The 144,179-nt window shown below is 38.5% G+C and overlaps 1 protein-coding gene and 1 long non-coding RNA gene across 2 annotated transcripts; one reads left to right on the top strand and one right to left on the bottom strand.

Moving 5' to 3' along the window:
* The first annotated feature begins 27,302 nt into the window (after nt 1–27,302).
* On the top strand, nt 27,303–116,925 carry EYA1 (EYA transcriptional coactivator and phosphatase 1). Its single transcript, XM_030445856.1, has 19 exons — nt 27,303–27,434; nt 34,957–35,006; nt 36,419–36,546; nt 38,321–38,383; nt 48,838–48,918; nt 50,811–50,880; nt 51,262–51,407; nt 55,562–55,699; nt 62,194–62,276; nt 62,644–62,830; nt 74,274–74,416; nt 75,534–75,617; nt 81,515–81,604; nt 105,331–105,389; nt 105,590–105,750; nt 105,960–106,074; nt 106,362–106,483; nt 108,419–108,519; nt 116,569–116,925. Exons 3-19 carry the CDS (start codon nt 36,423–36,425, stop codon nt 116,647–116,649), a joined length of 1,848 nt encoding a protein of 615 aa, XP_030301716.1. The 5' UTR covers nt 27,303–27,434; nt 34,957–35,006; nt 36,419–36,422; the 3' UTR covers nt 116,650–116,925.
* A 10,059-nt stretch (nt 116,926–126,984) lies between these two features.
* Nucleotides 126,985–129,490, bottom strand: LOC115597911. The gene is made up of 3 exons (XR_003987248.1): nt 129,237–129,490; nt 128,642–128,789; nt 126,985–128,288 (listed from the first exon to the last, which is right to left on the bottom strand). It is a non-coding gene; the product is annotated as an uncharacterized LOC115597911 (long non-coding RNA).
* Nucleotides 129,491–144,179: the final 14,689 nt, after the last annotated feature.

Below are 144,179 nucleotides of genomic sequence, written 5' to 3'. Positions count from 1 at the left end.
GCTGATGTTTCTTTCCTGGTGGGTCCTCCTGGTTGCTTTTCTTTCTGATGGTTGGTTCTTGTCTCATTCCTGGGGTGTCCCCACTCCTATTCCTGCCTTCCTCCAGCCCCAGGTCCCACACTACCCTTTATGTCCCTGCATCCCCAGCTCTGGTCTCATCAGCCTTAGCTTTCTTCTTCTTCCCTCTGCTCACCTCTCTGGCCTCTTCTTCTTGCTTTTCTGAGTCCCAGAGCTCATTTTCTCTCTCACCTGCTCTTTTGCTGCATTTAAATCAACTTCTTTCAATGTCCTTCTTGGTCACAGTGCACAGAATGAAGGGCAGAAAGACATCATTAAAAAAAAAAATATATAAAACCCTGTTTCTGACATAATTTTATGAGACAGGCCACTCAGAATTCCCCAGAGCATGCCAGATAGAGACCTGCTGGTCCATAGAATTGACCTGCAAAAATGTTATGTATTGTCAAGTCTCTATCATGACCTGCAGTTTTTCAGGTTTCATAGAATCATAGAATGGTTTGGGCTGGAAAGGACCTTAAATACCATCTAGTTTCAATTCCTCTGCCATGAGGAACTTCAGTTCTTATTTTTTTACCACATTCATAGGGAAGTTAATAATCACCACCCTTAAATAAATTTAATGCTCCTGGTTTGTTCCTAAAAGAAACAAACAGAAATTAAGTATGAGTGGAAATGGTTTCTTTTTTGTCAAAAAAACCTGAAAAATTGTGATGGAAATGTTGCCAGACAGGATATCAATCATGCTTGACATTGTGGAAGATGTAAACACCTAAAGTGGCATATCTAAATGGGCAAGTTAAACAGAAACATTGTCATATCCACCCAGAAGTTATTTTTATTTGCTTACTAATTTAAAATTGAGAAAAAAACCCCAAAACCCATATTAAAAACTTGTGTGGAACATAACACACAGTAACACACATCTCTTCAGTAGTGGGTAATAACGTTTCATTATAGCTCTGTTTTTTCAGATCTTTGTTTGGGTTTTACTGTGGAACTTGTTCCCTTAGTACCTAAAGCACGTGTACATTCATGTTTTCTAGGCCTCTGTCAGCCCAGATGGAAAGTAATCTAAAAGCCATTTTTTCTGCAATTGTCTTGCTACCCTTTTATTGTCAGGCTGCAAGCTTTTTAAAGTGTTTTTTACAGTCTAGGTCCCTCATGGAATGCTTAGATTACACCTACTGACTATCAGAACTGCCTCTGTATAACCTATGCAACTATTAAAATACTTGTAGAGTTTGAGAGAAAGCAGCAGGAATGTGCATCCAGTGTGTGTTTAAAGGCCACATTTACATCCTCCTAATTTTTGCTGCACGTTTCACGGTGGTTTCAGGCTAAATCCACATGTAGGAGTGCCTGTCAAGTGTCATGAATGCTTATGCTTTTGTTATCCATACCAATGTTAATTTACTTAGGATGCAGTTACAACACACTGCTGAATTTTCTTGACCTCAAGCACTGAGACACAAACGTAACTTAAAATGCTTACATTTACTTAAACTGTGACTATAGAAAATGCAGACGCTTTTGTGTAATTAAATAATTAATATTTTTCCAATAATTTAGTTATAAACTACTAAACCAGGAAATTTATAGTTTTATTTTTAAACATAAGGTTTCTATAAAATGCACTGAATAGCTTCATAGCACATCACAACACAGGAAATATTTACAGATTATAATGGATGCTTAAACTGTCCCAAGTAAGGGTGATCAGGTATTCAGAGAAAACCTATAAAGATTTTGGGGTTTTTTTCAGATGTCATTTACCTGATCTCACTTGCTGTGGCAATGTCCTGGTTTGAGCAAGTGACAAAGGTGCTAACACTAACAACTCACAGCCTAACATGGAGTTTTCCAGGGCCTCCCTGTATACACTATGAGGGCTTCTTGTTTCACTTCTTAAAATTTATTAGTATTCAAGTTCAGTGGAGCCTAGATGAATAATTGCAGAAAATAAACACCCCTAGGAAGTATGAACAAAGTGAACTATAGAAGCTGCTCTTACACCAAAATCAGATGAGATCCACATTTGGTCCTCTTTCATGTTTCTCTTGCTGTTTTTCAAAGGAAATGGTACAATGACAGTGACCCTTTTTAGTAACATGCTGTAATTGCCACAGTGTTAGGAGATAAACCATTGTGAAGCAGGGGAAAAAAAAAAAAAAAAAAAAAAAAAAAGGCTGCAAATGACCAGCAAGGACACTTTAATGAACATTTGAATGCACCTCAAATGAAAACCAGATGTTCTTTGTTAACTGCAGCCGTAAGCCTTCTGCTCCCATTGAGGAAACTCTACCTTCATCAAGGACAGAGAACTTTCCAACAACAACAAGGCATATTTTTTGTATGTTTAATAGATAATACTGCAGAAGTATGTTTCTGTACCTTTCTGAGCCTTTATGGCATATTTAACATCACTGATATAAATTGCAACCCGCGGCACCATAATTTTAGTTTGAACAGTGCAGTTCTTTAAGAAGGCCCTGTAACAATTTGCTTGGCAAATGGAAAATATTTCTGCAAAATAACTACTGAAAAACTACAAAAAAGTACTATTTCCTTACCATTTCACTGCACCAGAAGGAATACTGCAAATAAAGCGATGCTGTAAATAGAGTTTGATTTTCAGCATATTTTTTATTTAATAGATCATAAATACCTTTTTTAGCCATCCATTCTTCAAGTTCTAGTGGGACTGCCTAGGCCTGGCAAGCCAGCCTCTGGCAGGAAGCTCAAAATTCCTGGGAGAGTTAGTTGCAGTGTTTATGTGCACATGTGTATCTATATCAGTACATACCTACACATTCAGAGATATATAGCATTGCATGTAAACTCCAGACCTTAAGAGCATCTTGGCTTGTAAAACACCTCTAGCAGCAAAGTCAGGTATTAGATGCTCCAGTTACCTCTGTAGATCTGAAGTCTTGCTGCAAGTACAGCTACATGGACACTGCTGGAGCCTAACATCGGTAACTTTTCTCTTCAGACTTTAAGGAAAGGGTTTACTCAGGGATGTTCAGAAGTGATGCTAGAAACCTGTAAGATTTTGCTTTAGCACTGCTTTCTTCAGATCATCAGGCTGTTCTGCAGCACATGGTGTGTGCTCAGCTGAATCTTTGGGAGGTAGTGAGAATCCCAGCTCACCCCAGAAAAGGCACTGATGTTTTTCCATTATCATCTGTCCTTTTTCTTGTTAGAAGTGGAACTGGGGCCAGAGGTAGGTCATGGGAAACACACTGCTCTGGAGTTCATCATTGGCCAGTGTTACTAGAAGTACAGGTGGGCTCTTGGTTGTTTTAGTTGGAGGTGAGGAATGGGGAAGACCAACTGTCTTTTTGCAGCTGCCCATCTCCCCTGTGTCTCAACACAGTTCTAGGATTTTATATATATTGCACTTTTTAATGAATTATTAATGTACTGTCACTCATTACACTTTGCCTCGTTAAAACCTTCTGAATGGAAATGTAATGTATCAGGCCAAGATCTACTTGGAGACAATTTGATTTATGGCTTATTGACTAAAATTTGTGATAATTTTCTTCTAGCTTTGAGTATATTCTGCATAAGGATTATCAAGGCATTTGTTCTATAATAAGTGTTGTAGGAGATCTGAAAGGCAGCATGCAATTGATAGTGCTGACCAAGATACTTCAGGTACAAAGTCTTCTTTCTATGTGTGTTCTTCTTTAATTCATCTTTAATTATTTAACCTTTTATCTGTTGAGATATTTAATAACATGAGATGTTAGGATTATAGGAAAATTCAATTTGGAAGCTAGGGGTTCCCTAGTCCAACCTCTTGCTCAAAGCAGCATCCCCAGTAAGGTCAGACACAGTTGCTCAGAGCTTTTACTTGTCTGGTTTTGGGAAACCTCCAAGTTTTTCACCTCAGGGTGAAAAAAGGTTTTCCTGTTATCCATTCTGAAACTTATGGCTGTTATCCCTCATCCCCCTCCGTGCATCATTGTAAAGAGCCTAGTTCTTATCTTCTTGATGACTTTCTTGCAGGTGCTGAAAGGCTGCTATTAGATTCTCTTTAAACTTGCTAAACTTGGTAGAGTTTGCCTGATCTAATCCATTGGCCAATCCTCACATTATTTTGAGTAACAGAGGGGCAGTTTTTAAATTTTAAGCAACTCCCAACATCTCTTAGCACATGTTTAGGTCCTTCAGACTTTCTGCTCTCTTTGTTTGTTAGCACTGTGCCTCTATGCACAGTCTGAGCGTTGGTCTGGCATCAATGTGAGGTTCTGAGTGTTTTGCCCTGAGGTTCATTGTGGAGAGAACTAAAATGATGGGGGGGATGTTTAGGTTGTGAATACTCAGTGTTCTCTGCTGACTGCAGAAGGGGGTTGCTTTTGAGTGCCTCTTCACATAACAGGAGTTATCTGCTATTTACATCAGTCATGCAGGATTCCTCCAAAGGTCAGTAGATCACTTTTGTGTTGTTTCCATTTAATCTATTCAGGAGATACCCTCTTTGAATCCTTCTTTCTTTTTGCCCTTTTGCAAGGATTGTAAACTCTAAAGTCAGATCCACAAAGCTACTGGGAACACCAGCTTCAGACAACTTCTGTTTAGCTCATCTTCACCAGATTATACCATTTATCCCACTAAGTAGTTTTCATAAAAATGTTGAAGCATCTTCTGCTTTTGTTTGATTGTTATGTAGTTTGTTGCTTTGCTTTTCTTTAGCACATATAATTTTCAACATGAGATGTCTGAAAATGTTCATACTATGAAAAGTGATTCTGCTTTTGTGAACAGTTTCTTTTTTACAGTTGAACGAATCTCAGCCTCCTGAGAGTGTATTTCAGAGTTGCCATTATCTGTCTCCATGACTTTGTATTCAAAACTGTTTTGTTCCTGTGGCTGGATTGAGACTGGAGTGGAAGGAGTAGGTGGAGGATATTCCCATACATCCTCAAAGGGAACTGAAGGGTGTGTCTTACATTTGTTTCAAAGTAAAATGCCAAAATTGACAAAAAAAAAAAGCATTGTCTGTATCAATCCTGTTTTTTACATTTTCCAGACGAAAGAAGAAACCCTGTGAGTGCCTAGAGATAAAAGTGAAAATCTGTCAATTACCAGTCAGTGGTTAAAAAGTACAGAACTGACTTGCAGAGCTGTATTACTAAGCCTGCACACAGCAGTTACAGCACACAGAAATTACTGCATGTGAGATGTTGGAAAGGCCAGTTTCGTAGATATTTTTGGAGCCTTGCTCATCTGTCACAACTTTATGCTTGGCTCCCAGTGTGCCTGTCCTTGTAGGGGAGCTGCAGATTGTGTGAAGCTGAGGCTTTCATAAAGCCTTAGTGAAGTATATCATTTGGATCAGAAACTGTTGGCAGGAAACATGAGGAATTCCTTGAGATTCTCTGATAGTTTTATAGCTGGTATTTGAAGGTTTTTTTCCCCACAATTTGTAGTATTTCTGCTGCAAAAGCCTGATTTACTTTGGCTAGAGGTAGAAGTGGAAAGCTTTTCTTTTTGATTTCTGCATTTAGGGAAATGAGTGGCAGTTTATCATTTTGTTCTCATCTTCAGAAGGCTTGCAGAAGATTTAGTGCCAGATGAGATTGTGGAGAGGTGTTCTAGATGGATGGATAGTAAATCATGGTAAGGGAGGAAAGCAGATCACCAGGTCCTTCAGAGTATCAGAAATTGTGATTATTTGGTTTTGGTGATAGACACTGATGAACAGCATCTATATGTGGATAGATGGACAGCTTGCTCTCCAGACAGATTAACTTTTGATTGCTAGCATCCCTGCAGTGCCTTGGGAAGGTTTTAGTTAGCAAGATACACCCAGTCCAAGTTCTACAGATCTGACTTGTTTTATCAGAGCATCCCCCTGTGCTGCAGGCAGGAAAAATACTAGTGTTTTGGTTTCTTTCTATTTTAAGTAAACTTTTCCTCCAGTGTAGCTGAAATTTTGTTGTTCATTTTGCCAACTAGTGTCTCTCATGGAGAACTGAGGTCATGGAAATCGGCTGGGGAAGGACTTCACAGCAGCAGGAAGGAGTCCAGAAATGGCAGTAAAACTGTGGTTTTTTCATTTGGTTATTGAGGCCTATTAAATTTATGTTGAAGTGAGCAAACCTACAAGCTATGTATTGGTACACTGAGAAGAAAAAAAAAAATGGGAGTAATTCCTGTATTTCAAGCTTTAGCAGTTAAAAGTGTAAATTCATGTGCCATGGTTTGTTGTTTTATGTAAAAGCCAGGTTGGGATACTGGTGAATGTGATTTGTGGAAATAGTAAAATGCATACTAATTTGGGAAGCCATTCACAAGTTTAATTCATGCATTTTGAATAGGTCTTGCACAGTTTAGCCCAATATCATCATAAAATAGATTTATACGTGCTTTAAGTGATAGTGGTACAACCAAGTTATGTTTACAGAAGTAGATTTCTAAAGACACATTGGACAAACAAAATAAGCCCCAAATGCACAATAACTTCAGTAGAAATGCAGTTTCAAACAATGAGTTTTGGGATACACTCAACGGGGCAAACATTGCATGTATTTCTTCTGTTTCCTTCTAGTTCCTGTGCAGTGTGATTCAGTATCACATGGATGCAAAAAGCAGAGCTTTTTGAAAGCATTAACTGGTGTACTCATCAGTGCTAGATATAGACTCTTTTCTAGAAGACATTAATATGTAGGATGGCTAGTTACAACAAAGTGGATTTGCAAGCTGAAATTACTCTATTTCCATAGTGTACTGTGGTTATTTCACTGTTTTAGAATATATGGAGCCACTATTCAGCCCCATGCTTGTGATAAATTTTGCATATACTAAAGTATTTCATGAATCTTCTGACTGCCCAATTTTGGAGTCGAAGGTGGCTGACAGCAATTTTCATAAGGCAAAGGAGTCATGAAAAAGGGAATTATGTTGGATAGATATACTTTTGATTTTCCACCCAAGTATCTCCATGTTATTTTCTCATTTGAATCTTTTTTCCCCTTTTTATGACTTACTGGAATTTTTGTCTTGCAGTCTGGGAAAGCATTGTAACAGGGAGTAGGAATCACAGATTATAATTTAAATCAGTGGTATGATCGTTATTGCAACGTTGGATATAGATGTCTGCTGAGGTTTTGGTATAAGAATACTAGTTCCTGGGAGGGGAAATGGGGTTTGTAACTTAATAGGAAAAAAAAATAGAAGATCCCACTCTTAAGCAAACAAAATCCTTCTGCCCCTAACCCCTTAAGTAATTCAGAATTAAAGTTATACTCTGACAAGCCATTGTGGAAATGCAACCTAAAAGAGGAAGAAATATATTTGTCTACTGTCTTTTATATTTTTCCTGTATTTTATCTGAAGCAGGAAGAGTCTTCATTTTATAATGTCTTGTGTATATTTCAGCTTGGTTTACTGAAGGTCTCCTTAGATAAGCAGAAAAGTTGATGGAAAACTTCCTTAGTTCTTGGAGGACAAAACATATCATTGAATAATGAGCAGAGATCTTACTTCCCTGCTGTTTGAATTAAATAAGCCATAATAAAATGTACACAAATTCTCCCAGAGATTTAAGTAGATGACTGTGCCTGAGGAAGTTGATTTATAAAAAAGAACAGCTTCATTTCAGTCTAATATCTCTGAAACTCGTAGGAACTGAAAATACTGAAATCTTAGGAATCAAGCTACTGAATTCTTGTCATCAAAGTCAAAAAATACAGCTGCTTATGTTTTCCCAATACATGCAGAATTTTGGGGCTATGTTTGTAGAGAAATAGATGGAAGGCATTATTTTATAAATAATGAAAAATAATTTGTGATAATTTTTCTTAGGTTTCTTTTCCTAATTTTCATTAGAATAAAAAGCATCTAATTATTAATTTTGAAGAATTCAAAGTATTAATCAGTCAGGCTATTAAACTGTAAGAAACAAAATTTACTAGTTGAGAAAGGAAGAGGCTCTGTATCTCTGTAATGACTCATGAAGGATTAATTTATGTTAGTGTAAAATTAAGCACCTATTTTGTATACAAAGCTGAGGAACTGCTTGTGTTTTCAATGCTGAAGGAGGTGCTAAAGCAAGTAAGGGAACAGAGGGGAGAAAGCCAAATGGCATTGTATTTGTTCAGCTTAAGGGGCTGGTTATATAAATGAGTAACAATACTGGAAAGAGCCAAGACATATTTTTGTATGAGGTAACCAGGGAGTGCGGAGGTGTAAATCCCTTAGAGAACATATGTGAGACACAACAAGGCTGCTGCCTCCTTCATGTGAGTCACTGAGAAGGTGAACAAAACCCAGACAGAAACAGCTATTTTGATTTTCAAAAAAACCCTTTAGAGTCTCAGAAGAATTAATTGAATAGACACATTACTGCCAAACTCTGGGTTAAAAAGTGTCAGGAAGAAAAAGAAAAAATAGAACTAGGATGATGCAGAACATTCAGCATCTGTACTACAAGTACTTTATTAAATACACTTACTAATCAAATTAAAATAGGAGGAGTGGAGAGATGGCAAATTTTGGGCAAGGTAATTTAGTGAAGAAGATTAAAAATGCTGAAGAACTCCTCTGGGACCTTCTATAACTGGCAATACGTGCAAACTATTGGGAAGAATTGTGTGAGCTGCTGCAGCCAGATCTAGAAAGCTTTAAGCATCCTTTTCGATAGTTCATTGCCACTTCTGCTCAGATCATGGCACCAATAAGAAATTAAAATAGTTACACTGATACTAGAAAATGTTTGTATTGTACAGGTAATAAGCTTGTGTTACCCATAAAAGACAAATGCCTTTCGAAGTTCAGAAAGGTTGAAAAGATTATTCACAAGGATAATACAAAGAACAAGAACAATCACAAACAGATACCTTTTTTTTTTTTTTTTTTTTTTTTTTTTTAAATGTTACATAACCCTTTTGCTTCAGAAGACAAAACCACAGGCAATTGTATCCCTGTGTTGTTGTTTTAGAGGAGTGATCAACATCTCTCTGACAAAAGTGTCTGGTACCATCAGGTGGCTGAGACCCTCTGGAAGGGACGAACCAGATGGCTGCAGCAGCGCAGCAGACATTGTGTTCAGCATTCCCCTATAAAGCTAGAAGTTTCTAAATGAGAAAATGCTTTTTTTTTTTTTTTTTTTTTGCATGTACAGGTCATTAGAAAAAGGAAGTTCAGATTGCGAAACCGCTCCATTTAGCTTTTGGGTCCTGCACATTTAGTGTGTGCAAGATGACACTTTTGTCTTATCTGAAAAGATATAACCTTCACCATTCATATTAATTCATAACTGATCACCTGCAAATGAGCTAACTACTTAGACTTGTATGGTTTTAGTATCCTAGCCTAGCTAAGTGCTTCTGGAGACTTAAAGCTCAAAACTCAGCCCACTCAAAAAGCTTGTTAATGGGTCCCACATGACACAGCTATCAATTTTTTAGTATCAGATATACATGCTGTATCCATTATAACTTTCACTTAGGGGCAGGCTTGCCCTAACTGTACAGGAGCTTATATAGCTTTGCTCTTAGTTTTAGTCTGAAAGAAGGAAAAAAATTAAGAATGTTAGATGAGAGTGAAACCGTATTGCAAAAGGCAGTGCTTGCTGTGTGTCTGGCAGAGGAGGGCCTGATGCACTGTGAAGGGTAGTAAGATTCTTCCTGTTTTTAACATTTTCTAGGTTGTTTAAATGTGCATTGTAAGCAATGATAAAATGACAAGTTATCATTGATCTGTCCTTTCCTCCATCTCAGAGGGATTCATTAAATAATGCATGCACCCATGTGAATTACCCTTCTTCACTATACTATCCCCAGACCATTAGCCAAATATAGCAACAGCAGCATCTTTCAACCCCTAGAAACCCTTTGGCTTTCATTTAATTAAATTATCCCATTATGAAAACTCTTATAATGAGATTAAATTTAATTATTTATTAGACACTTATTTGCACTAGGGAACCTATCAATTATGCATGGTTGTGCTAAACATTTTTCAATCCATCACCTTTTCTTTTCATGGAAGGTGCAATTTATTAAGTGCATCTGAAGTACTGTAACAGAAGAGCTTTAGCAGAAATGGGGATGCAATCCTAGTTCAGTTAATTGCAAAAGCAGGAGAAAAACAGAAAGAAGAAAATTTATTAGCTCTCCTTTTGAAATGCAGCATGCTGACAGAACTGCACATTTCGTAATTATTAGGCGCATCTCCTTTTTCTATCCTATTTAGCAAGGTTCGTGGGCAGTCAATTTATGGGGTTTGATTGTATTTTGCATGCTAATGGTTCCTAATTCCACAAAAATTCAGAAGTAATGCCTGATTAGAGTAGTTCAAAGAAATATCTGTAGCACACCGTGGCTTGTAGCTATGTTCATAGAATATTTTCTTACCAATTCATAGAAGACAAGGATTTATCTTTTAATATAACAATTTATAAAAAATAATTATTTGGCAAATTGCTAATGTGCACAACCATACAACATCATCAGTCACATATCTGCTTTTTAAGAATTTGGATATGAAGGCAAAAACTTATAAGCTATCAAATATTGTTTCAAGCAGAATGACATTTTCTGATTAATGTTAAGAAGAAGAGATAAATGTCAGTACAACTCTGAGCTTTTCTTTTATGAGACCTTGTCAATATGTAATTAATTATTCAGCTGGAGCTCTGTGTGGCTGAGGGCAGCATTTCAAAGAGCTTTCTTTTATAAATTGCAAAGTCATCGTAAGATTGCTTTTACTTTTTTCCTTTTTTTTTTTTTTTTTTTCCCCATTTAGAACTAGCATGTGTATAAAAGCCAATAGACACCTGCAAGGTGACACATGGAGTGGTGGGATAAAGTAAAAAGCAGTAGGCTTTTTAATAGTAGTAGGCTTTAACAGATGCTTTTAATACATTACAAAATTCTGCCTTGCTTTAAAAGTGCTCGTGTTTCATGTTCAGATGTGAATGGGGGTCAAACAGAAAGATTTATGTCCGTTTTTTTCCTCACTTATGCATGTAAGAGGATGTTTGCTTCATTAACTTTGAAATTCACAGGCCAAATAGACTGCATATTTTAGAGGATTTAAGCAAATGTGCCCCAAAGTTCACACAAATTACTGTAGAGTATTTCAATCCTCATCATGAAGGAATGAGACATGGTGCATCTGTTAATAAAAACAAAAGAGTATTGCTTGTATTTGACAAAACAATCATATCTTGTACTTATGACTTTATCAACATTACCAGTTGTTATTATTTGGTACTTTCTTCCTGAAAGTCAGGACTGTTAATTAAATCTCAGTGTACCCTAGTGGGCTTGATAGCACAGTTTTATTCCTATGAGGGAGATTACATTTATTAGGAAAGGTCTCCAGATGATACTCAGAACCAAAGTGTACTTTTTGTATGCTGTTTTTTCCAGCCAAGGATCTAGTTCTCATTTTCCAGAGCAGCCTCCCATCTTCTGTTTGGATAGATAGGCTCATATGTGAGTGAGCCCTGTACACATACAAGTATGTTCCTTCTGCTGAAGTACCAAGATCATATATGAAGTGAGGGGTGCTACCACAATTAGTAATTTTGGTCTCTGACACCTCCTCTGCAGAATCAAACCTCTGAGTGAAGCTAAACAATAATATCTAGACCAAAACCTTTACAACATTATACTGCAATGACATTACCATCTACGAACTCCTGAATGGTGAAAGGGTGAGTTACATTTCATATCTTCTCAGCCCCAAAGCAGCATTTTAATACATTTTTCAGTAAGTTACACTAGAAGCTTCAATTTAGCTTTGGCAAAGGTGTGAGGATTGCTCTATTTTGCTTTCTGGAACCTCAGTGCTTCATTTAGCTATGGTACAGCCCAACTTTGTCTTGGGGGCTGGTAAATTGGCAATGGTTATTCTCATTTTCCATAGTGAATAATCAGTTGGCAGCTTTGAACTCTACTTTGAAATCTTCTTTAAAGATTATGTAGGCTACACACTACAGTATGTTAGCAAATAATTTTAAATGCATACTTGAGACATGAAAATGAGATTAAAATGAAAATGAACATGAAAAAGCATGCTTGAGATGTGACATCTGTCAGCCACCTGCTTAAATTATGGCTATCCAGTCAAGCCAAATGTATTGGTAGGTATACTCAGTTTCACACCCATATTGCATGAAGGTTTCAGTGTTTGCAAATTGGTTATAAGTCTCCATGTACTCCTCTTTTCCTTTTACATGTCATTTTTTTTAAGTGTTCCAAGAAAGGTGAGCCTCCTAAGAGCTTCAGATGTTGGAATAATAAATAAACTGTACATCCAATTTATATTGTGGAGCAGTTTTTTTGCATACAGCTTTTTGCATATGGGTTTTGACAGCTTCACCTGCCAAGCAAAGTCTTGATCTGTGAGGAAAAATGGAATGGCTGTCATGATTTCATCACTGGTATAAAAATCTTGTAGGCAGGCTTTTCCTTTACAGCTTGCGAACAGCTTGCTACCTTTCTTTAGCATCTTTTTGCTTTGGTGTTTAATAATTACAATGATTAATAGGGTACTGGATAAGTATCAATATGTTAAAAAGGCTACTTAATTTCAGCTATGTACCTTTTTGAGTTTTGTTGCTAACATTGCTGGTGAAAACACACAGTGTGGCACAACATTGCTTGTCATAATCTTTGGTCTCATGTTTTTAATAATGAAGAACAGCATGAACTTGGCACATTTCTGAATTAATAGAATTTAAAAATGTTCTTAAAGAAAGGTATCAAGTTTAATAATAATAGTACTTAGGTGCACAGAGTTTCCACTTTTGTTGCTTGTTTATTGCTTTCTCCTTCCATAACTGTTCAACTAGAAACAGGTTTCTGCAGAGCTAAGATGGGAGTAAAAATAATATTGTATCAGGGAAATGATGTTAGAAAGGAAAAACTTGTTAAAAACTGAGGGAAATGTGGGTTTTCAGAAAATTGCAGGATACAGTAAAATTCATAGGACTCCTTTAATGCAAAGACCTTTCAGCTTTTTTATTGTTAAAGCTTTTAAAATACTTTTAGACAAGTGAGACCTTGTTTATTTTGGTTAAAAAGACTTCTGATTGGAGATTTGCTGATTTCAGGGAAAGATTCTTTTTCAATAGAACACAGATAATTTTCCCCATACAGTTAAGGATAGCTGGAGACCGTCATGGTCATTAAACCAGGGAGAAGGACTTTTACCTCCCCTATCCCTGATGATTGCTTTTTTGCAATCATTTCAATCCCTCTGGTTGACAACACTCTTCCCCCTTTCCTTGAAACAAAACTGACAGCCTGCAGCTTTCCAGCAGGCTGCATAACAAAGCCCTTTCAAGACTTACTTGGTGTAATATCAGGTTCATCATGAGCTCATACATGGTGTCTGTTCTTGCGGCTTTTAATTCTTTTCTAGTAGTCTCATCCCTCACTGCATTCCTATGCTGCCTTTGATTTTATTTTCTGGTCTTCATCCAAGTAGACTGAGTGAATGGGTGATCTCTTTGCTGGTGTCACTCTTACTCCTGACCTAGTGCTACGTGGTGAAGAAGACAAAGTTAATGTGGCCCTGGAATGAGACAGGACAATCCAGCTGTGTACAGCATCAGGTCTGAGAGGAAAAAAAATTTCAAGTGATCAGTAATATACAAGAATTGACTTCTTGATTGCACAGCCACATCTGGGCCCTGATAGCAGGCAATGCACAACCAAATTGGAGGAGGATTTTGTCTGCAATATTGTTTTCCTTCCTTCAGCAGCACTGTAGGATGATCCTGGTTTCTTGAGGTACAGCTTTGCTTGGATTGCTAGGGACTGAAAGGATTTCCTGTGACAACTGACAGATCTCACCCTCTGGGGAACTGTCTTTCTACGTTAAATGAACTTGCCCTGTCAGCAAAATGAAAAAGTTCATTAAATAACTGAAGAGAACTGTTAATGAAGATGAGGCAGTTTCTTGTTATAACCTGGTTTCCTAAAGAAAAAAGGCTTTTGCAACCACATTCTTTGTACATGTCTGTCTAGATCTCTGTCTCCTCATAATAACTTCTGTTAGGAAATCTCAGCCTGGTCTGACAGAAAGCTAGCAGCCTCAAAAATACCACACTCCTTCAAATTTGGGGAAAAAGTTAGATGGGTTGTGGAGAATGTCTGTAGATGTCCTTGGTCGATGAAAGACTAAAGACAAATATATCTTTCAGTAGACACCTGGAAATGTATAGGATAGGGCTGCTTTGTGCTGATGATAGAAAGGTCAGAGCTGTGCAGGTCTTTGGTACTGCCTTTTGGCCCTTGGGTTGCTGCTGGTGGGCACAGCTCATTGTGTGTCCCCCTCCCCAGATTGGGCTTTTGGTAAGAGCTGCTTGGTTGCTCTGTGTCAACCCTAAACCATACACCCTCAGCCCACTCAAGCCCAGAGCTTTCATCTTTAAGAAACTTGAATCCCAGAAGCCCAACCTTTTCCTCTTAAGGGCTACAACAATCTCATCAGCAAATCTTTTCTTCTTCCCTTCCTCTTTATTTCCTTCATTTAAGCTGCCCCACGATCTTACCTTCAAGTTTTTCAATATGGAGCCTTCAAACCCACTGGAACTGCTTTGCCTCTTGATTTCAGCCTCTTGTAAGGAGCTGCTTTATGCTGGCTGTGCTCCCACTGCCTGCCCATGCTCTCTCCTCCTGCCTCCATGGCCACTGAACCTCTTGGGATTGTCTGTGAGGGAAAAAGGTCCTCCCTTCCCCCACTCCTGGTTTCCAGGAGATGTAAAAAAGCTGGTTAGAAGAAGCAACTGTGAAAAGTAAAGCTTATGAGCTATAAAACAGAGGGAATCTCTGGCAAGACACTGTAAGTAACTCTAAGCCTGTAATTCTCTCTCCTCACAGCCTTGCTCTAAAATACCCTGGCTGACCTTCCTGGCACGTTGTGGGGAAAGCTCAGCCATAGTCAAATGACAAAAATCTTTCATTTATAACTTGCTGTCATTAGCTTCTGGGGGAGGAATGTCAAAGCACAGTTTCTGGGACTGTTTGATGGGTTACCAGGTTGATTATGTCTTATTCTGGTTTTAGTGGTTCTTTTGATCTTACTTTTTTGATAATTGTAATTTTAATTATGTCAGAAGTTCCCAGGATATTAATTTTCTATGTATCTAAATAGGCATTTCAGCAAAGGAATCAGTGGAAACATCTTTAGGGATGAGGATTAGGAGCAGCATGAGGAATTTAGTAGCTCTGATTAGGCTGGGGACTTTTTCCTTTGGGTATAAAATGCCACTGGAGCATCCTGAAGTATCTATATGAAAAGATTGCATGTCCCTTGTGTATGTATTGATTGTGGAGTGGGAGATGCAGACAGAGCATACTTGGAACTAGGCAGTTATTTTAGATGGTGGAAAGCAAGAGGGACATTTTTAAATTAGAGTGTGAGAAGGTAACCATGTGACTCATTAAAATTAATAGGAGCTGCCCAGTGTGTCTCTATGCATCGCTTTGAAAATTTCCCTGGGTGTTTTTCTATGAATATTTATGCAATCAGAAATCAAATGCAGACAATGGAGCAATAGCCAGTGTAAATACAAAGTGATCACATAATTTACATGTTTTTAATTATTGGCATAAATGGCTCTTTTGTCCGTATAAAAAGCGCATATGAAATAAGGAGATAAACACAAAAGAAAACAGTTTCTATAGTTATTTTTAAAGGAAATACTCTTCTGATTTAGTTTCTAAAGAAGTCACTAAACCTCCTTGTGCTTTTAAGAAAGGCATTTAAAATTTATTGTCCAGTTTGTTTGGTTTGGTTTGGGTTTTCTTTGTTGTGTTTGTGCCTGGGGTTTTTGTTTGTTTGGGTTTTTTTGTTTGTTTGTTTTTAAAAAATAGGACAGCATTACTCAAGAAGAAAGGTTTATGTCAATTGGATCAGCAGATACCAGAAAATCTTCTGGTAGTGTACCAAGAGTCTTAATTTGGTCTCAACATTGTGTTAAATTAATTCTTTGGATTCTGAAGACTCTATCAGCACTGAAGGATGGTATGAGAAAGTTGAAGGATGTAAATGCAAAAGGGTATGCCTTAATTTTGTTAAGAACCCACCTATCAACCGTGTCCTCTGACCGGTTGCTACTGGTTTACTAAAATACACAGTGTGATTATTATCCTTAATTAAGTCATGAATGGTGTTAATTTTATTATCCACTGATCTTTTATTCAACAGCATAAATCCAAAGCAAGATAGCTAGCAAGGTTTATGGCTCCCAATCGTCATTTTGTTCAGGGAAAGAATGAAAGATGAAGCAGTTGTGTTTGAAAAATAATTATCATTCAGTGCCTACATTCCATCCAAAACTCAAGATCCTCAGAACTAATTTCAGCTGTTAGTATCGTCTCACCTCTGCTTTCCCAAAGCAGATGCAGCAGGTCAAAAGAATGGCAATGCCTGCAAAATGAGAAGAATTCTGAATTGATATAACCTTTAAAAAAACCTGTCAGGAAAGGTAGATATTCTGCAGCTTTCTGTGTGCCTTCCTGTCTGCCAAGTGGTTTCTGCATTTTGAAGTCTTGTCAAACTGAGCAGCAATCTTCCGCCAGATAATTCCATCACCAATTAGTCTGTCATAGGCACTGTCAGTTTATCCCAACTTCTCTGCCCTATGGACTCAATACTAGATACCAAGCAAAGATCAAGAGAAAAGAAATATGCTTTCTCTCTGTATAGCACTACCTTAACTAAAACATCCTCCTCTCCTGAAGTTGTGAAGCAGCAAAATTCCTCCTCAGGACCCCAGATGGAAAAAGGAAACATTCACTGCTCCAGTAGGACCCAACACCTCACACCCTTCCAATCAAGACCCTTTATAGGAATGGTTAAAGAAATAGAGAACAAATTGATTGGTAGCAGAGAGAGTGATCCCTTAGGTGTCACAAGCAAAATATAGGCACTGACTCTATCCTACGGAAAAAACTAATAGAATAAGAGCATAAGAGACTATAAGAGAATAAGAAACCAAGAGAATAAGATTCTAAGAGAATAGATTCCCCTGGGAAATACATAGAATCATTGGATCATCATGATTGGAAAGGACCTTCAAGAGAAGAAGAGAAGAGAAGAGAAGAGAAGAGAAGAGAAGAGAAGAGAAGAGAAGAGAAGAGAAGAGAAGAGAAGAGAAGAGAAGAGAAGAGAAGAGAAGAGAAGAGAAGAGAAGAGAAGAGAAGAGAAGAGAAGAGAAAAGGACCTTCCCAAGGGAAGCAGAGTTTAAGTAGCCTGTGTAAAGAAAGACAACTTGTGTAAATCAGTTAACCAGGTGGTGAATTGTGCTGGGTGAATATGGGCATCTCAAGCTGCTGATGGCAGCTGGTGAACAGCTGGATGGCAGAACCTGCTATGAAAAAACCACCAACCAGCTCCTATCCCCGCTGCCAATATAATTCAGAATATCTGTGATTCCTACTTCAGTGGTTCAGATCAGGAGAGCTGATAAAGGGAACAAAAAAGAGATCTAATAAATACATCCACTCCTTTCTCTCATCTTCAAAGTCAGGAGAAGGGAAATAAGCTTCAGCACACAATAAGGCAGTCACCTCTGTGTGGGAGAGCAGGCTCCTCAAAAGTATTTATAAGGTGGTTAAGGGCAAGACACTGGTGTGTTGGACAACGTGTTGACTCCTCTGATAAATGTTTTCTGAAAAGTAATTTCCGGAGCTAACAAGGAATTATGCAAATGGAGAAATAATCAGATAACTTGATCAAGACTGAAGAAATGAAAGAGACTTTCAGGATGCAGTTATGAAAAGATGATTGGAAGGCATTTAGCAGGTGTCAGCTAATGAAGTCAGAGTTGGGATTGCAGGCAGGTGAGAAAACTGAAAATCCACTGAAATGGAAAATCAATGTTTATGTTTGTTTTCTAGACTTTCAGGGAGTTAGAGTTTCATTTGTTTCAGCCCAAATGTTTTGGGAAAAATTATAAGTAAATCAGAAAACACCTTTCTTAGGACTAACCATTTTAGGGGAGTAGAGAGTTCCCTAAAAAAAAAAATACATATTTTCAGCATCAAGCTAAGCTATTCTTGCTGCACGAGATGCATTGTCGGGCTCTAACAAATTGCATTTGGTTGAGGATGCAGGTGCTGTGATGTTTTCTGAATCCTGGCAGGCCTTAGGCAGAAGAGAATGGTAGCCTAAGAGCAGTGCTCAGCTCTGCAAGGGGAGAAATGGCACTCAGTATGGCCAGTAGCACAATTTAAGCACCAGTTCCTATCTGACATTAACTACTTCACCTTTCTTCACTGATGTCCAGTGCAGCTTTTTGGGTTGCAGTGTTAAGTTGAAAGCTGAAACCAGTTCTTGGAGGTGGGAGCAGTCTGGAGTATTTGTTGGGGTTTTTTTTTCTAGTTAACAAGAAGCATTTCAATCAGTTTGTTGTTCCAATTCATAATTATACAGTGTAATTTCTTATAATATTAATACCTTGTCAAAAGTTTTATTTTCTGCTGTACATGTTAACCGTAAGTCATTAATAAGATGTAACCTTTCCTTGGTATTCCATATGTGACTCGAAAACCTAAATACTTGTGTTATAAATCAGTTTTAAAGGCCAAACATCAGTTAAACATTTCAAAGCACACTTGTTTCTGTCAAGCTTTCGTAAAACAATATTTTAAAAATAATGATTTTTAAAATTCCATTTTGTGAACTGATTTGCACATTACAGAAAGCAAGCTGAGCACGGAGAAAATTCTTTGGGAAAAAATTTGTTTGATTTAGTTATTTCAGCAGAATCCACCCTACAGGGATGCTAATTTGGGCATCATCGCATCTGATATCAGGCAGGGAAGGATGCTATGGCTTATTTGTTCTTCTAGGATGGGAGGAAAGAAACAACAAAAGAAGATATTAATTAGTCATTCCCTTGAGCAAATGACACCTGTATGCTTATGGCATGTTGATATGTGGAAATTTTATAAAGTTTGGATATCACTATTTTTATTATTTGTTAGGGGTCCATTGATGTCTGCACATGTGCTTCAGTGTTTGCTAACTGGTAAATGACATCAGTGCTTTCTGATTGCTATTAGTTTGCATTACTATTACTTCTTGGCTATTTGAAGGAAGATTTATTGTGTTATGCATAGATCTAGCAAAAGAAAATCCATGCATGCACTCAAACAGATTTAAAGTTGGAAATTTGGCATGTATCTTTAGGCTGTACAGTATAGCTCTGGTAAAACAAATCAAAATACATCTTGTGAAGTTACAAGCAAGTTTAAATGAGTGTAAAGATTTAGCAAATCAGTCTCTCAATCCAATCTCTTCAATCACTGTGATTTATTCTTTTTTTAGTCATAGTCATAAACCAGATATAAACAGAAGTCTTCAGACCTCATATTCAGGGTCTCTGAAGTCCATTTCTCTTACTAAATTAATAGGAAACATTTTTACTGTGTATTAACTTTCATCTATTTTTTTCATTGCTGTTCACTTCAAGTCATTCAAATTTTGTGAAATTGGGGTCTTGGCTGACTTTAGTGCATCAGGACAGGAAGAGATTACTAAACTTGGAACCTGCAGGCTTCGCTGTGAGAGTGGACTACAGCACAAGTACAGAGCCCTTTTGAGGTCAGCAGGACTGCTTATGGGTACCAGAGGCTGCCTGGATCAGATTGCTGGATGGTGGCCTGGGCTGGAGCAGAAGCAGCTGAAGCAGCCCCCAACACTGGCTGACAGGAGACTGGTAACAAAAGACCTGCTGAAATGTGTTTCATTCTGCACATTCATCACATGAGGAAAACAATTTTAGGCATCCCTAGATTAGATTACCATAAAAAATAGTTGACCTACCCATTGTTACTTTATGATGCACACTGCGTAACTATCTAGTATTATTTACTTACTGACAAGAAAAACAAGAGCCAAATCCTGGAATTCATCAGCTCCTGGAGAAAGTTTTGCCTGAAGCTCCTATTGTGCTCACTGTACCACATATATCTCGGGCCATAAAAAGAAAATTAACATAAAAGTTGATCCTATTTTAATTCAGGATTTAAGATGCATACACAATATTTTGTAGCATTTTGGAGGTGAAAATATTAGTAATGTTTTCTTACTCTGAAAAAACCCCACAAAAACTAGAACTAAAAATGATAATTTTATGAGAGGGGAGACAGAAGGGAAAGAGAAATATGTTCTAGAGTTTTCATTGATGGTCTGTGGCAACTTTTTGGGTCTCAAGGAGGACTGAGAACCCTGCAGTGCCCAAGCTGTAACCAGATGAGGAGCAGCTGCTCTCCTTCCCTTGGATTTTCGTGTGGTTCCTCAGACTCAATTCAAAACCCTTTCTAGGTATGTATTGGAGTTGAGGAGGGAGAGCCTTCATTATGGGTGCTTGTTTCCCTTTGCAATGAGGGCTGGGAAAACAATTCATCAGTGGCTGCAAGGAGCCAAGGATGCTTTCCCATATGGGCACAGCCTGTAGGGACTTGGTGAAGCAGGTGGCACTAATGGTGGCCTCAGCCAGGGCAGTGGAGCCCTCCTTTGTGTCCCAGGGATGATTGGGCATCACTTGAGTCCTTCATTGCCCAGCAGTACAAGTTTGACTTGCATCAATAAGCAGTCATCTGTTTTGGTAGAGTGTGGTGGTGGTGGAGTATGTTTCACGCTAGTGCATTTTTAGACTACTAAATCCACAAAATTTTCCTTGGTGCCTCTGATTTAAGATTTGCTGCTTTCCAGAAGAGCTATTAGGAGTCAGTCCAGACACAAAAAGGTACCCTGCCTATGGATATAAGGAAAGTGGCACCAGGTGCACTGAAGATAAATAAGGATTTTTGAGTTGCAGTCAATATATTCCTTATACTGATAGCTGCCAAACTTCATTTTTCTTTTTTTAATTAAAATTGTAAGTGTTAAAAACTGTTAGTTTCTGCTCATCCACCTTTGTTTCAAGATCTTCATGCAGTTTTGTTCCACTGTGTGTAACTTTGTGTCCTCATCTCCTTATGTTATTCCATTTTTCTGGAATTGCTGCATGAAAAGCACTTGACTCTGCTCAGTGTGCAGTATCCATGTGGTGTCTTTCAGCATATAAGTGGCATTCAGTGCAAGCTGTGTTTTCATATGTCTTTGTCTGGTTTGGCAGCATTTAATGGAGGTCACTGTGTCTAGAGATTCCTCTATTATAGGAGGCAAAGCATCCTTCAAGACACATTTTTTGGAAGTTCATCAGGTGAATCACTTGGCTACAAGTGCTTCAGTCCTTTGAGTATGCAAATGTGATACATGACAGAGGGGCAAGGTATACAATTTGGGTTTTTAGGTATTGAAATCAATTGCATGTCCATAATTCTTGAGAGACCCTCCTGAAATCCTTATTTTAACCTATTTCCCTCTAAATTAATGACAGGTTTGCAGGGACAAAATACTGCCGTCCTTCTGTGATTTTTTTTTCCCCTTGAGCCTAGGTTTGAAAGGGATCTGTCATCTTATGCTCGTGGGCTGGAAGTATAGCTGTAATTATGAATAATTGGCTTAGGAATTAAATATTTCTTTGGAAAGGTAGATTGTCAAGCAGGAAATACATGCAGAATGTCTGTATAAAGCACTTAATTTGAAAAAAAGAAAAGCATATTAGCAGCCTGGAAGTATCCAAGCAGTAAAAAGAGTTTAAGCTTTGTTTACATTTTGGCTGCAAGAGGTGCCTCTCTTTAAGTATTTAGATAAACAAACCAAAGCTGCTGTTTTCATTAGCATGTAACACCGAGCCCATTTCCTTACCTCAGAGAACATTAAACTAAAATTCGGTGGCCGAAAGCAATCCAATCTCTTGCAAATATGAGTCTTGATAAACCTGACAGTATGGAAAAAACCCAACCAACCTTCAAATTTTGTACCTATTGACATTGCTTAATAAAAACATCTCGAGTGCTGGTGCTTCTGGGTGTGTTTCCAATAGCAATGTGATTGCAAGGCTCTGTGGATAAAGTTACCAGTCCTTTGAATTCTGACCTTCAGTCTAACACAGCTTTAGAGGTTACTCTTTTTCCGATTTGTGAGATTGCAGAGAAAAAGTTAATGCTGCTGGAAGGAAGCGGGGGAGGGAGCCAGGCTTGGAGATGAGTCCTGGGGCTTTGAAGCCATCTGAGAAGTTTTCCTCTGGCCTTGATTTGTAACAACAAATATTGGCAGTCTGACTCTGAGTAATTACACAAAGTTTCAAAATGGAGCATGTGGCAATTGAAATTTCTGTGAATACAATTACTATTGAAACTTAATGGATTTTAAAGGGAAGTATACTGATGGGTTCAACAAAGTCTGGATTCTTGGGGGAGCTGGAGCCATCAAAGCCTGAGAGCTATCTTAAACCCATCATCTGTGCCCATGGGGAGGGGAAACCTCAAAACTAATCCCACATAGGCATATGGACTGAAGTGTCTGTATCTCTCCACTTAAGATGAAGGTTGGGATGAGCATCTTAAAGGAACTGCTTCATTCTAGGTGGTTATGGTTAGGTGAGGATCCAACCCCTGCTTAATAAATGAGGGTCATGGTATAATTACTGTAAGGTTCAAAAGAGATTATTGTGGTAAATTTCTTAAAAACAGCTTGCAGGAAAAATCAGTTGATGCAAGTGTAAAATGAATGGCCCTTGTAATTATCATTTTCTCTTAGACTTCCACTTTTTCCTTTTCATTACAAGACCCAAAATGTGGAGTATTTATGATCTTCAGTTTTAGAAGTTACTTCACCCTTCCTGATTGTTGTAAGAAAAAGATTTGTGACTGAATGTTTCAAGGTTAAGGACATACATATTTACTGTATTCAGCTAACAAAAGGTTTGTGATTCAAATGTGTGGTGGTGGCTCACTTACATTCAGGCTTGGCTTAATATTTTCTCAAAGTGAGCTTGGATTGCTCTTCTTTTGATTTCCTTTGTAATTCTAAATGCTTTAATTAACAATTGTTTTCTTTCTCTATATTTTTTGATTTGCTTGTCCAGTCTTATATGTCAACAGCTGAGAAATTTTGCAATAATGGACACAAATAACTAAAATACTGTGATGATCCACTGCTCCATCTACTGTTGAACAGTGACATGAATGATGCTTCAGGGAAGAAATAAGGAATGCATTTAGAAAACAATTTAAAAAAATAGAATTTGCAACAAATAAACCTATTGTTTCTGTGGTTAGTGAATAAGTGTATTTTTCTTGCAGAATTAAGAATTCTGAGTAGGACTTTAATTCAGAGCTGAAAAACAAAGAGGAACTTTCCATCTCCCTTTTCACCTTATAGGAGGTGCTGACAAAATGGGTTTTGTTCATGTTAATGGAAAATAGTTGGAGAAAAGACAGTCTAGCATTACTGAGCTGACTCATGTTATACAGCACGCTGTATTTATGTCACTGGCAAAAATGTAAGTTATTGCTGTGAAAAAAAATTTTTTTGCAATGGTTTGAGAATTCTGACTTTTCTCTAGTAGCACTAAATGAAAGATGAGGAAGGCTTAAATAGTTGTGGGAGGACAAACTATGGAAAAATGGCATTTGTATGAAATGATGTGTTTTACAGTCTTTACAGAACAACGGGACTTGATTATTTTGTCAGTTCACTGGCAATCTCTCATTTGTACTGCGTTCTTCAGGCAACTCAGTCTTTTGAGGAATGACTGAGTGTAGCTTTTATGGCCTGTTAGAGTGCTAGCAAGCTGCTCCTCGTCATCATTACTTGTGCATTTGACTTGACTTGCTCAGTTTTGTAAGCAAATTATTATTTGCACATCACAGTGAAGGATGATTATGTTCAATTTTTTAGGCAGTTGTGTTTTTAGACTGAGCTGGAGTAGAAAGCCTGAATGTGAATTAGAGAAATTAGTTCTTCCTCAAGGACACTCTCAGGTTGTGATTTATTCCTTTGATTTGACTCCCTGTCTTGCAAACATCTAATTCTCCAAGTAACTTTATTAAAAGACAATTATGTTGCCTTCATCAGGACTACTTTTACAACCAGTAACTAACATGTTTATCTATCTTCTGAGCTGAGGTTTTTGTGGAAAAAATAAAAGAGTGACATTGTCACTGATTCTCAGGTACCACAGGCAGTATTAAAAATCCTCCTGTAAAACAGTTGAACTTTATTGGAAAGTAATTTTCAGAAGTTTAGCTTATTAGATAAGATGTTGCTTAAATGAAAGCTGTTGTAGTTAGAAAAGCTACAAGATTACTCTTAAATCAGGGTAGATCTCAGCGTTCAGTGTCCTGGACCTGGAGTCTCAGTCTTTAGGGAAAAGGATGCCATCCTTTTAGCATTTCCTTCAGAGGTTCTGGAGACCAAAACTTGTCAGGTTTGTTTGTGTTTTTTTGTTTTTGTTCTTGCACAATGATCATAAGTATAATTACATTAATGAGATTTCTAAAACATAAAAGTGATGTGGGGAGTTTTCAGTTGAGGGTTACAAAGTACCAAAACCAGATGACAGTATTAGATACATTTGAAACTTAAATTCAGGTGGAAAGTCCTCCTTTCACACTGGCAACTTACTTACTTATTTTGCCCTTAAGACTACTGAGCATATATATAGTTTATACCGATTTTGTCTATAAATATGTATGTGCTATATTTTTTCCTTTGTTACCTAATGCTTTTAATATGCAGCAAGCCTACTGAAAAAAAAAAAAACCCAAACATACATATATTGATTTTGGGAAAATGAAAAATTGAGATACAACAAAATATTTGCCATCAAACTAGACTTTGACCACTTCTGTGAAAATCTCTGCATCCATATATACCATAGCTGTCAAGAACTATTTCAGAATAATATGAAGTCATGCATTCATTAAAAAACCCAAAGCAGTATCTACTTAAGATTAATAAAGACCACCACTTCCTATTTTAAATTATACAAAATGATCCTGTACTTCATACTGAAGTTGCTGATTAAAACCAAGTTCAATGGCATGCAAACTAGCAGCAATGTCATTGAGGCCATCAGTTCATACACTTTTTGGCTAAGGATGGTGGCTAAGCATGTCACCCCTTTTTTTACAACACATTGCACATAGACCTTAATTAATTATTAACTTTATTCAGTGTATCATGAAAGAAGTAGTGAAACTGTCCTTCTCAATCCCACTTTTGATACTTAAAGCAACTTAAAATGGTTGCTTTCTGTCACTTCTTTTGTTTGTATTTACCAAGGTCTTTCTACTTTTGCTCACGTGGGCAGCATGAGACAATAAGGGCTCCTGTCAAATGCTGCAAACTTCTGCTCCAGCCAGGGGCGTCTCTAGGCAACAGCTGCGATGTGTAAGATAAAACTTGGATGGAGACATAGGAGGGATATTGCCTGCTTCAGGCAGTTGTCACGGGAAGAGCCAGGCAGTGGCTCTGGGGAGCAATGGGTTGCATCTCTTGCTTTAGTGAAGCGTGGTCTTCCTGGGCCTATTTCTCATGTTAATTATTTCTGAAGTCTTTCCTGCTTAGAGGTAAACATGCAAACATCCCATTATTCCATATCCGTATTGTTTTTCTAAACTCTCAACACATCTGTAGTTGTGGCAATGAAGCAGTCGTTAAATATCGTGTTCCCAAAGGACCTGCTTTACCTCTGCTAAAACAAGTGTGTGATGCTGCATACAGAGTTAAAACCATATTGCATGAGTAATCTCTGTAACAACATCCCAAATAGCTTGTTGTGCATTTGATATTATGTAATAAGCCTGGTCCTTTCTTTCTTATGACGCTTGAGATTGCAGCTGCATCAGCAGGAATGCAGAATCAGGGCAAATTCAGGCATGATGTAAACATATACAAATCCCACTGAAATCTCTCTTCCAAACCCAGTGTTAGTGCAACTGTGGTTTTTAAAATTGATGTTGGGTGCCAGTGATCAACAAGCCAGCCTACACTGATTTGGTATGCAGTTAGTTGGAAGAACAAAACCAAAAAGCCAAGTAAACAAACCTCTTTTGAAAAGAATTCAAATAGGTGCAGTGCTCAGCTGGCATAATTGGATTAGCTATTGAAATAAAAAAACTGCACTCACTTAAGCCAAATGAGGATCTGGTCCATGGTATCAGCTATAGGGTAAGTTCATAGGTTAGACCATACCATAGGGTAATGATATACACTGATCTGAAGTCCAGTCTTCAGACATCAGATAAAGAACTTTAAGGCACTGTTTAATGGCTGTATAAACACAGAGGACCCTACTTTATCTTATATCCCCCATCTAAGATCATTTATACGGCTTCAGTTCCCATAGTGCCTGCACGCCATGCTACAGAAGAAATTAAAAATTCAAAGGTGATTCTTTTCTTGCAATGCATCTTCAGCTCCCTTCTTCTGATCATTTTAGCCTCTCTATAGCTTATCCCATGTTTATCATCACATCATCAAGCTCTGTATGTGTGTGAGGGGATCTGTCTTAGTTTAATTAAATACAGAGACTGGGCACACTCCTGAAGTTATTACTTAGATAAAACTCTCATTAGGGACTACAAATTCTAGCTAAGAGTAAACCTGTTCAGTAAGCTTTATATTTAAAAGAGTAAAAAAAAAAATTTTTTTTTCAAATGTGGAAAGAAATAGACTTATGCAAAAATATACATGCTTCACTGGAAGTCGCATTTTTTTAAATAATTTTTTATTTTCATAGCAACATTAAAGTATCACTATTTTTGAGAAAAGGTTTCGAGTTACACTTTCCAGTGTCAGATGGTACCTCACAACCTGATATTTTTTGAGTTGTTGTTTTTTTTTTTTAAAGAAAAAGAAAAATGAGCTTCTGCTTCCTGCAAGTATGTGCCTGATCTTTTTCATGTAATAGATGGAGCTCCTGGAGACAGTGAAACAAGACATGTGTCTTTAACACTATATAGGATTGGGTAGGTTGTTTTTTTTTTAAAAAAAATGATCTTATTAATACTGTTAAAGACTTCACTGGTAAACATTTTTTCAGAGGATCATGGCTGTTCCAAGAAGCACAGAGCTTGGAACGATTTCATAGCCTGGTATTTCAGGATTTCAGTGAACTCTACCTGACAAAACTGCATGTCTCTGTAATAAGCAATTTGTATTTCTTTCACAGTTTAATATAGAGCATCATAAATAGTTCTCTTGGCGTGAGCTCTGGTTTGTGACTATAAAGAAGTGAAGGGATTGTGTTTGTGCTGGCTACACAGACGGGCCCAATGGAAAGCTGCTTATTTTGACCTGGGTTCCCATATATGGTGTGTGACTGTCCCGAGATCCCTTTTCTCCGCTAAACAAAATGAAACCCTAGGTGCCTTTTCAGCTCGGGTTTGACTTGTAGCTTTGCAAACCGATCTGCTTTCCTGAAGTATTCCCAATGTACTTGCTACAAAATAATGTCTCGCTTCCTGGGATGTAGTAGCCAGAAGACGTTTCTCCTCTAGAAGTATCGTTTTCATTCACAGATTAGTTAATTGAAGGTAAGGATATATTAGCAGTGAATAACCACAGATTTTTACAAAGAAAAAAAAAGTTCTCTTTCCGTCTATCTATACAGTGCAAAGTTGTTGTTTGGTTTTTGTTTGTTTTGGTTTTGGTTTGTTTGTTTTGGCTTTATTTTGTTTTTAACTCTTTTTTTTTTCCTGTTACTGAAGACCTAGCGTAGTATTAAGACTTTTTTTTTTTTTTTGATACTGCAAATCCTTACACTGTTTTCCTCATCATATTTAGATTATGTGCACTGAAAAAGTATAGGAAAAAAACTGTTACATGAATTGAAAGTTACTGTCTGCAAAGTGGAAATGCTCTAGAGAACCTTGGTCATATTTAGTTATTGTATATGTTGTAATGCTTTTTAACATAATGTATATATTTTTTAAAGTTTGTTTTAAAGTTGTTGGGTTTGAGGTTTTTTGTTTGTTGTTTTTTTTTTTAATTATGGGCAACTAAAAGTGCTGTAATAGAAATGTATCATAAACTCATTTCAGTTTAATGGCTTACTAATTAAATTACTTAATTACTTATTGATTGGTAAAACCTAAGCTTTAAAGAGTCACTGTTACTTAATGCACAAATTTAACTCCATGCTACTGTGCTCTCTTCTTTGGAAATATTTATAAGATCTAGGGAAAGGTCCTTTACATAGTTTTAAATTTTAAAACTTTAGTAGGTAATAGTTTAAAATGTAAATATTACTATATTCACAGTTGTTTTTAGAGGAACAGACATTTCTCATATCTGCATGGCTTAAACTATTTTAAAAGTTCCAGATACTTTATTTAATAAATACCTTTAAATTGGAGAAGTCTGGCTTAAATAGTTTTAGCAGACCCTTTCTTTACAAGGTTGCAAGAATCTCAGATATTTGAGAACAAATCTGTTACATATCCAATCAAAACGGCATGTCCGGACGTGCATGCTGGTTGTATGCTAAAGAGCCTCTGTGAGTATCCTTATTCAGCTTCTCTCATTGATATAATGTTGGTTTAATTCCGGTTATTCTATTAGTACGGCTTTTGTTTAAGCCCAGCTTACTAGAGGGGACGCATCTACGCACAATTAAACTTTTTAAACGAGGAAGGACCCGAGGGATTCATTACTTCTTCGGGGGTGAGGCTGAAGAAGGTGCAAAAAAAAAAAGAAAAAAGAAAAAAAAAACCAAAAGAGAAAAAGCTAAGGGGGGGGCTCTGGCTGTGCGCGGAGGGGCGGCCGCTGGATAGGGGCGCGTAACCCCTGCGCTGATCCCGCGCCGGTTCCGCGCAGCCGTAGGCCGGCGGAGCGCTGCAGCCCCGTCTGCCTTTCTCCCAAAGCGGGAAGGTTGACTTCAGACCGCGCAAGCCTCATTGCAGTTGTTGCTTTTAAACCAATAAGGTTGGGACAAGAGCATAGCTGCGGTTTGCATTACAAAAACAAAAACAAAAAACCCGAAGAGGGGAAAGAAAAAAAAAAAAAAAAAAGGAAAAAAAAAAAAAAAAGGAGGAAAAAAACCCCAAGGGGAAAAAAAAAAAAAAAAAAAAGAGGACGAAGAAGGGGAGTGAGGAGGAGAGAGGGCGCGGGAGCTGCAGCGTGCCCCCAGGCACTGCCTGGGCAGACCCACACGGCTGAGCACAGAGGCGGCGGGGCTGGTGGCAGCCTCCGCCGCTGCTTTGTCTGCCCGACCCAGCCCCGGCCCTGGCCCCGGCCCGCGCCCCTGCGCCCCGGGGCGCGCTGTCCCGCCGATACATGGGAGCCGCCTCCGCCGCTGCCGCGCTTTGAGCCCCCGAGCGCGGAGGCTGCGCGCCCGCGGAGACGGCGCGCCCCGGCACCGTGAGTACCCAGGCGCGGGCGCTGACAGCGGCTGTCGGCGGCGGGGGCAGGCGGAGGGGGAGGAAAAGAGCAGGGAAAGAGGGAGACGGCAAGAAACCTCCGGCGGAGCAGCGCGGGGTGCGGCGGGGATTGCCCGTGCGCGGAGTTTCGCGGGTGGGGGGAGTACGGGGGGGGGGGTAGAATTTTTCGTGGCTTCCCGGAGAAGAGCAGTGCTGAGTTCTATAGATCGCTAGGTGCAAGCGGTGAGTTTTGGCCGTGTTTCAGGCTGGGGGTTTGCAGGCTGCCCGCAAAGCTGATGTGAGGCGGTTCTGTTTGCCGGGATCAAGGCAGGTTTGGGGATTCTCCTGTTGGGTTTCCTAGAGAGCTGATGGTTCGGCGGGTAGGAGTAACGTGGTGGGGAGATGTTCAATGAGGGGTGAAAAGAGGGACGTAATATAGGAAACCTGCAGCCCGTTCGGAGGGAGACACCAGAGCGTGAGAAAAATAATAAAAGAATTGGAAGGAAGAATGCCTGACAGAGATTTTGACAGCGCTTTCTGAAGCAGGAAATCCTTTTGCTTCGTATGTTTAAATTTTCCAAACACCAAGGAAAACACAGAGCCCCACAGGAGAACTTTTCAAGATGACAGAATAAACATCTTCACGACTGAAATATTTGACGTTTATTGACATTTAAGGTAGCTTATTTAGAACGATGAACTTAGAAAGAGGAAGTTAAAGACCTTTTGAAGTCTCATTAAATTTACATCTTGCATTTGAGCAACAGAGACCCCCAACACATTCCCAAGTATGTATTTCTCTCCGTGTTTCTGACAATCGCCAAGAAGGGGAAGGACTGCCCTTTGCATTGAAGGGCTTGTTCTGGAAAAGTAAAGGTGTTAGTGCGTTTAAAAGTGTTTCTTAGAAGATGACTGGGGTTTGGTAGGGTTTTTTGGTAAGCAAAAAAATTTTTTAAAGGGCAAGCAGAAGAGATAAAAGCTTTTTGGGGGAGGGGGGGGAAAGGAGGTGGGTAGCGTGTTGCATGTAGTTTGCTTAAATTTAAAAATTATCACAGAGAGAAAATTGGCATAAGAAGTGGAAATGTTGTGTGTGTATCACTGGATGTTTTTAACGTTATATATTACGTATTAAGAATCTTTTAATTTCCATCCCGTGCTGAGATGGTTCAGAAAGCATCTTCTAGAACACAGACTGCTGATGTGTAAAATAAATAAACAAGCTGTATATGGATCTCTAAATACATATATATGCCTATGTGTATACATGTTGTATGCTTTTATTATATAAACGTGCGTGCACGCAGAGATTTTGCATGTTTCTCACAAACTCCTGACAAGGAGCATGTATCCAAGCACCTCACTGAGTTTTCCCAAGGCCTGGTAGGGTCTGGAAATGAGCAGCCATCCCTTCTCAGCAGTTCTGCACAGTGACAGACGGCTTGAGTCACTCTTTGCCTTTGGAGAATGGAGGGGGGGAAAAGAAAAAAAAAAAAAAAAAAAAAAAAAAAAAAAAAAAAAAAAGAAAAGAAAGAATGAGTAATCATTTTGTTTGAATTGCAATAAGTATGAAATATTTCTCAGGAGCCAAAAAAATCTTGGAAAAGCAGAAAGACATTCTTAAATGGCTGGTCATAATAGGAGCATTGTCACATTGTAGTATTTCTGTCTTAAAGGGAAGAAAGTGTTGGGGTTTCAAAACATTTCATTCATAAGCGTATGAAATGAGCACATAGGGCAACACTTTTAAAAGAATTTAAACTACTCGTTAAAAATGAAATAACTATAATTACCTGCTCCTGGTTTAATAAGTGCAATTTGTCTTTGATATAAGTATCTAGTGAAAAAGCACTACCTCTTCACTTAGAGCCCAGCAATATGATTATTGGAAGAGTGAAAGTATTACCCAGTCTCAAGTGCTGCCAGCAAGGTGCCTTTTTGGAGCCAATTTGCACTTTAGTTTTGCAACCTTTTTGCTGTTGAAGCCATTATGTCTGTAGATACCTCTTGCACTGTGCTTTTAAGGAGGCAAAGAGTGCTGCTGGGGGGAAAGTCCTCTTCTGCCCTCACCCCTCACCTCCTTTAAAACTGACAGATTCCCCCTCCCAAGGAGGAACACTGTGATTTGAAAACTGCCATTGTTTTTGAAACTTGCTTCTTTAAAGTAGAACTGTGTTTTAAGAAAAAGCGTGTGGGGTGGCTCTAGGGCTCTAGTTTTCTGCGTTAACTTCTTATTTTCACTTAGAAAATTTCTTTTCAGCTGGAAAAATGTTTTAAATTATAGCCAGTTAAAAAAAAAAAAAAAAAAAAAAAAAAAGAAAAAAGAAAAAAGAAAAAAAAATGCTCCTAGCAAGCAAAAATACTGTGGAAAACCTGTAATTTAGACAAGTACCTACATTTTATTTTCTCTGTGCTGCTGAAATTTGGAATCCCTTCCCATTTACAGTTTACTTTTCACAGAACATTATTAACTTTTTGGCTTCATACATGATCTTCTGTCAGATGCTTTTGATTTGTAATTTAGCAAAGTATAATAAACAGTGCAAAAGTCATGAATTTTCCTCCGCATCCTGAGCTCTGTGGTAGGGAAAATGTGATAAAATGTGTACCTTAAGTCTTGTTTGATGATCTCTCAAAGCAAGTTTGCCTTCTGGAAATAATTTCTGGGGTTGAAGAGCATGGTATTAACAGATTTAATGTGGCTATTCAATGGATTGGTGGAGTACTATGTGAGGTTTAACAAAATGAGAGAGACAAATTGAACATCAACAAAACCTACATCTGTGAAGAATTATAAATTTAATTAGAAAAAAGGCAAACTTAAAAGACCTCATTAACTAATCAGAATTTGATGTTACTGATTTAAGATTCTTAAATGGATGAATTCTAAGTAGCTTCACTATCACTGTCCCCTTTTTCTTGCCATGTACTATACAGTGCCCAGATCTGCAACCTCATAGTAAAGAGAGAGATGTGAAAGTTACTTAAAACAATCAAATGATACACGGTAATATTTTGGAGCTACTGAGGAGAATGTGTATATCAATTTAAAGACAATTTAGCATATAAGGCATTTTTAGTTTTATCAGAGCACTGAGTCTGACATGTGAGTGACAGCTCTTCTCTTTTTGATATTTTAAAATTCTATTTTATTTTACTTTATTTTATTTTTAATGGACCCCTTTGGCTGGGTGGGTGAAGCTGTTGCATCATATGCATATATTTTTTCCCCACCATTTTTTTTTTTTTTTAAATGTGAGTTGTGTCTCAGAACTTCAATTATCCAGAAATCTGTTGGCAAAATGGAAGACTATATGAGTGTAAGCACACGCCACCCAGAAATGTTTTTATTCTAGGAACTGGTCCTCATAAGTGTGGTTTGTTACTATGTTGTAATTTTGTACTACACATAAAAAACTGAAAGCATGTGAAGTGTAGCATTTTGTAAACTGTAACTAATTTCACTCACATCTGTGTCTAATTGTTGTCTGCATTCGCATTCTTGAGAGTAGATTTATTTTTCCTGGACCACTCTGTGGATTCAGCTGACCAGCCTAAGTGAGGATTAGTTGTTTTAAAGTTATTTTGATTAAAGAGTCATTTTTAAATATGGTAACGTGCAACACATGGTTTAAATAATCCTTGAGACACAAAGGAATATATCTAAAGTATGTCTAATGAAAATGAAGATTGTGGATATGAACTTTCACAAATCATAGAGTGTTAGAGGACATATAAGGTATATATTTAACTCACTATGAATGAGCTGAATTTTTTTTTCCCCCTCTCTCTCCCATGCATTCTTAAATGCAATCTCTCTCACTACACACACACATGCACATATATGTAGATATAATTTGGGTAAATAAAATAGTGGGTAAATAAAATAGTGAGGTTTAGTTGTATTTTACAGTTTAATGAAGTATGAATAATACTATAGGGCACTTTGGGAAAGGTCAGCTAGTTAAAGCATCTATTTGAAGAAGGAAGTTTTTTCTATTATGAAGGATATGTTTTAAAAGATCCTGTGCAAGAGGGAGAGAAGATAGCTCTGCAAGCAAACTTAGTTCTCACCTATAATTTTTTCCAGGTGTTTAAAAGTAACAGCAGAAACATATCCTAAGGCACTCTGCTGCAGTTTCTGGGGTAAAGAACTGGAAAAAAAACTTAAAACAAAATGCACAGATTTGAATGTATCTGCTTGTCTATTTGATTTGGCGTGCAATGATGTATTGAAAAGCACATTATGCAGTACTTTAAGTACCCAGTTATAAAAAGATTAATGTTTTTCAGCATGCATCATTGCATGCTTCTTGACATCATTTGTAATGTTTTACATCGCCTGTCTGCCCCTAGCAGTTGTTTACTTTTGCTAGTAGCAATTCTGCCCATGATTAAAAATAACAAAAAAATTTATAAATATAAATAAATGATAATAAAAAAAATCCTACGGCTGCATAAGTAGGTTTTGCTTGGATGATTTTTATGGCACTTAAAACGACTCATCTCTCTTGTCTTTATTCTGTAATCATTTAAGAGATGTCAGTTCAGGTTGAATGGAAATGCACATGAAGGATTCTCCATGCAGACATTAAGAGGTTATATACCTTTGCCTGGAGAAGCTTTTTTTTGCTTTTACACTGACAGTGTCTAGCAACGTATCTTCACCTGAATTTTATCATCTGCTGACAACTACAGGGAAGAGTCTGTTAGCAAAGCAAGAGTGTTTTTCTAATAGGATATGAAAATCTATTGCTCACCTGAGTTAGAAGTCATTTTATTAAACTAGAAAATTATTGCCGGGCTTCCCAATGGAACCCAATTTCTTTTCTCGATGAGTGACCTCAGAAGTAAATGCTACAACTTCCTCCTATTTTATTTAGCCAGAGGTGTTCTTTTAAGTAATTTTATCTGAATTCTCATTAGTGACTGGAATTTTTACAAGTAAGACCTTGTGCAATAATGCGTGGAGTTTTTATTTCAATAGCCCTAGTTGGAAATGGGTTTTGGAGAAGTTGTGTAATACTGTTGGTCATATATTGGAGATCCTTACACTAGGTAGACCTGCCCCTTCCTATCCTCCCCCCTCCAAAAAAAAAAAAATTAGTGTCAGCCTTTTCAGCTTGCTTTGCTCCTGGCCTTTGGGGTGAGTTGACTTGCAGGTTCCCCACTGCCCAGGCACGAAGGAAGGGTGGTGAAGAGCAGAGGAAGAGGAAAGCCAACATGATGAGGGCAAGAAGCTGTCAAGAGTTAAGGGGAAGGGAGAGAGGGAGGGAGGCAGAGGTGCCCCAGCCGGTGATATCAAGAGGCGAGAGGGGTGGAGGATGCTGGGGGGCTCGGGGCGGGAGAGGCTGCGGAGGCTCCGGCTGCCCTTGGCGGCGGGGTTACCTTGGCGGGGTGCGTGGCCGTGCCGTGGGAGGAGTGAGCCCCTCTGCAGCTGTCATGGGCCCCTGATGAATCACTATCCTGTCACTTGGCCGCCGTCCCCCCGTGCAGGGAGGAGGGAGAGAGACCTGCCGAGGAAACAACAGTTGAGCCTTCAATTTAAAGACAATATGCCTTTCACGGCCACCGCGCCCTCCTCCTCTCCTTTCGGGTTTAAAGGACAGAATTATCATCTGCAGTGATAGCCTGTCTTTAAATTAAGGCCTCATACTAAAGCAGGGTAATAGAGGCTTCTGTTTGCTTCCCTGGTTTACAGGTGCAAAAGTCCCAAACCGGTTCAGATGTTGCTGCTTCCTCAAGCTGCAGGTAAGGATTTGATTGAAAATTTCTATTTTTCTGCAAGTCTTTTATTTATTTTTTTAACTTCAGGTGATAGGTAATTATTTACTCTTGTCTTCCATATGAAGCAGATGAGTATGTGCTGGAGCATCGCTTTTCCGTGCATGCAGCCAAATCTGTGAATTATAAGCATGTACACTTTTTCTGTAAATTGTTTGACTTTATGATAGATACTGGCTTTTCAAACTCATTCTGCTATCACCCTTTTTTATGTGTAGATTGGTTTAGGTAATGAAATACAAAAATTAAAGGTTTGAGCTTGAACTTGTGGTAAGATAGCTAAAATGTGAAAACTTCACAGCTACAGTGGCACTTATGCTTAAGGATATTTATATCGTTACTGCAGGAGGACTTTTTAATATAATTTTAATAGTCTTTAAAAGAGTCTAAGCATTTATTTTAAGCAGAAAAAATATTGGTTTAAATGCTTTTGAGGCACAGTAATCTATGAAATTTCTACTGGGAGCTATTACTTCGACTGAGCACATTAAAGAGCATTATCAAAAGTTTTAGGTATAAGGAAGCAGAAGGATGGGGCACTTTGATCATAAGCTTCCCCAACATCAACCAAGGGATATGTGATGTTAGTGATGGCTGTTGGCTTTTTTATATAAGGCTGTTAGCAACACAGATTGGAAATATTCATCTGCTTTTGTGCTGCATAAACGTTTAAATTTTGCTTTGAATCTGAATTGCTCTCTTCTTTATTTTGACTAAGTGACAGCTGCTGAGATACGGCAGAGTGCTAAGGCAGAATAACGCCTGTATGGATTCACTGTATGTTGGTCATATCCCTTTTCAATTGGGCACGCTTTATGTAATCCACAAAGCAAACAAGTGAGCAGACATAATAATGTTTTAATGCTGCATTTGCTTCAACGGAAACAGAGGAACAATTAAGTAGTTTGCCAGAGTAAACACATACATCAGGAATATCTCATTCCCTGTCAGTAGATGATAGGTTTCCACAATTGCTCAAAGTGTTTTATTTGGTTTGGAGGCCCATTATATTGCCACTGAGTGGTAAATCTTGAAAAAGGAGTGTTAATTTGGTGTAAAGAGAATATCTGTCTTCATGTAGTGGTGATTCTGCCTTTGTGTGTATCTTGAAAATACAATGTGGTGTAATGTTAAAAGTACAGTACTTTGTATCTTAATTTTATTCTCCTAGAACCTGCAAAAATTATTTCAGTAGCTGGTCAGTCATGCACGGGGTTACAAAGGGAGTTTATCGCAGGAAAAGATCGAGTTGGGAGAAGCTGTTCATTTTTTACTGTGTTTTCAGGATGCTGGTTAATAGCAGGCTGCATCTCATATAGGTAATTCCTCCATAATCCATGCTGAATGTGTCACTAAAACTAGTTACATCTTGTTTTCAGGTCTATGGAAATGCAGGATCTAGCCAGCCCACATAGCCGACTAAGTGGTAGTAGTGAATCTCCCAGTGGTCCAAAACTTGATAACTCCCATATAAATAACAACTCCATGACACCCAATGGCACAGAAGGTGAGCCACCATTTTTTTTTTAGTGCTTCATAGTTTGTTTTTCTTCTCCTTGTTGCACTGGATTTTGTTTGGTCAGTAAATTCTATAGAGAAGCTGTTTTACTGTTTTAGGTGTTCTGTGTTGGTGTAATATGGTGTGAAGAGCCGATGTTCAGTGTTTATCTGTAGTTAATATTATCAAGTTTCAGAAATAGCTTTCATTCCAGCTTTATATTTTTTGTGCAAAGGTTATAAAAAAAAATTTAGGAACCTGAAGGGGTAGTTTATTGAAGAGGGAAAAAAAAGGTTGTGTTTACAGTTGTTGTGCTATAAAATTCAGTCTTTCAATCTTTCTCACTATTTTGATATTTCTTTCCGTTCTCACTTTTTGCAAGCTCCTGAGGCTATGAAGGTTGTGTCAAGTAGGCTAATAAAGCTGAGTGTTGAAATTTCCTCGGGCTAGCTTGCTGCTCTGATGGAGTGGCCAAAATTCAAACAGGTGTAGTAATTCAATGGGGTAAACTGATATGTATTTTTCAAGAAGCAGTCAGGCAGTTGATAAGTTGTGTTTGTTCTCAGCAGAATGCTAACAGCAGAACAACCTAGCAGCTTTGCCAATAATAAAGTACATACATAATGCATATATAATAATACGTAAAATGAAACACAGAAGGGTTTATATAATAAGCAGCAAAAAATACTCTTTCATTTCTATGGTAATAGTAGGAAAGATTGTACATGACATTTAGCTAGCTATGTGAACACAGATTTTAATGCACTACTGAAAGAGAGTCACACAGCTTCAATATTACTGTTCTGTATCAATGTATAGTTAAACAACTGTTACAGCAAAGACCTGTCTTTTTTTCCTAGGAACTGGGTCATATTAGTGCTGTCAGACTGTTTAGGATTATGAACATGCGTTGCATTCTTCCAGGAAAGGCACATGCCAATCAGACAGATGTCGTCCCCCCTCAATTCCCCAAACATCTCTGTTATTCATTCTAATTGGAGTCCTCTGTCGTTAGGAGGGTTTATGGGTTATCAGATTTGTGCCAGAGTTGGGTATAATTTACTTTTTTCTGTTGCTGTAAAAGTATTGCTGCGATTAAACATTACGGAAAAAAAAAAGTAGCTTTTTAAAGAATAAATGAAGTGCTTATACTGTTAGTGTAATTTAAGCAGAAAAATATCTAATGACCACAGATTAATCTTCTTCCTTTTAAATATCCAAGTATATTATTATATTTTTACATCATATTTTTCATTTATATGCCAGTTTTAGCAAAGGATAAAATGGCTCAACCCTTTCAAATTAAAATTCCTCTAGCTCACGACAGCCTTTGCTATAAACTTCACAAGCTTCTGTACCTGCCCTGTAACTTGAAGGTTCCTTAGTAGCACAACAGTAGGGAGTGCTCCTTGAAAGACTGAAAGACACTCACCATCTGGCTAGACTTGTTGTTCCAAGTAGTTGTCGTGTGCAGGCGTACACTCAGAAACGTGGGGTGCTTAATATTACTGTGTTAGGAAATGAGTTGGATATTGTACCTATTCACGTACTGACCTCAGGTGGCAAGTAATTTTGGAATCATGTCCCAACTTCTAGGTAGGTATCAGAATTTATTGAAGAAAATGCATTAAACCACAGTAACTTATTTATCTGACGCTAGAATTTTGAAGCTCGGGCTAATTAATTTTGGGTGAATTCTACCCGAAAAGCGCTAACTTGCAATGCATGTTTACCTTCTGAGATGAAGCCAAATGGTTTTCTTTTGTTTGCAATTTTCCCTCAGGTGACATGACCCTCCTCAGCACTGCAGACTGGTTGCTAAGCCCTAGCACACAGAGCCCCGCAGGTTTGGGTGGCTGCGGTGGGCGCAGCAGGCGTGGGCGCTCCGCATGCGTTTGCAGATCTTGTTCCAAAAAGTGTCCCCAGAAACAGCTTGTGCTTGGCGATTCTGGTCTAAACTTTCCCGACTGAAAATACCTGTCTCTGATTGCTCTTAAGTGACAAAGAAGGAAAAAGTTCTTGAAAGAAACGTAATTGAGTAATTCGTTTCTGAATTAGATGTGTGCCAAGAGACAAAATTTCTAAGTGAAGCAGATGCCTAAGAATCTGAAGGTGGAATTTTTTACTGTTAATCTGTTTTATCTTGAGGAAGTGTTTGGTTTGGGTTCCTTGAGCTGCTAAACAGGCTTAAGAAAAAAATTGACTGAATAAAGCAAGGCTTTGTTATTTTATTTTAATGAAGGGTGAAGTAGAATTATTTTTTCTGAGATTCTTGAAGCAGAATCCTGCTGAGACACAAGTGGCAGATTGTAAGGATGCAGTTGTAAGAGCTTGCCAAACTCCTTTCTTAAAATGCTGCAGTGTGGTTTTGCTTGCTTGTTGCACGCGGAGTGGAGATGTGGATTGTTGAACCTTCACATGTTAAATTTAATATGTGAAACCAGCTTCTAATCTGCTACACACTCATTCTCACTAATATGGAAAAGACCTCCTTTTCTGGCATAAGGGACCTTCATGTGAATTAGAAACAGGGCCTCTAGGTATTTGCATGTTATAAATATCTTGTAAAGATATGTTAAATTTGATTTGACTATGGGTGTGATTTCGGCAGCTTTCCATACCCTGAAGTGCAGGATATGTTCACTAGAAGAGGGTGAGGAAAATAAAAAACCCCCACAACCTGTCCCAGAATGAAATGGCCTCATTTCAAACAAGTTTTCATTAATTCCTCTAAGGCACATTTTCAGACTTGTCTCTTATTGATGTTGTTCTACAAGAGGATGTGGTTGGAAGATAGCTCACTGTTATTAGCTAATATAGCTTAACACGCAGTGGTAAATTTTCAAAGCACTGAATTAATTGTGTGATTGTGTCTGAGTTTAATCTCTGCAAGCAGCTTTTATGTAATCACTCTTTGTGTGCTTAATTTCACCTTGGTAGGGCAAAATTACTCTAGTGCATGACTGACCAGGTAGTGCTGGCCAAGGACTGCAGAAATCCAGGGAGTTTTGGGTGACTGCTAGTTCCTTCTATCTAAATATTTTTAAACAGATTTACTACTTTTTGTCTCACATGGCAAATTCTCTATAGGATTCTTTTAGAGTATAGTGATTTCTGTAGAACAAACTATCCTTTAAGTTTATAGCAGATCATGAGTCAGTCTTCGTAGCTCAGGATGTATGTGTGGCAGGGGGAAAAGTACCATTTCCTTAATATCTTGATTTAAAAGTAAAATCACAGCTGATAAAAAGTAGTTACTCTGATGATGTTAGGTTTTTTCCTTCCTCTTCTATGGGCAAGACAGCATGTTCTTCAGACCAGTGATGGGGAAGTAACAAGGAAATTATAGACCTTGACCAGTCAGAAATTTCCCAGGATCAAATGCAGAGGAGTAACACTAAAATGCCTGTCTAAAAGCACTCAGAAAAATCAGTCCTGGCATGCCAAGGTGGTGCTGATGATATAAATACAGTGGTATTTCAGTTTTCTGTGATCTCTAAGTGTTTTTCCACAAAATGCCCTCTGTTGTAGGGAGAAACAGACACTGGACACCATTAAAATTTTGGCCCTGTATGACTTCCCTAAGAAAATCTGTTAAAAAAAAAAAAAGGATTGAAGTAGGGATCACAATGTTCATAGTTGTGCCTTATCTCTAATCTTCCTTTCTCAGCAAATTGCTGAGGTGAGTTGATACTGAAGGAGTTAAAGAAACAATAACAACAGAAGCTAATAAAATTGCCATTTGTTAAGCTTTATCAGACAGCTAGTGGCTATTGCAACAACAGTGCTCACTTTGGTAGATAGGTTTTAGAGAGGAAAGGTTGCAAGTAACCAATTTGAGAAGAACAGCAAAGCTGTTTTCCAAAGCAGAGAAGTGCATCCAGTTTCTGCCTACAGTGATCTTTACTTTTATCTTAAGAATGGAAATCAGTTCTGATGGATTCTAAGAAACAGAAGCCTGTGGCCCATCGTGATGATGTTTTATGCAGCTAGAATGAAAAATAATAGATGAAGACTAGGAAAAGGAGCAGTGTTTTCCAAGCATCTACACTTCATTTACATTAGAATTATGGAGCTGGTTCTGCCCTCATTTTTGAGCATTCAGGAGGAAGAAGAGAAGGCATTTTCATATCAAGCAGGAAGGAAAAATGGCTAACAATCTGAAGATCAGATTTTCAAAGATATATAGGAAGGGGGGCTTCAAAGGAAGTTGGACATCAAAATTCCTTTGGAAAAAAAAAAAGATTCTCACTCTTTAAGTACCTGCTGCAACATGAGAATGAGATCCCACACAAAGGCATTCAAAGCTCCCTACTATGTGACTATCTGATGGGTGGCCATTAGAAAGGTTGTTTTAAGTCTGGTGAACATAAATCCATCTTCAGGGGTTCAAAAGGCAGTGCTGTGTAGAATGTTCATTGTTGACTTGCAATAATATAGAACGGAGAAAAAATTGGTTTGGGTATTTCCTGAAATAATGGTGGAATCCGTAGCCAGAGTATGAGCATTTTTACAGTGCATAGTGTAGATTTCTTTAAGTAAATGATATTTTCACAATCTGTTGTAATTCTAACAATACTTTGTAGTGCTTCAAATAGTCTTTCAGTATTGCAATCAAGCCTGAACATGGCAGTCAAAACTTTTTTTTTTTTTTGCATGTTATTAATATTTTTAATAGTTATTCATAATTTTTTTGTACTTTGGGCTGCAAAGTTTCAGTACGTTGTGACAATCAGACAAAATTATTCTTCTTTGGGAGATGTTTGAGTTCTGGTATCTTTTAATTGCTCATTTTTGGAGTTTCTGCCAATTATGTATGCTGAAGTTTCTAGACTTGTGTTTGTGATTATAAGCTTGATGGTAGGAAACTTGTAGTGGATGAAGGGATACCTCTATATTTAGGCATTCTGAAATAATAGCCTGGTAAAGGTGAACCTAATTTTTGCCTTTCAGCAGAGCTTTAGAATCAAGAGCTATGGATGGTAAATGCAGGACAGCTGTGTGGCCAGAGGCAAAGTTTGTCATGGTCCCAGGCCCCAGACTGGCAAAACCAGCCTGGGGGTCTGTAGGGACTAGTAATCTGGTCTTCTACCTGCCACCACTTCTGAAGGATAAAATGCAGATATACATCACTCTGCCATTTATGTGGACGCAAGGGGCTGACTTGAACCTTTTCCTTTTCTTTTCTTCCGTGCTCTTCACCTTTTTCTTCTCTCTGTATTACATTGGCTTCCTTCCAGACTCTTCGTCTTATCTGAGCTTTTATTCTCCTGCTTCCCTAAGAATCCTTCGGTCTGTTCTGAGCACATGTAGCATAATGCTCTATTATTCCTCTTTCATAGGTTTTTGGCCAGTGAAATAACTTCTGTGCTTCTCTGTTGTTGAGTCCCACTCCTGTTGCAAGACCTTGAGGAGAGGACTGGCTAATGGATATTTATATATTTATTGTCTTTTCTGTTTGTATGTGCATTTATTTGTGAAAGCTTCACCTTTTTTTTCCTCCGTAACATTTTCGCTTCATTTAAGTGAAAAGTCAACAGCAATACTCATTCCCACAGACACCCAAGGGAAATAAAATACTCTAAATGACAAAGGACTTTTAAAAAAATGAAAAAGAATGGAATATTTTGGAAGGATCGTTCTTTGAATATAATTTATTTTTGTAAGCTTCTCATAAATGGTTTTGCAGCCCATGCTATGCCAGTCCATGGATGGGGCATGGTGGTGTGAGAGCACCTTCTGAATGTGTCCCAGGGTCCCAGAGCCCCACTGGCAGAGTGACATTGCAGGATGCAGGATGTCAGGAACCTGTGAAGGTACTCATTGCTTCACCAAAAACTGGAACTGCAACAGATCTTGCTAAGTGTAGCATCTTTCCAGCCTGTTAAGCACGATCTGCATGTATGTGTTTGCCTGACTGCACATCATAAGATAGAAATATCATGTGCTTGGTCAGTAATGCAGACAAGAAGGAAATTCAGCCCCTGCTGTCAGCATGCACCAAAAGAAACTCCAGGGAACAGGAGTAGGACATCTAAATCTAGTCTTAAGGTCAGTAGGGTGATATTTGAAAATCATTAGCAACTTCACCGACTTTTGACCTTTTAGATGATTTAGCACTTCCATTTGCATCTTGTGGTCCTCTGAGGGGGTTTACTTATCATAGGTAGATAAAAAAGCATGAAACTTGGTTACTGTTCAGGTCTAGCTGGATCATCTGATTCCTGGTCAGTGAGTGAAGTACTTGTGCCACCTGGTTTGATGAGACAAGCTGGGGAGATTTCTGCTACTGCTAGGTAGGGGAATGCAAGCTGGAGTTATCCTTCTTAGTCCTGGTAAATTTGCCTTAGATTCTGGCAGACCTGGAGTTCAAATCCTGGACCAAAATTAGAGGATATTATTTCCCACTTGAGAAAGGTCCCACCTGCTTCATCATTCTGTTCCTGACTTCAGGGCTCAGTCTTGTGCCCTCTAGACCTAAATGGCAGAGTGGGCTTGATTCCTCCATGGTGCTCTCTGCTTACTTGAAGTCCTTCATGTTCCCAGAAGGTAGCTGAAGTCAGCCTTAAAAAACAATCAGCCTTTGCTGGGGGCTGGGGCTGTGATGCTCTGTAGTCATTTTGTGTGGCTTTGGTTAAAGAGTACAGATATTTTATACAGACATAGTCCAAACTGTTACACATGTGCAGGGGAGTTGCCATGGTCAGATCCCCAATCCAGGATTTGGGAAGTCAAAAAAAAGAAAGAAAAAATAAGAAAAAAAAATAAAAAAGGAAATAGGCCATAATGCCTCTAAAAGGATTGTTTCTGGATCTATGCTGACTCTCTAATGACAAGAGAGATACAATCATTTGATAGAAATTGACAAGTGAGTGTGAAGGGGTAAGAACATTAGTTAGACTCTTAGACTCAGATATTCTCATCTGCAACTTGCAGTAAATGAGGTTGTTTTAATCCATGACTGTAGATTATACCTTGATTAGTTATTATACCTTGATAAATGCTATCGATCTTGTCTCCACCCAGATGGTTTTGAATTTTCTGATTTTGCACTGCAGTCGTGATGCCATTTTTTGGGTAAATTTAAAATTTTTACTGCTGAATGAGAAGGTGCAATGATGTTAAAGGTACTTCAGGTGGATGAGGGTGGTGGGGGTACATGCAGTGAGTTAGCTGTTAGCCACAGCCCAAATACTGTAGTTTTAAAATCTTCTAACATCAGAAGTGGGGAGAGCAGGAAACAGTCTGGGCTTGAACTAGAATTTGCTGCTTTGAGCAGGGACTTTCTTTGAAAACTAAACATAAATTTAGGCTGGAAATTACCTTGTAGTAATTATCTCCTGGTAATTTCCAGACGATGGGTTTCAGCAAGAGTCCTCTGTTTTGAGAAACAGGAGCAAGAAAATTTATTTGGCTTCATGGTCAGGAGTTGATGAGTTGATAGTCTGTGATAAAAAAAGAAAATAATGTCCTGGATAGGAATTAGTATAATTGACTAGCCTGTTTATTAGTAATTTATAACCTTTAGTAACCTGTTTATATTGGCAAGATTCTCCAGAACAAACAGAGGAGAGTTTGCATAAAAAGATGCAAAATACCATCAGCTCAGAGAGTCAAAATAGAATTTTTTGTCCTGTTGTGAGTGACAATTGTTTTTGAGCTTTCAGGTGAGTTTTGGGATTCTAGTGGGTACAGAAAGAAGGTGGTATCAAAGAAAATAGTGTATGAATAGTATTGGATGCATAAAATAATCATGAAAACTCCTTGGTATTTAGCTGCTAATGTTATTTGAAGATATCACCTTGAGACCAATGAAAATAGGGCTGGAGGTTGTATTTTTATGTATATCTGTAAATGAAGTAACAGCCTCACTTACATTGTTGAGAATCTTTGTGCCCCATGAACACTGAGAGCTGTAAGCCAGGAATGATTTAATTTTGCCCACTTATTCATCTTATTCATATAATACAAAGAATGTAATGTTTTAGGATTAATTCAGTCTTAAAACTGAGAAATTAAAACCAATTTAATAAGTCAGCCATGTTTACATTATTTCCATCACTGTTTAATGTATATAACAGAGCTTTTAAAAATACTAGTTCAGTTGAGCAAACCTTAGATGTATTTTAGATGGTCAAAGTTTTTTTTATTAAACCCCCTACTTTTTGCATGCTTGAAGGTTCAATCTTTAGAATGTGTTCTTATGACTTTTGTGTTAGGAACTGGGGAAATGTTAGGTCTCTAAATCCAGATTTAAGAAGGCCAGCATCACGTTCCTCATACCACCCATCACTGTTACATAAGTTGTGACAAGCTGTGAACTCAAAGTTTTTACTTGGCCAATGAACCACATGAACTTGTGGGTTCTGATCTGAAGGTCTGCCTCTTGGTGGAGTTCAGGAACTGCCATGTAATTAATTTTTAAGCATCTTATGTAAAACAGCTGACAATGCAGGGCAGATTGCACTTTTTAGTCTGTCTTAATAAATATCTTGAAAGTGACTATAACATCAAATCAACAGTTATGCTATCTCAGAATTTTTTTACTTATTTTCTTAGACCTATTATGTGGTTTATTGTCTGCTACTCCTATTTTTCTATTCATCTGTTGCTTTCTTATCCACTTTTTAAATCTTGTCTTTAGAATCTCATAAATGACTAGAAAAAGAAAGGAAGAATAATGTTTCTCCTTTGGCATAGCTTAAGCTCCTTAGTATATAAATCAAATCTTGTTCCAAATAATAATTTAATTTTTGCAGAAGAGTAGGAATACATTAGGTTTCTTCCTTCTTGTTGGTAATCTGTTTTATTACATGAGTGGTTTTAATGGCAATAAAATTTAGTAGCATATTGCTTAATCAGAGTCTCTATATATGCAGATCTGATAATTCTCCACCTCTCTGCTTGCAGCAATGTTCTTTGTTAAGGTGTCAATATTTCCACTGGTTGCCCAGCATCATCCTATGAAAGCCTAGGATAGGTTGCAGGATGTTAATTGTAATGGAAAATGTGGAGAGCAGAAATCCAGAGCATGCTTAAGGAGCAGGCAGGAGGGCCAGATCCATGTCCTTCCAAAGCTTTGCTTCTTTGGACAGCTCCACACGTTTCTCATGATGGACATGGACTACTGATGTGCTACTGTGATATATTGGCAGAGTTGTAACCTTAGGAAAACCTTTCACAGATCTCTTTTCCCGTGATTCTGGGGGAAATGTGCTCTACTGCAGGTCAGTTTGTGACTTGTGCAAATGAGAGACCTTCCTCTGCAGTGAGAATCCACATGCTAAATATTTCCCATTGGTAAAACAGTTCACTCTTTCTTCTTTCATACTTTCATCCTCTTGAAATATTTTTAGGCTCAGATAGAAGGAAATACACAGTCCTTTTCTGGCATTGTGATTAAAACACTGGGGAATGGAGGGCTTTTCAGTTCCTATCCATCTTTATTAAATTCCCAACTAGCTGCAGTTCAAAGGTCTGTTAAGGTCATGGTTGGTCTTAAAGATGGCATGATAGGATTTATTTGTTATCACTTTACTAATAGGTACACACATCAAGGAACAGACTTCCTTATCCCACTTTTTTATATATTCAGGAAATACAACATCAGAGAGAGCAGACATAAGTAAAAGTTTCTATGAAAAACTTGTAAGCATCTCACTCAGCAACTAGAATTAATTTACATTAAAAGTCACTGCAGTGTATATGTTTTCTTGTGTCTTTAAAAGTAGCATGCTCAGTAAACAGAATTCAGTTATAAACATCGCTGCACTGAAATATTGCTCAATAGTCATACAGAACAGAAATTCTATTTTGATGAGGTTTTCCCCCAAATGGTATCTTTAACAAGGATCTGAAATACTGATAAAAGGCAAATAGTGTGTGTGAAGCAGGTTTTTTAAACAACCAGCAATAGAGGGGATTACATCTATTTCAAAAGAAATTACCCTAAAAATCTTTATCTAAAACAAATGATGCTCTGTGTCTCTATGCTGTGTGGGGTAGCTCAGCATAGTCATTGGGCTACTAGTTTATGGTGATTCAAACAAAGTTATTTCATAAGGAATAGAGAAAAATTGTTGTTTCATTAGAGAAGAGTGGAAGAGTTTGCAGACAGCATACACTGAAATCTCCACTCTTTACCCAGGTTAGGGTCATCTGTCTTATCTTTCTCTCCTTTCTTGCCCCACAGCTGTCAGCTCTAGAGAAAAGTATCTTTCATTGCTATTTCCAAAAGTATAACTGCATAATGGAAATTAGGTATGGGTAGACATGCTGGAGTAGTTTGTGAAGGAAACTCTAGTCTGACTAGAGTTGTGATAAACTTATAAGAAAAAGCAGAAGATAATTAAGATGCCATGATTCTTGATGTCTATATTAACAAACAGTAGAAGTTGCTGTAAAAATCTGTAGGTTTCTGGAAAATCACTTAGGATAGATGCTTTGCAACAGGTATTTTGTTGTATCCGCGTGTCAGACTTTCAGTATTTAGTTATTCAATGGATACTGGATCTGTTATATGTTGTTTTTTAAGAAATACTTTTGTAGTATAGTTGTAGTTCATATTATGAGTGCACCCCTGAAGTGGCCACCCTTTCTTACCACATGTTAATTCACCTCATGGAGTCTCTTGGACTTCACTTCTTTCAAAAAAGGTGCTCTGCAGGATTACAGATGATGTTCTCCAGCTGCTGATGGACACTTCCATCCTGGCACAAGACTAAACCTAGCATGAATAACCCTCCAAAAATGTCTAAACTATGGAAACTGGACCGTCTGCACCAAATATTTCACTTCACGAAGCTTTTCTTGCTGGGCTGCACTGCTTGCTAATGCAGATATAGCAGAGATTTGTGTGGAATTAATATTGATCTGAGCTGGCATGCGCAGACAAAACATCTTGCATGAGAATAAAAGACAGTGGTGGCAGACTAGTAAAATCTTCAGAGACTGCATGTAAATCCCATTGATGAAGTCAGGTGAAGGACATACTGAGGCATGTGGAAATAAGATTTTGGATTGGCAAAGGGAGGAAAGATCCTTTCTCAAAAGTAGAAAGTGCCTCTACTACCCCACCCTTTGCAAACCTGGCGCCAAAAGGGTTTCTGTTAGTGATCATCCCAATTCCTGATCACCTATGTATAGACAAATATATGTGCATGCGTGCACACCAAAGTCCAGATGACATGTAGGCTTTACACATCAAATAGGGTGCACTTTACCTTGCTGTTCTTGGATTCGTTTACTGCAGTGTTACTGAACTGCCTCGCTAAAAGGTCGGGAATGCACCAGCCCTGGTGTGTGGGAAGCAGTGACCGTGTGTGTCAACAAGAGTGAGAGCAGTGGCATGTTGATAATAAGAGCAGCTCCGTTGTTTTCTGAAATATCATCCTCGGTTGCTTTTGGTGTGCTGTAACTCCAAAAGTTAAAAATGGATTTGAGAGATTGCAGTGCTGGTAACTTGCAGAGAGTAGGTATTCTGCCTGTTTGCATCCATGCCAGGTTAGCCTCATCCTTGCTTCGTGGACTGGAATTCTGTTTGTAATGAGATTGCACAAGAGTAACAGAAAGAAAAAATTGTTTATTTAATTGAGGCTTTATTTCAAGTTATTAATAATTAATTATGAAGCATCATGAGCCAGGAGAGAATCTCTCTTAATATTCTTTTTTACCTCCTGACAGCCAAGCTGGGTCATGGGTACAGAGGGAATAAAATGTAAAAGCATTCCTTGAAGTATCTGGTGATTACCTCCCCTTTGTTTATTCAGCATTGCTGAGAAATCCACCATGAGGAAAGTGTTTTACATTATCACAAATTCTGATTTTTTTCATCTAAAATGTTACTTGAATGGAAAAAAAAAATTGAGCAGACCTCAGAAAAAAACAATTTAATAATTATTTCCTTTTTTGTCTTGTGCAAATTGCTGTCTTTCAAGCTTGTAAATGTCTGTATGACCTGATCTAAAAGTGAACCCTTATTGTTGGGTCTGCAGGATTAAGAGGAATCAGGACAGGTGCAGAGAGTTGCATGGGGACTTCTGGTTTGTCACAGTGGCTCTTATTCATTGGGGACAGAAATAACCCTCTTGATCATTGTATATGTATGTGTAAATCATAGCTGCCAGTACTTTGCATTGTTTGTATACACAAATACATAAAATGCAAAATATCGATAGCCATGACTTAAAACACTTCTGGCAGATTTTTTTTTATTGAATTTGTGGCTGCAGTGAGTGTGTGTGCATGCGTGTGCAAGAATATTAGGTGCATATAGAATATATTTTATTTATATTTCTATAGTTAAAACAGAACCAATGAGCAGCAGTGAGATTGCTACTACCACTACCACAGACGGGTCTTTAGACAATTTCTCAGGATCAGGTAAGGAATAAACAAAGGTTTTAAGCTCAGTATTTTTTTCATTTACTATTTTCTAATCCCATGCGGTCTAAACCTGTGCACTGCTGTTAAAAAGCCTTGTGCACTTCACAGCTAATGCCTATTTCTGTTCGTCTTACTCAGACAGTGTAAGTCAATAGGAGTTTTCCCTGAGTAAGGAGCATTACAGCATCAGGCTTATTAATGTCCATTGGTGTCTTCGGTGGGAGTCTGACTAGGGAGTATTCTGGCCCAGAGTAATTACTCTTCTCTTTTCTGTGAGTAAACATACCTGCCTCTGTGATTAGTGTTGTAATTGAGGGGTAGGTCTCCCTCATGTATTATAATTTATTATTATGAAGGTATTCATTCTTTTGTTAGGCTTTTTTGCTTCCTGGAAGCCAAACACATCTTTACTTCTAGCATAGAGGGGATAAACACTGTGAGAAAATCCTAAGATGTTTGCACGGTTTTGCATACCTGTGGATTAACTGTGGTATTTCTAGCACTTAGTTTTTATGGTGCAAATCAAATAAAAAAGTATCTAATACTATGTTGTGGGATTATATTTACAGAGTAGCAAATTTTCTGAACTTGCCAGGGCCCCCATTTTCTGTGCATGCTGTTGAGTACGGCAGTATCAAATCTGATAGCCAAAAAAAAAAAAAAAAAAAAAGGTTTCTAGTGCATTTAAAATCCCTGAAAGAAGAAAAGGTAGTTTGTTTAATAGCAGCGATGATCTGACTAAAGGTCGGACCGTGACATTTGGCGTATCTGCAGCCTTACAGGCCAGAGAGAGAAAAACTATCAGGTGTGGAAGGCACGGGAAAGAGATTCTCTGCTTCCCTCCACGCTTCACCAGATCTCCTGGAGTGTAAAGATGATGGATTTTCCCTGTAGTTGGCCAGGAAAGGGGTAGCTGGCGAAGGGTAATTATCCGTGCCTTGTTTATTTCCAAGTACTTAGCAATAGGGCCTGTTGTTTCTCCGGCTGTCTGATTTTACAGTAGTCTCATAACCTGCCGCTGACCCCTTCCTGGCAAAGGCTTCAAAACCAGCCTGGGGGCCTGAAGGAGAAATGGCACCCAAACAGTAACCAGAGAGGGATGGGTTCCCAAAAGTCCTGACCAGAGCAGAGCATGCTGACACATCTGATGTGTTCTAGGCAGCACCCAAAAATACCAAAAAGAGCCTGGGGTGGGTTGGCTTTATTGCACGTGTGTGTCAGCAGTGGTGGGGTGGCCGGGGATGCTGTCACTATGCAGCCCCCAAGCCTGAGGTGTTTCACTAAGAACATTTGCACATCAGCTGTGACATCCTGAAGCCATGCTGACTGTTTTGAAGGTCTGAAAGCATTTTGGAAAGCAGAAAAGATGGGGGGTTTAAAAGAGAAGGAAATGGAAGATAGTAACACGTTATCTGTATTATGAAATAATTTTTTGCAAAAAAGAGGCGCGTGCTCTGAAGCCGGCCATGTGTTTTCAATCGAGACATGCATAAAGCTCCTTCATAAAATGTAGGTCTTAAAAATTCTGAAAGTTAATAAAATGTTGCACTCAAGATATCAATAATCCTTTGAAAATATGAAGGGAAATGTTTCCATTAGGAAATAGGCTGTTTGCATTAAGAATGTTGTCTGTGTGTGAGTAAAGAATAAACTATTGCTCAGGAGTTGTACAAAGGGGCAATTTAGTCTTTGAAATCTGTAATCAAGATTTTAATGTTAAGCACTCTTGTATAGTTCCTGATGAAATATTATTTTGTATCCAAGGCATCAATGATATTTGAATTTAATTAAAACCTTGTTAATACTCTGAAATTCTATTAGGAAAAATAATATTTTTCTTTGGTGTGTGTATTTACACTTCTGTGTGCTTTCTTTTCTCCTTGGTGCAGCAATTGGAAGCAGTGGTTTCAGCCCAAGACAAACACACCAGTTCTCCCCACCACAGATTTACCCTTCCAAGTATGATATCTTTTAAAAATAATAATAATAGTAGTTGTTATGATAATAACTGAAATAGGCAGATTTTAACCTCATTTAAAATAATAATTGGGTCCATCTGTTAAGTCATAGTTTAAACCGCAGCAGCTTCCAGGGAAAAAAAATATTTTTTTTTTAATGCTAAGAATGTATTTGCAAAATATTTGGAAAGTTCTTATTTTACTTTTTCTTTTATTATTGATGTCATATTGTTGTTTTGTCTTTGTTTTACAGTTTCTGTTCTCTAGCACAGCCTATGATTGTGTGTTAATGAAGTAGCAGGATTATAATAAGGCTAAAAATAAGTACCAACGTGTGTCTAATGCTGCCTCTGTCCTATTTTCTGTCATTTGTAATCAATAGCAGACCATACCCACATATTCTTCCTACCCCCTCTTCACAAACGATGGCTGCATATGGGCAGACACAGTTTACGACGGGGATGCAACAAGCTACAGCTTATGCCACCTACCCCCAGCCTGGTCAACCTTATGGAATCCCTTCATATGGTAAGAAATCCTGTCTGTGTTGTTTTGCTCTAGAGGTAAATATTTTTTAGAGCAAGATTACTTGAGCCTTGCATCAGTGCTTAGTGGGACAGCTATGCTTTTGAGCATTTCTTGTAAAATTTCTTGAAGACTGGTAACTCCCCCATTGGGGTGAGTGATGCTTAATTTCTGTATTAAAGAGCTAAGAAGCTACTCAAGGGAATGAATCTGTTTTGGGATTGAGGAGAGAAATTAATTAAGTTTTTATTGGTGATAAATAAAAAAGAGCAGTAAAATGGGAAAAGAGATCTAGGGACCTCCATTACCCAAGCACAGCTTCTGGTGACTTGCTGAGGAGCTCAGCTCTCCAGCAAGGCAATAGGGTAAGTCTGCTGAATAATAAAGGTCTGAATTTCAGCTATTCCAGACTACTGGAATCCAAGTGAATCAGTGAAGCTCCACTGGTTTTCAGCAGGTGAAAAACTGATTCAAAAAGACCCCCACCAAAAAAAATCTCATTTTCAATGTGTTAAAATCCCCTGCGGATGACAACTGAGGTAAATTGCCACTGAAGCTTTGTCTTTCTGATGAAGGAGATAGTACTAAGAAGCACATATTTTTTTAAAAAAAATTAATTTAAAAACAAGCTGCTATGGGTGAGACCATTTTGCTGCCAGACTGTCTGCTGGCAAACCACACAGCAGTTCGGCAGTGTGGATGTGTTATTAGAAAATAGGTCTTATACTCCTCTGGGGGAGTACATTAAAAATATACAATTCACATTCTTTTAGCAGTATATTTTGTAAAGATACATTCAGGTAATAGAGGTTTTATACCAAAAGGACAGAACTCACCATACAAGCCCTGTCGCTTAACATCATTAGAAATTTTAAGTGCAAAATTGGTGAAAACTTCACCCTGAAATCTGCAAGCTGGAATCTACTGCATCTCAAGTGTATCCCACAGCAGAATATTTGGAACATTAGGTGCTAGAAATATGCAAAAATTTTTATTTGTATAAATATGTTTCAATAATATCTCATCAGTAATTATGATCCAGGGAAGCATTCTTCCTGTGGCTCCAGCCTTGATGACTTACTACCAAACATATGGTTATGAACATGAATTGGATGTTTCAGCTTCATTCCACCTATTTTAAACTTGCTCAAACAAAAAATTTAAAGGACATTTAAACTACCTGTTCAAGACCACAGAGGTGGGCATGATTTTTTCCCCCAGTGACCACAAGCTCATATTGCTGATTACAGTTTGCTGTTTCCATCTGATTCAGATGGTGTGATAACAGATGACCCTCTTTCCCACAGTTCTTTTCTTGATTTGCTTCTCCTGTGGACACCTTGTGTTCATACTTGTCTGGTTGTGGTGGCTGAAGCATCCCAAACAGTGACTTTTTTGGGTTTTGCTTGGTTCCTCTGGATAAAATCCTGACCTCACTGAAGTTAACCCTAAAGCTCCCACTGACTTCAGCAAGGCCTTGATTTCCCTGATTGACTTTAGCTGCCTGACTGTCGTCAGAGCTGTAATTGAAAGTTGCTTTACTTGGCAACTGCTCACCAGGGGTTAACGTGCCTGCCTGGTCTTTTGTTTTGTTTGGGTTTTTTGCCCAGACCATCCCCAGTGCCTGCAACTTCAGATGATTTTGCCTAATGTTTTACATTACAGAGCTGCTTTTGACCACTGAACCCCCTGGCTCCTGGGCCAAGTGGATTTTAACGGGTTTTGTTCTTTTCAGACAGTGCCTCATGACTGGGGCTAATGTTCTCTGCACTGATGTACTTTATAACAGTAGCATATAAAAGTGAATAATCATTAAAAGTTTCTGGGACCTAACACCACATATATTTTTGCATATTTGAGGCACATCATATAGTCTGTGTTCCCAAAATATAAATTAAATGGGGAACACTGACATGCACATTTGCAACAAGGAAGAACTTAAGCCTTGTTTAGAGCCAAAATTCTCCTCTTGGGTCTGCAGCTTAGACCCCACGTGTCAATCTGCCTTGCCTTTGTCTCATCCAAGCAGAGAGCTTCCAGCATGTGGTGACTTACAACATAGGTGAAAGAAAAACTCTCGAGCTGGAGTGGCAGGCATCTTTCTTTTCGTTTCTTTATTCTGGGTCTTACTGCAAGCAAAAGTGTTTGCAGATTTACTTATCGATATCCCTCAAGTTTTCTGGGAAGGTGCTGCCTTGAATGCAGCCTTAGCCTCTTGATTTTTATACTCCCCCACCTCCAACATGCTGCAGCTATGCAGGCAGGAAGGGGGGTGGAAGGGAATGCCACTGACAGCTGCCTCCCAGGGGCTCCTGGCTCTGGTTCATCTGCAAAGCCCCTGAGGAGGCTGGAGAATTTCCTGAAGCTCCCTCCTTCTGCTTGCTCCAGTACCAGCATCCAGCACAGGCTTTGCTTACCAACTTCTTTTCTTACCAGATACTGGCAGTCCCCTTATGTTTTCTTGCCATCCCTTCCTGCTTCCTTGTGTACATTAGGCTTGGGAGAAGGAGAAGGGAGCACCAGGGTTTGATGAGTGAAGGCTTTCTGGATGAGAGCAGGTGGGAAGTGTAGGTCCCAGGAGATGAAAGGATCTTTACAGTGTGGAGGTTTGTAAAAGGGCATGTCAATGCCAAGTTGTCTTCACTCAAGTGGCATCCTCCTGCTGCTTCCTTTAATTGTCAAAAATCTGCTAGAAATGTAATGCTAGATTTAGTTAAACTTTCTCCAAGCAATATTTAATTAGCGTGTTAGAAGTCCTTAAACAGGCAACAAATAGAGGTCATTGGTACAAAACCATCCATGGCAGGAGTTTCCCCTTGGAAATGAGGTGTCAGATTCATCATTGGGATTGTTTAATTGTAACATGAAACAGAAGCAGTAAGGAAGCACCAGGGAAAAGCAAGCAAACAGGGTTAGTCTGCTAGTTAGCAGGTTTGGCAGAAGGACTTGAGAGTAATTAATGACAGCAGTAGAAAAATAATGATTTAAATGACAGAAGAAAATGTGCTACCATTTGTATATAGGGAGATACCAATGTTTTGCAAACACAGAAACTTCTCAGACCTCTCATACCTTTAAACATTGAATACTGTTTAAAAAAGAAAAAAAAGTGTATCCAGGAAAGGGACTTAGATTAACAGTAATTTTCAAAGGAATGTTACTAATTCACACTTAGTCAATTCAGTTCAAAAACGAACATTGTTTCTGAACAATGAGGTATCACTGAATGCCACAGTGAAACCTAAGAGTATTGTATTACTTTTCCATAGCTTTGGCTATAATTATTTTTAAATGGTAGTTCATGTTGGGACCTTATAATTAAAACTCAGAGACAGAGGCTGGATTGTGCACACCTCTCATGATGATATGTATTTGCTTGTTGCCTTACAAATTGGAGGAAGAATCACTGAAATATGGACACGAGTCATTCATTTAATTGGACTTAGGATTCTTTTATTGCTAAATTTGGAAATGAGGGGGTAATGTGATGTGTAATGGATTTCCCTGTCAGTGGAGATTAATGACTCTCTACTATGTTTTTCCCAGTTTGAGAGATTCGTTCAGGAATAGCTCCTGTCAATGAGGTGTTTATTTGTCAAAAGATTGGATGCCTCCTATAGTGTTTAATTAGCTTTGAAAATCATCATTATACTTAATGTTCTTAATGCTTTTTATCCACTTCTAATTCCTTAGAAAGCCAGCACACTCAGAGCTAGGTAATTTTCATGTAGAAATATTATACAATGCAAATCTCAGTTATGTCATTAATGGGTGGATAGCAGGAGAGCTTGGCTACGCTATGCTTCATTAAAATCATATAAAGTTGCTAATCTACCTCTGTGAAATGTCATGAATATATGGAAAAGTTAGCCTCTGGCAGGAAAGCAGAAAAGGAATAATGCAACTTCCTGTTCATGTATAAATTTCTTTTGCAGTTATTGGAAGCCCAGTTTTGAATTTAACCTCTCCCTGGTGAACTTCAGTTTTATGTGTGCTTTTAGACTGCCCTTATCCCACTCATTTATGCATGCTCTCAATATTTGTTCTCTCATGCATGGGTAGTAGGTATATGTTAAAAGTGCTGTTAATGAAATTATTTTATTTTCCATCCCTGTTTGAATATGAACAAATAGATTTGCTGTCACTAACTGATTTAGGTGCATTGTGGGCAGGCATCAAGACAGAAGGTGGATTGGCTCAGTCACAATCACCTGGACAGACAGGATTTCTAAGCTACGGTGCCAGCTTTAGCACTCCTCAGCCTGGACAGGCTCCTTATAGCTACCAGATGCAAGGTCTGTATGAACAGATATTACCATTAATTAGATATAGTTAATGCTATAGAGGTTTTTTCTCCCTTGTTTCTTTGCATTCCTGGGGAAAAAATGAATGTTTGCTCGAGCACTTGCCTCTGATGTTATTGGAGTTGAAGTGATGGCTGCCTTTGCCGAGAGCAGCAACGGGCCAGCTCTCCGCGGTTTGAAAGAACCCTCACTTAGAGACTTCATTAATTGTTAAATAGTGAAGTGTTGTAGTGTTACTAGAGTAAAAATGTATCTCCAAATAGCACTAGTTTAACAAACAGTGAATGTGACAAAGCCAGTCCTGGAAAACGTGTCAGGATTATGAATTTAGGAAGTGCCAAATATAATTTGACACCTGCGTGTGTTTGGGGAGGGAGCAGTTAAAAATACCTACTGCAGCTGTGGAGGTAGCTAAGTAATGATTGAAGTCTGTTTCTTTGAAGTCTATTTAAAAGCTGTAAGTCTTTGTATGTGTGGGCTATTATTATAAATTATATTTTGTAGCCTTGCTTGCCTGTTCAGCTTACTCAATATGTTTCCACCTTGTTCTTCCAATTCCTTTCTGTATTGGGAAGTTGTTGGGTTCACCTGAGTCTGGTTTTTCACCCCTTTAAAGGAAATATTAACAAAAAAAAACCCAATTTTGCTTACTACAAATAGCTAATTTTGGGTGTCTAGTGAAGGACTTTTCACCCCTGAATTTGACAGTTGAAATAAGGTGTTGTAGATTTTGGAACTGTTGAAATAAGTGATCAGTCACAGAACTGGACCACATTTTTTTTAAGTTTAGCACCTTCTTTACTATTATGCTTCATTTAAACTCTATGCCATCATGTAAATGCTTCATGGACTATCTTGAGATACGAGTGCTTTCAGAGACCAGGTGACTGAAGTTTTGCTTTTTCTCCATGGCTTTCAGGGTATATGGATCCAGTCCTTCACCCAGACACAAGAGATATTTTGGGGTTGTTTGGGGTTTCTTTAAATCCTCTTTTGAGCTGTGTGTTGAGTAGCTTCATAGGGCAGAAGCAACCATTAACAGCTGAAGTATTGCTTACTTGTAGTGTGCTCTGAAAAGTAAGGGGAAGATAGTATAAGAGGAGTAAGCAAACTTCAATCTACATGCTGTATAGTAGTGATTTTCTGCTCATCAGAGTACCTACAACCATAAATAGGTTACTGGTTTTGTTTTCTGCAGATAATCACACTAAAAGCCACATACACACATACTCTTCTCTCAAAGAAACTGTTCTTCTCTTTAAGAGAGAGCTCAAAATGCTTGGCAACAGCAGTTTCAAGGACCTCCTGGATCAACATGCTGGATTTTAAGGAACTGATAATTCATTGTCACTAGGAAGTAGAGTTATTGAAAAATCATTTCTGTGTCATCTATAATTTCTATTGCAGTAGTGCCTTCATGCCACAGTCATGTATCTGCATCCTTTTCTGCTAACTTATAGGGCCAAATGAAAACATGGCCCCCACAGAAGTTGGAGAGTAAAATAAGATGCACAGGCTTATTAGGGGCTAATATAACAATAAAGCTGAAACAGCTTAGGCATTATGAACTGCTGTCACTCCATGTTGGTTATCTAACAGCTCTAAAGGTGGCTGTTTTTGTAAGGTGCAGCAAAGGGATGTCAGTGAAAAGGGATTTTAGGGAGGACAATGAAGTAGTTTTGCAGATGTCTGTGGGAAAGTCACTTGACAGAGGGATGAAAGGAGCAGCAGCATGGGATCATGGGAGAGAGTGGTGGCTGGAAAATTTTAATGACTTTTAAAGTAAGTTGTGATTTCTGCCCTTAGTAGAGCAAAGATAGGACTCAGTCAATGGATTACATAGAGGTAGGACTCAGTTAATGGATTACATAGAGGTGTGTCATAAAGGGTCTTGCTTTGTTTTCTGTGATATTCAAAATCAGAATTGTCAAGGTCATGAAAGGGTGGTGGTTCTCAAGAGATAACAGAGTAACATCTTGAAAAATGTTTCAGCTGTACACACTGAAAGGCAAGGATCTAAATATATTCTGCAAAAGATTTGTTGAAGATGACTCAGTTGTAAAGCTCTAATGAGGGTTGGGGGGTCAGAGGCATTGATTCCATGAAAGTATTGTCTGCAGGGCTGAGGGAGGAGGAGGTCTGAGCTTGGGTTCTGCTCCAGCTGTGCCTTGCTTGGACTGAGAGGTGCCTGGAAGGCAGCTGATCAGTGACAGTCTGGCTTGGAGGGAAGAGCCTCAGATCAGAGTGGGAGAGTGTGGATGGATGTGATTTCATCTGTATTCATGAACTGCACGGTGTGTGGATGAGGGAAGCACTCGTCTCCTACAGAAACCTTACAGACCATAGGAATGGAAATAAGAAAAATATTTCCAATGAAAATACTGGTGGAGTTTGGACGCTAACTAGAAAAGAATGACATTGCTGAATGGTCTTTCCTGAAGTTAAATTTTGACAGTATCTATCTATACTATGCATGAGAATATGTGTCTTTTTAATGTTTTCATTAGGCTAACCTTTGAATTTGAAACTATTTTAAATTGGCTTAATTCTTCCTTTTGATTGAACAGATGTTAAAAGTAAACAGGAACATTTGCTTCCTTTTCCTCACTTAATTTTGGAAGGAGAACCTATTCATAGTTTCAACTATTATTTAAGCACAAAATTGATTCTCTTGATAGAAGATGTGGGTAGAGCTGCACAGTTGTTTGTGCAGAAACCTCCAGAGAGGGAAATGAGTTTATTCTTCTGTTCTCCAGCAGTCCAGCAGACTTCAGCCTCAGCCTCGTCATAGCCTGCAGTAGCCATTCTTCATCTTCTGTGTGTGGCTGCTGAGCTGCTAAATGGAGATAATGGACCCCCACAACCTACTTCACAACCGAGCACTACAGGACAGCCTGCTCAGGGCCCTGCTGGCTTTCTTACTTGCAGTAAAGGGGATTTCCCAGCAGCCTTGCCCTTGCCGTGCTCATAGTCCCTGCCTGGGGTTACCTCCTGCTTGAAAGCTTTGGAATTATTTTGGTTCCTCTCCCTGGGGCGAATGTCTTCCTGGGATGTAAAGGTGCTGCCTCGTGGTGCGTGCGCAGCCAATTAAACCCAGTGCTTTTCCTGACCCTTCTAAAATTACAGTGTCATTTAGTCACTGAACAACAGTGGAGGGAGAGACTGCCAACTTCTGAAAATTATGAGGAAAATCGCTGCCTGCAACTCCTTATTAAAGTTATTCTGCTAACTGGATTTTTGTTTGTTACAAATTTACTATTCCTGTGAGAAAGGCTGCAGATGGGAGAGGGTGACAAGAGCACCTAGGCAGTTCTGCCACCCCGTCTACCTAACCCCACAACCTTTACTTTAATAGTATGCTTCTTAAGCTGTTTTTCATGGAAGTTGCTTCATGGATGTCAGAAAGACCACTTAAATGAGAAATGGCTGTGGGAATGGACCATTCTTCCTATATTGGCACTATTATAAGGATTGCTCAGTGAGGATAAATGGAGTGGAGAACGGCTGGGGGAACTGCCAAGGAAAGAGCTCCATTTCCAGCTGTCTTCTTGAGTATCCTTTTGGTTGTGATAAAAGCATGGCTTTTACCCTGCACCCAAGTATCCTACAGCTGGAAGGCTACTAGACCTGTGATGAGCACCAGCATTGTTTTAGTTACCAAGACTGTGATGTCTGAGAATATATTAACCAATTGGTTTGGGATTGCATCCATAGAAAAGTAAACGTTAAGGTATTCGATTATTATTATACGGTATAAAAATATTGTGCTGGATGGCTGAGCAGTTACTAGGACAACAAGGGGGAGTTTGCCAAGGATTTTTAAATGCTGTAAGCAAACGGAAGAAACCTTGAGTTTAAATAGCCCATCTGGCCGTCTCAGGCTTTCCCAGGAGAGCTGCACTAAACTTCTGCCACATACATTGTACCCTGATGATAGACAGAGCCCATGGCAAGGAGGCTGAGCCAGGAAAGCAAATGGACTTGTGGGGCAAATGCACAGGGGAGGGCCACATCCTGCGCCTTGTGGCAGCCCAGGGGTGAGCTTGTGTCGTGGTCCCAGCAGGGTCCAGCCACCTTCCAACGCAGCCTGGGATTCCCAGCTTTAATGTGGGTCCACAGTCTTGGCAAAATAGACCTTTGACCTGCAATTTACAGCTTTTATCACGTTTAAAAGTTACATAGCTGGCTTAGGACACTAATTCTCGTGCCTTTCATAGGGGTTCTTATTTTTGTGTTTGTTCAGCTAAGGCAGGAACAGCAGCTCAATACTGTGCTGCAGCCGATTATTTAAAAAACAAATGGCTAAATTGGAGTATTTCTAAAACAACTTTAGACCAGTAGTTCTGGGTGGCCCACAGAGCTCTTTCTGAGAAACCTGCTTCATATTTGTTACGGTCTAGGAGACCCCTACCCCTCCTCCATAGGAGCCAGTGCTGACCATGAGATGAAAGAGAGAGCTGCATGTTAGTATGTGTGTGTCTTTGTCTGAGAGGGAGAGATGCTGACTGGCATGTAATTACTTTTCTCATTTGCTCTTGCAAATTATTTGCCAAACTTTCTGTGGAAAGATATGTATTCCTCAAAAGAAAAAAAAAAAAAAAAGAAAAGAAAAAAAAGTTTGGATTTTTTTTCTTTTTATAACTGTTAAAGAACTTCTATATCTTTTCAGAATGGTTCAAAGCATGTACCTATAAAACTTGTGTTAGCAATAGTGTTAGAAATAATTTCAGAATAAAAAGACACAGTGACTTACATTCTTCCAGCCAAAACACTCTTAGAAATAAAATAGCATTTCAAAGTTTTGCAATTTGAAATATTTTTCATCTGTATTTTGGCTCTGGGGTTTGTTATAATAAAAAATAACATCTGTTTTCCAATTTTAAATTAAATTTAAAAGAACATGTTTTTCTCATTAGTACTGTTTATCTGCACTATCTGCTAAACTTGGATGTCAACTCTTCTGCTGGAATAATCTGATTTCAGTTCACAGGATTAGTAGCATCTATCAACAACTGCAGAGCTTTTGCTCTAACAGCAAATACAAGAGAAGTGTTTACAGTCATTATCACACCTTAAGTCTGAGCTTCATCTTTTACTCCCACTGGTGTTGGACATACTTCACATCTACTTTGAGGCTTAATTTATGTGTCCTTTTAGTAACTTCTGCAGTCAAAGCATTTAAATATTTTTCTTTCTTACTTTATAGCTAGGATACCTTGGGTTTTGGTTTTTTTTGTTTAAAAAAAGAAAATAGCTCCCAAATGCCTGCTAGGGGTTGTACTAAACATGCAGCTCTGTCTGCATTCCTTGCTGTTTGGAGATGCAAGAAATGTCACTTTTCCCAGCGAGTAACCACTGCATAGGATTTGGCTGTTAAATGAGTTGTGTCGGGTAGATGAGAGGATCAGTGCATCTGCACTCCTGGTTCCCTGTCAATTTCCATCCGTCCTTGCCTCCTTTGCTCACCTGGAAGCTTTTGCTACCAAAGAACTGGTATATCTTTGCACTAAATCTGGGTTTCAGTGGTGAGGGAGGCTGTAAACGACCCCTGAATGCGAGCTCTTCGTGGGCCGGTGCTCTCCTGCTGGACGAGTTCAATAGGTTGCCTCATTACAGACTTTCTGGTGGCTTGTGTAGCTTCACCCTGTGCATCCATATGTCTCAGCTGGTGGCTGTGTCACTCCCAGGTTATAACCAGCGAGGGCAAAACAGCTGAAAGGGGGTTGCTGCCCTTTTAGAGGAGCAGCTTCTCAGGTTAGGTATCAAACAAGAGCCCCATCTGTCAATTTTTGGTGGCTTGTGGGGGGAGGAGGGAGGAGAAAGCAGTAACTCAGTCTCTAGGCTGAATTCAATCCTGGGTCTGCCTTCTTAGAGAGGTACTTTTTTGCCCTTTTGTCATGCCTGGTAGACTCTGTGAAAAAAAAAAAAAGAAAAAGGTTTGTGGCCCAAGGCAGTGTATGATCGATTAGCAAAGCCTAATGGGCTGAGCTGGTCAGAGCAGGGAATTAAGGGTTTTGCTGTTTCTTTGGGCACTGAGGCTCAGGGAGGGGAGAGGACCCAGACCTCAAAGGTGGTAGGAGAAACAGGGCCTGTGGGCTTCAGTGAGGGGAGATGGAATCCCCTGGGACAGGGATTGCAGTAACTGTTCAACGAAACCTGAAAGTGAAGGAACCCTCATTACTTCCACAGCGCTGGGGATTCGGAGGGGTGGGACAGCCTAATGCCCTGTCAGAGTTGAGGTTGGCTCCAAATTCTTGTCTAAACTTCAAGTTTTTATTGCAATAATGAAACGCGGGGGGTGAGAGCCATGAATTATCACTTTCCTTATATTAACATGTTACAGAGCTGATGACAACCAAATCAGTCAACATATGGGAAATATTACTAATATGCCATATCCTTATGTTATAATCGCACGATGGAAGTTATTTTCTGATACTGTGTTTTTGTAATTCACATAACTTTTTTTTTTTTTTTTATTTCAGGCAGCAGTTTTACAACATCATCAGGAATATATGCAGGAAATAATTCACTCACAAACTCTACTGGATTTAATAGTTCACAGCAGGTAAATACGAGTCAAGGAAACTTTGGCAAACTTAAAATGAGCATCCTCTGAAAAAATGTAACCCTTAAGTAGATTAGCTTCATTTCAACTTAAACTCATGTTAGTAAGTGTTTTCTCTACAATTCATCATCTTCCAATGATAGAACTAATTGAATGGGTTTGATGTTTGTATTCATCCATCTTCAGTAGTGTGCCTAATAAACTGTTTGTATGAGAAGACACAGTAAATTAAGTGTGATTTAGATTTCTTAGGTCCAGGAAGCATACATGCTGAAAGTCTGGCATGTGTTTGTAGTTATATTTTGGAATTTATACTAAAAAGTAGCAAAACTTTGATGGACTATTCAGTAGTCTTTTTGTCTTGCAGGAATATCCCTCTTATCCCAGTTTTGGCCAGGGCCAGTATGCACAGTATTATAATAGCTCACCATATCCTTCACATTACATGACAAACAGCAACACCAGCCCAACAACACCGTCTACAAATGCAACATACCAGCTTCAAGAACCACCATCTGGCATCACCAGTCAAGCAGTTACAGATCCTGCAGCAGGTAATTACAAGGATTTTATGGTCCCCATGAAGCACATTTTTGTAAGTTGAAAGGTTGAATTGGAATTTTTTGTGTGCAGTAGTTGATTTTTTTATTATTATTATTTCTTAATCCTGAACCTGTGGCATGTCTTGCATAAAGTACACTAAAGAAAACCTAAGATCAGTAAAAGTTTAAAGCTTGTACAAAATACAGATTGTTTGTATTTATTTGTAAAATGCTTATATTAAAACTGCAAAATATGGGAAGGTCTTTACACCAAACCAGAACCTGGGGATTTTAAGCTCTGTATTCATTAAGATAAACTCCTTTGATTTTTCCTGAGACTAAAACTGAGAGGCCTTCAGACCATAGCACAACTGTCCATTTAAAAGAGAGCTTTTGTGTTTTTCACTTTTGGAGGATATAATAAAGCTTGTAATGGGGAGTTTGAATTCCACAAGTGTTTCCATTTTAAGAAAAATTTTTCAGTGGCTTGTCCTCCTTCCCAATCGTTTTACCTTTCTCGCTGGAATTTGGCAGTCCTTTACTAGTTGAGCTATTTTTTTTGAACATTTATGCCAAACTGCTCCAGCTGTCTTTGGAAATGAGAGGTGAAAAATAATTTTCCTATTGTTTTTTAAAAATTCCAATTTTTAGCAGTTCAGACATGTCAGTAGTTAGTAGATGGCAGAAGTTTGAAATCTGTCAGAGATAACAGCCAAGCCTGCAGATGTGTTTCTCAGTAATGCAGAAAGAAGCTTTCTTTTTGAATTGGCAATCTTATCAGGAGGTTTTTTTCTGGAGTATTTTTGGGGGAGGATTTTTTTGCTTTCTTGAAGTACTTGATGGAGCTGATCTTGCATGTGCAATGAGAGTTTAATATAACTTGTTAGACTGTCTTGCTTTTGTGTATGAATGTGTACCTGAAGAAAATGTATGCAGTGTTGTTTGGCTTGATATATTTGCTGAAAATAAGCAGGGAAGAAAATACAGCTGGTGTGTCTGTTTATATACATGTGTGTGCATGTGCTAAAGGAATCTTTCTAAATACATGAATGCATATTGGAGTCTGTAGCTTTTAGAACATATGGATGCATCATGGAGTCTGCCTAATTACTCTGCTCTTCACTTTGTTTTTAATTTTTTTTGTTTGTTTTGTTGTTCTTTGTTTGTTTTAAGTTGGATGCAGCAAGTTCCTCTTACCGCAAAAACCAAATGTGATCAAGATACTAAAATTTTGTCATCTGTGTCTTGGTCTTCTGCAAAACCTTTGCATGTATATTTTTTTAAGTGGTTGATACTCCCAGAAAGAAACAGTAAACAAATATGCAGAGAGAGGAGGTATATTTTTTCCCAAGCTCAGATTTTGTGGTTTAAAGACTGTGTTCCTATTGAAATAGTTTTCTGTGTTCTGTAAGCCTGGACAGAATTTTTCTATTCGTTGCTTTTTTAGGAAGTTTTTCTTTTCTCACTCAAATTTTCCAGACTGATTAAGAAAGTTTTGTCTAAACATCTGAAAGAAGTTGGTGGACATTCTCATAGCCGGGTCCACACCTAAACCCTCTCCTAATTTATGCTTTCATATATTGTATGTCCATAGGTGTTAGACCTGTGCCTTGACCATATGCACACCTTCTCTGGCACTGCTGGGACTGCCATCTCTTTCCCTGAGATCTTTATGTTACTGATATAATATTTTCAAAGAAGTTCATTCAAATGGTTTGCAAATAACAAAACTTCAAGTAGGTGTGGAGCTGGCTGCCTGTACCACAGACAGGAACATATTTAGGAAAGTATCTGCTGTGGCTCTGTATATTAGGAGGAGCTAATGACAACCACCTTTCTGCTCCCCTTCAACAACCTAGTGACAGTCAGCAGAAGGCATAGGGCTGGACTGAGATTTCTCCATTTGTCTTTATGCACTTTATGCATTTAAGATAGGATCACACTTATTTAGGGTCCTTCTGTGATGAGCAGAGGGAGGTAAGTACATGTACTTAAGAGTTCAGTTCAACTGCAATCATAATCCTGAGGTGCCAAAGCCTCTCCACTGATATGAGAGCAGTTTAAAGAGGCTGACATAGCAGTATTGAGTCCCTGGCTTAAAATCAGGTAAGAACCTTTTGCTGCCTCACAAGCCTTCATCCCTGGTATAAGGGAAGTTAGGAATAGTCAGTGAATCAGTGCTATTCCAGATATTTTCCCTTGAACAGTGTCAATTTTTTTTTTTTACTTTCTTCTTGCTGAAGCTTATTGCAAAAGCTCAGTTGAGCTCATACACAGTATGCTTGGAAGATAGAACAAGACTGGAGTAAAAGGAAAGAGATAACATCATGGAAGGGAATTCTGGTACAGTGGGGACAAGTGAAAGAGAGAAGAAAACGTCATATCAGAGAGAAGAAAATTCAGATTGGGTCTAAAGACAGAACAAAGGAGCAAACAATCCACATTTTAATTGCTATCAGTCAGATTGCTGTAGGCTGTTTTGCTACATCTGGTCAAGTTAAGCTGGAATGCTGGATGTAAGGGCTGGTGGGGAGCAGTGCAGAGGCATCACATGAGGCTGCTGTACCCCTTTAGCAGGATGGGCTCCAGCTGCTGAACTGCAGCTGTTCTCACTGGATGTTGATATCCCTAGACACCTTCTATATTTAAAAAAACATGTAATCTGTGCGGTTCTAAACTATGCCAGGACAAGCACAGAAGGGCCTTCAGACTTTACAGAGGCACCAGAATAATTTGACAGACATAAGTGGTTCTTATGAATTTGGGCCAGTAAGTGAAACAGAAGAGTCTGGTAAGAAACATGTGAAAAGACAGAAAGTAATTATCTGCTTTTTATGACATTTTTAGTAGATCTTTGCAGACTCAGAAAGCTCAAATAATTTTACTTAAAATATGTTTAATTCCTTGTCCAAATAGAAAATAATCCTTTCATGGTTTCCCACAGTTCTTAGTTAAATATGCAAGTTTAGGCAGTCCAGGACATCCAAGCACTCTTGCAGAACATGAGTTTTTTTCCATGCTCAGTGTTTCTTTTTTCTCTTTCCTTTGTGTATCTGAAAAATTTCTTCTACCTCAGTCATGACAAAACCTTTGATTGCACAGAGGTTAATAGTCCCTGGCTCTAGAAATAAGATATACAAACTAATGTTACTTTCTTGTAAACAGAGGGCTATATTTTTGCTAGTGACATAATTAGAAAATTATTAAACAAAACCATAAATCTCAGTATGACATTCCAAATTTTTAATGTCTTTTGCTTCAGACTTCATTGTCTGAAATTGTGATTGAGTTCAAAAGTAACAAATTTCAAAGTTGTTTTTCTGCTTGTAGCATTCTAACTTTTGCTGGACAAAATAAACTGTATTTTATCAGAATAAGAGCAACTTGTTATGTTTGTTCTGGGATGAGCTTTCAATCCATACAGGAGTAGATTATCCCAAGTGTGAACAGCAAGTTGCTTATTTTTCACATGGGATGTGATGTGTCTGAGAAGTAATGATAATTAAAATTATTTTTTAAAAAATAAAAGTAGACTATTGAGCAAAAATTCACTCTTCCAATACTGAAATTAATTGAAGTAGGTTTGGAGTGAACAAGAAGCAATATTTCATTATGTTATACATAAGTAAACAGTGCAGCTCCTTGCTGGAGGTTGTTGTGGATGCAAAAATTTGTGCTATTTGCTTACACAAAGTAAAAGAATGGATTTGCATGGATTCCAAAGGATCCCTGGGGGGGGAGTGAGTGAATTAGCATTGTGTCTGTCTGCCTTGTTTGCACTCTCCCATCAAGTCACCTGCATTTGGCCAGTGTTGAAATTTGTCCTGGACACATGGAATTTGGCCTCAATCCAATATTCCTGCCCTGATGTTCTAAAATAATTAGAGGAACATTCATAACATGTATTTATAAGAGTTAATGTAGAAAACAACTGTTTTTTCTAAAGCTTCACCAGGCTTATTTTGCAATCCATCATCGCAACTGGTAACAAAATTCTTGATGTGTGCAAATTTTTATTTAGAAATGCAGTCAAAAAAGCTGAATTTATCCTTCTGTTTGGTATGATGCTGTATCTATAATTTAGTATACAGTGTTTCTCATAAGAGGAATTTGCATCGTCCTTGTGATTTGATCTCTTTCCCTTCTCTTGGTTTCTGCAATACGTATGTTTAAAATATTACTGGAAGAGGTTTATTCAGATTACTCACATACTTCACAATGCAGATTAAAAACCCCACCAGGGCTGTGTTAACCAACAAATATGTTCTCAGCCATGGGTCATCATTTTGCTCTTAAACACTAAACTTCTTTTTCATTGAACACTGTGTCTCATGTAGTATTACAAAAGGGAAAACTACTTTTACAGTTTCTCCTTATCAAATTTCCTCACAATAAATCAGAGACAGGAATGTGAGACCAAGCCAATAGACTATATAGGCAACTTTTCACTCATACCTGTGTGGAAACAAATACTGACATATTTACAGTGTATTGCTGATGTTCTAATAACTGCTCTTTTTCATAAATATAAATGAAGCCTAAATCTAGTGTAAATATTCATAGAGGAGGGAAACAATGAAGATTCTGTCAAATCAGAAATGAGATTGGATGCAATAAGGAATGGCAATGTATGGCAGTGGTCTTGCTTTTGATTATGGTTGTCCTCCTGTTTTTGTGTTAACAATGCACAAATTTTAATCCTCTTGTATTGCATTCAACAACATATGGTCTGACTGTCACCAGATATGTGGACACTGAGAACTTGATGCACTTTTCTATTGATTTCTTTTAGGGGATAAATAGGTTGTTCATCATTGGTTTAGGAGGATTAAAATTGACAATATTTTCAAATTGTTAGAAACAATAAAGAAATAAGGAAGGCCTGCAGTGGGGAGAGGTACTACCTGCCCATGATGGGATTGCTTCATCTTGTTTTTTTCAACACTGAACACTGGAGAAAAAAAAATCTGTACCACTACAGAGCTTGTTAATATAGTTGTCATAAATACCTAATAGATAGTGGTTTACAAAATATACCCAACATTATATTTTATTATTATTTGGAATATACAATTCTAAATAAAAAGTCACCCAAGTCTTGAAATAAATTGGCATTTCTGCCAATATTTTTTAAACTTTATTAGAAGTTTCTGTAAAATTCATAATATGCTAGTAGTCCCTGACAGACAAACATTAGATTTATTTTTCAGAGGAAGAAGATTTTGAAATTTCTATGATCTTATCAGCAGACATTATTGTATTTCTTGCAATACTTACCAGGTACTTTTACTTACTTACTGCTATAGTAAGGGTAATTTTTTTAAATAGAGAAATTTTTAAAAAAAGAGTCCCCAAATGCCTATGTAACTCTGCTGCATTGTTTGATTCTAGTCCAGTTTTATGTAAGCAGTAAAGCAAGAAGTTTGTGGAGCAGTATTTTGTGTTTAGTTTTATTTATGCAAAAGTAATAAAATCATAGTTGAGACTGACATATTCAAACAACCTGCATCTTATGCTTTCAGTTTGTTATCCAGCAGTTGAAATAACACTGGCCTGAGGATTTAAGGTCTTTATTTGAAATTAAGTGGAAGATCTGGGGGGAAGACATTAATCTGGGTGCAATCTAAATAGAAAATATTTGTACATACCTATTTGCAGAGACATTTGACTAAAGTAGCTATCTCAGACTCATCTCGTGCATGTGATTTACATTGTGACATGAGATATGATTACTTTGATAATGTGTGTTTACTTCTTTTTGCATATTCTTTCAGCGTAGTAGGGAAAAGGTCTGATGAAATTTACAACTCCTTTGTCAACAGCAAGAGCTTTACCCAAAAACTTGCCAGTCAGATTTACCTAGAGGTAGACTTGATTTGGGCATTTCTAGGACAGCTAGATTCTCTCAAATTTGGAGTTTGATACTATTGCTGTGTAGTGAGCAGTGTGTTGAAATCAGCAGTAAGAAAATACAGCAATTACTTAGTGGGATTTCCCTAAGAAACAGAAAGGAATTACAAAACACAGTGTCGCAAACAGTATCTCTGTGTCTCTGTTGTCTATTCATAAATAATCAATGTATTCTTATTTATGACATAATGGAAAATTGTCCCATGTGACAAAACCCTCAAAACAGTCCATGATGATATATAACAGGGAAGTACATGGTTATGCTATAATATGCCAGGTTGAAATAGTATGGTTTCCCATACCACAGGGGAAGGTCTGATACAGTATGGTTCATATATTTTAGGCAAAATAGAATGAAAACATATTTTATTCCTCACAATTACATTTGGTTGGAAAAGGAGGTATACATTTGTAGAACTTGGATTAAGAATGATCTCCTTACTGATTAGAGAAGGCAAGATTGGGTCTATTAAATTTGGTCAAGGTTTGGAAGAGGGACTTCTGAGTGTGTGAAGGAGAAACAAAGCCATTACATGTGGTGCCAGACAGCCTGAGGCAGAGTGCAGAGAGGTGCCAGAGCAGAGAAATCTAAAATTATGTGTGTATATTAATGGATGTAGAAGAGTATTTGTTACTACAATTTTATTATAGTTTTGTGAATTCATAGGCAACACACAGGAATGTCTTTAGTGGTCCAGACTGATGGATCAGCTGGCCTCATACCCTGCCTGTCCCAGTGGCCATCAGCAGACACCCCAGGAGCAGCGGGAACAGGCTAAGCTTGTGTAAAACTTGCCCTGAGCACTTTTCCAGCTTCCAAATATTTTCATCACAGGATTTCCAAAGATGCTGTTGTTTGTTTGTTTAGGGTGTGCCTAATTAGGATTTTAATTTGGAGCAGGAGTCTGTTTTGAAGCAAAGAGCTTTTACTCAGCCAAGTGGTCCTTAAGCGCACCCATCTGGAGTCCCTCCAGACAAAACCAACATGGAAGGTGTTCTCCTACACAGCTCATTCCTCTAGTCCCTATTGATAGGACACCAGATCAGGCTGGAACTATGATGAAATGATCTCCTAAAAGGGACTGGATATAAGAAGAAATTTTTTACCATGAGGGTGGTGAAACACTGGAACAGATTGCCGAGAGTGATGGTTTCTCCATCTCTAGAAACATTCAAGGTCAGGTTGGCCAGGGCTCTGAGCAGTCTGATCTAGTTAAAGATGTCCCTGCTTACTGCAAGGGGGGGGGGGGGGGGGGGGGGGGGGGGTTTGTGAACTAGGTGAAGTTTAAAGGCCCCTTCCAGCCCAAACCAGTCTATAATTCTTTTATCTTAACTCCTTGTGTTTAGCCTGGCTGCTGCCAGCTTCCTTCAGTGATCTTCCTTTAATATTAGAACAGGCAGTGAAGAGATGATCCTCGCCCCCTTTTTCACTAATGATTTTGTGGAGGGATGGGTTTTCTTCTGATTTTGCTTGGGTTTCTGGTGCTCAGGAACGGGGTAAAATTTTATTTGATGCTTTAGAAACATAAAAAATTTCCTTGTCAAATTTTAAACTTGCCTATTACTATGAAGTTACCTGACATTAAACAAATTAACCTCCTCATATCAAAAAATGTAGAATGATGGGTCTAACAGTAATGTGTGTTGTGGCTATATAGCTTGACTTAAGCAATTGTTTTGCTGCCCTGACAGATAAACCTGTCACTTAACAGTCTAATAAGCAAGCTAGGCTAAAGAAGTCTGGCAGAAACTACAGCAGAATTATATAAAGTTGTTTAGGAAACCATGTCCAGAGAGAAGTCAGTGAGAGCTTGCTGTTAAAATAGAAGGATGGCTACAGCAACATTCCTCAGGGTCTGCCTTGGGCCCAGCATTTTCATTAATCATTTAGATGACGGAACAGAATGTGTTTGCCTATTAAATATGTAGATGACACCATGCTGAGAGGGGCTGCGAGTTCTTTGGAGACAGGATGAGAACTCAAAAAATGGAGATGTGATCTGAATAGGAGCAGGTGTGAGGTATACATTTAGGCAGGAATGATGAACTGCACAAATGTGGGATGGGGAATGTTGGCAGCTCCTTCCAGGCTCTACCTTTCCCTGCAGGCCACTCCAGATATTAGTGGCACACCGAGTACCCTCAGCCGCTGTTGTTTTTCTTGCTCCACGATTTGTCAGGGCTTGGGCTTGTCAAGGCTCAGGGCTCAGCTGGATACTGGATTCTTTAATAGGGTTTCCTTATGAGGACCTGAGAGCAACCATTGGACACTGAGCTGGTAACCCAGCCGTGCACATGGAGGCTGTCCTGAGGAGCAGCTTTAATCCAAAGAGTACATGCTATGGTTTCCCTTTACATACATGGAATAAGTTTCTTACACACCATGTCACGTTTCCCCCCATTGGTTACTGCCATCTGTCATACTCTTCACAGCAGACTGGTCTCCTGAGTAGGCTCAGAAACTCCAGGTATTAGCAAGGTTGTGCATTCAGTTCACATGAAATATCTGGCCAGGTCTTTGAGAAATGACCAGTTAGGTTCCACTTGTTCCTTGGACGAGGATATAGGAATCCTGAATTGAAAATACTGTAGAAAATGCAAATTGTACCCTTCCAAGTGGTGCCCAGGGGAGGGTAACCTGTGGGACATGGGAAGTAAAGCTTTGCTCAACTTTGCTTGGGATTATTATGTCCAGTTTGGAGAGAAAATAGAGAGTAATAATCAAAGCCTGGAAAAGAGGATCATCAGGGAAGGTTAACCTAAAAGCAAAGGGGATTCTGAGGACAATCTTCAAATACATGCAAGGAATATATATACCAGGAAGATACACCAAATACCAGGAAGGGAAGAATTTTTCCCCTGCTTTCTCAGCTAGAACTTCCATTGCTGTAACAAATGCTGGACTTGTATGTTTTGTTTCTGATGGGGCCTGTTTTAAAGCAGCAGAGTACATTGCCAGGAGAGATCCCTAAGAGCTGTACAGACAAATCTCCCTGGGAATGATGCAGGTACAGTGGGCCCCAGAAGGGTGGGCTCTGCTGTGCCCAGCCAACCTTGAGGTCCTGAGGTAGGATTGGGTGTCCCTGTCAGATGAAGTTTTGGTCCCTTCAGACTTGCACCTGAGAAGGGGAGATGAAAGTGAGCCTCTACCCAAGTTTGCAGCCCTGTGCTTGATACTTTGAACGCAGTATACTTAAATGAAGGTGTTTGCAAAAATGGAAAGCTGGATGGCTCTTACAGACTTTCTTTCCTGCCCTCCCTGTGATCTGCTCTGACTGCTTTTTCTTTTATGTTTACTTGGTTTTATTTGTCCTAAAGTGTGTTTTGTACTTTTTCCAGGCTATCCGTTCCCTGTTTTATTTAGTATTATTATTACTACCCCAGGCTTAATTCTTAGAACTTTTAGGTGTATCATCTCTGTGAGAAGAATTTAAATATCTGAGATGTAAAGCCAAACTCCTAAAAATACTGTCAGAGACCAAAAGCAATCCTAATTTCCATTAGTCAATGGGAAATACAAATTTTCATTATATCTTGATCTTAGAGCACATATTTAGAACATCACTGGGCAATATAACTGTTGAGCAAATTCCAGTCTATTTATTTAACCGATTTGTAATTGGTTTCAAAGATTTTGTGCATTGTTTTCTTTATTTTACTTATTATTATTATTATTAAGGCTTTTAACAATAAAAGTACTACATAGCAGATAAATTAAGAGGTTGAGGTAAGAGGTTGGTTTAAGAGGTTCATGTAATTTACACTAGTTGAGTTATGGTTTCTTATTTATATTTTACCACAGGAGGTGAAAGAGCAATTAGCATTCAGAGTATCAGTTTAAATATTCTGAAGTGTACATTGTCATAGGAAAAAATGTATATCATTGAAGTGTACATCATCTTCAACTTTTAAACCACTGTATTTAGTTACGTAGACTGACAGCTGGATGAGTTTGTGTTGTTTGGCATGTACACAGAATCACTCTTTTAGGTATAGGTGAAGTCCTTTTAAAAGATTTTTTTGTTTTACTTAGAGTTTCATCTTAACTTTTTATTCTGCTCTGTGTAACGTAGCCTGAGATACTCAGGTAAAAGCATAATGGGTAGTATATAATGTATACTCATTTCCATTAAGTGTAGATTTGAAAGCTGATCATAAGAACTTCAAAAGCTTTTCCTTTCATTCAGCACAAGTAACCATTATTATTTTAGCTAACTGTGAATATGCAGTGTAACACAGATGTCCAGAATCTCCTCCTTAATCTAACCTTTGACCTCAACAGGATGGTTTTTAGAAGAGAAAGAAACATTTGTGTAAAAAGTATACCTGCCTGTTAAAACTGCAATGCCGTGGCCTAGGCTGATTAACCAGTAAATTAAGATTGAGTCAAATATCCACATCTGATGAACTCTATGGACTATGGAAGTAAAATTGATAAATATATCATCTGATGAAAATTCTAGCTGCCTTCACAAAAATAGGGTTTTTTGGGGGGTGGGTGTGGGAGGGAAACCAAAACAAAAAATCCTGTCAAAATAAAAAGTCTTTCCTCTGTGAACTTTAGATGTGAAGGGAAGTCCTGATGAGAAATTAAAAAATGTATTGTTGTATTTCTGATTATTATGGTACTTTTAGTTTATTGACTTTGGAAGGATAATTTTTGCTGAGTGTCTCTGTTTTCTTAATATTCAAGCAATATTACTTAGCCTATGGATATTAAGAACAGCAAAGCATTTTCCACCTAGCATGTTTTTCTGAATACTTTGTGGTTCTTACATACCTAAATCATCATTCTTTTTTGCCTGTTCAACAGTAAACATTTTAGTAAATAAATTTTGCTGAAGCCTAATAATTAGCATAGAATACTATTTATAAAGAATTTTAATCTGTCTTGAAGATACTAATTGGAAAAGTTCAGTGTAGTGTAAGCCTTTGAGAATACTGTAAGTTCATCTTTGTAGTTGACACATATTTAAACTTCCTAATTAATTGAACTTACCTTGGGAAAAGAAGCACTCTATTTTATGCCATATTTAGAAAGAATTCTATTAACCTGTCTCGAATGTAGTGATCTAGAAGTGTCTTCAATCAGGCAATTTGGAAAAGTTTTTAATTTCTGTATATTATTCTTTTTCACATCTGGATGCGGGTTTTTTTCCTTACCATTTACAATAATGGTTATCTCAAAGCATATTTGAAAATCTAGAATTAAATCAAGGTTGTTTTAAAAAAGCTGGTTCATCTGAAAAGTGTTCATTTAATCTCATCCATGTAGAAATACAATCTTCTGTAAGATTTGGAGGAACGACAATTTTTTTAAACTTACTCCTTTTGTATATACTGAAAGAATTTGTCTCTCTGTCTTTACATGTAATATGAACTCAATTAATTTATATATCACCCCTGCTACTTAGCATTGTATATTCAATTATTTTAGTTAGGACTGTTGTGAACATCCTGGTTTCAGTATAATGTGTAAAAAGAAGTAAAGCTGAACATATTGAAGTTTGAACTGAAAGGTGAAAATGTCATTTCTTTACTACAGCAGAATATAGTACAATCCACAGTCCATCAACACCCATTAAAGACTCAGATTCAGACAGATTGCGCCGTAGTTCAGATGGGAAATCACGTGGACGTGGCAGAAGAAACAACAATCCTTCCCCACCACCTGACTCTGATCTGGAGGTACATTATTTTGTTTTCCATTGACCTGTTACAGACTCTCATTTTTATTATTTACACATAAAAAGTGAATTGTTGTTGGAGCTCCCTCTTTAAAATGTAATTATAGAAGATAGAATTTTTCTTCTGAAGAAACATCCTTGTGAAGAGCACGGACTGTATCTGAAAAATATTGGGGTTTCTTTCTCCTTTTGATTGAAAAAAAAAAAAAATCAGGCTTTTTGCAAGTCAAAGAAAGGTTTGGGTTTGGATAGGAGACACTTTTAGCACAACAGTGGGATTTGCTCCCTCATGCTATATACCCTTCAGTGGCCCATGCTTTGTGTGGAAAAAGCATCTCTAGTGGCACACCAGAGCTCTGCCTGTCCATGCTGCACTACTTTTCCTTTGCAAAAGTTCAGCCCCTTTGTCATCAATGGAAATAAAATCGCAGCAGGATTTAAAATACTTGTGTTGGAACACTTTATTTTTCGTTAAAATATCATTTTTGTGTGATCAGAGGACAAATTCAAAACACACATTTTCCATTGGTTGTAAGCAAAAGAATTATTTACTCATGCCATAAATTCTTACACATGTAGCCTCTAAGTTCATAGTTTTAATTCTTCAGATGCCTAAAATCCATTAAAATTAGCATATATTTAAGGATTTTAAGTGCTTAGCAGCAATTATTTTTTATTTTGTTTTCAGATGTAATTTTCAATAGTAGTTATGTGAACCTTGTTTTGTAAGACTTGCAGAAATCCACGATTCAAACCCAGATTTAATATTCAAATGCTTCTCTTCATTTATTTCAGTTTCTATCTCACATCTTAATTTAAAATAATCCATCATATATTTAATTTACTGTCTGTGTTCGACAATAATGATAATTTATTCTAATGGAATAATTTGATGTAATAACAGTTGTAGTTAAAACCTAACAGATTGTATTACCCTATTCTGGAAAAAACCCAAAAGTTGTTAGTTCTGAAAATAAATGGCAAAGAAGCTATGGTTTTAATATATAATCATTTCAATACAATTTTCTCATTTGTGCACTTACTGATTCAAATTTTAACTTTCCATTTCAAGTATCAGCTTCACAGAGGAACACATTGATTTGATTCTCTTTTTACAGAGAGTATTCATATGGGATTTGGATGAGACAATCATCATTTTCCATTCCTTGCTTACAGGGTCCTATGCCAACAGATATGGAAGGGTAAGTGTCAAGAAACTGATGGAAAATTTCAGTAGTACTGGCTGGCTTACGGTTGATACACAAGGAAAACCAGAACATTAGTTAATTTTCCAGAGGCAAAATGAGACTGGTGTTTAAAGACACAAAATCAAGGAATAAAGCTGTTTCACATGTCCATTCTTTGTGCTTACTGAGATCTTATATTCAGTAAATAATTCAGTAGTGTTGGGCATAATACTATGACCATTTGAGGTTTGGTTTGTAGGTACAGAGTGTCTGGATCCTGCTGATAGCATCAAAATCTGCAAAGGTTTAGCTTCCCTCAAAGGGTGAAGAACTTCCAAAAATGATTACTAAAATAACATTGCAGTTCCCAGCAATCAGCAAGGGACCATGCTCTGTGTTCAGAAGGCAAGAGAAAGAATACTTTTGGAGACTGAAAGATTAGTCTAAAATTTTTCACCTTAGGTTTTTTTAGTCTACATATCGACTGATGTTTTTGAAAGTGTGCTTCTGAGTCAAATATTTCTATTATGCACAGTCTATAAATCATAACTGAACTGATGAATATGTCTACAGGCTGTGGGTTTCCTTGGAAATTCTCAAAAGAGAAACACAGTCTTAGGTGGATAAGAACAGTTTGTGAATGGAATGCCCTGGTGTGATCAAACGTCGTTTTTCAAGGATTGTATTTGAAAGCTGATGTCTCCTCTTGAGCTGGATTATTTGGTAGCCTTAAGCAATTCTTCATATAAAGAACAACCTACATAGTTTTATCTGCCTTTATTTAATCACCTCGTCTTTCTGTAAAGCTTTTATTTATCATAAAAAAGTTTTACTGTATACCCCATTGAGTGAAGGGCAAAGCTACCACTGCTTCGGTCCATGATGGAGTTGGGTTCAGAATTCCCCCTAACAGTTTTTGCATTATGAAAATCTAACACAGTACCTCTAATCTGCCTCTAAAATCTAACCCTAACCCTCACCTTTCTAGCTTGTTCTATGTTTTCAGAATCATTTATTGAAATAGCAGCTACCTGTTTGAGGAATATAAATAGTTTTTTTTCATTTTGTGTCAGAAAAGGAAGTTAATTCAGCAGCATTGGTTTCCTACGTGTTAATAGTTTCTGTCTAGGTAGTAAAAAAGAGACCATAAGAACTCTGAATGTTTTGACAAATACTGTATGGATGCATATAGACAGTAGCATTATAGAGTATTAAACATTTAAAAGAAGTTGTTTGCCATTTCTCAGCCTTCTATAAAAATATGAAAAAGTCCCTCCAAAATAAGTTCTTGCATGGCACACCAAGATCACCAAATATGCAAGAATTTACAGCTCAGAACGAGAAAAATAAATCCCTCACCAAAAAGCCTCAGTGCCAACAGAATCTTACCACTTGATTTTGGGCAGCAGGAGCAGGGCTGGAAAGACATAATTAGTTATTGCTGTAGAAGAACTTGTGCAAGCGTATTGTTTCCATTTGTTACTAGTTCCCTAAGTGTTTCATTAGTTAGGACCTGAACATAAACACCTTTTTTGGTGGATCCCTGAAGTTGAGAAAAGCAGCTAATATTCAGCAGCAAAAAAAGATGTATGCTGTAAGAAGGTGGGTGACTTCTGGCTGCAATTCCACCACTGTTGTCACTATTCACTTGAGATGGAGCTTTTGCCCTGGTTGGCTCTAGTGGCATGGCATGTGGCAGAATATTTCTCTGTTGCTGAATGTCAACCCACTGTGGATGCTAAGAGAAGGATGAGGGCATTACTGTCTGTGGATAAATACCCCTTTTTTGGGAGGGGTAGCAACGTGAATCTCTTTGGTTCTCAGGTGCAGTCGTGAGAGGGTGCCTTTCTTCCTTGTTTTCTTGAAGTTTCATTCATATTACAATTCCTCTTGGGTTATTGGCAGCTTCGGGCAACTGTTGGCAATTTCTAGAGACTTCAGAGGAAGATAGTGTCAAATGTTCAAAGCAAACATGCTAAAACATGTATCTGTTGTAGGAGAATTTTAGGGTCTATTTGCAGCAATGGGAGGTGCCTTTTTAAAAAAAAAAAAAAAATCAGAAATCAAGATCAGTCAACCTGAAAAAAAATTGCTGAGGTGAATTTTTGCTCTTTTAACCTGTGTTTTGCTTTTTGAGTGATCTAACATCACGATCTCATATGTTTCTGCTCTGTGGTGAAGGCTAGAAATGCCCTTTTTAAAAAGTAAATCTAATCTGCTTACATAACCATTAAAATACAAAAGCTGGATTTTCAGACAAACAAAAATATCCTAATTAAATAGTAGAGGATTTGGCAGCTTGGCATTCAGGTCTTTTCATAATGCCTGAGTGAGTTTCATGGTGAATGACTATGAATGATGAAGCAGCCCTGCTGCTGAAGGGATTGACTTTCTTTTCCTTATTCTCTACCTTGTTCCTCAGAACTACTTGCTTGTGCCACACTTTTCTGTATGTTCTTACTTTCTCATCTGTTTTTGTCACCTGCCCTCCTTTTGCTGCTGTTGTGCTCTGCTTTCTCCCTGCTTTTGTCCTTCATCTTTCTTGGAACAAATAATGCCCTTAGTTTTTCAGTGTGGGTAGTCAGAATATGAACTGCTACACTTTTATTTAGAAGTGATTTGAGTTTTGTGAATTTCATGGAGATGTATAAAACTACTATAGGAATATATTTCATAGTTCCAGAAGAGAAGAAAAAGAGGCAAATCGAAACAATTCCACTTATTTATAACAAAATTTTATTTTGTTATTTGTACAGAGAGAGATCTGTTGATCAAATATCAAGTTGTCAGTTATTCTATTGACATCAGGGCCTCTGAGACCTCAAAACTTTGGTTTTGAGTCAAAAGTCAACTGAATAAGTTTTGGAATTTGGAAAAAGTCAGAGCCCTTCAGTATTTTAGAGCAGGTGGAAATACGTCTCAGTATTGGCACTAGAAGACTATGGTCTTTACATTTCCATTCTCCTGAAAGCACTTATATTCAGAGGCTGTAAAGGAATTTTCCTTTAAATTATAAGCTATTTTAATGTGGTTTAATATATTTTAGAGATTGAGGAAAACAAAGCCTGGTTTCACTTAACCCTTCATTTGTGACCTGTAGGCTTAAGTGGAAAATAAGCCTTGTACCCAAAGTGAACTTTCCTGTTTTTCAGCTTCTTGTTTCTCCACAAAACAAAGAAACCAAGTGGGTAGAATTTAGAACTGACATACAGACAATGTTTTGGCTCCAATACCAGTATTCAAAACAAGAGGCCTGCTTAAGCAGTTTGACATTGGTATTTCTTTTCTTTAGCTAAACTCTGCCTCCCTTAGAGATTTGTACCTGATTTTGACCATACCTGAAAAGACACTCCACCTGAACCTGCAAATCCCAATTAACAAGAACAGATTGTTTGCTCTCCTCCTCATTGTGTGACACCTCACAATAATTAGTTAGCAATTAGTGGCTTAAAATTTAAAAGGAGGGTTGGATATGGCCTTATTAAAAAAAAAAAAAATCAACCAAAAAACCCCAAAAAAACTCACAAAAACCCCCCCACCACAACTTATTCTAATTGTTATTATTATTAACTTATTTATTCTTATTTATTCTTATTTATTCTTATTATTAAATTTTCAGCCCCCACCTTAACCTTTCAGTTTAACCTCCTGCAACCCCTTAAACCAAGACTCTTGTGCTTTTTACTAGAGCAGTTGCAAGACTGTGACTATGAAGATACTTCAAACCCTAATGTAGATAAGACTTTTGTTTCTGTTAAATACGTGCGTATCCAGAGCTGTAAATTAACACAATTTTTATGCTAAGTGGAACTTTCTATAGAAAAGATTGTGTTTAATCAAGGTATTAAGATTTATTTGAAAAGCAACCTGCTTTGTTTCTGCTCTTTGCTTTTACGGTATTCAATCTGACGTTTTCAGTAGGTGCCAATGATTTTCTTAATTGTTTTTCTCCTAATTAAATTAAACTAATAAATGGTATTATAAATGGTATATATATTATTTAGAGAAATCCCCTTTTTAAATAACTTGGAGTGAAATGGTTCACAGAAAGGTTTACAAAAAGTCATTTTTCCAGACTCAGAAATGTGATACAAATTAAATAAAAATGTTAAATTTAAGTCATGCATACATTGAAACTTAAAATATATACTCACAGCCATGTCTTTAAAACTAACCACATGGGTTCATAACTCATGGACAGAAGCTCAGAATGGGATTAGTTCTGTATTATTATGTTAAAAGTAGATAATAAACATGTAGCTACTGATTTTCATTTGGATCTTAGACCCGTATTCCATGTAAGTCCTTTGACTGGAGCAGACTGGGGCAAATTCTGTTAATGCTCAGGCACAACAGAAATCCTTCTTGGGTTTAAAAAAAAAAAAAAAAAGGAAGGTTGAAGAATGGTGGGGTGGTAACTGGACACAAAGATAAGCAGGAATGTCAGAGAAAGAAGTAGCCTCAGGCCTAGCTAGAGAGAAAATATCACCTTCTTTTCACATGGCCTACAAAAGTAAAGTACAAGACATAGGTCTACAAATAGAGCAATATTGAAAGAGAAAGAGAATAGTTTTTTTCATATTCTAAAGTCTTTCCATTTGAATTAAGAAGCCAAATATTCTTTTTTTTTTTTTTTTCCTTCAGTGCCAGTTTAAATAGAAGGCTTATTTTTAAGGGCAAAGTTTATGAAAATAGGGTGATGTATTTTTTTCCCATTTGTAAAGGTTACTTTTTTGGTAGTAGAACATTTATTTACTCTTAATGTATGTCAGTTCAATAGCAGATGTTTTGTCTGTTCTATGTAGCTTTGTTTCTAAATTCTTCTTCCCAAAATTCTTTTGGGGGGTTGAGGTTTTTTTCTTTTTACTTAGGTTTTGCAAACAAGCTGACAAATCACCTTTCTTTTCCAGCTCTTTGCTACTGACACACTTGCCTTTTAACCAGTAGCTATAGAAAAATGTTTGAAAGTTCAAAGATCATGTTGAAACACCTATTAATTTGATTGAGAGGTGGAAAAAGAAACTAGGGACTGCATCTCTGGGTTTTTAACTTTAGGTTGTCATCGGGTTTAGAATATTAACTTATTTTAAGTAAAATATGGGTTGTCACTTCTGCAATTCTGTTTAAAATATAATTCCTAACAAACTAACATTGTTAATACAGGATGTCATGGGATACTATAACATGTTCTTTCAAACTCATGCTTCTGTGCACTTGGATATACTTGGCATTATAATTGAGAAACTCTATATCAAATGTATATATTAGGCTTTCTTTTAGATTTTTCATATTGAAAATATGTAAAACACAAAAAAATTAAAACAAGACAAACATCTGTAATGCATTTGGTAACCACAATGCTGAACATGCTTTTTGAGTTTATGAGCTCAGTAAGGAATAAGTTGTTATGGTAATTTCTGTAGAGAAGTTAAAGTGTGTTATGTATTAATAACAAACAATAGATTTGTTCACCCTGCATGGGTGGGCCAAGCTGGAAGCATAATTAAAGCATGGTTTTTTGGAGAATCAAGGAGTGGTTTGAAATATAATTGCCATTTGCAAATAAAACATAAACAGTGATTTGCTTTATAGTCACTAGGTATTCCCAGGACTGAATCCTTTCACTTGTCACCAGTGAGAGTTTATTTTGAGGAACAATAGCATGATCGTGCCCCCTGGTTGATCATAAAACTTGACCACAGAGGTCCCACTGCAGGATCACAACATCAGTCGAGTTATGGTCATATTTTTTAAACGTTACTGGTAAATGTTACAGGATTAGAGGGCTGCTGAAGTTAAAATGAGCAAAAGGGCATTGCATTTAATACACCAAATAATCTCTCTTGAATAGCTATTCCTCCTGATATGTTAGGCATGCTATAGATGGTTTACTTGCCTAATTTCTTCTTTAGGATCCACCCACCTCTGTGTCTCTTGGACTTCGAATGGAAGAGATGATTTTCAATTTGGCAGACACGCATCTGTTCTTTAATGATTTAGAAGTAAGTGTTCACTCTTTGAAAACGCAGAGGTGATTTAATGTTTTCCTCTTATTACATGTTACTAGTGGTTTGACTATTGATTTTTCTTTCACTGCTCTAATAAGGAAATGTTTAGAAAATATCTGTATGATTTAGTCATTAGGATATATAGTAACACCTGCACTAAATGTCTGCACTAGCATTTAAAGGTTACAAGAGTTTAAGTAGCAGGGTTTTGTCCTCACAGGTCTCAGTATTTATGACCACAGTAGACAAGTTAGAAGCACATACACCAAAAGCATCTGTAAACATTAAAATTCAATAGCCTGCAGGAGCCATTCAATATTAAACTCCAGCTTCTATAAAGAGTTAATGGCTGGGTACAGATTTCTCACCCACGTCCCACTGTGGGCAAGTATTACCTTAAACCCAAGGGGAATCCTGAATCTTGCATAGGCTGTCAGCCTCAGTGGCTTGTTCCTGGGGGTCCCCAGCCTTCCCTGCAGCAGGTACCATTTGTTCCCTGCTAGGGTTTCCATGCAGCATCCAGGGACAAGCTGGTGTCAGGGTGCCTGGGGCTTTTTAAGCCCACGTAGGCTCTGGTTTGGCAATGCATATGAGGTTGTTCTAAAAGTATCCGAACTGCTGAAAGAGACTGTCACCATGATGCCTGGCTTTTTCATCTTGAAAGGGAAAAAAGCAATTTCTGATCATATTTTAATAACACAAAAACATGAAAACAGTCAGATTTCTTTCCCATCATAATGAAGACAGCTGTTTATTTAAAATCCTACTGCTAAGCAAGCTTGTGGTGGGGCTGCCAACACACATTAATCATCAAGTTGTTGTTTTGCTAGATTTTAGAATAGTGTGTTATTCCAGACAGGCAAAAGAATCTGAAAGATTCAAATGCAACTTTTGCTGATCAAAGTTAATTGGCAGCAATTGGCCTTTAAATATTTCCTGATGTTTCCCTTTTCAAAATCAAGCAAAATACACCTTATTTAATAGATGAGCCAAAATAATTTGAAAAATGCCTGTGTGTGATAGACCTCAAATGTGGTTTGTCCAACATCTGTCCTATATTTTGATTCATTTTCATCTAAAAAGAAACCACTCACAGATGATTTGGCATCTTAGGATGTAATGAAATTATTTAAATGTGCTTTTTTTTTTCTTCCATTCCTTAGTAGAGTATTTATTTTTTATACTTATGATAAAATAGATAAGTTCCTGAAAATTTAAAGTAGTGTTTTCTTTTGTTAAGGTAGCTGTATGTATAGATGTGATTGTTTTGAATATAAGAAACACCATCAGTGAGTTGCATGCATGGAACTGGTTTTTCAGATTTGTAGAAAAGTATAACAAAGCTAGTTATTTTCCAAATCTGTTTCTGATTTCTGATTCTATTTAATTTTATCCAGAGCAGAAAGTACTACTGTATCTTACCACCATATTCAATAAAGTTCAGTTTGTTTTCATTTGCTGTGCATAGCCAGATACTCAATGGACTTGTAGTTACTTCTTCATACGTTTGTCAGCACCACTCACTTCAATGGAAGTTAATCAACTGCATCTTGGGGATAGTAGATTATCTTCTTCTAATTGGCTGTTACAGCCTCTACAGTACAGAACAGGGGTTTATTCATTGAGGATTTTTGAAGCTGTGTACGAAAAAAATACTGATCCAGGTGGTTCATGGAAGCAAAGGAGCTCACTGCATGAACTTGGTTCTGTGTATTTTCCCCATAGCAAGGCAATTTGTCTTGTTTCTCCAGACTCAAGTGTAAAAGTCAGTGCCTATGCCCTCATCTGCTTTCTTCTGAGAGGCATTTAGGAGTGAGCAGTTGTGTTCTTGTCCTTGTACATGAACTCTTAAGCCCTTACTTCCAAGGAAAATGAGCTTCAAGCTGAAATATCACAGCCTATAGTGAAATGAGGCAACCAGGTGCCACTAATTGCCAGGAAGTGAGCATGAGCTTGTGTCAAGCCCACCTGTGCCTAATTAGGGTGGGCCCCCACTGCGCATGAGCAGAACCAGGGCCCAATAAAAGGTGAGTCCTGAAGCACAGGCTCAGCTCAGTCCTGAGCACTCTTGCAGAGAGGCTGGTTGCTCTTGGAGTAGCAGCACTGATCTGGGCTAGTCAACTCTGAGAGCCGTAGGCTTGGAGCATTGCTTGTGAGTCTCTGCTGGAACACCTGGTTGGACCTTGAAGCGCCGTTCCCTAAAAGAGGTTTGTCTTGCTACAACAGCCTGTCCAAGAGAGAGAAGAGCATGTTAAGCAGTGCTAGGCAGTGGGTTTGTCATGGAGAAGTCTACAGAGAAGTACATAGGAAGGGGGAGAGCCTTTTTTTTTTTTTTTTTGAGGGCACCAGTATTGTAAAGTCTAGATCTGGCTACAGACTGAGGATTTCAGTACACCAGAAATTTCAGATTTTTTGAAAAATGTTGTAGCCAGGTGATGGTCTTGAACAAAGGTGTCCTCCTCGAGCTGCAGTTTGTTGTTCTTATAAGCTTTGCTGTTATTAGGAGGGCAACACTATTGTGAAGTCTAGTTCTGGCTACACACTGAGGATTTCAGTAGACAAAAAATTTCAGGTTTTTTTTTAAAAATGTTGCAGCCAGTTGGTGTTCTTGAGCAAAGGTATCCTCCTGGAGCTGCAGTTTGTTTTTCTTATGAGCTTTGCTGTTATTAGGAGGGCCTGCCTGGTTCCCAAGGCCTGTGACCTCTGGGCAGATTTTTCATCTCCATCTCAGAAACACAAAGCCCTTGCTTGGTGGTTTGGAAGTTCAGGCTATCCTACAGCTTGAAAGGCTTCCATGAAAACTGCGGGCAATTTGGCTTGGCTGTGCCTCAGGCTCTTAGCATCTGTTCTTGCTGAGGAAGGACTGAGTGTGGAAGATCTAGTGGTGAACCCTCCTTAAGCCTAAGCTTTACAATTCATGTGCATAAGCATCTGGGCTCTTAGGAACTGAGAAGCTTGCAAGCAACAATGCCAGCAAGCCACAGAGTTTGGGCATCCTTGCCCAGAATTTGTATGAAGACAGGCAAAGCAGGATTTGGAAAATGTTGAACCCACAGTGTCTTTGGGTCTAGGCAAAATTTAAAGTGGGAACCTGAAAGCTGATGCTCTCCATCTCACCCAGGCTCAGAGGGAACCCTTCCTGGCATATGGAGAGAATGGGTTTATGCTCAGGCAATCATCTGTCATAACTTGGCCTGTAATATGCATTTTTCCAGATACCACAAGTTAATGCTTCTTAATAAAAAATTTCTTTTCATCTGATGTGTTCCAGAAGGCTCTAATCAGAACAAGTCTCTTGTTATCCAAGTTAGGGGGAAAGTATTTTGTCTTTTTATAAACTGCTGGAGATTGATTTAACCTTTTTGAATTCAAAGGACAGAGTTGCAGCAGTGATCTCCAAAGAACTGCTTGATTTGTGTGGGACCTAACTGGCTTTTTAAAGATCAAACTAGACAATCATTTTTTAGTCTACATAAAGTGAATCAATGCCAATGTATAACAGTTGCAAACTACTTTACCCATCCTCATTTAGTAGAAGATAGAGGTAGGTAGGTGAATCATCTGATTTCCTATATGTTTCTCTTAATAAATAGTATTTGTAAATTGGCGTGTTTCAAACTCAATGAAGGTAGTGGACACACAGAACAGGTTGCCCAGGGAAGTACTTGAGGCCTCAACCCTGGAGATATTCAAGGCTTGACAAGGCTCTGAGCAACCTGATGTAGTTAAGGATGTCCCTGCTTACTGCAGGGGGTCAGAGAGGATGACCTTAAGAGGTTACTTCCAACCCAAATTATTCTATCATTCTATGAAAAAAAATCAGTCGGATATCAGCACCTAGCTCAGGAGTTTATTCCCCTTATCAATGGGTGAGTAGCACTTATATTTACAATTAGGTACTGTACTCTCAGTTTGTACTAGTTCCTAGTTTATTGCTTTGAGAAAAAGTGAAAGAGAGGGCTTATTTCCTTCACACAGTTTTATTTGGAGTAATTAATTCCAAATTGATATAATAGAAAATAATTTCAAATCTCAAAGGAACATTTCTTAACCAGCATGTTAAAGAGGTATATCAAAATTTTTAACATACTGAAAGGAAAATTTTAATGTTTACTGATGTATAATTTAATCTATGTACCATAACAAACAATGGTCTCTTGCATTTAGAGTAATTTCATAATGAAATTATAGAAGTATAGTAGACCAAACAGTAGAAAACGGTGTAATGTCCTCAAAATTTAGATTCCAAAATCTGTATTTGGGCTTCAAAATAGGAAGTTTAGATTTTCAGTATTGAAAACTTTCTTTTGAATATCTCACGTGCTGTTCCATAGTAGGATTTTAATTGTGTGCACCAGTTGCGTTGGTGTGGTGCTCTCAGATGAACCAAATTTATCTAATTAAAAGAGAATGTGTGATTTTACATGCTAATTATGTTGTGATAGGGATAATGAGTAATGGCATATAGGGAGCAATTGCACATTAGGTATTTTAAGATGCATGCACCAGTGTTTTAGGGAAGTTAGTTGATGATAGAATTAAAGCATGACATCTACCCACCTGCATCACTGAAGATTGTTTATATTTACTTACTTATACTGAACCTCCTAAAAGATTAGCTTATTCATTTCTTTGGCACATCAGGTGCCTATTATAACTAGGTATGTTAAAGGAATAATTACTAGTAGTGAATTATTATGCCACGATCTCATAAGATCTGTTCATTTAGAGATATGTATTGAAGCTGAAAATGTAATTTTTAAAATCTTTTTTTAATCTTTATTCTTTCCTAATATTATTATTAATACTAAACATTTTTGTCTGTATTTAAACCCATTGAAGTAGTTAAAATCAAATAAATTAGTAATTTTATTTTATTTTTTTTTCTTTAGACATTTTAATTCTGTTTGTTCATTTCACATTTTTGGTGTGGACGTTTGTGCAGGGTTTCAAATAAGGCTATATATATTATAATACTGTTGAAAAAATAATTTTGACACCTGAGAAATGCAATAATGGATAAGGGCACAGAAATTATTATTAGCATTCATTTTTCTTCTGTCAGTGGGGGATATATAAAGCACACTCATGGCTTCACAGTTCACGTCTGTAGAGTCTTTGTAAAGAGGTGATCTGTGTATGGGAGTAATTTATAATGAATGGCAGCATGGTGTGAGTTTTTAAGGTACATTAGTTGATGTATTTCTCTTAACAATAGAAGATGAGAGAAAGCTATCAGGTATTCCCATAAAGCAGTAACTGTTTTTTTGGGAAAAGGAAAAAAAAAAAAAAGGAAAAGTTGGTTATGTTAAAAAATTAGGAATTCTGACCTTGATTAATTTCTCCTCAGTTTCTTACTCAGAATCCACCTAGATGTATATTAATGTGTTCATGATGAAAATTCAGAGCATGGTCTCTTTTGCGTGTCAAAAAGAACTGTGTAACTGCTTTATGATTACAAGTATGGTGTTACTCCAGATTAATGAACCTTTAAGACATTGCATTACCACATCACTATGCACGGACCCCTCTGGAAAGCCACCTGCATGCATTTTCCCTGAGATTCATCTCTGTCTGTACCCAGAGCTGGCTGGAGCAGCAGCCTCCCTCCCACCCCTGCCCACCGGCAGCACCTTTGCTCCTCTGTCCTGCCCTCTTGCCTCCCACACCAAGGAGCATCAGAAGAGCAGCTGTCTGCATTGCTGCCACTCTCCTGCCTCTCCACTCCTTTAAATAAAGTAAGATTAATACAGAGACATTTAACAGTCTTGCACTTTACACATATAGGAACATGCCCAGCTCTCATGAAGTGTCCTGATCCTGACTTGCATAGTTTAAAGCAAAGGATAAACAACCTTTACACCCTTGCACTTTCACACTCTTTGTGTGTTTGCCCTGAAAACCTCCTCCCTCCAACCATATGGCAATAAATCCGTCCAGGACTCCTACTAGTCTGTAACTGCTAGCTTGGTTTTACTCAGATCTAGAAGTTGATAGGGAGAAATTAATTGCCCTATATTTTTTTTATCAAAACTGCCCTTTGTGGATTGTTTCCTGCATAATTTACTGTGTGCATGTGCCTACTCTCCTTGTTGGTATCTACTGGTCATCTGATTATCAGTATTTATCAACACTGCCTTTCCCTTTTATTCCTTTGAAAGCTCAAGGCTCTCTGGAGGATACCTCTTCTAATCAAAATGTGACCAGGATGTCTGACACCCAGCAGTATGCAGAGCACTTCTGTTGCTTAAAGACATGTAAAGGACCTCTAAGGTCCACATTGCAAAACATGTTCTCATGGCACTAAATCAGATGATGATACCTTCTGTGCTAACGCTGGGACTTGAAGGGATTGCTCCAAGAAGAGGTGCTCCAGATAGACTGTAGTGAGAGGTCAGGCATGAGAAAGGGAACAACAAAACCCCAGCACAGCAACCGTGAAGCCTGATTGCAGGGGAAAACTCCAGTGTTAGTTTCTCTTTGGCCTTTGCCTTCAATTCTTCCAGGTAAAAGTAGGCTGCCTCCCTGCTGCTGGAAGCAAATGCACCATATAAATCACTCCTGGGCTTCAAGGAGACCTTTTCTGCATGACAGGGACATATATTCTTCTTTTCATCAGCCTGAGAATTTTCTCCTTTGTAGGTCTCAGTAACACTGCAGGGGACTAAGTGACTTTCCTCCCAGGTCCTTCAGTGACGGTGCTCGCTGCTATGTCCCCAGCGTGCCACGCAGTGCCCTGCAGGAATGCTGTGGAATCAATACAGCCATATGTTCAGGTTCTTTAATCCATAGGAGAAAGGGAAACTATTTCCCCTCAGACCTTGATACTTTAATATGCCACAGACTCAGACTGGTAACCCTAAGCCCAGTAGCAGTCTGAAGCATGATTTGGGATTGTGAGCATTATGATAATATACATTATTGAATAATAACATTCGACAGACTTATTGTATGCAGGTTACTGCACATCTCAAAGAACCATGACCACTCTAGTGTAAAATACTCCTCTCTCTGAAAGCATTTTAGCACATCTGGTCCTAGAGTCAAGTAATCTAACAACTGAGCTGCTTGGATGCAAGCCAGCCCTAAAGTAAAGCCTTTACCAAGCTCCAGAGCAAGCTGGGGGAGCGGGCTGGCCACTGTTAGCAGTGTGGAAGTCCATCATTTATTTTCTCACATTTCTCTTGTGGAAATGTTGTAGAGCCAGCTTTGAGCAGGGGTGGTGGGTATGATGCTGCCTAGATTTGAACTTAACTCAGTTGTAGAGAGGTCCACAGTCAGTGATGGGAGCTGGAGGAACTGCATAGCCCGGCAGACCAAGGAGGTGGAGAAGGACTGTGAAAATGTAATCACAGAAAGAAAAGTTTGTTCAACTTCTCTGCAAAGAAAAAAATCAGATCAAGATTGCTTTGTGCCTGAATCCACCCTGCAGGCTCTGAACATTTACAGTGCAAGCCTTTCCTGGCATTAAATACTAATTGGCTATCTGGTGCACATATTTTACATACTTATTTGCGTAGAATGAAATGGAAAATTATCTGGTTTTGTGCTTGCCACTACTTTGTAATTACTGATCTAATTGCTGTAATGTCCTCCTCTAGACATAAGGATGATGGTTAGGGTTAAGATGGTATCTACAGGTGCAAGGATGGTAATTCAGTTATAAAGTACTCCAGAAGGAAGAGAACCGAGTGTGGTAATTGTAGCATTTGTTATTGTGTGCAGTTGTAGTAGTAGTTGGCTTTCTAACAATGGCTGGGTCTCTTAATATCTCACTCAGGAATATCTGGCACAAATGCTCTCTTTGCTAATATGGTTAGAAAATGTCTCTATTCAAACAAATTTTTCTTTTTAAATTTTGTATTAATTTTGTAAGTTGTAATTGTTCCAGTCTGCATCATTAATACATTTCAAGTACAGACAGTTTTTTAAAACTGCAGGGTAAAAATAACATTCCATCATTTAGAGCAGAAGGGCATCAGTCATCACTGATCATTTCAGTGCTTCAGGTGCCTTGTGCACTTGTAACCAGTATGAACCCAGTGTAGTCTGCTGTTTGGTACCAGGGCTTCCATTTGGGATGCCTAAATTTTGTTGTAGTACAAGTGAGCTAAAGACTAGGCGACATGCTTTGTGAAGAGATACACAGTAGAGATAGTGAAACAACATAGTTGTTCTAAAAACCTGTCTAAGGCTTAAGAAATGCAAAACATGCTGTAATAAATTTAACAGACTGAGAAGTTTGCAGTCTATTTTCATGCTTGTGCTGTCAGTCCATTAGCAGATACCAAAACACTTGCTTAAATTAGATTGCTGACACATAAACACCTGCCCCTAATGATTTTTTAGTTTTGAGGGGTTGCAAAATCCCTGATAGATGGCACAGAGCTCTTTTGCCAGTGCAGGTCATGCCCTAAGCACAGACATGATATACTGCTTGATGGCCCAGCATGTTGCATCTAAAACTAGGTAATGATGTGATCCATCCTAAAGTCCTCTTAGTGTCAGAATTTTCATTTCAGATTTGAACAGTCTCTTTTTATTATTTAAAGTACCACATAAGTCTGAAATAATAGAATAGTGATTCCAAATGAGGGAATAAATGGTTGATACTAATGCTAAAGGCAGCTAATGTTTTTATTAATTAATGCAGTGCTTTCAATTTGTTCTAATACAGAGAAGCTTCTCTTTGGCTTTTAATATTTCACAGAACTGATGTGAACAAAATATTTTTTTGTATTTGCTTTAAATTTTATGAGTACCACTGAACAAAAGCCTACTACAGGTGTCAATACTGTAGTTGTGACTCATTCATAACACATTCATAAGTTTACCAAATTATCCATTATTAGCCTATAGCCTAGAAGTCTAAACAGTTTCACAAAATCAAATAACATTCCTGAGCAGTAGATTTTATGTTTTGGTCTCTGATTAAGCTGACAGATGTGCAAAACCTCATACAGCCAGTCATGTCCCTGGTGCAGCTGCAAGTGCTGAAGAGTGCAAGTTATTCCAGCTAAGATCAACATTAATTTGCACTCAAATATCTTTCCCAGCCCACCCTTTCTGCTCACGTAATGTAGTTATTTTATGCTGATTCCACTGACTGCTCTGAGAAAAACATTTTTTTTTCTCACTGAACACTTTGAATGAAAAACCCAGAAGACAAACTAAAGAAAACATAATAGTCACCTCTAAAAATTTTTCCCTTGTTGATTTGGGAACCACTTCACCTCCAGACCTCAGGTTTGCATTATTTAGGCTGGTGTTTTAAGTGTATTAGTCTCTGAAAAGGATGTACCTTTTAATTTAGGAAATCTAGGCAAATCTAAGTGTTATCCTTGCATTCCATTTTGCAGGATGAGGTCACAGTAACCAGTCCTCACATAAGGGAAATCATAGTGTAAACATCTTAGCAATATGCATGGTAGGTAGTTTCTCTCAACTTCTTCAGTCTAGGTTTAATTTTATCACAAATTTACAATGTTATTAGTCCAGTGGTCTGGTATCTTGAGAGTCATCATGAAGTTTTTGCTGGCGTGGTTATGTGTGACTGTTACAACTAGTTTAAATTTTAAGAAAATATACATGCAAATGTACTTTAAACAGATCTGTTTGTGCTGGGGAGTTTGTAGGAGTCATATTAAAACGTTGCTACAGGGAGAAAAATTAAGAAGTGTTTTTCATTCATTTTGTTTTAAAAGCACGAAAGGAGTGCTTGAAGTTGGTTCCCAAAATGTTTGAGTTTCGTGGTCTCAGGAGGTTTCTACTGTTTCAGTGTGCTTACAATAAGGCCTCTATCTGAATTTCATCCACTTCAATGGTCTAATGAAACTTTAAAGAAAGGGGGGAGGGGACTATTCCCTTTACTTGTTGCAGTATCACTTTTGTTTTTCTGTGTTTTAAAGTAAAATTTGACTGCTGTTACCTGTATTTTTTCAAATTGCTTTTAGATATGGTCAAGAAGCTTGGTGATTCTTTAGTGGACTAAAGTGATCTTAGAGTGTGCTGATAATGAATCAGGATTTAATAAGGATTTCAAAAAATGTAAATGAAAAGCTGAACAAAAGAAACAATGAGGTATTGAAGGAATGGAGTTGCTTTTTTTTTTTTTTTTTTTTTCTCCTCCCAAGATCCTTGTCCAGTTTTAACAGGGCAGTCCAGGCACTCTCTGAATGTTACCTGCAGTACTATACAGTCAAGGGATAGTTCTTAGATATTCACTGACACACTGCTGATAAGAGTATGGAGCTTATCTGAAGCATTACTGCCACCATAAAGATCAGCTATACCTAATCAAGCAATCCTTTATGAACTGTAGAAAATCACTTCCAATCGGTTGAAAAATCTTCTCTTTTTCTCCTGGATATTTGTATAATTTGCATTGTGAATGTAAAGTATGGGCACACAGGGGTTAACACCTTCCCTAGTGCTGGTAGACAAGAGGCAGAGCCAACCATAGCAGCAGTTCTAACTCCAATAAGAGGTTTTCTAAGAACTGTCTCTCACTGAAAAGTTTAAAACTACAAGTCATTTTTCAATTCATTTATTGGAACAAAATGTGTTTCTTTTTCTTAAAGGTGTGTTTGGAAATCAAAAACTCCCCTTATGGCCTCAGTCAAATGAATGAAGCACAAGTCAAGCCACAAACAGAGCAAAAAAGACAGTGACAGCACACACCACTTTTTTTTTTTCTTGTTCCATCACTTCATTAAATTCCGATAGAAATTTGAATACAAGCAACCTCTGACTTCCAAACTGTCAAGAGAACTGGCTAACAAAACTAATGAATATTTCCTGAATCTAATCTCTACTAGTTTGGTGTTTAACAAAGCAAATACCAAATCTCTTAGAAGTACCTTGCAAAAAAAACCCACATAAAGCAAGCAGTTTTTTTCCTAATTGTTCCATAATCTTGTAAATTCATACAGCTTTCCTTACCATAGGAAGGCAGGAAAAATAGAGACAAAAAAACTTTACATGACTGAATTTTTAGATTATAAGCAAAACTATACTCAAGCATCTATGCTAATGTGTTATTTCCTATACTGGGAAAGAGTCTGTGATTTCAAATATAACATTGAATATTGAGGAAAAAAACAGAATACTACTTGATTGATTCCAATTTGGTCTGGGTTTTGTTTGGTTTTTTTTTTTCTTTTTTAATTGAAGAAGTACTGTGAAAAAATGATTTTTAAAACTTTAAAACAGTAACAAAAATGCTTTTATTAAGAATTCAGTCAGCAGTGGGGTAATATGGTTTTTATGTGTAAGCTCCATATGGTCAGGCAAAGGGTTAAGCTATGTGATTTCAGGATAAAAGGTTTCCTGAGTTGACTATTATTCCTATGGTCTGCCAACAACTTTGCAATAAATGGAATGATTTTTATGGGAATGTGGTTATTCACAGCAAGACTACAGTTGGTGTCAGTATGAAAAATTCTTCTTTAGTAGAGTCTCTCAGCAGGGATAGCAGATCTGAAAGAAAGGCAAAAAGTAGTTACAGAGAGCTCTGGCTGGTGTTGGTGACAAATTATGTTTACAAAATGATGGGCTAAGCCATTGAAAAGGAAGAAATCAGAACAGCAGTAAATCAGAGTCTTGCTCCTCAAAGTACTGCTGTTCCAAAACAAGTTACTTGTGATTGGGTGTATTATCAATGCCCATTTCTCTTGTCTTGTGAGATTTTTAGGCTTTCAGTTGCAAGAATATGAAATAAATTTTTCTCTTTTTGTTAGATTTTTATGTGATTTTATAAGTTATAATTATAATGTTCATCAATTTTATTATTTCTTAGTATAAATTCTCTGTTTTTCACTTCTTTATGTTTTTGAAATAATGCTGTTAGAAGGAAAGTATGATGGAGAATGCATTAATATATATTAATCAACTTAGTTGGTATTAATAGTTACTGTATTTAGGTTCAGTTTGCAATAAGCTTTCAGAATGCTTAAAAGATTAAACCACTGATTAACTCTGCAGCACCACTATTAGAGCTGATATTATTTTTCATTTGAGATGAGGAATAAAGTTACAAAGACTTTAATGATCATCCCCAAACTATACAGCAACTTTCTTGGTTTTAATTGTTCAATCATTCATAAAGAAAGGCTTTAGAGGAGGGAGGGTTTTACTACTATTTTGGTTTAGTTTTTTTTTTTCCAAGCAATAGGTAGCAGATGTTTAAGAGGTAAACATAGCAGCTTTGAGTGCTTCCTGCTCTTTGTTTCTCTCATGCCCAATTACCCCAATTCTATTTAAAACATTTTATTTGCAAACTCATCTCAGAGCACTGGAAGACCTCGGTGTAGCATTATGGCATCAATTTCCTTTGATGTCCTGAAATCACCAATGATGTACAAGTGAGGAAGAAAATCAACCTTGCTGTGTCGATGTCAAGAAAAAAAATAAAAATCATTTATCCAGTTCAGAGCAATGGCGTTGTTGATAGGTGGAGGTTGACCTTTCCTTAGGAAAAGGGGAGGTTTACTGGCCCAAAAGGTTATACAAAAGAAAATAAATTTTGTAAGAACATTACATTTCACATTCTCTCAAGCTAGAAAAATAACATGTATTGTCTAATATTAAAAGAAATATTTCTTCTCTGGCAATATTTAAAATCCAGTCTACAAAAGAAATACCTTTTGTTTGAAAGTAGTTTTCAAAAGAGTGTAGTAGTTAAGGATGCAGCTGAAAGAAACATCAGCTCTTTGTGATTGTTGAATGTAATCATTCATGTCACTCAGGTGATTATTAATCACTGGTAATACAAAAATTGAGAATACAGTGATGGATTTTGCCAGACAACCTTGATTTAGCAATGGACTATGCACAGAGGCTTATGTTCAGACCACAAGGTCAGGTTCTGCTGCTGTGAGAAATAGCTGAGTGAGGCACCTATCTGATTTTGTCAGAGTTAGTTTGATTTGAATGGTGAAGAGTCTACAGAAGAAGTCCTATGAGGAGAGGCTGATGGAACTGGGACTGTTTAGCTTGGAGAAGAGGAGGCTGAGGGGAGACCTTACCGCTCTTTGCAACTACCTGAAAGGAGTTTGTAGTGAGGTGAGTCTTGGCCTCTTCTCCCAAGTAGGTCATGACAGGACTAGAGGAAACAGCCTGAAGTTGCATCATGGGAGGCTTAAACAAGATATTATGAAAAATTTCTACGCTGAAAGAGTCATCAGGAACTGGAAAAGGCTTGTGGAGTCACCATCCCTGGAGGTACTAAAAAATCATATAGATGAGGTACTTCAGAACATGCTATAGACGGCCTTTTTTCTGGGTTGATGGTTGGACTGAGTGACTATAGAGGTCTTTTCCAACTGTGACAGTTCTGTGATTCTGTGACTGGTTGGAGGGTGGAACCTGAAAAATCTTAGCAAACCTTTGGCTTTTTGCTTCCTAATTGGTTAGCTGGGTGTTGAATAAGAAACAACTGCAGTCACTTACTACAATAGCAGGTAGTAAGGATTGCAGACCATATAGAAAATAGATATCTGGGCCATCAAACTAAGAAATATAATCAATTACAGGAAAGGCTGTTGAATAAAACATAATCCTCATGAGATACAACAGTTGGCTGCAGAGAGAGGTAAACTTCAGGCAGAACTAGCTGAATTATCTCCCTCCCACCCCCAAATACCATAAGGATGGCAGCTAAACTAATCCATGGTGACCCAGAGTAGAGTCACTGAGGGCCCTGCAGAGGACTATCTTTTAAAAAATTCCTTTTCTTATTTGGCTGAAGTGAGAGTTGCTCATGCTGAGCTTTGTAATGTCTGTAATGGGAACCTCCCAACCAGACTGTGGCTAAGTATGCTTTCTGAGAAGCCTGTGATTCAACTTCTTCACCTACAGCAGCAGAGACTGTTGGGAAAGCCAAATGTGATTATTCCAAAAGCTTCAGTAGGGCTTTTTTTTTTTTTTTTTTTTTTTTTTTTTAGCAGCAATGCATTTATTTGTCAATGTAAACCTAATTTTTAAGGCACTTTACATCCTATGAAGGGTAGGAGAGTTCACTTTCTCATGAACAAGTCAACAACTGTGGACTCCCTTCTCAGCAGTTATTTTAACACATTCAGGCTGAGACACAAAGCCTATCTATTTGCATGTAGTTTTCCACTGTAACCATCCAGGAACAGCTTAGTTTCACCACAGGAAGGAAGGAAAGCAAGAAAACACAAATCATGGTCAGGAATTTTCCCTGATATGTATATGAGGGTATGGTGAGAATAGTTTCTTGTCTACGTGATGCTACAACCACATGCAACTTGCAGAAAGCTCGTGAAGTTCGTGAATTCCTGACTGAGTCACACCACTCATGTAGCTGTAGGTAAATGAACAAAAATGCAAAAGAAAGTCTTTATTCAGAGGCAGAACTGTGGCTTTGCTGGTCCGTGCAAAACCCAGCTAAAAGCTTCAGCCCATCTGAAATACATGATGCCTGGCTGTTGGGGAATGTGCTGCTGTGGTTTGTGAGTGTTCAAACTCTGAAGAATAACAAATACCTCTTCAGCTTGCTGGAGAAGATCATTCCTCTAGGCTTATGCAACTTCTTAACCACTTAACTTCTTTCATGTGGCCAGTGATGAGTACCTCCATACTAGGTGCCACTGAAAATAGACCCTATATGATTTCCTATTTCAAGAAAATCAGATTAAATGGTCTTTGAACACGTACAGTTCAGCTGAAATACACAGAGGCCTACCAAGTCTGCAGCATCACTTTGTCACTTTATTTACCTTCCTGTTGCTTCTCCTCTTCTCTAAATGTAAGGCTGTAAGGTGGCACAAAACCTGTTGCCTGTCTGGTTGGCACTTGTAGAGCTCTGGCAAAGCAGGTTTGTCATCTCCTGCTCTGTCTGGGCAAGGCAGTGGTGCCTCAGCTCACTCCTTACTTCTGCCACTGAGCACCAGCATAGGGATCAACATCTGCCCCACAGTATTTAAGGAGGAAAGAAAGGGAAGGGGAGAAATACGAAGTGTCATGCAAAGGTCTTCAGGCTGCCTGTGTGAACAGAAGTTTTAGCTGTCTGAACTGGCAAGGTTAGCAGAGAGAATTTTATTTTGTGTTTTTCCCATTAGCAGATAATTACAAGGATAGGAGGACTCTTTAGCCCAAAGCATCGTAGCTTTCATTCAAACATGCATTCAGCAGATGCTCATCAGCACCAAGGCACAGCAAGTTTAAATTACTGGTTGTGCAGGACTGACAGACATCTTTTTGTGAAAATTTCCATGTGAACTACAAGAGCACTCTCCTTTCCTGAGATATGAGACATTGTTTTCAGGCTTTTATGGAAAAATTATTCTTTTCTTAAGTTTAATTTGGAAAAATTGCTATAAAAGTAAATATATTTGAACAATCTTTAGTATATAGCTTAAATAAATATGGATGTTCTTAAGAGTATACTTTCAAGGTAATACATTTGGGAATAATTCATGACAGGCTGACCAGGTTCATGGCTTCTGTTACTTCTTTAAACACATTCATATTTTATTTTCACTGGCTTTCATTAGTCATAGAATTATTATTTTTTTTTTACAAAAGTATATGACCACAGATAACATGAATCATGTCATGAAGAAGGTATTTACAATATGGAGTGCTGAACTTTTAAAATAAAATGAATTTGACATTTTGAATTTAACACTGTCCTTTCCAGGAGTAGCATAGGCTCTTTAAAAAAACAATTGTGAATCGTAGTTATCTATTTCTACCTATGGGTAACATTATTTCTCTGACACCATCCTCTTCCCTTTCCTTTCCTGTAAAATATAATAACAAATAGTTTTGTCAGAGTTGTAGGAAGAACTGATTGTTACAGAGGCACTCCAAAGCACTTCCCTGAGTAAGATCATACATTAAAGAAACAGAGCAACTTTTTATTTTATCCTGTCTGAACAAAGGAATATGATGAGCATATGCAGAGTGGTAATATCTGTGAATTGAAACCAGAACAATAAATCTACGTCCTGAGGCAAGCAGGAAAACTCTGGGGTTTGGTAGACTGCACTTATTGTGCTAGAGCTATGATTTTACATTTTGGGCTTCCTTTTCAATAGAAAGATTTCAGTGTATTGAGTAGTATATACCAAGACACTGTCATTTCTTGAAATAACTGCTTTGTGACACTTGGGAGGTAAAGAGAAAAAGCAAATTAGAGATCTCTCTTTCTGTGGGAACATAACTGTCATGGTACTGTTGTTATATAGATAATTCTCTAGGTCATGTTTTATTTTAAATTGGATTCTTCCAGTTACAAGGTGCAGCTGAAATGAAAATGTAAACCTTCATTTTACTGTAGCTACTTCAGTAAACACAAGTTGCAGAATAAGAGCTGTATTTATTTTGGAACAAACACAGTTTACTTTAGGGGTATCATATTTAATCCAAATGTACTTGTTCATGTGAGCAAGCAAAATGTGATTTTAATCACTTTTTCTATTAGAAAAGAATGGCATCCATTGTGCGTTCTGAAAGGGTTCATGGTCAGTGTGGGAGAGCACTCCTAAGTCATTGGCAATGAAAATGAGTTAAATAATTTTAGTTCTTAGTCCTTGGTGTTTATAATAGCCAGTAGTTTATATAGCTAATAGTCTTAAGTCTATTTTTTCATTTTGGTGTGCTGCTTTAACAGTAAAAGGTGAGGTTTGGGGTTTTGTTGTGATTTTTTTTTTTTTTTTTTTAACACTATAAGCTTCTCTTTATGGTCTTAAGTTTAAAAATGGGAGTGTTTTGAAAGCCTTCACAGCCTGCTTTAATTCCCTGACTGTTCATCCACAAATTGTCAGACAGAATGAAGTGGATTTCAAGAACTCCCTTTGTTCTTCATATCCTGTGCCTGACCCACAGGTAATCTGCACCTTTTTTCTTCAGCGCCGAATAATTGTGGTGGGAAAGAAGAGAAAATGTTAGGGTCACAAAGTGCAGGCTAGACAGAGATGACAGCTCCTGCCAGTTGAGTGCCAGTATTGAGAACCTGCGAACCGTGGTCTCTGCTTTTTCACATGGGTTTGTGCTGTATGTTAACAGGCACTCCAGGATGATGGGTTAGGAAGTTCAGCACTTCAGCGTCTATTGCCTGGGCTTGGGAGGAAGTGCAGAGATTTTTTTTTGTATATTTAGAAAGTACAGTAGAGGCACAGGCCATACACCTATATGTGGCATATAGGTGTGTTGTTTTATGTAAATTTTCTAACCTGTATGCATACCAGGGATTTTGCTGCTCTTCTAAAACAGACTTACGTGTCAAATTTAGTGACTACTATTAAATAATGTTATCTTTGCATGTTATTTTTCTAAAATTAGGAGACTCTTTGGAGCAATCTGCATTTTATTTCACCAGACGATAGTCACAGCCTTAAGTAAAAAGATGTAGAAACCAGCAGATTTATAAAGAAAAATGGTCGTTTACAAATTAGCTTTTGAATGTGCAATCATTGCTTGGAAAACCATTACAAGCAATTTGAAAACCTATGTTTCCCAAAAAAGCACATTGTGATGGTTTATAGAAGTGATGAGTATTTGTGGAGCAGATATAATCTGAAAGGGTATATATCTATTTCTGGAAAAGACATAAGCAGAGGTACTGCTGCCATAAAAAACTACATTAAAAACACAGCAGTGTACTCTAGAGGATTTTTTTTTTTTGATTACGTTTTTTTTTTCAGATACATCACTTTTATAAAGGATTGCTGCTTTAACTTGTTTTGCCAGATCTGTTCTCACATGCACATGACCAAATTTCTCTACTGTTCAGTAGGGAAAATGAAGCAGTGGATATAATTGCGTAATGACAGATATGAGAGGAACAGAGAATCCCAGCAATCATTTCCTGTGAGCTGGCCAGCTTCCAGGCTGTCTCAATGGGCACGCTGATGTAAAGGCAAAATGAAAATAGCTTGTTCTGAAGGGTGGTTGTTGTTTTTTGGGTTGTTTTTTTTTTCCCCCTCTCTCATTTGACTTTGCAGACTAAGGTATTGAAACAATTAGTTGGCAGGGTGGTGTTAGTTTTCTCACGGTAAATTAAGTAGATTAACCAAATGTGGAAATGTATTTTAGCTATAATCAGCAGATTTGGGACTGTAATACATCAGCATCCTCTGAGGTTACGTTCATAATATTGATATATTATGAACATATAATATAGTCCTTTTCATAATGTGCAAACTTGTCCAGAGTTATCCTATACTCAGTGTTTATTCAAAGACAGCAGAATTATTAGATTTATTTTTGTTAGTTTTATAACACAGAAATGTGGATGATCAGCATGCTAGCCATTATGTCACTCCACTTGGCATGTAGTGTTGGCACAGATAAGGGGAAATCTTGTAACAGCCTTAATCTCTTTTTTTATTATTATTAATTTTCCTACAGTAAATTGAGTAGTGAGGCATATTTTACAGAATTATGGCAGAAGTGCACTGCTTGACGGGTGGTAGCAAAGGAGCAAAGTAATATAAATATTTGTAGAACATTTCTGCCATAACTTAATGCTTTGCATATGAATCTTTGCGTATGAACCTAAGTTTAAAGGAATGATTCCAGAAGACTACATAGGTCTAGGCATTTTAAGAGCTATGAATGATGACTGTGAAGCATCTCTGGGAGTTTTTGGCTTGTCATAAAAAAATAGAAAAGAGGAGAGAAAATTAGCAGGAAAAAGTTAGCAAATGCTTTGGGAATGGAGGAGGAAGAAGACACAAGCTTTCCATGTACAAGTCTTGGGCTAGGCTCATCTAGTCATTCATTTTTTACTGTTATTTTTCTTTGGCTTACTCCATTTCATTGGAGACGTATTTTCACTTAGCGAATGATTGCAGCAGTTTTAAGGAGCTCCTGCAAGCATGTATCTGCTGCTGCTTCAAGTCCCAGAGCAGGGCTGGTGGAGAGGAATGCAGAAACAAGGCCCAGTTAATCCGTGCAATGTCCTGTTGTTTTAACCAAGCTGCTGCAGAAGATTTGTTTCAAGCCGAGCTGGTGCTGGTTGTGGCACTGAAAGGTCTGAAGGACACAAATACGTAGATGCATGCAAGCCAGCTGTGTGAGAACAGCAAAGGTACTGCATGGGCAGTAACTTCTTGAACTGTTGTAGGTAGATTTGCTAAGTTACACATGCTGACAGTGCTGTCAGGCTACTTGGTATGTCCACAAACAACCCCCACTACACCATTAATGTTGTATCTTTGAGCATGCTTTGAGAATGCTACTAATGTTTTATATTACCTAACTAGCATCCACTCCCATCCAAACTTGGATTTTAAAAGTATATAGGAAATGTCTTCTTTCTCTCCCTTGGCAATGGCTTTTGCTGGGGTCTCAGAGGCTTTGAAATCCTCCTGCATTTCACAGCTTGCTCTCTTCCGTGCTGCCACTCCTGTGCTGAGAAGACGTGCTCTCTCTCTCTCTTTGCAGAAGATTAGTTTTCGCTCTGCCTTGAATTCTTTCTTTAAAAGTAAGTCTTGAGGAAGCCTTTTGAACAAACCTCCTCAGCTTGCAGACAGCACTTGTCGTAGCTCTGGGAGTGCTGCCTTGGGCAGCTGCCAGGCCGCTGCCAGGAGGACCAGTCTGGCTCCCACCACCCAACCCCACTCTCCTCCTGTTTCCCACAGCAGCCATCAAGCTAGTCTGATGATTGCACAGTAAACCAACCAAGAAAAAACAGCCTCTCCAGGTTTATGACTAACTTGCCCTATGATTGCTGCTAATGGCTGCAAGGCATCTATAGCAGACACCTAAATCAGGGCAGCAGCACTTCCCTAAATTACCCTATGAATACCTGTTCTACCCCATGTCACCCCTTCGGACACTAAACATGCATTTGACACCATGAATAAGGTCTTTTAAAGTTTCTATATGTTTTAGTAGCCCAAATTTCATTTACAAATGCAAATTAAACACTTTGGCAAAGGTTACAGTGCTGTTTGGAAGACCTTCATGAAAATAGGATTTAGATGCCTAATAGGCTTTGCCTTTCTGAAAGTATTATCCCTGAGCTATACCAAGTGCATTTTGCTTTCCAGGGACTGAACCCAAAGTGCAGAGCTGCACCTCAGCCTGTCTGACTGAAATCCAAAACTTCAGTGCAAACATGTCATCACTTGTAGTCCCTCATGAAGATTTCAAACTGGATACACTGAAGTTGCAAGGTCAACACCTTTAGGAGCAAAACACAGCTTGCTGTATAATCTTTATACATAAGCCACGGGATATTTTGCTCCTTACTTGCCAATTCAGCCTATTTTAAAAGAGAATCCAACAACTTTAATGTTCTGCTTTGGAGCTGACTGCTAAACTGATTCTACCATAATGAAATGCATCTGCATGAATAACATTTAGTTACGGTATTTCTACAGGATCTTTTAGATATCACAGATACTTTTAGATATCACTTAGCCAGAGAAATTGGGGGGGGGGGGGTATACCAGTACTGTTTTTCCTATGAAAATTTTACAGAAGTGTCAAATATATCTGTAAATGTCTGAAATGGTAAGCCTGCAAACATACTAGTATTTCTTTTTCTTCTGAATGGCTGTTTAGACTAAGTTGACTCCTGTCACAGAAGCTTTTTTAGGAAGTACTTGAGGATTTTATTAGACTGTATTTTTACTAAAATATACCTTTGCAAAAATGTACTGTTTGGAAGTGCATACTTTATCTGACGGTGTCAAGCTTCATTTTAGTGTACCCCTGATAATGGTACATATTGAGTCAACTGCTACTGTAGGATGCTGAATGTGTGGGTGCTTGCTTAATCGGGGGACTGAACACTGTCTCAGGTAGTCTTTGCTCATGAACAAAATGCTCTATACCAAGCAGGTATAAGGTGTCCTGAAGGCCGTATCAATTAATGGTGGGCAGGTAACTGACATCCTTGAAGCTGTATTCCTAAATAGCTTTACTACTAAAAGTCCAATTGCTAAATGGATGTTTTTTCCTTCCCATGTTCAGCAGTTGAAAAATGCCCCTCTCAGTCATTAGCCCAAAGTCCGAGTCAGCTTGACAGCCTGAAGAAATACCTGGTACTCAAAGCTCACATTTAGCCTCAAAGCTGTGTCCTGCCACTCAACAGGAACAAAACAGTCATGCACTGTTTGTGACCTTCCTTTTCCTGTAACATAGTGTCAATCACATTAGTCTTTAATCCTTTCCAAATTATAACATGCATCTCTTGTGCTTTAATTTTGTTTCATTCCATTCCTGACTTTCTTTTTTCTTCTTTTATTCCTGACAAAAGAGGACACTGTCTCTCTTCCATATATCCAGCATTTCACCTGAAATTTGAGATGTTCATGACTTTTTTTTTCCACTTTGCTTACTTTCTTGACAGTGTTTTTATACATTTACCCCACCGATTTTTAGTTTCTGATTTCTTTTCTGTTTGTTTTGGGGTTTGGGTTTTTTTTCCTCTCCAGAATCCCTCTTTCTTTTGATTCTATGTTTTCTATTTCTGCTGCATCATTTGTTCTTAATTTTTAACTACCAAGCAAATGGTTAGACAAAAGGGAAGAATGGGTGTGACAACCCAGGGCTTGTGATGGTCCCAAAATCTTGCAGCATAAATTAATATTCCAAGTCCTCAGATCGTCTCTAACTGTGCATTCTACAATGTAGTGGTGTCATCTTTCCTGCCTCTATCTTTTGCCTGAGAGAGCTGAATTTGGAAATCTGATGAGTTATTCCTTCTTTCAACAGCTTCTTTGAGAAGCTGATCTTCTAGTCTGTCCTTAAGTTTTTGTGGTTACTAGGAAAACTGTTTCTTTTTGCTAAATTTCTATTTTGAATCCTTTTCTCCAGCAACTTGTTTCAGTTGTCATTCCTAGTTTCCAGGCTGGGGCAGGAGGATATTCACTTGATATTTTTCACTGCTACATTGACAACTAAAGCTTAGATTTTCTATCCGTGGGGACTTTGAGAAGTCACTGAGCAGTGGAAGAGTAACTACAATAGGAGTAGTTATAGGAGAACTTACAGATTCAGGAGAATGTCCCTTCATTAGCTTACACTCAGTTCATATTCAAATTGTTAGCTTCATAGGCATTTAGATGGACAGTTCATTTCAGTTTAAAACAAAGAAAAATTAATGAAAATTAATTTCTGTGAATTTGCTGAAGAAGCTTCTTATTTTTTTTTTTTTTTTCTTTTTTCTTTCCTTTTTAGCCAGCTTGATTTTCAGATCCTGGCAACATATGTTCACGCTTGCTTGTAGTTTCAGCTGTGTCTGTACATCTAATACATTTTTTCTGCCTAAGGAGGAAATCCAATGTACGGTGATTAAATATGAGCAAATGTAGCATTGTCTTTCCTGTGCTGGTTGTTGCTCTTACCTCTCTCTCTAGTACAAGCTACCTATGCAAAGAACACAAAAGTGTACATATTACAGTAAGAATACGTTGTACAAGAGCAAAAGACCACACCTTCTTTTTCAAAGCACTTGAAAAGTTTTTGAAGTATTTCTCATAGACCTATGTTTTTAAAAATCTAGAATCCACGGCCATCATGTGAGGCCAAAGAGACTTCTTCAGCTTTTTTCTTATCTGAGTTTGTTGACCTCAGGAGAGGAGGAGAAGGTTACAGGGTCAAAGTCTTTTCCTCCTTGGAGCTTGCTGCTTGCTGCGAGAGGGTTGGCTGGAAAATAGATGTTTTAGAAAAAGGGTTGGGGGTCATGATTTTAATTCTGTTAGGGAACAGCTGGTTTGAGTTTCTTTCTACTTCTATCTTCCCTCCCTTCCTCACAAATCCATGGAGAGAGAAAAATTTGTTCAGAGAAAAGCAGTAACACAAAAATAAAGAATTGCAGTATTTTCATGTTTAAAATAGATCATGTTTGTTATAGGATTTCACATTAAGAGAGAAAAGAGGAAATTATTAAAATAATTGAAATCCATTATTGTTTCAAACACTGAATTGAAATTGATCTAGAGTGCCAGAGGTTTATTTGTTTTCCTGTCAAAAGTTAAATTGTTAATAGTAATGTTTTCATGTTGGGGTTTTTTTTGTGTATAAATAATATGCATTACGGTTTTTAATTCAGTGATGGACAGAGCTAATTATGAATGTGCCGCATTAGTTTGCATGCAAGTCACCAAAGAAAGATGGTTTAGTTTGCCTATTTCTGTTCAGATTTTCTTCATCTTTGCATGCTGCTTTCATGCACCAAGACCAAAGAGAGAGAAGGAAACTCACAACTCTCAAATGAATGGCAAACTAGGAACAGATTTTTCGTCTGTGCTCCTCTGAAACACTGGCCTCAGGCTGTGTTGGTGTGTGGCTCAACAGCAATCAGAGGTCATAATTTCATTGGCGGTTAGCATCAGGTTTAATTTTTCTAATATGTTACATTTACCAAAATGTCTGGTTTCAGTTACACTTATGCACTGACTGAATCAGCTTTGAGCAGCATGATGTTTTAAGGTACCTGAAAGGCTACAAGGACGTTTATGGAACACATATGCTAATTGTTTTTAACCACTTTCCTTTCTAAACACAAAAATGTGCTTTTCGAAAGCCATTTAACAGTAGTAGCTAACGATGGTGTGCATTTGTTGTAAAAAAAGGAGCACAAGGAATAGGTAAAATAGTTGTTTTAACAAGACTGCCATCTACTGATTTCCACAATTAAAAATATCCCCGATGAGTAGATTGTTCATAGCTTTTTCTAGCTTTTTTTCTAAGATTTGCAAGATCAAGATAATTCTAAAGTCTTTCTGTCACCTTAGGAATGCGACCAGGTTCACATTGATGACGTGTCTTCAGATGACAACGGGCAAGATTTAAGGTACAGGAGACCAGAACAAGATAAAACATTGTTTTGCCACGTTCCTTTCCTGGGAGAGCTGCGAGCTGCCGGAACGCTTACAGCAGCCTGCTGCTTTTTAGCTGCCCTGTAGCCTTAGCAGCCCAGCAAAATGAGTAGCTGGTGGTGGAATGTAGCCTGCTGCCTTGTGTTAATCTGGGGGTTTTCTTATCTCTGACTAGCACCTATAACTTTGGAACAGACGGCTTTCCTGCTGCCGCCACCAGCGCGAATTTGTGCCTCGCCACAGGGGTGCGTGGAGGAGTGGACTGGATGCGAAAATTGGCTTTCCGCTACAGACGAGTAAAAGAAATATACAATACCTACAAAAATAATGTTGGAGGCAAGTGGCTCTGAAGTCTAGAACAAATTCAGACGAGAAGCAGTAAAAAGGGGGGGCTTTCGGTTTCCGTTCCTTTTATAACGCGGTAGAGTTTAGTGAGCTGTTGAGTTTGCAGTGTGTGGAAATTTGTCTCTGAGCTGATGAAAGCAAAAGAAAATGACAGAACGTTACTTAATTTTGGTGCAGACATGCCCTTATCTACTCCACAGGTCTTCTTGGTCCAGCAAAAAGAGAGGCTTGGTTACAACTAAGAGCAGAAATCGAAGCTTTGACGGATTCTTGGTTAACACTTGCACTGAAAGCACTCACCCTTATTCATTCGAGGTGAGTAAGAAGAGTACGGGGTAGTTAGGAAAGTTTAGGATGTCTGCTGATAACCTAGAAGAGGTTGTGTGCTCTGGTAAGCAAAATGCTGAACCTGGCGGGCATTCTTTTCATTCCTTGTTCCAGCCTGACCTTGCCCCTTTGTATCTTGCTCTCCTGTAAGGTGGAAGAATCCCCTTTTTTATTACGTGGCAATAATGGTGAGGGGTTCCGATGGGAGGCTTAATATTTTCCTTGTTCTGTTTTGCTTTGTTAAAAAAAGGATGCTTGCATTTTCTCTTCCATAGGACAAACTGTGTGAACATTCTTGTAACAACTACTCAGCTAATTCCAGCTCTGGCAAAAGTCTTGTTGTATGGACTAGGAGTTGTATTTCCCATAGAGAATATTTACAGTGCAACTAAAATAGGTGAGCTATTTATATAATGTTGAGATATCTTTGAAACTGTAATTCTAAATAAAAATATTTTTTAATCTGTATTTATTTCTTACATGCATTCACTGTAGCAAATAGAAAAATTAGGGATACATGATCTCATGGAACACTTTTCACACTAAAGCATCCTAAAGGTGCTTTTCAAATGTTTGCCATGATCCCACACAGAAAGCTTCCTATAGCTTTATTTAACACTGATGTAGCCTTTGTTAGGAGGAAATATAATTGCATTTTTGTCAGTTTCTCAGAAACATTAGATTATGTAGTAGCTGAGAAGGCTTTTTAGTAGGTAGTATGTACAGAACACTCAGTTTAGCAGAAGAAATTCTGTAAAGGTAAGGACTGGCTCCATTTATTCTCATGGGCTCTGGAGTAAATTTTGGTAAACAATTTACCAGAAGCAAGAATGTTTTGCTGCAGAATGTAATTATTTAAGTTCATTCATACTGACTGTAATAAGCTTCAGTCGGGCAAATGTTTATTTCTGTTTTCTGCTTCATTATAAAAGATGTTATTCTGAGCATGTAGAAGTACATAGGACCAGATGGCAACGGTGCTTGTAGTTTTTAACATGATTATGACATATCTGCTCTGTCTCAGATTCCCTCAAAATTGTGGGCTACATGAAAACATTTTTCATGTGTTCTTAAGTATCTATAATACAGGAAGCTCAAATGGCCAAGAAAAAATGGTGGGTTATTTTTGTTTTTTTTTTTAAAAAAACTTGGTGGAGATGTTTATATAGAAAGTTGAAAGTATCACCATAGAAGATTTAACACTCTTTTGTGGATAGAAGCTTTATGGTTCCATCTGTCAAAACTTTTAATTAAAACTTTGAATTATAATACATTAAATAAACATTTTAATTAAGTAATGTTTTAATAAGTATTCACTTGTGACTTTACCTACATAGGACAGAAGGGCATTTTTGGAAAACTGCAGACACTGACTGTCACAGGAAATCATCAGGATTTTGTAACACGGCACAATAATTTTCAAGCACCATTTCAGTCTAGTTAGTGTTGGAGTTCTCTTGTGCTTGGCACTACTGTCAAAGGGTCTTACTGAGTAGTTCTTGCCTTATTTCTAATTTATTTGGTTTTATGCTGGTATTGTTCTGTAGCTGAAACTTCTGTTCAACTCTTTGAAAAACACAGCTTTTCCCGTCAATTCTTTTAGACACATAGGTAAGCATGTACCATGACCAATCTGAAGTGATCTTTTGGAATGGGGACATTTGAAAAAACTCAGCTGTAAGCATTCTTTCCGTCTTCCCAGTACCAGTACCTGAAGCTTCCCAGTATCAGTACCTACATGTAGGACTGGAGAACTGGGATCATGTCCATAGGTCTCTGCAGTGAAGTAATGATCCACGTTAATGGATCCCAGTGCAGGATCAAGGACCTTGGCTGTGTATTGTATTACAGGCATTTAAATCTTACTATTTTAGGTGACCTTCTAAGTCAGGATACTACTGTTTCAGGAGCTGTGATTAATCTTGTCACAGATTGTGGAGAAAAAGCTAGAATTTCAACTCAGCATCAATCGGTTTGCTCAGTTCAGGGTACTCGCTGTAAAGAGCCAGTAGAGAATTCTCCTGGTAGGGAAACTCCTACTGAAATCTGCCTCAGATTAGGGATGGAGACAAGAAAAGTGATATTGAGGACCTCTAGTCTACTATGTGTAATGTGGTGTGTGTACTAAAGGACCTCACAGAGCATATTTTAACATTGCCTGTCAGATACAATTGGCCTTCATCAGCCATCCTGTGGGAAAGGTGCTTCTCTCCCAGTAGCTCTTGTTTTGTATTCAAAGTGTTGGAGAGATCCAGGCTAAAAAGTGATTTATTTGATGTGATCTCATCCCCACCCATCCTGAATAGTCTGATTTTTTTTTTTTTTCTTTCAGGAAAGGAAAGTTGTTTTGAGCGAATAATTCAAAGATTTGGAAGAAAAGTAGTGTATGTTGTTATAGGGGATGGTGTTGAAGAAGAACAAGGTGCAAAAAAGGTAATGACCTTTCAGTACGGGTTGATTTCAAGAGTCTGAAAACAAAATTTTCTTTTCTCCAACATAGGGCAGCATGCATTGATATTTGGGGTTTGTATCTTTGCTTTATGCAATATGTTTTGACCATATCTTGTAGAAAGCTGAAGCTGCATAAAGCTGTAGATAATAATTTGCCCTGTTGTTCTGCAAAAAGCACTTGAAGCTACCTATGTACATTTAATGCATTTCAAAAAGGAGCCAGAAAATGGGCCCTCAGCTTTTGTGCCAAGACCTAATAGTTCTGTTTTCATTGGTATCCCAAAACACCACATAGGATGTTATGAATATAAGCAAAAAAAATGACAATTCTTGCTGATCAAAAGCAGTGTGCTATTTAGCTATGTGAAATATGAATATGTCACACCTTGAAATAGGATTTAGGACTGGAGTAGGTATACATAAATTCCAGTTTTCTTGTAAGTCCATAATTTGGATTCTGTGTTCAGGTAACTACTTGTGGCTTTGTTCTGCATTCATAACCTCAGTTAACTGAGCAGTGGATAATATCTGACTGTGTCTGTATTATTTTTTGCTTTCCTCTGGGAAGAAGGGAAAAAAAAAAATCACTTTTTTTTTTTTTTTTTTTTCCCAGCGTGGAGTAAGTTCCACGAAAAGCCACACTTCCCACTGACAGTGGCAGTATTCCTAGTCTTGCTATTCCACTCAAGTACAGCAGATAAGGAGTCTTTGCTTGGAGGAAAAGGCATAATAATGGCTTTTTGAACAATAGGGAGAAAGAGTAGGAAAACAGGCCCTTCTGTTCTTGCTTCCTTTTACAGGTAAATTGTTTTTAACACAGCTGCTTTTTTTACCACGAAACTCTGTGCTATTTCTGTGTCTGTTTCCACTGTAACTTTCTAAATCAGAGAAGTGAAACTAATTAGTTTGCATGGTGTTTTAACAACCATTGACTGGGTTTGCTTCATGAAATCTGGGGTTTGTGCCCCCAGAGCACTGCGGGTAGGATCCCAGCTCGTCCCGGCACTTTGCAGAGTCTCAGTTTCATATATCCCTTTGGCGGCCTGACGGGAACAGTTTGCTCCTTTCTCCTTCAGAAATGCCTTTCATCTTTGCAGAGAAATGTTTTCCCGCTGTAAATGATTACATTTTAAAAGCTGCATTTAAGATCAGGGGGGGAAAAAAAAAAATTCTTCTCTTTGTTCCTTTTCTGTTGCTCGGTGAAATAGTGTTGTATATGATAATGGCAGGAGTAGTCCTGTCAGTAACTTTATCTAATTCAATGCTTTTTTCAACAGGAAACATGATTCAGAAAAGCATAAGAAAAAGCCTTTCCAGTCACTAAGAGGAGTAGCAGTATAGAAAGTTCTTTTGTGCCATTACTTCTATGTATTCTTTCTTGGTGGAAGGAATTTTCAGATTCAAAGCATGTTAGATGCTCTGGATTAAATTATCTCCTGCAGCAATGTCAGAGAAGTCAGCAAGTAGACCAGCGGCCCTGCCTTTCTGCAGAAACTATTAATTTGATTAAGGAAAATGCTTCTGTGATTCTTGTCTTGCTTCTTACTCCACCAAAAAAGAAAACACCATTTCACACCATGAAAGCAGGGTTTGCCTTTTAAGTTTTGGTGCTCAGATTTAGCAAGAGCAAGAACCACACAGTGCCTCACAGGATGAGGAGCTGCTCGCAACCCAGATGTTGCTTTTTTTGTTATCTGCTCCTTAAGGTTTTTTAGGGTTGTTAGGAGTATGTATGGGAACACACCAAAATGCATAGTGTGCTTTAGTTTGAGACATATACCCTGTCTAAGGAATAAGTGGCATCACTGTGTTAGAAAGCAGTAAAAGCCCAGATCTTCTCTGGAGAGTGTGCAAACTACATAGGAGATTTACCCTAGCAAAAATACCCAAAGCCCATCAAAGCAAAGTGGCATAACTGCCTCATGATGTACCTCACGGCCTTGTTTATCCTCTGAACCTTGTTAGCTGACTCCTTCCTACCTTTCCTCTCATCGACACATTTGGTTATGTGGTGTTCTCAGGGCAGGGACAGCTTTTGTGTTATCCCCTTGCACAACAGTTTGCTGAAAGAGTTTGGCCTGTAGTATATGTACATTTCTTTATACTACTTAGAGTATAAATAGCACACCCTTCTTTAAATACCTCGTCATTGATTATATGTAAACTATGATGAGCATTTATAAGTAAGCATATAAATTCAAACATATATAAATTGACAGATTTTTTTGTTCTGTGTTCATTTAGTGAAAAGAGTTGAACATCCAGCTTAGGAGGAAAGAAAGTTAAGTTTTGTTGTTAAAAATAATTTATTCATCATAAAGCAAAACTTTCATGTCCTTCATTCATAGAAAATTTAGAGCCAATACAACCATAAGAAAATAAAGGACACATTTAAAACTTTTTTTTGTCATTGTAAAAATTCAATAATAGAAATATTTTTATGCTGTTTAAAAGATCATTCCTCTTTTGAGAAACATTTTTAGGATAAGACTGTTTTTTCATAAAATGCCTCTTTAAGTGCATGAAAATATAAACAATTCACTGAGGACACTGCACAGTCTTACATTTCATGTAGCATGGGACAAGCCATGGTATCAACACCTTTCTGTAGCTGCCACTTCCAGCAAAATATTTTATAAGACAATTAAAATTCTTGGGACTTTTAAATAACAGACTGAGGAATAATTTTACTCTTCTGGATCAGTTCAGCATGCAGCCAATGTGGCTGTAACACTGGGGTTCACGTGGAGGTTGCTACCTTCAGATCAGCTTCCCTGGGAAAAGATGGAGAGGGCAAAGGAAAGGGAGAAGGAGGGGAGGGAAGTGGAGAGGAGAGGAGAGAGGAAACCAGCGTGAGAGCCAAGGAGTGCTCGGAATTGCTGCCAACATCGCTGTGGGTGCTGTGGGGATCAGAGCGCCCAAGTGCCACTGCAGTATGCAGAAAAGTTTCTGGGGTTTTCTGCCAGAGACTCCATTGTCTTGGTATTTTGTTCTGCTTTGCTTTGTTTTGTTTTGGGGTTTTTGTTTGTTTGTTTGTTTGTTGTGTTTTGGTTTGTTTGAGCTCATCTTTTGCCTTTGGAGACACAGTCGGCAAATAGTCATAAAGCAGAAAAAACCCCAGCTCCTGAGTTTTCTACTTAGGAGAATCCTCCAAAGGATTTCTAATCTGGGAGAGACAAAGGAGCAGGCTCTCTGCACTAAGGAGCTGGATTTTACATCAGGTGATTCAGGAGAGGCTGAGCAAATTGACTTCTCCCTTTGTCTCCAAAACAGTCATGCTGCCTCGGAGGGAAACTGGGAGGAAAAATCATAAATCTTCGTGGAGCAATAAATAGAATATAAATGGGTATCCAATATGCCACTGCTTTTAAGCTCGCAGTCACACTGTGCTGGTTTGGGATAGGAAGTAAAGACAACTGCTTAGCAAATCTGGCAGGAACGCAACAAAAATACTGTGAAAGATGACAGAAACTCATGAGCTTTCTGTTCAAATCCGTCACAAATCTCAGGAGTAAGATTTTTGTATGAATATGTACTCTTTTAAGGGAAGGAGGATAGTCTGCATTTTTCAGCATTGCCATCAAAAATTACTTTGTTTTGCATGTGTGTTAATAGAAACACTCAATTTTGTTGAACAAAATAGTTTTGTTCTTTTAGGAGATACACACTGGAAAATGATATTGCTTCTATTTCAGAAACAAAATACCTTATTTTTTAAAGTTATTTAATAATAGTAGAATAATTAAATTTACCGAATAAACTATTTCACTTTTCAGGCTTTTAATACCAGAACTAGATTTAAAACTGCTGCCATGTTTCATTTCAAAATTTCACTTCAAAACAGAGGTTCGTGTTTACTTTGAAGATACTGAAATAGTACATGAAATCAGTCTATGCATATTCCTCCAGTGGGCAAGAACAGCTTTCTTTTAGTTTCATTAGATACTAATGCATCCAGTTACACAGCCTGTTCATTAGCTGCTAGCATTTGTCATCCATTCTCCCACAGCAGCAAATGAAATATTAGCATTTTTCAGTGTGCTCAGGATTGAAGACACATCCTGTACAGGACATGTGTACTAAGTATTGGCAGGAACGTCTTTCTAAAGGCAATATTTTGTAAATACACAGACAAATTCCTGCTTGGTCATTCAGCAAGAAAAAATATACTTCTGTCTCATGGGTTTGTTGCCGTTTTTGACACAGCTGAATAGTTGTGGGTAAATGGGGCATGTTAATACAGGACTAGTGTATATACGATTTTATAGGATAATTTCATTACTTTAAATGTTTTAATTCTTTATAAACATTTATTATCTCAGATCAGGTGAAAGTTACTGCATGTGCCCTGTGAACACACACACACACGTACACGGACACTTACGTGTGTGAGACTGTGTGTACATAGACAAACATATACATATGTATATAGATCTGTATCAGGTTTGTTCTCCCTCCTCTTAGCTATGAAGGCTGCACTGTAGGGTGAGACTGATAGAGATCTGAGTCGGCCACGTTCTGTTGTGCAGAGAGCTCCAGTGCAGATTCCAGCCCCATGCAGCCGCTGCGTTCCTGGCATCCTTTATTTCTTAGGAGTGTGTGTGCTGCTGGTCTTTTAACCTATATGCAGGATAGCTGAATATAACTGTCATCCTGAGGCTTACACAACCACTTTGTTTTCATGGGACTCTCCAGAATCATTCCACAGCTCATTCCTGTAACTACATGGAGTAAATGAAGGTTTACTTCTTTTGCAGACAGACATGGAAAAAAAGCAGGGGACACATAAATGAATTTGAAATAGAAAAATATAGCCAAAATAATGAACACTTAAAGTTTTGGTTTAAAATCTGACCATAAACAGCTGAGGGTAATCTAAAACTTGATATTGCATATGGGCATGTAGCAAGAATTGCTGTGATTTGATTTAGCAGAAGCTAAACCTTCTGTTAAATCAATCAGAGTCTTTAACTGCCCTAGCTGCCTGGTGTGTGTATGCTCTGTGATGCTGAGATTGTTACTAGGGAAGCAGTATAATGCTGGAGCTTCATGAAGTGGGAGCTGGAAGCCAAGAATTTATTACTACAATTCTCCCTATTCATTAGTTTCCTGCACGACCTTGGAGGGTGTCCATGTCATTGACTCTTGGCTTCTGCAGAGACACTATGTAAAGGCAGGTGTCCACCAAACCCTTCACCACATCTTAGGTATGCTTTTACACCTTCCTGACCTGGTGGTTGAGGCCGCCAAGCTAACTAAGAGAAACAGGAAGATTTGGCTGGCTGGCAGAGACTGCAGGGTAGGTCCAATCTGACAGGGGGCTGGTGAGAGAAGAGGGAAACTGCAGTCAAGCAAGAAGGAAGCAGCTGCCTGCCAAGTGCAGGTAGCCGGCAAACACTGCTGCAGGCACAAACCTGTCCCTATTTGTCCTTGATGCCATACCTCTATTAGATGTTATAAATTCTGCAGGAAGATGTCATAGCCTAAATAAGAGAGAGGTGCACAGAAACTTGTGGAGCATCTAGAGAGCAGCATGATTATAATTTTTTATTTCATTTTGCTCTTGCTGGTTCATTTCTTGAACGCAGTGCAAGAAACAAATCTTTATGAAAACTTTGAATTGGAAAGCAGCAATATCTTGTCTGATAGAGTGCAGGGGATACTCTATCTGTAACAGGGATGACCCTGGGATGTGGAGTTGTAACTGAGTGAGCTAATTATATTTTATTTCTGTTGCTGGTGGAGGATGGAAAAAGTACAGTGGAAGTCTAGATTGGAGATGTAGAAATAGCAAGTGTAATAGCCAGCGTATAACACGTCCTTTTTGAGGAAAAAAACCTGTAAAAGTGTTCTGGTAATATCACAAGTGTTTTTTCCAACAACATCTTGTCTCTGAATTATTCTATCTGCTTGTTTCATTCAATCCACAAGCAGTTATTGATCATGCATTTTTCTCCAAGCTAAAACATAGTCATCTGTTTCGCATGGCTTTGTAATGATCTAGAGCTAAGAAAAGTGGAATGGAAACTATTCCAATGGTGTTTCCTTGTGGGTTGTTTTATTTTTTTCCTGAAGAAATGTCTTGGCTCTAAAAGCTAGGCATATGCTGTATATGGCATTTGTTGATGCATCCATATTAGGTTTTAATTTAGATGAGGAGTGTCATATTGAAGCAGACCTTCCAGTTAGTCTTTCTCACTGTGTTTTGGTCAACATCCTGCACTAGTTTTAGTGTGGGGGAAGCCACAAAAGGAACCACAAACATTTCTTTTGGATATAACTAACGAGCAATATGTTAGCCAAGTGCCACACTTTTTCCTAGATGGCAGACCAGAGCTCTTCTGAAGTGAAAACTCTGAAACACAGGCACTGGATGCTCTGCACCACCTCTTTCAATCTGTGCTCCCTCTAATTATGGAACTTCACTTGCTAACACTTGTCCTTCACTGGCTGCAGATTTTCCAGATGTGTTACCGTGCTCCCTTACTGATCATATACAATTCTTTAGTCTTGCTTATTAATATTAGTTAATTCAATGTTATGTTTCCTGACTCTTACCAGAGCAGCAGTTTATTGTTCCTTAACGGTTGCTGTTTGACTTCAGAGAGATTTGCTGCTGCTTATATGGCTAACTTTCTTTTAAACCTCTGCTTTATCCTATAAATTCAACCCAATTCCTCATCACATCATTAGGTGGGTTGAAGCACCGTTCTTCTAAAACAAAACAGGTTTTTGCCTGATCTTCTAAAGACAAATTTATGATAGACCCTGTGCTAGTGTGTTTGCCTTCTGAGAAGGATATAAGTTAAAATTATAGGCTTTTAAGTAAACATGGAAGTGAAAACAGAGTTTCATGTTGTTTTCAAAACTGTTCTCAAAATTTGAGAAGTGAATGAAAAAAAGAGGTCAGCATAAAAGTGATGACCAGAAGAGATGGAGTTTTGCCACTGATTTCAGTAGAATTAGGAACTTAGGAGGTGCTGAAGGATGATGAAGAAAGCTCTGACAAGTTGTGGATAAAATGCTTCAGGAACTCTAAAGCTATTGTGAAAATAAATTGCTTGTGGTTTGCCTCCTAAAGAGGCCAGAACACAAGCTGACCCAGTGAGAAGGTGAACATGACCATGGTCGCCTTCAAAACATTGTTGAATCGAAATGATTTTCCCATGAGATTTACAGAGTATTTTCCTGATGAAAGCTGATATTTATTTATTTGTGAACAATTTCTTGCTGATACTATAATCATGGTTTTATAATACTGGTTTACTGTAAAAGATAGTTCTGAAACAGATTTTTACCCTTCATGGATGAGGTAACGTGTGCTTTTTTTCCTGGTATTTGTGTTTTTGCTTTATTCAGGTTCTTTGCAAATGTATTTATGCTCCAGACAGATTTTATTACAGCTAATAGGAAAAAAATACAAATTTATTTTAAAATTGCCCCATATGGAAAAGATGTTTTAAGATCAGTGCTAACAATGAGCAATGTTATACAAACCACTGGGATACAATTCCACTCAAACTGATGTGAGCAACACACGAGCTATTCTGAATCATCATGCCTGTGTTGTTAACTCTCCTGCCAGGGATAGATACACAAGGAACCAACACATTTTGATAGAAAATAATACTTTCATTCCCTTTATTTTTTATTTTTTAATCAAGTTCTGTTCACTTCCCTAAACTACCTCATGCTTCATGTATAGGTTGTTTTTCTTAAATTTTTTCTAGAAATTATGATTTGCTATGCAATGTGCTCAAATCTGCTATTCTTAAAAGAGATGAGAAACCCCTCCCTTCTGATCTATTGACATGTTTGCCTTTGCCCCTGTTGGTAAATAGAATTTGTATTATAGAGAATTTATTCTGAACGGGTGGGTCAGAGAAAACAGAGATAAACATGAAGGCCTCAAGGTTTTAAGAGCTCATTTCCTCTCCTCATAGTGTGTCCTTATCCTTGCAAAAGACAATGGGTGGGTCTAAATACCAGAATGCTTGGGTTATTTTTACATGTTGCCTGTGCTGTTCACAGCATGCTATGCCATTTTGGAGGATCTCAAGCCACTCTGACCTTATGGCCCTTCACCATGCCTTGGAACTGGAGTACTTGTAGCAGCTCAACAGCACTTTGAAACCCCAGAGCCTCCTTCTGCCCGTGGACAGGATGCCTGTGTCTTGTGTCAGCATTGGACTACAGAACTTTGTGATTTCAAGATGTTGACGTACAGCTGCAATTGGTCTTAACCCTTGCCCTTTCTGTAAATGGAGGAGCATGTCTTTTTCTTCAGAACAGCTGTTGACTCTGGTACAACAAAATAAGCCATGCAAATATTCGTCAAACAACTCATCTTTACCGTATTTGCTACCAAAAAGAAATAGAGGAGGAAAAATTTAAAAAAAAAAAATTAAATAAAAGGTTCATACCTGTGAAGAAAATACAAGGACCTACAGATGCTTTGTAGTTTTTAGACTCTTCGATGTGACACACACCGTTTCTTCAACACAGCAAACCTGATTGCACAATGAAGACTGAGATTTTTCAAAATACCAGTGGAGTAATTTTCTTGTGAAGAAGGTTTACTTTTTGGTTTCTCATACCCAGGGTACTCTGTACATCTTTACTTATTTATGAACAGACTATATTTTGACATCATGTAACTGAGGATATGTATAATAGGATTAAAGGCTATTATAAGCCTTTGCCTTATGGTACAGCAACTACTTTTGATTTTAGCACATTACAGAGTAGTTTAAAATATGTCTAATTTAAACTAATAGGTACATCACTGAGACAATCATGTACAGGAAGAATTTTTTGTGTAAATTTGTAATAATGAATGATTCTTTTACATATTGTTAAGGTAAATGCTATTGAAAGATAGTAATGCCTTGTCGGTGAAGAATGAGGCCGCGTGTGCACAAACTGTTGTGCAGTGCCTTATCAATGTGTTGGATATAAATATGTAGATAATGGATTTTTTTAGATAAATTTGTCAAGACCAAAAGCATGGATGTCAAGTGTCAATAAGAATTGGGTTTTGTTCTTCTCAGCTCTTTCTGTACCTTCTTCTCTCACCTGTTCAGATTATGAAAAGATTGATTTCTTTCCCCCTGCAAAGGAAATACAGAGAAAACATAACTGAAGATGAGTTCTTTATCTTCTGTTTTCTCTTTCAAAGCTAAAATATTAACCTTTTTTTTGAAGTATTGAAAAATGAATTATCAGATTAATTCCAGAAAAAAATAAAGAGAGAACACAAATATATTTTAAGACATGAGTTAAACTGGAATCTTGGTACTGAATAGTTTTTGTCTCATCCAAAACTGAAGGAAACTATCATCACCATTATTTTTAGAAATTAGAAATGGGAATATTTTGAAGAAATTGAACAATTAAACATTGAAGGTTTTAAACCCTCTTCCACCAGGAGTCAGATTTTCCCAAGATTTAACATCCATTGCCGGCAATGGAAATACAGAAATAGTTATTGCCAAGGAGTTCAAATTTGCTTTTCTCTACACCCATTTACAGGACAAACCTCGACTGTGTCTGTCTGTGACTTGTGACTTTTCTAATCTTGAAGGCCATGAGCTTCTTGGTCAGATAAACTGTTAGTCTAACTTTTGGGCTTGAAATATACCAATTCCCTTTACCCAATTTACATCTCTTCATTAAAAAGAAGCCTCAGCTTTGTTGGTTCATTCTTCTGCTTTTCCTCATTTTCTTTTGCTAAAAACACCAGCCTTGAAACAGCTACCTGCAAAGCTACAAAGCACCAATGTAGCTACACAACACCACCTTTCTCTATTGGAGGAATCATATTGCTGCTAGAATTCAATGTTTGTGGATTGCTTTATTACCAACAGAGAGGTTTTTATCCTACCAAGACTTGCACATGTGCTTTACTTTACTGAGTATGAGTGGTGGAATTCATGCAGTACTCACATACGTACATAAAGCACATTGCGAGTAGTTTTTAGAATTGAGACTATAATTAGCCTCTTTTTTTCCTCAAGAAAAGTAGATAATGATGGGGGCTTGGTTGTCTCTTTTTTTCTCTTTTTTTTTTTTTTTTTTGGCTCTTTTCAATTTTTAGTCACTTGTGGGCTGAAAAAAAGCAGTTTATCTGGGCCTTACTGTACAAAAAGCGTGTTGTGTCCACAATTGTGTACAGAATTTTTCTTCCTTAATTTTGTTTTAAATTAATAAAATTGATTTGTGAACGTATTAAGCAATTGTCTTGTATGCAAGTCTATGATGTTTCTGCCCTCTAGGTTGGGAATGAAGAGACACCTCTCAAAAAAAAAAATTGCATCTAGTTTACAGAAGGCTGAGTTAGACAGCAATTATTTTGCTTGGCAGGAGCTAGAGAAGGTCAGTGCATAACTGGGACTTGGATCATGGTCTCCTGGATATGTGTGTAAGTGACCCACAGAAATAAGTGCCTGAACTTGAGGTGCCACAGTGCCTCTGGATGTCATCAAAAGCAACCCAATGTGCTGAATGGATTAATCCTAGTGTTCAGGCATCTCACTCAGGGCTACAAGCAAGTCTTCCATCCTCTGAAGATCTACAGGCCTGAATGTCTCTGAGGATTCCAGACTGGTATTTATCTTTTTCAAGCATGGAGCACCCTTTAAATTGAGGGAAGAATAGCAGTGCCCACCATTTCATAGCAGACACTTAATTGTAGACCCATGAAGTACTAGTCCAGGATCTGGGCTTGATTAGCTCTTCTGAGGAGAGGGATGGGCATGTTTAAACCCACACCTCACCTTCCACAAGTTTATGCTAATTAACAACTTTTAGACTAATCTGGCCAAGAAACATCCTCTACTCCTCCTCGTATTGCTGTATCACCCTTCACAAAGGGTTTTGTTTAGAATTCAGTGAACAAAAGAGTGAGTATGGCTGCATTGAAGGGCAAAATAGGATCAGCCAGGAAGAGAAAATGTCTCTATTAACCATGAATTATTGTTTTGCAGTGGATAGTGAAGAGGAGCCCTTTTTGCTCCTATGCCTGTGAGTGAGAGCTTTGAATGGAGGCTGGTGGGCACTCACACTCACTTTCTGGTCTAGCAAGACTTGAGTTTTGTTGCTGTATTGTGGTACAGCATCAAAAAGAAGAGGTGGACAGTGCTGCCAGCTAAGAAAGGCATGGCTTAGGCAAGTATGGATTTGTGTCTTCTCAGAGAGAAAAGGGTCTAAGTCAGCATAAACTCTTTTTTAATTGCCCATTTATAACAGTAGTGACCAAAAGAAGTGCATTGTACCCATCGTCTGCATGACACAGAATTGACTGATGTATGCAATATTTTCTGAATAGCTTAATCCTACTGACATCTGAGGTATTGGAAGTGCCTGGCAAGTTGGGTGCTTAGGAGACTAACAAAAATACGTGTCTACTTTCCAACTCTGATGCTCCTGGGACTGAGCTGGGAACTAAGACTGGATATATGTAAAGAGATGAAACAACTAAATCCAAATAACTCTTAACTTTACATACCACTGTATATGATAAATTTAGGTGAGAAATAGGGTGATAGTTTATTTTAAAGTCTGCCAAAATCTCACTTCAGATAACTTCATTTTTTTCTGTGTCTAGCCTTTAGCATTTCCCTCAGTCCACTGGAAGAGGAAATTAACCTGCATAAAAGGCTGTGGGAAACAAAGCTGTAGTACTACCAACCTACCTGTGTGAAACACTTTTCCTTTCTTGTATCTTCTGTGCTTTCACTTTTCGTTCACCAAATGTTTGCTTGGGTTTTGTTCCAATGTAGGCCATTCTTTGGCAGTGCTGGTTGCAAGATCTCCAGTGCCACTGTGTGTGAGGGACTCAGTTTCATTGTGCCACCAGGTACCAGCAATTGTCTTCTAAAAGGAAAGGGCTTACCCTCAGAAGGCTCAAAGTGGAGTTTTCTATGCTACAAAAAAACTGAATAAATTCTTCGAAGCAGTAGAACTATGGAGCAAGAATAGTGGCTATAATTTCATGAGGTTTTGCAGTTTTACAGTTCTGCAGATGATTATTAGCAAAGCCTATGACTGTTGCTGGGTTTTGTGATTACTTAGGAGAGGTCTTTTGGAGATTGAAATACCCTTTTCAGCTGGCCACACTTTAAAAAGCCACCTCTAAAGTTATCTCCTCCCCTCAATGCTCTGAATGCAGTGCTCAGGTGTGCTTCTGCCACTGCTTGTGTCAATGCCCTGTCTGTTCTATTGAACTAATTTTGGAGGATTTGGTGTTTAGGCTGGTGGATGATCACAATGTTTTAAAGACCTCATCTTTCAACATTGATTCTGATCCCAAAAGCAGACCTTAAAGCAAGTACATGAAATTGCAAGTGTTGCTTAGCTCAAAACATTTGCTTCCAGAACCCTGGAAGGTCTGTAGCTAAGCATTATCTGATATTACTGATGGAGGGTATGTAACCTAAATATTCTACACATTGTTCTACAGAATCAGCTCCTTTGATGCATGAATACACATACTCATATTTTTAAAAATTGCCTCAGGTCCTTCATCTATTTTAAACTTTTGCATCTTAAAATGATTATATGTACAGTAGTACTGCTGGTTTTGAGGCAAAAGAAGCCAGATGCAATATATTAATTCTCCTGTAATCAATTAGAGCATTTACTTTACAGTGGTAAATCACAGTAGCAGCTTGACAAACTTTTGCTTATAATCTGAAGATGAAATTGAGCTTTTTGTTTATATTTCCATCCCTTTCTTTTAAAGCTGATAACCTAACAAATGCAAGAAAAAACCCAAGGCTAGCTAAGGAACTGCTTCTGTGTATTTGGCACCTGCATGGAAGTTGAATGCTCAGAATTAACTTATGTCTGTTTTCAGTACAGCACCAATTGCAGTCTGCTGCAATAGGCAGACTTTTGAAGTCAGTGATTTCTTTCCTGAGCCTCTTAGTACTCAGAAAGTTAATTCTTTTTTAAGGAACAGCCAGCATATGAAGACCCTACTAAAATAGAAATCTTTTGAGACAACAAGGGTTCCTGTAGAGTGAAGGGCATCATGTTATGACGTAGGTAGCTCATAAGCTTGGGGCCTGCCATTCATCATATCAGTACCACTTGAAGTTTCCATTTCCTAGATGCTCACTGGTAATAATATTCATCTGCAATAGCTTTAGTTCTCAGAATAAAATGCATCAAAATCATTAGAGGTCAGGAAAGTAAAATTAGTCATTATTATCTTTCATGTCTGGAAAGCATGCTCAGTGAGTAGTATCTTCGCCTCAAAAATGCTTCCAAACCAAAACATTAAAATACTGTTACAAATTCTCCTTTGCCTTTTCAAATTTGTTTCTCACAATGTTGTGATTCTTGAATTCTGCCCTGCAAAACAAGTAGAGGATGGGTGTCCAGGGATATGTTGCTTTGTGTCATACACCAAGGCAGAGGCACAGTCCTGCCCCAATTTCTTCTGTTCTCTGTCAATAGCCAGGCTGCACAGAAGCCACTTTTGCCATTCTCTTTTTAGGCAGGGACTGTCTCTAAAAAACCCCATCACTCTCTCTTGTGCCAGTGAAGGACTAGAAGAAAAAGGGAAAAAACTGGGGAAAACAGTCAGCTCTAAAAAAAAAAAAAGGGAGAAATGTCAGAGTTGCAAGGCTCCAAGGCTCCAAAGAGTGTCTGTAAATAACCAGAGAGGCTCTGAGCAGAGCACTCAGCAATCCCAGCTGGCCCTCCAGCAGGGAAGTGGTGGGACACGGGATGGGTGAGAGGCCTCACAGACCCTCAGCAACCCTATCCCACCAGTAGCATGGTGTGGATGGACAGGTAGGCCACAGAAAGGAGGACAAGGACCCATTAAAACTTCAGGTGGGCCTCAGATTAGGACAGTGGAAATCAAGAGGAGACTGGTTGCTGTCTTTGTTCTGGTTCCTCCTGAACATCCTTCTCTGTCCCCATGCAGCATGACTGCAAGAGAAAACACCCCTTACTCTCATTCTCCAACAGAGACATGAGAGATAACAAACTCTTACTTTTGCCTACCCAAATCATCCTTCTTTTTAGCTGTTTGTCAGCATTTTGTTTTATGTTTGGCCAAATACTACTTCACATTCTGATACACTGGGGAAAAATGTATTTTTCATTTTGTACTCTACATTGCAATTTCTGGTTTTTGAGTGCCTATTAGACCTGCTAAGAGTGCTAGAGTAACCGCATATGGTAAACAAAAGATTTTAATTTTTCCAAAGGCACATACAGCTCTGCCAGCTCTCATGGAAGCCACATAATATTGCCAACTAACACCTTGTGGAAGTCAGCCCAAGGCACAAGTTAGGATGTTATTAGTGATCTGCCCTTTCCATTGCCTCACTGCCACTGGCAGTCATTTTGCTGGGAAGAAGTATTTGTGGCTTGGGTTTTGTTTCTCACCCCCTCTTCAAAATCTTTTGCATGGACTGCTGACTACGGCTCCCTGAAGGGTTGGCCTTTGACCCTCTGCTATTTCCAGTCTTATGTATGGATGCAGCATTATTTATACTGCCTCATTTTCTTCATTGCCAACTCATGTCAGAATTGACATGGAAGTGAGATGAGATCTAGAGATTGCATTAAACTGAATAGCTGGGACTGCAGAGACATGAGATGTAATGTAGAGGAGGTGGAGAGTGGCTAGAAAGGGAAAGAAAAAAAGTAATTTGATTTGAAAAATGTGAGATAATAAATCTGAGGAAAAATAATCCAAAGCAAGGAGTGGGGAAGAATGATGAGTTGTCCAGTACGGGGTGAAATAACTTCATGTTTAGGAAAGAAGGTTTCATTTCTTGGCTCTGCCACAAAATGAACCAGGCATTTGGTACCACAGTCCAAAAAAGGACTCAGACTGAATAAAGCTAAATGTGGCTGTGTCTGGCCTCAACCAGCACTAAAGAAGGTGGTGTGAGGTGCCCCATGTCCTGCACGGCTCCTGCTGCTCACCCTCTCTACAGAACTGTGGTTATTAGAGACCACTGGCACAGCATAGAGGTGACTTTAATCACAGAATCACAGAATGTTAGGGGTTGGAAGGGACCTCTGGAGATCATATAATCCAACCCCCCTGCCAGAGCAGATTCACCTAGAGGATGATGTCCAGGAAGATTTTGAATATCTCCAGGGACAGAAGTTCCACAACCCCTGTAGGCAGCTTGTTCCAGTGCTCTGTTACCCTTACAGTAAAGAAGTTTTTTCCTTATCTTTACATTGAACCTCCCATGTTCCACTATCTTTGTACCTGTCATTGGACACCACTGAAAAGACTCTGGACCCATCCTCCTGACACCTGCCCTTCAGATACTTACAAGCATTAAAGAGATCCTCCCTCTCAGTCTCCTGTTCTCCAGGCTGAACAGACCCACTTCTCTCAGCCTTTCCTTGCATGGCAGGTGCTCTAGTCCCCTGATCATCTTAGTGGCTCTGCACTGGACTCTTCGCAGTAGTTCTTGATATTTCATGAACCAGGGAGCCCAGAATTGGATGCAGTATTCCAGATGGGGCCTCACCAGGGCAGAGTAGAGGGGAAGGATAACTTCCCTTGACCTGTCTACCACACTCCTCTTGCTGCACCTCATTATGCCATTGGCATTCTTGGCCACAAGGGCATATTGCTGGCTCATGGCCACCCTGTTGTCCACCAGGACACCCAGGTCTTCTTTCACAAAGCTGCTTTCTAGCAGGCCTGTCTATATCATGCTGAATGGCAGCACAGCCCTCTGGTGCCTCAGCCATCCCTCCCAGTTTTTTGTCATCAGCAGACTTGCTGAGGATAAACCCTTTCCCTTCATCCAGGTCATTGATGAATATATGGAACAGGACTGGACCCAGTACTGGCCCCTGGGGAACACCACATTCAAGTCTGTGTTCACAGAATCACCGAATCAGATGGGTTGGAAGGGAACTCTGAGATCATCAGGTCCAACTCTTCATCCGCTACCACCATGGTTACCAGACCATGGCACTGAGTGCCACATCCCGTCTCTTCTTAAAAACCTCCAGGGATGGAGAATCCACTACCTCCCTGGACAGCCCATTCCAATGCCTGATCACCCTCTCTGTAAATAATTTTTTCCTAAAGTCTAACCTAAACCTCCCCTGGCAGAGCTTAAGTCCATGCCCTCTTGTCTTGCTGATAGCTGCCTGGGAAAAGAGACCAACCCCCCCCCGTCTACACCCTCCTTTCAGGGAGTTGTAGAGAGTGATGAGATCTCCCCTGAGCCTCCTCTTCTCCAGGATGAACACCCCCAGCTCCCTCAGCCCTTCCTCACAGGACTTGTTCCTCATAGGACTTTCAACAGTATCCAGAACATTGTGCTGGACTCCCAGGAAGCTGTCTGCTGTTAATATTTATGGAGAGTAAGAGGATTTTTGTGGAAGCAGAAGACAGAGCAAGCATGCAGACTCTCAGAGAATCATGCAAGAATAGTGTTTGTAGAGCAAGAACACTTTGTTTCTGTGTAGCTGCTTAATGCAAAAACCAGAAGGTCTGGGGATCTGGCACTTTGCTTATGGCTTCTGTCTCTGAGGCGTGCTTACACCTCTGAATTAGAGTTGTGCCCTTTGCTCTTCTCAACAAAATCCATTGGGTGGAGTAAAACAGATTCAGCAGGAGGGAGGGACAATACCTGTTTTCCCTCCTCTCTGGAGTAAACAAAAGCAATTCTCAGTACAAAGATAGGAAATTTAATAGAAACAAAACCATTGCATTCTCTTTTAACCTAATAAACACTATAATTCCAGAAGGGACTATTACCCTTGAATTAAATTGATGTTCCAGCTCCTAAATCTATCTATGCAGTCATTATTTATATATGACTCACTAAACATTCAGTAGAGCCTCTCTGTCATACATACCAGAGGTCTACTCATTTGCCATTTGGTACTTGTCATTAATTTGGGGTTACAGGAGTTTAGTCCAGTAGTATCTCCACTACTGAGCAGGTGAATCTTTAGGACAGCTCCTGCTATCTTAGAAAATTAGAGTTCAAGATCTGATTAAAAAGGCTGAGATTCATTCCTAGTAACAGCCTTCCTGGAGTTCTTTTGTTTTAAGACAGAAAGGATTTGAATAGGAATTGAAAAACCTCCTGAACTATATACTTAGTTCTCTAGAAGACACAGTAGTAGTTAAACCTGCAATATCCCTTTTAAATGGCAGTTGCACAGAAGAAAATACATTCTTGTGTGAAATTGGCAATCCTTTTTTGTGTTCTTACAATCCAGCTGAACTCCATCCTTCTTTAATCTTTTGGGGTGGCTATTCTCAAATGTTTGCTCTTATACCATTTAATTCCTCTCCCCATTGCTCCAGTTGCTGCGTGAACCATCAAGTCTAAGGATTTTACTGAGGGTCTTTGGGCATTTCCCTGCGGTAAACCATGGTCATACCTTCTTGGGAATGCAGGTGCTCTTTTTATGCCATTGTCTGTTCTTGCTTAAGATAGGACACAGGCTACTATATTTGCATGTTAGATGACAGGTGAGAAGCTTAGGTTTTGAGCTATTGTTTTTAATTTTTTTTCTTACATATAAACAGAATTGGAATTAATTTCCAGTGGCTATAAATTTAATTCTATTGAAATACAAGACCAAATTTCCATCAAAACTAGAACAGAAGCTGCCTATTAAAAATCCCAGACATTGGGTCACCCATTGGCTTCTATAAAAGCTATGGACATCTGTGCAGATCTGTAACTGTAGCAGACTCTGAAAGCTTACTAGCGTTTTTGCTCAATATTTACTCTTTTTTCCCATTAGGAATAGAAACGAGACAAATCTGATGATTGCTATGGCAACCCCAAGCCAGAACTTTTTTTGAAGACTTTCATTTGGTTCCTGAACCTTGTTTTGCTTGGGAATGTGGTTTGATGCTAATTCCTCCTTCCTGCTGAGCAGTCCAAGGGCTGAGCTGGGCTGCAGGTGATGTGAGAAAATGCTGACCTTGTGCCTTTTTTTGTTTGCTTATTTGGGGTTTTTGTTTTGTTTTGTTTTGCTTTGACCACCTTCTCACCCAGTGAAGAGCTGATCCTGTTCTTGCCATTTAAAGTTCTCTCTACTGGGTGAAATGTCCTCCTCCATATTCCATGATATTCCAATGTTTTAAACATCGACATATGAGACAGAAGCTATTTAATACTTCCATAATAAACTATAATACATTTCCTTCTGTTCTGAGATGGAGAATACTGTACCTGAAATATGCAGGAAAAAAGTTACAGATCAGATACTAATATTTTCCACAGGCTTCTAATTACTCTTTCATCTGCACCAAATATAGCTTGATGTTCAAACCTTGTGCAGGTCTCTGGCAGGAATTTGAATGGCTATGTTGCCCCTGGTCAAGTTTCTAAAAACCCATCCTAGTGATTTTGAAAACATGCTGGCAAAAGGATTCTGTTCCACAAGACTCTGGTTTAATTCTTAGACAGTGGCTTTCTGCTGAATATTTGTGGTATCATTCTGAAGTGCGGAAGCACATGGAATTTCTAAACCCTCAGTTTCCTGGTGGAAATAGTTCTGGACAAATGGTTTTACCAGCCAGATGACAAACTAATTGCTAATAATTTGGAAGAAAAAAAAAAATCTTACTTGAAATTATGACTTAACTGTATTGTAAAAGGAGTCTACTGTAGAATGTTTCATTGTGTAGCATAAATCTGATGAGCTATGAATGCTGCTTTCAAATCAGTCTGCTAATAAGGCTTTATTTGACATGTAGGTGAGATTCATAAATTTGTGTTCATTCAGAGGCATAAAGCATAGGGAGATTTTTGGCTCTCATACATGGAAAAAATAATTTAATCCACTTCTTTCTAACTGAAGAGGGAAAATAGACCCTCTTCAATCACACTTTGAAGCAAAAATGAGGGCCATCTGCAGTCTGAGATTAAACCCAATTATTCCCATAATTCAGTGGAGAGACTGAGATTTGGATTTTGGCCCTTTGATTAAATAACCCACCTGAATAACCAAATGACATTGGTTTGCATCTATGAGAGGGTAATTAAGTGAGATAAGCTGACCAAGATGCAGTATGTTTTTGGCTGAACTGGTATGTGAACATGATAAAATATATGTAAAAAGCATGCCCCAGTTCTCTAGCCTATGTCTTTCTATACCCAGTCACTTGGATTTCACTCCCAGCATCAACTCTACCACTAGTATCAGTGTGGATATGGGAAATTCCCAAATGGACCCAGGGCCACCACGTGTCCTTCCCACCCATCTTCTGAGAGACTCTGTTTTTAACTTCCATTTCTGCAGAAATCAGTATTTTAGCCACCAATCACATTCATATTCAGTTATACCAGTTGTGTGACATGACAAGTCAGGAAGCAGAAGCAGCAGCATGTGTGTCTTCTTCATCCTCAACATGGCATATGCAGGCAGTGCTGTGCCATGGCTGGGTTCAAGCTATGATATATACAGCCTTTATTTTGTTTATCTGCAGAGTACATTCCTCAGGTCCATTGATCTTGGTTGTTTGGAATGAGATCATATTAATTCCCTATGTTCACAGCCAGTGTAGTAATGCTGCAAGAATGTGAACTGTGAAATGGCAGAGCTGTGGCTTCTTGTCTTGGCACACTGACCCTTCTACACAGGTTGGGTTCCTGCTTATTAAATTCAAGTTAAGTCACTGAGTCACATGCCAGGTCTTCATGTCTCATTCTTTTTATATCTTCACATGAAAGAGACTTTCATCTTCTGTTTCATCTTCATGTTCAGCATTTTCCAAAGGTAACCTGGGTAAGATAAATGAAATACCGTGTGTTTATGTCTATGTCTTGAACAAAGGCTCTGTTTCTAACTCATCACAATACTCCTTAACCACAGCATGCAAAATTTAAGTCTCTCTAAACAATGTCAAGAGGAAACAATTGCATTGCCTATAAAAAAAATTAATAACTTCATCTCCAAAACACAAATTAAACACACTGAAAGCATGCTTTCAGTGATATAGCCAATGAAAATAGCAGTCAGACTATAATTAACTCTGACATCTTCATATATCCTGGTAAACCTACAGAGGTTTGTAGTTTTCTCTGCTGTAGAAAGAATAAATTGAAAGGCACAGCTATGATGTGAAATTACTCACCTAAAAGTTGAACCCATGCAACTGTGTCATTTTATTTATCCCTGAACACTGGTGTCTTTTCTGCCAGAACTCCCCAAGTCTTCAACTCTGTAGCACAGACAGCAAATCCTAAAGACCCATGATTTAGTAACACTAATTGGCACAGCTTCTGAAAAAGACCAAAGATACAAAAACACCAAATAGGATAATGGTAAAAGCCTCTGCCCACAAACCAAACTTGTGGTCTCTGCAACTTTGCTGTGGCATTTCAGCTAGCCAGATGCTGACTACATCAGTCTGCAAATATTCTGATATTCCTTCATTTAAGAGTTGTTGAGGATTCCTGGTAGATAACATCCATTCTGGATCTTTAAAAGTAAAATAAAACATAGTGTTAAGATAGGATTAAAGGTAGCAAAAGAAATAAATGGCTTTTGTTGAACAACATTACTGATGGAAAACCAGCAATCATTACTCATCTCCCAGAAACTAAAACATGGGCAGCAGTTTGGGAAAAAGACTCAGCCAAGCTAGGAGAAATGTTCTGGATAAAAAGCATGTTGCATGACATGAAAGCACCTGTCTTTAAGTTTAGAGCTCAGATTTTCTGAAATACCTTGTAATAGTTTGTCTGGTGCTAAACCCATCTCTCTTCAGAGTGGGAAGGAGAGTAGGCAGCGCTTCACAGCAGGAGCAGCCAGGCTCATCCAACTGCAGCAATGCCAGGGATGAGCCTCTCCTGAAGGGATCACGGATCTTCACTTGTGTCTCTGCTGTACTTGCCTGAGCCCCTACATAGCTAGCGCTAGAATACTGTGCAGAGTTGTACAGCACATGTATCCCCTAGACACTACTCTAGGTCACATAGAGAGGGCAAAGCATGAATATAGCCAGGAGCAAAAGACTCCTATTCTTATCAATTGTTGCCCTCCAATCAATGCACATCGTGGAAAAACACATTTTAGTTTGAGCTGATATCTTTTGTGAGTCAACAGTAGTGCACTGGAAGAAGAACAAGAACTTAATGCAGCTCTGGTATCCTGGATGTTAGCATTATATTTTCTGATTCCTCATGTCACTCTTAATGAGTGACTTATCAACCCTATCTGACATCTCTTATCTCTTAGTGAAGAGAATATCATGTACAAACTGGACACTGGCATGACTACAGTTACAAAGCACTGTGCATTTCTGAGATACAAAAAAGGTCATATATTTTCAGTGATGCCAGTATTTCACTGTATGTGCATTTCCATTCTAGTTGTGTGTTTTTTCTATTTTGTTTACTCCCATGATCCCAATAGATCAACCAGATGTCCTGATGTTTGTGAGACAGCCCAACTCCTTCTTCTTAACCTCCTTGTCCTCCTCCTCCTCCTCATGATGAATATCCATGTTCCTTGAGAGTGTGCCATTGTGGCCACCTCTGGCTTTCCTTGGGGTGTGTAGGGTGGAATAAAACATAAAAAACCAGTCATCTGTGGTGGCCACACAGCAAATGTATTTGGAGATTACACTTTCTGTTCTCTTACCCCTCTAAATTCAAAGCTGGTGGATCTGAAGGAAGAAATCTCACCTGTTGTGGAAACTGGTAAGTTTTTTTGGAAGGGAAATCCTCCTACAAGAAGAGCTTATAACTCAACTTCTGCCCTGGGCCATGGCTCCCACCTTGGCTGCTGTAAAGGTGAGTACCAGACAATTACAGCCCAGCAGCCTTTCACATTTCATGAAATTTGATCTGGAATTGAAACCTAGAGCTACTGCCTCAGCTAAATGGTGAGGGTGCTGGGAAAGGTTTGCTTTTGTCTGAAGGGAACCATCTGAGTGTGAGAGAGGGAATAGTTGTACAGAAAAAGCTCCTTCAATTCCAGTGTTATTAAGCCAGTTCTGATGTTACTTTTTCTCCTCTCTTACCAAATATAATCCTAAGTTTTTCATTAATTTATTTTTCTTCCTCATATTTTCATGCCTGATTGGCTACCCAGCAATATGGGTGGCTGGGAAAGGAATGGGAGAATAAATTAATTTTGTTTTCTTTGGTGTTTTTTTGTTTTGTTTTATGTGAGGATAAATGGCATAGAATTATGGCCAATATAAGCATTTGATTAAACAGCTAGTAAAAATAATATCTAAACAGTTTTCTGCAACATTAGTCCTAAAATACACTATCTAGAAAGTCAGCTATGTCTAAAGCTGTAAGTGCATCTTAGTGATTTATCTAAGCAATAGCCAGTGCTTTGTAGGTTCCTCCAAAGGAGGAAAATTATTTAACAGGGATTTATCCATTAATGAAATATGAACCTTTAAAAGGCCTGGCAGGTGCTGGCAGAGATTGCAAAGTACATGAGCAAAAGAGAAGATGCTACCAGCTGACTTCCATGTATCAAAGGAGACTCCGCCTCAGCAGCAGTGTCTAAGGAAAAGATTTTGTTTAGAAATCCTTCCTTCTCTCTCTCAGCATTTTGTGTAGGCACCACAGCCTCAGTCTTTCACGGAGGCTGGGGTAAGTACACCTGCCTCATTCAGGATGATGTAATTTCTGCCTTAATTCATGATACAACCAGGTCACATGCTATAAATTGTTAAGAAGAGTATGCTTAGGCTGCTATCCAAAAAGGGGGTTATTGGTTGTTCTTTCCCATGCTAAAAGGTGAGAAGAAGGCTGTAACATGGAAGAACCACTCTAGATTTGTTGGAATATCTGGGTTTATCCAATTGTCTAATGCCTATTGTGCCTATGTAGGTCCTCGTATTTTTTCTTTAAATCCTACTTTACATTTTATTTTGTTAAATGTAATACTCTGTAAATATTGCCTTTTTTCCCCCCTGCAGTTTGTGAGTCCAGGTTCTTTTTCTTGCAGTACAGCTTAATTCTACTGGTATCTGTACTTGTCAGTTAGGGAAAAGTAAAAGTCTCTTATGCCAGGTGAAATTTTGTGTTCTCTTCTACCTACCTGCTCTACACACCTATAGTCATTGCCCACTGCATCTATACCAGTTCCACTCTTCTCCAGACAGACCCCCATTCATCCCAGGTGCTGCTCTCACGCATCCCTCCTCCCTGCAGAGTATTTTCTTGGACTGCCTTGGACTTTTGGTGGGCAGACTTTGGCCTGCTTAGGAGACTCATTGACAGAGCCCCTTGGGAGGCAGTCCTGAAAGGCTAAGGAACCTAGGAAGGATGGACATTCTTCAAGAAAGAAACCTCAAAGGTACAGGAGCAGGCTAAAAGAAAAGGCAGAAGGGAAGACCAGCTGGCTGGACAGAGGGGACAGCCTCTGCAGATTCAGGAGGTTTGCAGATGACATGGAGTTGGGAGGGAGTGTTGGGCTGCTTGAGAGTAGGAAGGCTCTACAGAGGGATCTGGACAGGCTGGATCAGTGGGTCAAGGCCAATTGTATGAGGTTCTACAAGGCCAAGTGCTGGGTCCTTCACTTGGATCACAACAACCCCATCCATGCAATGCTACAGGCTTGGGGAAGAGTGGCTGGAAAGATGCCCAGGTGGAAAGGAGCTGGGGGTACCAGCTATCTAAATATGAGCCAGCAGTGTTGCCTGGGTGGCCAAGAAGGCCAACAGCATCCTGGCTTGTATCAGAAACAGTGTGGCCAGCAGGACTAGGGAAGTGATCATCCCCCTGTACTCAGCACTGGTGAGGTGGCACCTCAAAGACCATGTTCAGTTTTGTGCCCCTTACTACAAGAAGGACATTAAGGTGCTGGAATGAGTCCAGATAAGCCCAACAAAGCTGGTGAAAGGTCTAGAACAAAAGTTTTATGAGGAGGGTCTAGGGGAACAGGGGTTATTTAGTGTGGCAGAAGGGAGGCTGAAGTGAGACCTTCTCTCTCTTTACAACTACTTGAAAGGAGATTGTAGCGAGGTGGGTGTTATTGTCTTCTCCCAAGTTGCAAGTGACAGCACAAGGAGAAATGGACTCAAGTTGTGCCAGGAGAGGCTTAGATTGAATATAAGGAAAAACTTACTCACCAAAAAGGTTGTCAAGCACTGGAACAAGCTGCCCAGGGAAGTGGCTGAGTCACCATCCCTGGAGGCATTTAAAAGATGTGTAGAGGTGGCACCTAGGGACATGGTTCAGTGGTAGACTTGGCAGTGTTAGGTTAATGGATACTCAATGATCTTAAGGATCTTTTTCTAACCTAAATGATTCTATGATTCCCAAGAAGCAGCAGAAGGGGAGAGGGTCTCGGTCTGTTGTTTGTGCCTGTGCTAACACATGAGGAATGCATTTTTGGGTTTGGAAAGCATCTGGTCAGGCAAAATCCTTTCAGTTATTTTTGCTCATACTCAAAAATTGATGATTTTAGAAGGAAAGTACATAAATCAGGTTGAAGCTTCTAGAAATGTTTTATTCTTATCAGCATGGAGTAAGAAAATTTGTGGTCTGATATTGACAGAACATGGCTTTCCTGGGTTAAAATACACATTTGCCTCTGCTACTGGTTTAGAAATGCTTTAGGAACACACAAAGGATTTTTAAAAATAAAAGCATGGTGCCTCAGGGAGTACTGCTAGTTTAAATAACACATGAAAAGTATTTATGAGTCTTCTTTTACGAGGTGGTCAAAGCAAAGACCATCCAGCATGTAACATAAGACTGGCTAAAGAAGAAAGGTTTTTCAAAACCACAGTGGAGAGTTAAGCATGAATGGAATTTTATTTCAGTCTCTACTGCTTATTTAAATTAATGATGTTTTCAGGTGGAGTCTAAATGATAATACAGATCAAGGTGAGTTTTGCCAGGGAGCTGGACACTAGTTTATTATTCAAAGAATGTTACTGACTGATGTTGAAAGAATCTTAAGCTGATAACAGTGAAAGGGTGTTTTTAAATAGTTTCAAATATTGTCAAATGCACCAGCATTGTGCCAACCTGTTCTCTAGCAATGGAGATTAATATTCCTGAATAGTCTCATGCATCTTAATGACAGATTTCCCAGTATTTTCTAGCATGTACAACCACAGCAAAGAACAAAGGTCGTTGATTCTTGTTTGGTCAGACAGAACCAGCTCAGTATTTCATCCTGTATTGTTGTAGAGTTAAGTTTTTCCCTACAAGAGGAAGCAGCTCCACTCTATCTTCATGTCAGGGCATCACCTCAATGCCTAATTCCTGAGACTGCCAAATGGTGGAAGTGTTTCCTGGAGCTCCTAGAGGCGATTCAAGTGCTACCTCTCTGAACTGGTTTCACACACACTTCTCTTCCATTTAGTACAAGCTCACACACATTTTGGTTCCAGCTCCTCTATTCTTGTCCCCAACTTTCTTGTCTCCACATAAGCCTCTGAGCTAGGAGACTGATTATCAAGACCCTTCAATCCCAGGTGTTTTCTGAGGTGCTATAAGCCCAAGGTACCTACTGGCCTAATACACCAATCTCAATTACGTGAGCTTTATATTTCCTGAATTATACCACACTAAGCAGGGAGACTGCACAGACTTTATGTTATTCCCTGGTTCTGCATAAGGCTTCACTGTAATTGTAAAAGTACCTGAAGGGCTGGAAGAAGTATATGAGTGATGAGGAAAACCTGTGAATGGACACTGTTTTGTTCCTCCCTCGATTATGCCTATACATAATTAGCTAATTAGGATGTTCATTAGGAATTTCTTTTGCAATTACTGTGCCAATAAGTAGGGCAGTGCTGAATAACACTGACTGGAATGGGACTACCCTTACCTACTTAAAGTAAATGTGTAGATGAATCCTCAATATATCCAGAACAGAATTATCTGGGGAAAAAACCAAAAAAACCAAAAAAACCCCCATGCTATCTGAGTGACTTCATTGTAAATACTCTCAGTGAATTGATCTGGATATAAAACCAGATAAAAATATATTTTTTGACTATGGTGAGTTTTCTTTGCTTTTTGAAACTGGGGAAATTTCTTTTAAGCTGGTGTGACTGTCATCCATTTTGTAATATAAAACTGCAGCCTCCCACAGGAAATGTAAATAAATCCTGCTGAGGGTGTCATGGAACTTCAATAATCTTACACCATTTTACACCTAAATGAGAGCATCTGTGGAAGGGATTAATGTGCTGTAATTTATTTGCAGTGACTTCCTACCTTGAAGTGGTTTGCCTTAATTTTCCTATGAGTCCCTAGGCAGATGAGCAGACATGGAAAGGGTCTGGCCTGTGCTGGTTCTGTCACTTCATGGAAGGATTACATAGATCTAGGTGTTTGAACCTGATCCTGAAGAGAGACCCCTTACATTTGGTGGAGGAGCTTCACTGAGCAGACTCAGATGCCTCCCAGCAAGGCTGCAGCTGAGGAGTTTTTCCAGCATTTTACCATTAGTGATGAGACCAGTACGTTTGTCTTGGTAACTATTGTTTTTCAAGAGCATGTTGTTGGCTATGGTAATGGAGATTAAAAGCATCTTAAAATGAAACAGCTGCAGTGCCTCAGTTGTTATTCATTAACATTTCATTGTTCAATCTGTTTTATTGATTTTCATAGTGCATAAAATACACAAAATGGACAGAAAATCCGATACCAAATGAAAGAGCAATCCATAGAGACAATCATGCAGAATGTGAAAACAGGCAGTCTGAAACAGCCTGGACATTAATTCACCAAAGGACATGGTCTAAGCTGGCACCCTTCAATTAAAAAGGATGGAAAAGACTACGAAGTGCCTCTCTGGAAGTATGTAGGTGAAATGATAGCAGACTCCCAAATCAGAATACAAAGCTATACCTAAGGCGCAAGATCCTGCTCAAAAATGTAAAATTTGGGCTTCAAAGGCTTTGGCCCTACATTAAGAAGGATGTAGCTGGATGTGTGTACATGCATTTGTGTGTGTGTGTGTGTGCACTTCTGGTCCTTGTAGAAAAGGCATGTGCAGTGGCAGAAGTAGAAAAGCAGAAAGGAAGTTAAGAATGGTCTGATCCAGTAAAGTCATCAAGAGGAAAAAGAGCTTCTGTGGGGAAGCTGAACTGAAAAATTTGCTTCTAAAAACCCAGCTGGTTTCCCATTGTTTAATGCAACCTGGGTTCAAGAATACAGGGCTTGCAGGCAGAGAGAACTGCATAGAAGCTACCTGATTCCACCCCATCATCAATTTATCTTCTTAGAGAGAATGACTTCAAGCCTCCAGTTTTTTGGCGAAGCTAATTGAGTTGAAAAGGGTAACAATATAGTCTGCATGAACAGTACAAACTGTGCCCAGTGGTCAGGGAGCCAAAATGGCATCATCCAAATCCCAGGGAGGCCGATGGGATGACTCTGATTTCACCCAAAGTGTGCTTTGGGTCAAGTCCAGAAGTAGCATATGTATCATCTGAGCATATATTGCTTGCAGGGCAACCATTGTTTTTACTTTAAGTGGTTACAAAACTGCAGCACTCTGATAGCAAAGACATCACCCTGTCACTATGCTGCTGGTGAGAGAAGATGCTTTACATCAGTGAAGCACTTCATCTCTCCCAGGGCCACTCATGCTCTGCAAAGCAGGGGCTGCCTCCTGTGTCCATAATGGGGTGGTCAGGAACACGGACGGACGCAGCCGGCACAGGGATGGGAGCATCTGAGGCCTCCAGGCAAACCTCAAGAAGTTCCATAATGTGATTCCCAGGCCATTTCTTGACACTCTCTTCCCTTGAACTTCATGCACAACAAAGCCATAATGGGATTCTCAGTATGCCTGGGCTCAGTGCCATATGAACAGCAGATGTCTCCTGGCAGAGGAATAGTCCAGCCCTGGGCATTGCTTTCCTGTACTTTGGGAGCATTTCAGGTCTGGCACCTCTATGAAACTGGTCAGAGAATAGCATTTGGCTTTGTTACCCATGATGAACACATTAATTAACATTCTTACTAAAGTGCCTGGCTTCTTCTGTAGCCATGCAGTGTTAATTTGTAATATGGACCATCAGCTTTGCTCTATGGAGCCATACACTGACCTTCATCTATTTCATTCTCCTAGAGCCTCTTTTCCTGTGATTTTCATTAGCATTGCTAAATGGTCCAAGCATACTTAGACTACTATCTATCTCTAGAATACAACAGGCATTTATCTGGCGCTATAAACATAATGATGATAATAACAGAGCTGTCTCTAAGTGTTTATTTCAACACACTTGGTAAACCCAAGGGAGAGGCTGAATGCAGTGACATATTTCATTAAAAGACAACTGATGTTTTATTTAATTCAGTAATTAAAAGTTTTACAAAGATCACCTCAGGGTGTATTTTTTTACTGGCTCAGTTTCAACTGAATGCCCAAGTCAACAGGTATGATAATTGTCCAAGAGAATAATTTTAATATAAGCAATAAAGGTTCTTACAGATTCAGATATGTTTCCCTCAAGACAATGAGATGTGTTTCTGTAGAGATTATCATGAGTGCTTAAATTAGTTCATCACTCCTCTGTTGGCAAACTACAGAAGGCTCCCAAATGAACTGAGCAGTTTCTGTAGCAGGTCAGTGATGGTCCAGAGCTGTAAAACAACAGTACTCATCTGCTTTAGCTGAAAAAGTATTTTGCTTAAAGCAGAACATGGGGAAAAAAAAGGAGATGCTGTAGATGCTGACTGCACAATTTGCAGATTTCTTTTTTTTTTCTTTTCTTTCTAGTTTGTTTTGGGGATTTTTTTGGGCCTGGTGTTTTTTTTAGTTTTGTTTTTGTTTTTTGGGTTTTTTTGTTTGTTTGTTTTTTTGTTGGCAGGGTAATGTCTTGGTAGCAGTTAATTAGTGAGAACATGATATGAAAGGGGGATTAACTCTCCTTTTGTCTTGATGAAAGGGATGCTGACTCCTGCGTGGTCTATTTCCAGCCTGGTACAGAAGCTTGACAGCTCTTCTCATGCATCAAATGCTGTACAATGTATTTTCATGCTGCTACTCCAGATTCTGGCATTAACCCTTTTCATGTCCTTCTAGTCTTAGTTTTTTTCCCCTCCGTGCTGCTGTTTTTTCAGCTGAAATAGTTTCCTATGCCTTTTGTGATACTTCACTTCTTTCTGCCTACTTAGGGGAAGAACTAGTTGTTATGACCAGGCACATTTCTCTGACTCGACTCATTTGCCTTGCAAACCTTGGGGTGCCAGAAGATGTTGCTCACCCTGACAGATGTTTGCTAAGTCAGCACATCCTCAGCTGTAAGCATGGCCAATGCTCCCCATTCTGCTTCAGTACAGGGTTAGTGGACTAGCTCAAAGCACGTTGATAAGTTTTGAAGTTTCTCTGGTTGCATTTGCCTTGCATAATGTCACTGGGAGAGGGTCCAGGCAGCCAGCAAAGAAGAAACAAGGACAGATAGGACTTCAGTTAGTCCAATTTGTTTGGCAGAAGACATCATTCCATGCCCCAAAGTTTCTTTACAAGCAAACCTTAAAATGTTTGTGTTTTATGCCTTGTTTTATACATATTTAAACAGAGCTGAAATATATCTGTAAAGGTATCATTTAGAATCATAAAATGGTTTGGCTTGGAAGGAACTTTTAAGATCACCTAGTTCCACCTGCCTGCATGGGCAGAGACACCTCCCACTACAACAGGTTGCTCAAAGCTGTATCCAACCTGACCCTGAACACTGCCAGGGATGGGGCATCACAGCTTCTTTTGGCAATCTGTGCCAGTGTCTCTCACCATACTCCCAGTTAAAGAATTTCTTCCTAATATCTAATAGAAACCTAATCTCTTCCAGTTTAAAGCTATTGCTCCTTGTCCTGTCACTACATACCCCTGTAAGAAGTCCCTCTCAGCTTTCCTGCAGGCCCCTTCAGGTACTGGAAGGCTCCTATAAGATCTCCCCAGAGACTCCTGTTCTCCAGGAGGAATAAACCCAACTCTCTCATTCTGTCTTCATATGAGAGGTACTCCAGCCTTCTGATCATCTTCATGCCCCCCTCTGAACTCACTCCAACAGCTCAATGTCCTTCTTGTGTGGGGGGCTCCAGAACTGGACACAATGCTCCAGGTGTGGTCTCAAGAGCTGAGTAGAGGGGAGGAATCACCTCCCTTGACCTGCTGACCATGCTTCTTTTGATGCAGTCCAGCATACCGCTGGCTTTCCAGGATGCAAGCTCACATTGCTGGCCCATGTTGAACTTTTTATCAACCATGCAAGTATATGGGCTCTACCTGGCATCTGCAGGCTACATCAGTATTGACCGGCTAAGAGCTCAGCCATTTGAATTTTAGACATGTATAATGGTATACATATGGGAGCAACTGCATGTGACCATTACCATATAAAGGAGAACAATCACAATCTTAGTAAAGTATGAGAATGAATTGTTACAGAAGTTCCATAATAGTGTTTATAGTAGTAGGTATAAATGGTACTATGAAGCTGATTAAAGCTAAAGAGCTGCTTTTCCTGCTGGCTGATTACAATTAACTTTTCACTGGATTGCTTGCCAAAGGACTCCATTAAACTGCAGTCAATTGACCTTACAGGCTGTATTTTTAGCATGCATTAAATACACAGCTGAAGCCTTTCACATAGAGACTTGCACATACTCTGACCATGATTATAGTGAAGAGAGAGGAATGCTCTACCTGCAACAGCAGAAAAATCTGGGGATTTGTACATGCTGTTGCACTACAAATTATCAAATTTTCATAAGCTTTTGAAAGTCTAAATCTATCAACTATTTCTCTAGTGTCTAGAAAAGTCCCCATCCACCTTCTCACATGTTTAGGTATGTCATAAAAGTACATTTCAGGAGTTTGAGAGGAGGGAATAATTTCTGTATCCCTAAGGGCCATCAACTGAAAACGCAATCTGAGTGTTCGGTTTCCCAAAGCTCATATGCTGCTCAGGGTAAGTTTTAAGACTCTGTACTTGTGTTTGATCAGTCCCTCTTTTCAGTATAAAAGCAGGGCCTTTCACCTCACAAATCTCGCTTTCTCCATTTCTTTCACCCAAACAAAACCTCTCTCCAAACACTTTTTGGTAACCACCACAATCCCCAATACTGTAGCTGATATATAGCCAGCTCTGTAGTTTTCTGCTATCTGCTTTTTCTTTTGTAATTCAGCGGGGTCTATTGCTTCCTCCAAGCCCCACCTAAATTTAACATAAATTTTCACACACCTCCTCTTCATTTTAATACTTGATACCTCCCCAGTTGTCCTCCCTGCTGATTTTCTTAAAGCCCTGTGAGTGCTGATTTTCATCTCTCTGTGAATCCGACCAAATAAGAGTGGAGTTTAACAAAAAACCCTTTTAGGAAAAAGAGCTCTGAAGACTAAATGCAATCACGCTCGTTCTGAGAGCTGCAGTCATTTGTCCTTGGCTTGTTTTTCCCAGAAATGACTGGCACAGGCATATTTTTTCGTAAGGGTAGTTGGCTCTGCTCTCACTTGGCTGGTCTTGGGAGATGACTTCAGTTACATTTTCATCTGCCAAGTCCTGTATTCCCTTGTGACTTAGCTTAGATTTTAGTTTTCCAGCTAGACCACCTGCCTGGTGTTAATTAGTTATGGTTTCCTTTTTATATGCAAAATTGTTTTAACTTCAAGAGCTGGCACAGATTTTCCTGGACTTCCCTCCTAGTCCTACTGTACAAGCAGTGCTGCCTGCCTAGACCTGTCATCTGCACTATAAAATCAGGCAGTCTCAATCAGATATGACAAATCATCAGGGGAAGGGCAAGGAGAAGAGAACCAACAATTAACTTTCGTGTTTCCCACTTTGAGGCTGTTGTGCTCTCTGGACTTAGAAAATCCTTGTGTGACTGAGTCACTGGCCTTTTTTCTAAAAAGCTGCTGGTTTTTAATCCAAAGCAGAAGGAGACAAAAAAATGCCTTTATAAGTACTAGAAGTCCATGTGCCCAGCTATTTATAATCAAGCTATACAGCTCTGGCAGGGCTGTTCTTTCACACTCAGATTTTTTAGCTGTCTCCTTGTTACTGTATCAGGCCAGACTGATTATCCTCTTACTTTGACAGGTACTGCCAGCAACCTCTGTGCATCCTATCCAGTCTGTTCTAGTTCTAACTGATGTTATGGGAAATGTTGCAGGTATACACCATGAAAGAACATCACCAGACAAGCCACATGCCACTGGGGCTGGCCACCAGCCTGGTCCTTACAAGGGTGCCACACTAGTCCACAATGTTCTGGGCTTCCTCTGGTCTGAACAAATTGCCAGACTCTTCTTTTCTTAGCTGCTTCTTCTTGACATAGGTATTCCTTCTGTTCTCCCTTCATAGCAGCCTTTTGCCTTTGACCAATAGACAGCCCACTAGGTTATATAGGTTTTATTTCCCTGGATTTTGTGTCTCCACTTCTGGGAACTCAGGATTCACAGCTCATACTGTGGATGTTTCTCGTTGTTTACAAATGATGGTAAAGGTGGTAAAAAATATTTATCTGGTTTAATCTTCCATCTGCTCTCTCAGATGTTCTTTTAATTCATCCTGTTTCTTGGTCAGAGTTGGATTGCTCAGTTATTGCAGTGAGTGCTTGGCTACCCTTGGCTACATGCTAGATTTGTCACCACATCCATGGTTTCTTAGAATAAATTATCATCAAAGTTCAATTATCTACCTGGGAATCCCTCTGTGTTATGGCAAAGTTTCTTCTAACACTTCTTACAAGCAGCAATGAAGGCAACCAAGACCCACATCCAAAACAATATTATTTTTTAGCTGTTTTACACAAAGGCTGTGTATGCTTTACTTGTTTCACTCACTGCATGTCATCTCTTTGCAAAATTCCATTGATCAGTAGATTTTAAACTCAGAGGTACTGTTTAAGTTCTTCTATTATGAGCAGAGATCAAATAATTTCACTGAACCCCAGATCCAATCTATATAACTGAAACAGCATCTAATTTTCATAAACATATCATAATCCTCCAGTAAGGATTTAAAGTAGGATTCATGTCTATCTATGTAAAAGTCACATCCTTAACGAACAACAACATCAAGGCACATTCAGAAACATTTCATTTTAACATCATTCTGAACTACTGAAACTTCTCTGTAGAACATTTTCTCTCTCAAAAGAAATCTAAGGTAGGTTTCTAATCTAGAGATCTAGATTTCAGATGGTTGAAATTAAGTGCAAAAAAACTTCCTCTCTCTTCATTAGTGGCAAAGGTACTAACTTTTCTGTTTTATCATTTAAGATGTGAATGACACCTGTCAGTTTTGAGTCAGACATATTAGCCTTTATGTATATGGGCCTTTAGGTATATGGGTCTATCTCTATTGCACAGAGCAGCTGTGCAATTTTTAAGGTGCTACTTTGGATGATAACATGAGTGCCATCATCAGTTTGCTGAGACAGGTGACACAAATCATCACCTGATGCCTTTTTCTGTTCCTACAATGTGCAAGTTAGATCTAGGGGAACTGTGCAAGTGTCCAGAAACTATTTCAGTACAGGTAAAGAGAGTACTAAAAAAGGTCTCCTTACTGAATTTGGACTGAATTTGTCTTGTTTCTCCTCAAACACTTTTCACAATGTAACAAGAGACCAAACCCAATGAGGTCAGACAGCTCAAAGCTCACATACTTCAGGCTTCAACCCAGAGATGTGATGAGGATGTAGCTGACCTCAAGCGTATGAGTTACACTGCTGACTGTCACAAAACTACTTACTTGGTTAAGTGTGTTGGTACATCAAAGTTTCTATGGGTCCGTTAACAGTTCCTTTGAAATGAGAGGGGTATTTTATAGGCCCTTCAAATATCAAAGAGAAAGAGGTCCCCTAGTACCACTCAAATTGTGTCTGAACTAATGAACTAGGTGTGCTTGGAACCACCACTCTCTGGCAGCGAGCGCAATTGGCACTTGGGTTCACATCATCATATGCTCACCCTCCAAACCAGGGTCCTATCATTTAAGTTGTTCACTGGGAAGATCTTCTTTCCCTTTCTAGCCCTTGGACCATGCCTGGGTATTGTCCAGGAGAATGCTATTTGACATGAGCCAAAATCACCCCTGAAACCTTTTTAAAAATTTAGAAGTACAGGCAATTGAAGCACAGTCCCTGGAAACATTCCTTGCCACTTTTTAATTTGCTAGAATAGTTGTAGCCTCAGAGACAGAATACTCATCTCAGGTTACTTACACAAGCATGCACAGAGACAGGAGAAAATTGAGAGGCAGATAGTTAGGAAAACAATCACTCTGTGCTTTCTGCAAAAGCCGCATATACTTAACTGTGACAACAGGAACAAAAGAAAATGGACTTTCACCAGGCTGTAGAAATGCTGGAAAATTTCCAATCATGGAACTATTTCTGTGCCAAATTAAAATCTTTAGCCAAGAAACACTTAGACGTTACAGCTATTAACAAAAAACAAACAACAAAAAAAGTGTCATTATTAGTTATAAAATCAAAAACTACATTATGCACTTCAGTATTAATAGACCATGTTTTGTAAATTAACAGGAAAAAAGACAAACTGAATGAATGCAAAACAAACCAATATACACCTTTGGGATTGTAATCCAGCTTGAAATGTGAAATCTTAACAATAATAATATAGAAGAACATTCCTAGACATCTGTAAGCTCCTGTTAAATCTGTAGCATTACTGTTCTTATCATATAGCATTGACAAACCACCCACTTTCACTGAGTTAATGTTGGACAATCATGAAGAAAGACCATCTGCACTGAAGAGCCTGTGTTCTCAACAGACACAATTACAACATCTTCATTCCAAGTTAACAAATATCCACAAAAAACTTAGTTGGATCTAAAGCAAACCCAGTCACACTCTCTGAAACCTGTGCAACTTAGTCGCACTTCAGAGAAACTCAGAAAGCAGACTGTGGATAGTTTCCATATATGCTAAAATTTTATAGGTTTCACAGAAAATGAGTCCATGCTTCAAAATGATGGCAATCCCTTCTCTTCTTCATCAATGCTCTTGCTGCACTTTCAGACCATGTAAATAATTTGCTGACGTGTGAGCTGCAAATGCAGCCCTGCTACCTGCTGGCCTTGAGGCCATCTCCTGAATTTTCCCTTTTTCCAATTAGTTTCTGTATACTTTTGTGAAACTGGATCCATTCATCCATGCATGCTTTTAAGAGTACCTGTTCTTTTGAAAACTGTTCAGAAAAGACACCAGAGCTGATGTACCTTACACTATATGACTCTATTGAGAATAAATGAAGGGGAGTGAACTGAAGGAAGGGAAGGAGGATAGCTGAGAGTCCCAGCAACAGCACAGAGCCTCAGGAAGTGGCTTATGAAACCAAATCCCACAGCAGCTGGGCTGTGTTGCATATGGTATCTTGCAGAGATTTCACTGGACTGTCCAGAGGATAACAGGAGGATGTACAGCCTGGCATGTACATTACAGTTTGCAATGAAAAAATAGTCACAGGGCTTTTTTGAAAGGGACAACTTCACTGAAAACAAAACAAAACAAAAAAATTAGAAAACCAAAACTCCCCAAACAACAACAACAAAAACCAAAACAAGGTGTGCTTGAAACAAATAAGCATTTACTTATGGTCTGTGCACATTCCTTTAAGGCATTTCGATTAAAATTTTGTCAGAAGGGTTTTCCCTTTGCAGCATTGATACTGACGTAGCACATGTTCAGCTGGTC

Source organism: Calypte anna, chromosome 2 (genome assembly GCF_003957555.1).
Source record: "Calypte anna isolate BGI_N300 chromosome 2, bCalAnn1_v1.p, whole genome shotgun sequence".
Taxonomy (NCBI): domain Eukaryota; kingdom Metazoa; phylum Chordata; class Aves; order Apodiformes; family Trochilidae; genus Calypte; species Calypte anna.
This window is presented reverse-complemented; position numbering and strand designations above follow the sequence as displayed.

What these genes read in the sequence shown, in the direction of transcription:
- EYA1 (XM_030445856.1), top strand. Translation starts at nt 36,423, where the DNA reads ATGGAAATGCAGGATCTAGCCAGCCCACATAGCCGACTAAGTGGTAGT. An exon ending in GACAACGGGCAAGATTTAAG is followed by an intron (nt 105,390 to 105,589) that starts GTACAGGAGACC and finishes ATCTCTGACTAG; the next exon opens with CACCTATAACTTTGGAACAG. An exon ending in CTACAAAAATAATGTTGGAG is followed by an intron (nt 105,751 to 105,959) that starts GCAAGTGGCTCT and finishes TCTACTCCACAG; the next exon opens with GTCTTCTTGGTCCAGCAAAA.